Consider the following 144,179-nt stretch of genomic DNA (forward strand, 5'->3'; position numbering starts at 1 on the left):
ATGTAGCCCATAGAGATCCTTACCTATGGTTTAATAGCCCCCATTTCTATGAGAGTTTGACACCACTGGTCTACATAATTTCTAAGGTTCCTTTATAAGTAACTATATGTATAACTAGGCCAAAACAACCAGGAATTCACCTTGAGGACATTGAAGTTCAGAAGGTGAAGCATAGGCAGTCCTTCAAATGGTAGAAATTTGCAGTCCTTCATTGTTATAATCAATCAAGTATTTATTAATCATCTGCTATGGTATCAGGCAATGTGCTAGGTGCTGGGGATACAAAAACTAAAGAACAAAGACAAACATAATTCCTTCTGACAAAGAGCTTACATTTTAGTAGGGAAGACAATGAGTACAAATGAATGCATGTGCAGAATAAATACAAAGTAAATGATTATGAATATATACAAAACATTTAAATACAAAGTATTTTAGAAGGAAGGGTGCTAGAAGTTGAAGAATCAGGAAAGGCTTCATGCAGAAGATGGTGATGTGACTGTTAAATTACTGCAGATTTGAGTAGAGACGATTGAACATTTATTATCTGAACAATAAAACATGACAGATTATGCCTTTCTAGGCAATTAATGTGTACCCGGTGCGGAGTAAGACTTAAAGAAAGATAGAGACTCTATTCCAGTGGTGAGGAAGGCAGGCTTTCCAATCATGTAGGATGCTCTGTGTGAAGGTACAATGATGGGAGATGGGACATAAAAGATACAGTGTTGCATATGAGGAACAGAGAGAATTCTACTTTGACTAGATTTCAGAGTGTGAGAGTGGGAGTTGTGTCCATTTAGGCTAGAAAGATACATTAGAGCAGGGGTGGGGCACCTGCAGCCTTGAGTCAAAGGGCTGCACTTGAAGACCTAGAGGGGCGCATGTGGCCTCAAGGCCACAGGTGCCCCACTCCTGCATTAGAGCCTGGTTGTATAGGGCTTTAAAAGATAAATAGAAGAGCAGAAACAATTGAGGCACTATTTAGCAAAGAATATTTAGTTCAGAGTATGGGCAGCTAGGTAGTGCAATGGATAGAGCACCTAGTTTAGAGTCAGGAAAACCTGACATTTACTACATTTAAGACATTTACTAGCTGTCTGATGCTGGGCAAGTTATTTAACTCCTGTTTGCCTCAGTTTCCACATCTGTAAAATGAGGAGGATGGCACCTACCTCAAAGGGCTGTTGTGAGGATCAAATAAGATAATAATTGTAAAGTATTTAGCACAGTGTCTGGCATATATTAAATGCTATATAAATATTAGCTATTATTATCATCACTATTATTATTAAAATAGGAAACTTCCAGACCGTGCACATGGGTGGCACTTCATGTAAATTCCTCTTTAGTTGGCCCACCTGGCCCTTTTACCCCCTGGACAGCAGCTTCTTTAGTATTCTGAAGTCTATAGGCACAAGATCACTCTGTCCCACCCCCCTCCCTTAGTTCTTCTGTCCTAGGTACATTTGGCGCCATTTTTGCTGGGTTTGATTCTAATTGTAACAATAGTACTTATGAAGCAAGAGTTATGGCATTGTGAATAACGAGGTCTTCTTCAAACCACCTAACAAGTGGTGAAATTCTAGTTTCATCAGAGGAGAAAGGAGGCCAAGGGACCATAAGGTATTTTGCCAAAATCAGATAGACAGGCAAGAAGCCTGGGGGTCACAACTCAAAAAGCCCTTTGCTCAGAATTTAAATGAAGCTGCTCTTGTCTAGAGGCTGGCTGGAAGCACCATTGTTTAATAGGATTTCAATGGAAATCCATTCAACAAAGTTGCAGATGGAAAGGGAGTTTTGTTAGGAAATAGCCAGCAACTGCAAAGGGCACAGGGTGACTCCCATTTGTAACTTCTACTTCAAAGAAACAAAAAGCTGCTTTGTGCCCTGTGTAGCTCTCAAATTGTTGCTCTTCTTGGGTGGTTAAAGTCATTTAGCCTTTTCTTGCCTTCTTATCCCACCCCAGGCATACATTAATTGCCTAGAAAGGCATAGCCTGTCATGTTTTATTGCTCATATAATATATGTTCAATCATCTCTGCTCAAATCTGCAGTAATTTAACAATCACATCACTTATATGGTGTACATAATGAAGCCATTTGGAGTGGTAAACTCATCTTAACCCCTCACTACCCACTAAGTAAGGCTCTTTTGTGTTCCCAAAACCACTTAGCACAGAAGAACTGTGTCTCATAATGAAATTCTAACATACCACATAGGATTGTTTGTAAATTGGCCTGTGTGGGAATAAACTAGAGAACAGAGTATAAGAAACTGTCATTCACAAGGATGAGATGAAAAGATGAGTTGCCCAAAGGTTTACTGATGTACCTGATAATACTAGAATAAAGTGACTAGGATTTTGGCACATAGCAAGGGACTAAACTTCTGACATAAATGTTCTGTAACAAATTGCCAATAGCAGTTCATCAATCAACACAATCTTCTTTTAACATTCATTTTTCTTTTAATTTTCAATTCCAAATTCTATCCCTCCTTTCCCCCCCTCCCTTCTTCCCTGAAACTGTAAGTGATTAGATATAGGTTAAACATGAGCAATCATGTAAAACATTTCAATATTAGTTATTTAGACTCAAATTAGACTCAAAAGAAAAAGAATGAAAGAAAGAAAGTTCTTTCTCTGGAGGTAGATAATATGCTTTGTCTTTAGTCTTTGGGACTGTCTTGGATCATTGTATTGCTGAGAATACCTAGGTCAGTCACAGTTCTATTTTGCTGTTACTATGTACAAGGTTCTCCTGGTTCTGCTCACTTCACTTTGCATCAGTTCACGTAAGTCTTTCCAGGTTTTTCTGAAATCATCCTGCTTGTCATGTCTTATAGCACAATAATATTCCATCACAATCATGTACCACAGCTTGTTTAGCCATCACCCAATTTGATGGATCAGCCCAATCTTGAATAGGTGGAAATGATCACTGAGAAAAAATAATTGCATCAATTATCTCTGACAAGGATATGAATCCAAGATATATAGGAAACTAACACAAATACATAACAAATAAATAACACCATTCCTCAGTGGATAAGCAGTCAAAGAATATGAGCAAAAAGTTCTCAAAATAAGAATCAAAAACAATTAATAATCATAGGAAAGACTAATCCAAATTACTAACAGTAAAAGAACCATAAATCAAAACAATCCTTAATGTTTTACTTCATACGCAGCAAATTGGAAAAGATGACAAAATATAGAAATAACCAATGCTGGGGACAGGGAGAGGTGGTTTGCAGAGAGACACACAAATACACTATTGACAGAAATATGAATTGGAGAAAATAATTTGGAATTGTCCAAAAGAAAGTAGCTAAAATGTCCATATCTTTTGACCATGGGATCCAACTGTTAGTCATGTACTCTGAGGAGGTAAAGATCAAAAAATATACTTATAACAACACTTTTTGTAATAGCAAAGAATTAGAAACCAAGTAGGTACCCATGAGCAGCTAGGAGGCTGAGTGGATTGAGAGCTGGGCCCAGAATCAGGAAGACCTGAATTCAAATCCAGTCTCAGAAACTTACTTGCTGTGTGACCTTGGACAAGTGACTTCACCTCTGTTTGCCTAGAAGGTAGCTAAGTGGCTCAATGGATACAGTGTTAGGCCTGTAGTCAGGAAAATCTGATTTCAAATCTGTCCCCAGACATTTACTATTGTGTGACCCTTGGGCAAGTCACTTAATGTCTGTTTGCCTTGATCCACTGAAAAATGAAATAACAAAACACTTCAGTATCTTTGCCAAGAAAACCCCATGGACAGTATGGTCCCTGGGGTCACCTAGAGCTGGATATGACTAAATGACCGAACAACAACAAAAATGCCCATGATGGTATGTGAATGTCATGGAATATGGCTATGCTGTATAAAATAATGAATATGATTTATAGAGACTCACTGGAAGATTTGTATGAATTGGTACAAAGTGAAGGTAACAGAACCAGCAAAAAATACATACATATTGATTACAACAATGTAAATAAAAGAACACAAAAATAATAGAAATTGAATGCTGGGAAATTATAATGACTGAGTTTAGCCCCAAAGAAACATGAGACTATTTGTAGAGTTGAGGTACTATAGGTGTGGACACTCTATATAATGTCAGAGTTGATAGATGTGTTCATTAATTTTTCTGAACTTTTTTTTCTATTTTTTATTCTTTGTTATAGGTGATGACTCTCTGGGAAGGAAAAGAAAGATATTTCAAAAATGAAGGAAATAAAAAAATAAAAGATATCAATGTTTTGTTTTAATTATAGATGACACAAAGATAGGACAATTAGCTAACATGATCTTGACAGGATAGAGCAGTGGTCTAAAACTAGCAAGATTAAATTTAATATATTACTAGAAAGTAACAAATAATAATAGTAATAAATTATTAGAAAATTTGGCATGCAGGTTCAAGAAATCAACTTCCCAGATACAAGATAATGGTAACATGGTTAGCAAGAGGTTGTCTGAGAAAAAGAAATGGGAGTTTTAGTAAACTGCAAGCTCCATGTGAGTCAACCGTGAACTCCTCCCACTATCTCCCCCCCCCAAAAAAAAAGTCTTATGTAATCTTCGGCTACATTAACAGAAGCATACATTTCTGAAATAAGGAGGTGATAGTCACACTGCCCTTTGTCCTAATCCTACCACATCTGGAATATTATGGTCAATTCTGGGTACTCCAGTTAGGAATAACACTGATAAACTGGAGAACATCCAGAGGAGGTCCACCAAGAGGTAAAGGATCTAGAATCCAAGTGTTTAACAATTAATTGAAGGAACTGAGTATATTTAGCATGGAAAAGAGAAAATTCTTGGTTGATGTGATAGCTTTCTTCAAATATTTAAAGGGCCATTCATTATATGAAAGAGGGATTAATTGATTCTGCTTGACACCAAAGAACAGAATTGGGAGTAATGGACAGAAGTTGCAAAGAGTCAAATTTAGGCTTGAAGTTGGGAAAAACTTCCTAGAAATTAGAGCTTTTCAAAAATAGAATGAGGTAGTGAGCATCCTCTCACTAGAAATCTCAAGCAAAAGTTGAATAACCACTTGGTTATGTTGGAGTGGGAATTTTTTTGCAAATATGGGTTACATAAGATGGCCCCTGAGGTTCCTTCTGACTCTAGAACTTTGTGTAATTCTTATATCCCTAGCTTCCTTCAAGGCTCAATTCAAGTGCCTCTACATATATGAGGCCTCTTGGGCTCCCCTCACCCAGTTGTTCATGTTCTTTCTCTGCTGAAAGTTCTTTGTTCATGTCACCATCATCACCACTCCCCTCCAGAAGAATGTAAACTCTTGGATGCCTTTGTATTTTGTTTTGTTTTGTTTTGTCTTTGTATCACAGTACTTTCTATCTTTCTATTCAATAGGCACCTAAAGTATGTTGAGGTCAGTTAGATGGCATAGTGGATAGAATGCCAGGCCTGGCATTCTTCCCGAGTTCAAATCTGACCTCAGACACTCACTAGCTGCATAACTTTGTGCAAGTTACTTAACCCTGCTTGCCTCAGTTTCCTCATCTATAAAATGAGCTGGGGAAGGAAATGGCAAAACTCCAAATAGGGTCGTGAAGCGTTAGACACAACTGAAACAACTAAACAACAAAAAGTGCATTGAAATTGAACACCCACCATGCTCCCTCCAATATGAGGGAGCCTAGAATGGAGGTATGTGCACTGGAATTAGAGCTAGGTGACCTTGTATTTGAGTGCAGGCTCTTCTAGTTACTCTATGACACTACAGAGGAGTCACTTAAATAAAGCTCAACCTCTTCATCTGTAAAATAGTGATAGTAATATTTGGCCACTGCTATCTTAAGGGGAGATCATTCAATAAACTATGAAGCATTGCATAAATGTGAGCTATCATTTTGGGGCTATTATTCTGCTTAAGTATGACCCCCATCTGAAAGCTGACACATTAGCCACTGAGAGCAAACTTTGCTTACCTTCAGAAAAGATTCTCAGTTACTCGACATCAAGGGGATTTGTTAACTTTTGGAAATATAACAAGACATTGTATTGCTAATATGGCAAGCTCATTCTATAGGCTAAGTGCTGCACTAAACATCCACAGTACAGTATGATGAACTTCGACATGGTACAGGAGATTGTTGTCTTCATGTTGTTTTTTGAGAGGTCCAGGGAAGAATCCCTTTTCTTCTACCCTCTGCTTCCCCTTTTCAACTAAAATTATTTTCTTTCAGCAGTTTGTCAATGATGTCAGAAATTCAGTTTTGGACCCATAGTTTTAATCTCCTTATCACATTTTCTTTACCTTCATTATTGGAACTTGTCTGCTGAAGTCTAAGACACACAGTTTGAGTGAGTTAAACATTACCATATGGTGAGGTAATTTCAAGGTACAAAATAGAAGTGATTCTTTTGTCATTGTGTATTTTTGGACTAGACTTGGTACAAGTTGGCAGGTGCTCTGCAACTTGTAGTCACAGAAAAGCATCTGGGACACTGAGAAGTTAAGCAACTTACCAGTATCACACAGCCAGTGTGTGTAAGAGGCTGGATTTGAACCCAGGTCTTCTTGGTACCGAGTCTGAATTTCTATTAATTACACAAAGCTACCTCTTCAGATACAATTAAAAATATTAATTTAACAATCCAGCAATTGCTGTAGCTGATAGACTTGGGTTATAAAGGGCTAAATATAGGTACAGTGGAAAGAACCCTAGACCTTGTCAGAAGATCTGGATTTGAGTCCTAGCCTCATCCCTTATTAGCTATGTGACCTTGGGCAAATCACCTTATCTCTCCTGGTTTCTCATCTATAAGGTTTGGTACATTAATATTAGCACTGCCTACCTCACAGGGTTGTTGTGAGGCTCAAAGGATATAATTCAGTATGTAAAGTGCTATTTAGCTATAAAGTAATATATTAGCTATAATATTAGTTGGCATTATTGACTTTATACTCCTTTTGTTCTATATTCTTTCCCATCTGTGACAAAGACCCACCCCTGAAGCTATTCTCCTCACCCTCGAGTTGGTCAATCTATAATCACAAATCCCCCCTTGCTCTCCTCCCTCCTCTTCTATTCCATTTTCAAAAGAGGTTTTCAACTTCATCCTCTCCTCCTGTTTTCAGGCTCCTTCTTATAATCCCTGTAACATTTCACCATTTTGCCCCCTAGGCATCAAATACCCTGTTGAACTGGCAATATCAACCTCCTACATTTATTTAAGATTCTGGATTAATTCCATTTTCCTTATATCTTACTCTCCTTCACACACATACCAAATGGCATCTTCAGAGTAACTTCTATTATACTTTTGAAACACTTAAGACCCCACATTTATACTAGAACACAGAAAACTCACAGGCACCACTATGGGGATGTGGGAGTTATTCTTCCACAAGGTTACCTTTAGGTTTTTGCTTTGTTTTTAGATTCATTTTGGAATGCTTCCCAGGGACACTGTAGGGAAATACAATTGCCAGGCACATGCTTTTGTAGGAGTAAAAAGTCTTGTTTTCCTGATTCATACATTTCAATCTCAACTTAGTTCTTGATTCTTAGTTCACAGTTTTGGCTAAGATGGCTGATTTCAGCACTTTTGCTTCTCTAGGACACTTGAATCACTTCCCTTCTACTACAATTACTCACTTCTGGGGATATAATAGGACTGACCTAGAAGATAACTTATGGAAAGGAAATGATCTAGCTCAGAGGTATGAGAGATATTGAGTACATGAAAGTCTGGGTGGTATTTAACATTCTGGATTCGAGTTAGTTCTTCACATATATTTTACTTGCTCACTTTGATCTGTAAAAAATGATATGCTTTGGACTCCAGGCTTCATTTACTTCAGAGATATCCCCTGGCTGCTCATAAGAACTGATATCAGCTAGAAAGTTAGGTGCTGCAGTGGATAGACTGACAGACCTGAAGTCAGGAAGACTCATCTTCCTGAGTTCAAATCTGACCTCAGACATTTACTAGCTATGTGGCCCTAGCTTAACCCTATTTGCCTCAGTTTCCTCTTCTGTAAAATGAGCTGGAGAAGGAAGTATCAAACCACTCCAGTATCTTTGTCAAGAAAACCCCAAATGCAGTCACAAAGACCCAGACACAACTGAACAACAAGAAAGCTATTTTCTTTCTTTTAAATACTTTTCCTTTTTGTTGTGAATTCAACAGGCATCAACAATCATAAACATTTCAAGAAACAAAGGATAGGGAAGAGGCTTATCAAAAAAAAACTATGAACTTCCTCAAGTTTTTGTTTGTTTTTTTAAGAAATATATGTTTTGGGGTAGTTAGGTGGCACAGTGAATAGAGCTCTGGCCTTGGAGTCAGGAGGACCTAAGTTCAAATCCAGCCTCAGACATTTAACACTTACTAGCTGTGTGACCCTGGGCGAGTCACTTAACCCCAATTGCCTCACCAAAAAGCAAAAAAAAAAAAAAAAGATACACATATATATTTTTGTGTATACACATATGTGTATATGTGTATGTATACACATGCATACATATATTTTTAAGAAATATATCCTGTATCCCAAAGAGATCATAAAAATGGGAAAAGGACCCACATGTACAAAAATACTTATAGCAGCTCTTTCTGTTGCAGCAAAGAATTGGAAATTGAGGGGATGCCCATCAATTGGGGAATGGGTGAACAAGTTGTGGTATATAAATGTAATGGAATACTGTTGTGTTGTAAGAAACGAGGAGCAGGTGGATTTCAGAAAAACCCGGAAAGACTTGTATGGACCAATGCTGAGTGAAGTGAGCAGAACCAGGAAAACATTATAAACACTAACAACCACACTGTGCAATGATTAACTTTGGTAGACTTAGCTTTTCTCAGCAATGCAAGGATCTAAGACATCTCCAATAGTCTCATAATGGAAAATGATATCCACATGCAGAGAAAGAACTATGGAGTCTAAATGCAGATTGAAGCATACTATTTGCTCTTTTTTTTCTGTCTTGTTTTGTTTTTTCTTTCTTGTGGTTCCTCCTATTGGTTCAAATTCTTCTTTACAACATGACTAATGTGAAAATATATTTAATAGGAATGTATGTGTGTGTGTGTGTGTATATATATATATAATATATATATATATATATATATATATATATATATACATCCTATATCAGATTTTGTGCCATCTTGGGGAGGGAGGCAGGGATTGAGGGGGAGGAAATTTAAAACTCAAAAGCTTATGGAAGTGAGTGTTAAAAACTAAAAATAGATTAATTAAAAGAAGAAATATATGTGTTTGTGTGTGTGTGTACATATACATACACACAAATATACATATCCACACAAATGAGTTTAACAAAGTAGTTTCAAAGTGTTGCTGTGCCTCCTTTGGCACAGTTCTCCCACATACCTTGTAAAATGTATGTGTGTATGTGTGTGTGTGTGTGTGTGTGTGTGTCTATCACTACCCATCAATCCAACTCTCCCTTCACCTCCTAGTAGAAAATTTTCCTTATAACAAATATATGAAGTCAAGCAAAACAAATACACCCACTAGCCATGTCTGAGAATGCATTTCTGATCTATTACCTCTTTGCCAAGAGACACATCAAGAGGCTTTATCAGCGGCCTTTTGAAGTCCTGGTCAGTGTTTGGGTCAGAATTCTGAGATCTCTTAAAGTTGTTTCTTAGAGAACTATTTTTCCAGAGAAAATCTAAGTGTTAAAAATCATAAAGATCATATATTTAAAGCAGGAAGAGAAACTTCAAGATCACCTAGTTTACCTCCTAATTTTGAACATGAGAAAACAGACTCAGAGAGTAATTCAGATCATACAGGTAGTAACTGCTAGAGCTGGGCTTCAAGCTCAGGTAGCCCAATTCTTTTTCATGTATGCATGTATGTATATGTGTATATGTAACATACAGACACACCAACATATATACATATATGCTTTAATTTTACGTTCCAAATTCTTCCCCCCTCTTCCCCTGCTCATTGAGAAGGCAAGAAAAATAAAACCCATTATAAATATGTATAGTCATGCAAAACAAATTTCCAGATTTGCTATGATTTATATAATCTAATGTTCTTTCCACTGAAACATATTTCTCTCCTAGGCTAGTGCCCAGGGAAGAAAAGTGTTTTTCAGGCTTAAAGAGTTGTCAGCTGTATTCCCAAACAGTAGGGCATTTATCTAAACCTGAATTAGGGTTTGAATCTAGGTTTAAAGTTTTCTGTCAAATATTGTAATTCTGTGCTTTCTTGGCATAGTTAATGTCAGTGAGCTTTCCATCTTTCTATAGCTAATCAGACAAAGTCTGAACTCTCTAAAGCAAACCTGGAAACTAGCTTTATGATTCTGATGATATAGGAATCATGATAGATTAGATTCTCCCAACCTCATTTCAAAATATCCTAATTATAAAAATTTGGAAGTTACCACTATTTTAGCAGATGCATTAAGAATACAGTATCTGGCCTATTCCTTTCCATCACCAGCCCCCAATATTCAGAGACAATAAGCATTCTAGATGGCATAATACAAATCTAGGGAGAACAAAGTATTTTCTATTTTTTCCTTCTGGGAAAAAATTAGAGAAGAGTTAATTGCAAATAAAATTATCTTCTCAACTCCTTCCTCTCTCCCTGGCCAGTGAAGGATCTAAGATACAAATTCACTTGGCATCTTAGAGCTACATGATAAATTAAAATAATTATATGGTGCCAAATAATCTAATTTTCATGAAAAAAAATCATTCAATTTATACTTCCATTTTTCAGTTGACTTTGCAATTAACCTTGCTATTCGCTATTGCTTCAATCACTTATACTTACACTAAGATGGAACAGCTCGACCTTAAAGAAACTTTTAGACCATGGTAAGTATTCTATTAAAAACTGAACTTGAAACATAATGATACCACATGTTAAAAATTTTGTGCAACACTTTCTTTTTAATATTTCTTGTGTTAATGGAAATAGCTAGATGATTTTTTAAAAATAATTTCAACAAAATTGTAAATGACACTTGCTATTTACTTCACTTAATATCTATTTTAAGATATTTGCCATTATTCATTGTTTTTGAGGTTTGAAGAATATATAAACAAAATTAAAAATGGAGCTTGTTTCTTCCACTTAAAAGTCTCTGAAAATGTTGCATCCCAAAGTGGAAAAACAAAATTTGGATATTTTTATTCCAATTTGCGTTTGGAAACTACAAGCCTAGGTGAAATGGTTGGGTTTAAGAACAAAGGGCCAGGGAGACATCTAGTGGATGGACCAAGGGACTAGAAATCCAACAGGATGGGGTCCCGGTTTTTTCCCTATCACTTTTGCTGCATGTCTAAGGGCAATTCACATTTCTCTGTCTTCCTTTGCAAAATGAAGAACCTAGGATCGTAGATCTAGAGCAAGAAGGTACGTCAGAGGTTATCTAGTATACCACCCTCATTTTAGAAGGAAATTGAGGCACAGAGATAGTAAGTGACCTGCCCAAGATCTCCTAGGTAGTAATAATGTAAGCAGGATTTACAATCTGCCTGGGTTTCAGGATATTTCACAATTTTTATCAGCTTACAGCCTGGGGCTGGTAGGTCAGAATGAAAGATCTGGTGTAAATAGCCAAGTCTCATGATGATGCTTCAACCTATCACAGTATTCAACCTGTGTAAATTATAAATATTTGTTGATATTAATGATCTGTAGTGCTTCCTCCCCCTCCTGGATCGCTGCCTTCTCATGGCAGAGGGGCATAGTTCCATGAAACTATGAGCTCTGCGGTGCAGGATTACCCACGACAGACAAGTCATAAGGGAGAGAATCCCTTAAAAGAAATGGAGTAGTCCCTCATAGTCAATAAAAGGGTGAGAAAAGCAATACTGGGATATAATCTCAAAAATGACAGAATGGTATCTGTTCAAATCCAAGGCAAATCATTCAACATCACAGTAATACAAGTCTATGCCCCAACCACTGATGCCAAAGATGCCAAAGTTGCTCATTCTATGAAGACTTACAACATCTCCTAGAAATAAAACCCCCTCAAAAAATGTCACATTCAGGGGCAGCTAGGTGGCGCAGTGGATAGAGCAGCAGCCCTGAAATCAGGAGCACCTGAGTTCAAATCCGACCTCTCACCAAACACTTGACACTTACTAGCTGTGTGACCCTAGGCAAGTCACGTAACCTCAATTGCCTAAAAAAAAAAAATGTCACATTCATCATTAGAATGCTAAAGCAGGAAATCTAAAGGTAATTGGAATAATGGCAACTTTGGCCTTGGAGTACAAAATGAAGTAAGGCAGAGACAGAGTGGTGTCAAGATAACTCACTAGTCATAGCAAATACTCTTTTTCAACAACCTAAGAGGCAAATCTACACATGTACATCACCAAATGGTCAATATAGAAATCAGATTGATTATACACTTTGCAGACAAAGGTGGAAAAGTTCTATGCAGTCAGTCACAACAAGACCTACAGCTGACAATGGCTCAGATCATAAGCTCCTTACTGCATAATTTAGACTTAAATCGAATAAACTGGGGAAAACCATCAAACCATATAGGTTATGACCTAAATAACATCCCTTATGAATATGAAGTAGAAGCGGTGAATAGATTTAAGGGATTAGAGGTGATAGAGTGCCTGAAGAACTATGAACAGAGGTTTACAATATCATACAAAGGGCAGCAACAACAACAACAAAAAAAATCCCAAATAAAATAAAGAGCAAGAAAATAAAATGGCTGTCTAATGAGGCTCTACAAATGGCTGAGGGAAGAAGGAAAGGGAAAGGGAAAGGGAAAAGAGAAAGATATACCCAACCAAATGCATAATTCTAGAGAACAGCAAGGAGAGATAAGGTTTTCTTAAGTGAGCAATGCAAAGAAATAAAAAAAAAATAGTGTGGGAAAAACAAAAATTCTCTTCAAGAAAATTAGAGATACCAAATTTCATGCAATATGGGCATTATAAAAGACAAAAATGGTAGGGACTTAACAACAAAAGTAGAAGACATTAAAAAGAGGTGGCAAGAATATACTGAAGAGTTATACAAGAAAGATATTAACATCACCGATAATGATGATGGTATGGTTACTGATCTAGAACAAGACATCTTGGAGAATGAAGTCAAGAGGGCCTTACGAAGTATTGCTAACAATAAGGCTGGTGAAGGTGATAAAATTCCAGTTGAGCTATTTAAAATCCTAAAAACTGATGCTGTAAGGCGCTGCACTCAATATGCCAGAAAATTTGGAAAACTCAACAGTGGCCACTGGGTTGGAAAAGATCAGTTTATGTCCCAATCCTAAAGAAGGGCAATGCCAAAAAATGTTCAAATTACTAAACAACTGTGCTTATTTCACATGCCAGCAAGGTTATGTTTAAGATTCTGCAAGCTATATGTGAACTGATAATTAGCAGAAGAGCAGGCTGGTCTGCAAAGAGGCAGATGAACTAGAGACTAAATTGCTAACATTCTCTGGATTATGAAGAAAGCAAGAGTTCCAGAAAAGCATCTACTTCTGCTTCACTGACTACATTAAAGCCTTTGATTGTGTGAATTGCAAAAATAAATGCGGTAAGGCCTCAAAGAGATGGAAATACCAGGTGATCTGCCTCCTAAGGACCCTGTATGCTGGTCAAGAAGCAACATTTAGAACCAAACTGACTGGTTTGAGGTTAGAAAAAAAGTACAAGAAGGCTACATATTGTTACCTTATTTACCTTATTTGCAGACTATGTTATGTGAAATGCCAGGCTGGATGAATCAAAAATCGGAATTAACCTTACCAGAAAAAATATCAACAATCTCACATATGCAGACATACCATTCTGATAGCTGAAAGTGAAGAAGACTTAAGAAGCCTCTTGCTGAAGGTGAAAGAGGAGAGTGTAAAATCTGGCTTGAAGCTTAACATTAAAAAAAAAACCCAAGAACAACCTAAGGTCATGACAACTGGTCCCATCACTTCCTGTCAAATAGAGGGAGAAGAAACAATGCCAGATTGTATATTCTTGGGCTCAAAGATCACTGCATATTCTGGCAACTGCAACCATATTAAAAGATGTTTGCCCCTTAGAAGGAAAGTTACAGCAAATCTGGAGAGTATATTAAAAAGCAGAGACATCGCCTTGCTGACAAAGGTCCATATAGTCAAAGCTATGGTTTTTCCAGTAGCAATCTATGGCTGTAAGAGTTGAACTCTAAGGAAAGCTGAGCGCTGCAGAACTGATGCTTTCAAACTGTGGCACTGGAGAAGACTTTTGACCTTAGACACCAAGGAAATCAAATCAGTCAGTACTTAAAAGAAATTAATTCAGACTACTCATTGGAAGGACAAATATTAAGGCTGAAGCTTAAATACTTTGGGCCACATGATGAGAAGACAGGACTCACTGGGAAAGCCCCTGATGTTGGGAAAGATTGAAGGCAAAAGAAGTGGATGGCAGAGGATGAGATGGATAGATAGTATCATAGAAGCAATGAACATGAGCTTGGCCAGACTCTGAGAGAGAGTGGAGGATTGAAAGGCCTGGTATGCTATGGTCCATGGGATCACAAGAGTCAAACATGACTGTACAAAAAAAGTGCTCCCTCTGCCACATTTTTTAAAAAATCATACCATACCTTGAGTCCCCCAAGGGATAACTATTCCAGGATCAAGGTACTCTGTGGGTACACACTCCTAAAACTATGGTCCATAAGATCCCACTGGGGTGGATATTCTTAATAATTAGCCAGAAGATACAATTAGTTCAAGGCAAAGGCATTTACTGGCATGGCTTAATAAGAAGAGTAGCAATAAAACATTGCCCATGTAAATTAGGGTATATACTCTTCCACAAATGTACACAGTGCTGGTGGAAGAGTGGAAACACACAGAGTAGATTAAAAATGAGTCACACCTGAAGAACACACATGACTTATACATGCACAAAGGGCCACTTATGCCTCTGATAATGCAAAGCCCCTGATGTCTTCTCAAACTGTCATTACATTATCCCTCTGGGGGAGTAGTGTCTCTATGGGATGCATCATTCTCCTGGGATTTCCAGGTTCACTCCCTAAGCAACTGTGCTGCCTGGTCATAATTTCCACTGTCTCTACATTTGGACCCAGATGAAGTATTAGCTCAAGACATCATCACTTGAGAAAGGAACCAAATACTACACATTAGGGCAAAAATGGTAGGAGCAAGAATACTCGCTCCAAAAGCCTATAATTTTTTGAATAGGATCACAGTTGGCATCAACTTCTCTCTCCTTTCACTCACTGACAAATTGGACTTCACGGTTTTATTGAATGCTGCCATAATGCTTCTGCTAAAAAATGGCATTACCAATGGAAGGGAGAGGGGAGAGAGGGAAAAAAATCTCAACATCTGCCCTATCCTCCATACTCTGCAAGAAGTGCAAGGAAAGTTAAGAGAGAATTCTGTACTATCTGAGTTCTATCACAGCTGGATTTCTTCTTGTTTTGAACTAATTCACCTAAGAGATGACCAAATTGCTTTTTCATATAGGCCCAAGAAGCCTAGTTGATTAAGCCAATCAGTCAGTCAGTTAGCTGACTGAAAGACCAACTAAAATAATCCTCAGATTAATTAATGGACAGTAGGACACTTAATACCTCTTTTACAGATGTATCCCACAACCAACCTGGATCAGACTGAGTTGGGAAATGTCACATAATCAACATTGAAAGTTATTCATATAGTACTCATAAGCCACTATGCTACTAAATATTATCAGCATCCTATTGCCAAGTACTTTGCATTAATATATATGTATTCAATATGTGTTAATATAATATTATTGTGGCTTTGATAGATCCTTAGTCTCAGGGGGCTGAAAATTTTGGCTTCAGGGAAGAATATAATTCTTGTTTCAAAAATCTTTATCAAAAAGATAATATTGTTATTGCAGCTTTAAGAGAAAGTCCAATGTTGGGGGAAACAGTCGGCAATTGAGTGTGACAGTTTAGAAATGGCATCTCACCCTATACAGAGAGGTATGTTTACTGTGATACATAAGGAGATTTCATAATCTTATATAGTTTCCTTATGGAATCATAGAAAAAGATTGTGTGCTTTGACTTTTTATCTGTGAAGACTCCTCAACAAAGTGTGGAAAGATACAACCATATGTTAGCCTGAGAGAAGATAAAGATATTTCTTGTCATTAGTGGAGAATAAATGAAGACTTTTTTTTTTTGCTTTCTGGTGAGGCAGTTGGGGTTAAGTGACTTGCCCAGGGTCACACAGCTAATATGTCAAGTGTCCAAGGCCAGATTTGAACTCAGGTCCTCCTGACTCCAAGGCCATAGCTCTATCCACTGTACCACGTGGTTGCCCCAAGAATGCTATTTTTATCTTAGGAAAAGGAATTAAGAAAAGAGATTTATCTGGAAACAGTATACAGTATACAGTATACAGATAAATGTAGTTAACTACTGATATTTCAAGAAATTTAGATGACTTTGGTGGTGACATTGATTATATTGGTTCAGTAGTTTTATATTGTCAAAATATTGTAAATAATTTAATACATATACATGTTAATATATATTATTGTCATTATTCATAAATTTTCCTCATTTAAGTGTGCATTTAAATATAGATGAGCAAGAGCAATTACTTATGGGAAGCATAAAAGAAGCACAAGAGCTACAGTGTTAGCAGTATAACTACACACAAAGGGATGACCCTAGAATACTAATCACTCATCTGAGGAACCCCAACCTGAAAGTGTGTCAGTTGTGGGGGAGTAAGCCTAGATAGGGTGCTATACTTCAATGTCTATTAAATGTATTCCACCCAAAAGATTGTTGATAAATGATGCTGGAAAGCAAGATGGAGGATATTTCTCTAGCTTACAAGAAAAACAACTGTGCTACCTCTAATGATAAATATGTCTATTTTTAGAAGATAAAAATTTGTCACAAACCAAAATGTTACACTCAAATGATTCAAAATTTTGCTAACACATGACAAGCAGAAGGTAATTTGTAATTTACTGGTTATTGACTCTCAACAGCAACAAAAACAGCAACTTCTAAAAAGCAATTCAAATATGCACAAATACCACTTTCCATACCATAATTCCATTTTAATAAGCAGTAAAAAGTCATTAAAGGCATTTATCAATGAAACTATAAGACAAAAACTCATGAAAGATAGAAAATATCTGTAAAGATTTTTATGACAAACCTTGCCTCAAAGACAATGGAACCACCACATTTGGACTTCACCATCACAGACCCAGACAGATGTACTTCTTGAAGTAGTAGAAGCCATATTAAAACAAAGATAGAGAAAGCAGCTGGATAAAATCAGTTATATACAACCCAAAAAGCTCTATGCTGAATACAGTAAAATTTTGAGGTTGTTGGTTCTCAAGGTATCGAATAAGGGTATAATACCAAAGGAAAAAACTTGGAACTTATCCTATAAAAAAAATAACCAGTGGCCTTGTCTCAATCTTCATCCTTCTTGACTTCTCTGCAGCATTTGACGGTTGACTATCTTCCTCTGTATACACTCTCCATTCTAGGTTTTCCTGACACTTTTGATTCTTCTAACCTATCCAGTATTCCTTCACTGAATCTCATCTACGTCTAACCTCCCAACTGTAGATCCTAAAGCTCTAAGGCCCTCATCTTTTCTTTCTCTATATCAGCTCTTAATCTGAGATCCATGAACTTTTTAGTAGCTGTTTAATAACTATAAACATTTTAATAACTATTTTAGTATAAATGACTTCCTTTATAATCCTATGTATTTTATTTTATGCATTTAAAAGCATTATTCTGGTTTTTGGTTTTGGTTTTGTTTTTCTTTTTGGCTAGGCAATGGAGTTAAGTGACTTGCCCAGAGTTACACAGCTAGTAAGTGTTACGTGTCTGAGGCCGGATTTGAACTGAGGTCCTCCTGACCCCAAGGCTAGTGCTCTATCCACTGTGCCACCTGACTGCCCCTTAAAAACATTATTCTGAAAGGGGACCCATAGACTTCCAACGGAGGCTGCCAACAGAGTCCAACAGAATTGTCAACACACAAAAAAGTTAAGAAACCCTGCTTTATGCCCACCCTCAGTGATATCATACCTAGGTTCAGCTATTATCTCTATGATGATGACTTTCAGACCTGTATCACCAACCATCTATTGGACATTTTACAAATGTTCTGCAAACATCTCAAACTCATATTCAAAATAGAATTCATCTTCTCTCAAACTCACCCCTAGTTTGAACTTATTCATTAATCACAATGGCACTACTATCCTCTAGTCACTCAAGTCCACAACTTGAGAGCTGTTCTCAATCTCTCACTCTACTTTATCCCCTACATCCAATCAGTTGACAAATCCTGTTGATCCTATCTCCACAACATCTCTCCTACCCATTTCTATCCCTCTACTTACACAACCACCAACCTGACTCAGGCCCCCATCACCTCTCACCCAGATGGGCACACAGAAAACACTTAGTAAATCTTGCCAACTGATAAGCCTAATTATAATAGCCCTGCCACCAGTCTCTCACCTCTCCAATTTTCTCCACAGCTGACAAAATTATCATGACGCACATCTATGACTTCCCCGCTCAAAAAGTTCCAGTAGCTCTCGATTGATTTCAATATAAAAATTTAAATCTCTACTTGGTATTTAGCTCCTTTCACAAAGTGCCACTAGTTTACCTTTACAGACTTTTTATTCCATGCCACACACTCTATCCCTGCCAAACTCTCATTTTAGCTGCTTTTTACACAGCATACCACCATCCATCTCTGTACCTTTGTAGAAGCTGGCCCTCCACTTTGAATGCCCTCCTTTTCACCTCTGCCTAGTAGAATTCCTTAATTCTTTTGAAGCTTCAAATATCATCTCCTAATTGAGGCCTTCTCTAATCTCTCCCTCTACCAGCTATAGTGTTTTTCTCCTCACTTCTAAATTGTATGTATTTTTTTTTATTTACTTATGTGCATGTTGTTTTTCCCAACAGATTATAAACTCCTTGAGAGGAGGGACCTGTATCCACAAATCCTAGCATGATACAACACGGCACATAATAGGAAATTAGTAAATGTCCTCTCCTTTTTCTCTCTCTCTCTCTCTCTCTCTCTTCTCTACACACTCACATTACTCAGGCCATCCCTGATGAGTTTACTAGAAAGTATTTCACAGCATAAAACATCTTTTCCATCACACAACTTACTGACGAGATGTAGAAAATACAGGATGTGCACTGCTTGTCAACTATGAAATAGCATGATTCAGTAGAGCAAAATGTCACATAAAGGCTCTCCCCTGTCTCCAACGCGTGTCAAAATTGTGTATCTCCAAATATGAAATAACTGTTCAATTTCACTGATTATTAATACAATCCAGGGAAAAAATCAGGAGATACGTATTTGCCAAAAGTGTTTACTAAGCCTTGGAGACATTCAGTGTAAAGACTAAACTGAAGAGTTTTCAGTAAATGCTACTCCAGATGCTACTCCTTGTGGATGACAATGTGCTGCCTACATCAAGCCACTAAGCACTACAGAACTTTCTAAGTATGATCTATATAAATTTGCTATTTATCCCTAAAGGAAAATTTACACCCACTGTCTAAACTAGATAAGTAACTAGATGGGCAACCTGTTGAGCTTATCTGTCAATGCATAGTGGGCATAAGGAACTGATTGAAATTTATAAGAACCAGAGCTAATCCCCAATTGATAAAATGGCCACAAGATTTTGATCAGGCATTTTCCAGAAGAAGAAATCCAAGCTATCAACAAACACAAAAAATCAGATTGACAGGTGATAAGGAAAAAAAAACGAAAATGATGGTGGACAGGAATACTAATGCACTGCTGAGCAGAGCTGTGAATTGGCATAGCCATTCTGCAAAGCAATTTGGAATAATGCCCTAAAGCCACTAAACTGACCATAGCCTTTCACCAATGATATCATTATTGTCTGTACCTCAAGATCAAATAAAGAGAAGCACTCATATATAACAGCTTCTTTTGCAGTAGTAAAAAAATGAAAACTAAGGAGTTGTCTGTCTACTGGAGACCAGTTAAATTGTGGTATGGGGATACTATCACATCATGAGAAATGAGGAAATGGACAGTTTCAGAGAAACTTGGGAAGACTTGTATGTATTTATTCAGGTAAGTCAATATAACAATTTATATACTCTACAAAATTAAAAAAAAAAAGCTTTGAAAAGCTTTAGAATTTTATCAATGCAACAACCAACTATAGTTCCAAAGGGCTGATGAAGCTTCCTATCCACCTTTTAACTGAGGGGATGGATTCAAAACACAGAATGAGGTATGTTTTCAGGTACAGGAAAAATAGCAATTTGTTTTGCTTGACTACTCAGGTGACACAATGGATAGAACACTGGGTCTAGAGTCTTAAAGTCTTGAGTTCATATCCAGCCTCAGACACTGGGCAATTCTGGGCAAGTCTTGTCTGCCATTTCCACAACTGTGAAATAAGAATTATAGTACCTACCTCAATCAAAGGCTTGTTCTGAGGATCAAATATTTGTAAACACCTGCCACAGTGCCTAAGTTGCTGTTTAACAGAAGTTTGTTTCTTTCCTTTCTGGGTTACATTATTTGTTACAAGGTTTTTCTTCCCTCTCCCCCAACCCAATCCCCTGCCATGAGGGTGAGGGAGTCAAAAAGGAATAAGCAAATAAAAATAGAGGGTCATTTAGGTCATCTTTTTAATGGAGAAAAGAACAGAAAAAACAAGGAAGACAGCTTTGAAAGCTATAGATGATCTTAAATACTTAAACTGTACATAATAGAGCAACAATTTCGTGTACAATCCTTTTCTGTCTTTATTTATGCATATATATTCTATTTGGTGTTGAAGTTCAGAAAAACAATTTTTTCTTTTAAAAAAGTATTGCTTGGCCAGACATTTCAAAAGTACAATGAGCTATGCTACGATAAATTGAAGAAAAGAAAGAACTTACTTTCCATTAGGAGATGTATTACAGTTCTTTTAAAGATCTCAAGCTTCTCCATAAAACAAAGGTCCACATTTTTAATACATTTTAATTCCTTCCACAGTGATATGTGGCAGGGTGTCATGGGACATTAGCCTCTAAGGTGGGTATGAATCATAAGCTATAAACAAGGAATTATCAGGTAGTGTAATTTGCTTTATCAAATGCACACTTAAGTTTAAAAAAGGGGGGAGGGAACACTACACACATAAAACAAAAGGTAAAGCAGCACTGGTATCCTCACAATGAGAAGAACATAAGAGGAACGTCCCCAGAACATTAATACACCTCTGTGGAAAATTTCTGAGGACATGACTGAGAGGAACAATCCTGTTGAGCACATTTGGATGGATTGCAAAGCACATCACTGTAAAGTCTACCAAATCAATGAGATAAAAAATCCACTGAACTGACATTCATCTTAAACATCTATGAAACCGACAGAATAGTTGCTATAGCTTATTTTCCTTCTTAGTGTTCAAACACTTTCATGGGGTGAAACTCTAAGCCTCTAAACCTAAATACAAAAACGAATTTTACAAAATACTAGCATAGTTATTGCAAATTGTATTTGCAGAAGGGCAAGTTCTCCATGTTCTAATAAAGTTGAAATGCATTATATGTTGATAATTTGTAGGAATTAGTTCTGGGATAAACCTTATATTTCATCTAGCATATGTCTTTACCCATTTTCCAGATATGGAAACTGTGGTACAAGGAATTTAAATGACATAATAGAGAATGCTTAGGGTTGGAGTCATGAGAGAGCTAGGTTTAAATAGCACTCCCAACACTTACTAGCTATGTGACCCAAAGTTATGATGGTTACATACACATCTATAGAACTACAAATGACATTCACCTAGTATCTTAAGAGTTTCAAAGCATGTTATATACATATTACCCCATTTGGACCTTATAACTCTGTTAATCATCCTCTCTGCTATTATAGATAAGGTCAGTTTAGTGACCTGCCTATGATCAGTTAGTATCAGGGGTAGAATCTGAAACCAGGTCTTCCTGACACTTCCCAAATCATACAGCTTCCCACATAATGTTCTCTGTAAATTAACTATTATTATTACTGACCCACAGAGTAAGCAAAAACTCATCTAATTTACTATATTTAGCCAACCCTAGGCAATGTTTCACATCCATCCACCTTACAGACCACAGCCTATATGGTACAGGTATTTGTTACTTGCCCTGTCATTATTCCCTTTTCTATATTTTCCTCTAAGAATAAGCAATGCTACTGAAAATGGCATAGTAATAGCGTCCTAAGATTGCATTTGGTCCTGCCTGATCTTGACACAGTTAACTACTCCCAATGTGTTATATCCTTTTATTATAATGTACACTCTATAAGGTCACTTTCATATGTATAAGTGCAGCAACTAACACAATGCCTAGTACATAGTATACACTTTTTAAAAAATGCTTGTTAATTGACCGAGATTAGATATGTCTGAGATACATTTAAATTCAGCTACTGACTCCAAATCCAATGATCCTTCACCCACTCCTCAATAAAGCCCAAATCAGTCCCTAGACTTAATATTTTAAAATAACAAAATGTCAAAGCTTAAAAAAAAAATTAGGACATCTGAAAATAAGCATCATCGATTGCTCATTCACATTAAATAGTGGAATAATTTCCATTTTCAAGTCAGATTTTGGTAAGGGATTTTTTCCAGTGGTGTATAAATTATAATACATTACCAATTCAGTATACAGTTGAAGTGGTAAAAAATACATTATCCATCAGAGAGAAACAAAGATATGAAAGGGAGGGGTCAGGATGTCTTCTGTTGAGGCATATTCACATTGATTAGAGATCACATTTGTGAAGCAGCACTCTGTAAACTATTAAAGTGATTTTGTCCCAACCTAAGTAAGGCAAGAACTCAATTCAGGTAGATTTTAATATCATTTCACATTCAAAATTCATCAGAAGGCATATTGTATGAAGAAAATCAACTACTTGAGTTCTTTTTCCTTAAAATAAAAAGTCCAATTATAAGATATATTGAAAGGCAACTTTTCATAAGAAATGCTGCACCCAGATAAACAGAGAGCCCCTTCTACTAACACATACAATTGTCCCAGATCAAAGCTGCCCTACAACAGATCCAAAAACATCAGCTACAGGGTCAACTTCAACATGAGACTTGAAAGCAATATTTTCAGCTCCTGTTGTCACCACTTTCATGCTACATGGAATGTCACAATTAACACTACACATGTTAAAGGATTATCTATGTTCTACAGGAATATTTCAAAGGATTACAATTCAAATAGTATAGGTACAGCAAAAGTCACCATCTAGATTTCTGTTTACAAGTATCCCTGCCCCTATGGTTAGATTTGAAGTTCCTGTGCCAGGACCAGGTAGAGAACCCCACAAGACCCAAAGAGATGGCTCCAGGATGTCATTCACTGGAGCGTATGTATGGCTTTGATGGAAATAAACATTATCTTGGAATACAAGCCACTATATTCAAAGTTATATGGACAAGAATTTAAAAAAATGTGAAATTTCCTCGGTATATGTACATGTCTGTATGTACGGTATAGGTATATGCAGGTGAAGTGTTTTACAATTTATAAATTTTTACATATATTGCCTAATTTGAATTGGATAATATTAGGGATACTGCCTCATACAATAGCATAAGGAATCCTAACTATACAAGTTATTACCTGATAATTTTACAAACACACTGATACAATTTTTAAGTTTATTTAAAAGAGCAAAGTCTATTTTTCTAAGTTAATTTGCTATTAAAACAGATACTGAAAGGTTCATAATAAATTCAAATATAAATGAGATATATAACATCCTTAACATGTTTTTAAAAGATGACTTAAATGTTTCCTTTTCTATAAATATTTGGAAGGGCTCCTAGATTTCTGTCATTTTAAACTCTATTGAAGCAGGCTTTACAAATAAAAAGACTCTTGGCCATATGAATGCATGCCCATCTTATAATCCTTTATCAGAAGGTGCTGAGGAAAGAAACAAAAGTACATGGGATGTATTATATATACAAAGTTTTGTTTTCTAAATGAACTCACAAGTTTTCCCCACATTCTCAAACTCCATCTATTGAGAAAGGAAAGTTTAAATTATTGCCAATTCTTACTGAGAATGAAATTAGTGGAAATAATAGTTTACTTTCTTACATTCAAAGGAACATAGAAGGAGAAGGGGGAAAGGAAAAGGAAAGGATGGAGAGGAAGACAAGGAGGGAAAGGAACAGACTCTAGTGTTCTCTTCAAAAGGCCACTGTAAATATTATGTGCAATGAAATAGATTTGTTCACCTCGCTTCAACACCTGCAACAGCTATCAAACAGTTTTTGACATGGTATGTTAGCTTTTTTTTTAAATATTCTAGAGAAAGAATTTTTTTCCATAAAAACATTCACTTATAATCAACAACTCAGTAACCCAAATTATAAAACTAGTCCTGAACGAAACAAATTTAGGGATTTAGGAATTTAAAAATCCTTAAACGGAGGGGGGAGAGAGAATTCCTTTTTCACTGTTTATCCAATTTATTTCTAAACTACAACTTTGAAAAATGACTGCTACAAAGGATACATGACATACATTCTATTACCATTTACTCCCATTCTCAAAGAATGAAGTTTCACACATATTTAGTAAATTCTCACATTTCAGAATCATTCCAAATGAAAACTAGTTTTCTTTCCAAAATTCTGTACCTAGACTATAACATATTGCAACTTTTTAAAAAATTGGTCTTCATCTTTTGGATAGATTTACTTTAATGTTCTAACTATATATTATTTTCAAGGATAACACATTTTACAGTTCAAATATTGACATTACTGATGCAATCATACTGCAGAACAAAAAACTGTCTAAAAGATTTCCCCTCTTGTGGTCTTTTATACATAAGAGGTATAAGTGAGTTCAAGATAATTTTTCCTAACACACACACACACACACACACACACACATTATAAAGATTTCAATTTCTACAATTTCAATAGAATGTAGAAGAAATCACATCTAATATACATAAAATGAAATTATATTGCTTTTTAAAAAACATTAGAAAAGGTAGTTCAGTTTCAATTTATTTTCTTTTTTTTTTTTTTGCATGATCCAGAGATTTAAAAATGCAATGAAAATCTAACTTGCATGATATTGTCGGTGACTGGGAAAAAAATTCAAACTGTGAAAATTCATTATGCAAATGAAAATATCAAATGTTGGTACAGTTATCAAAATGAAGCAGTCAATATTTTAGTTCTAAAATTACACACTTGTTTGTACAAAGCACATAAAAAAATTCATCTTGCTAATAACCCAACTGTTGATTGTGAGGTCTTCAGAAAAGATTTATCATTTAGCTTGTAAGGAGATTGAAAAGCTTCAAACAAACATCAAAAGAAATTTTGTGTCTTTATTGGAATGGTGTCAGGCTTTAAATACACCAATTTTGATATTCAGATTTGTTTTTTATCAGAAATTACACTACATAACTGCAATACTGGTCCAACAATCTTGTCTTTACTCTTCTTTTAAAGCAAGAAACAGAATGAGAGTATTTAGAAAGCACTAGCAGGCATCAGTAAATCCAAAATACTAGCTTAGTTCCAAAAAGCACTTGCAAAGACAACCAGATTTTTTTTTTTGGATGGTTGAAAATTTTAATAACCAGAATAACATGAGTGTGTAAGCAAGTGTCATGAGGCTTTTTTTAAATTTACCTTAGAGTTGTTCTCTCTTTTCCTCAAATCCGACAGTTTTTCTTTGACGTTTTTTCCTCAAAGTATAAAAAAGTATGAAATATAAACAAGCTCTTGCATTGCACACTTGGAAGTGTACAATTCAAGCATTATAGAGCTATCTACATACCGCTAAATTCCATCAAATCTTGGATAACCCATTAATATACAAAATATCCAGTCACAGAAAGAACTAAAACCCATTTCTTTTTGTTACACACAGATTCAAATATTATCTAAAGAAAAACACTTTTAATCATTTTGGCTTTCTTCTACATTCGCATGTTGATACATTTATTAAAATATTCCTGTTGAATTATGTTTGGTCTTTTTCTTGTCAAGTCAGTTTGCTATCTTAATATCAGCCATCCAGACAAAACAGGTAATCAGAAAGATGAGCTCTTCCCCATTTCCCCAACTGTTATAACTATGAAGTCAATTTTAAGACATGACCCCAAACACTGGGTTGTGGCGGCAAATACTAGGTCCAATTTCTTCATAATCCTTTTTGGTGTGGCATACTTGGTAGAACTCAGGCTGGAAAAGAAAATATAAAAACTGTCAATAACATCTGTTACTATGCAATATATTTTTAAATGAGTGCACTTTTATCTACATGATCCGGTTCATCCAGGACTATTATAATTGTTTTGGAAAAAAAAAATCTCTGAATCAAATCATTAGCAGTACTATCGTGAAAAGATTTACTTCATAATCTTTATTTCACAAACGAAAAGTCTAGGTCAAAAAGAAACTTAGCTTCAAAGCATTTTGTTGCTGCTGTTTTTCAATAAAACCTTATATTACTGCTAATCTCCAAAAGCTTTTTCTTATTATTTTTAATTTTTTATTTGTACAAGCATTTATTATCTATCCCACTATCCCTCCCTGCTATGGACAATTAAAAACAAAATAAAACTCACAGATAACACTCCTAAGACCAACAAAACAAACTCCAATATTGGCCACATCCAAAACTGCTTTCATTCTGGATTTTAAGTCCACCATATCTCAAATTATGCTCAAAGAGTTATAAAACTGACCTGGCAAAGCCATTCTTGGGACTATTTCCCAAGTGAACAGAACTTATACGTTCTAAATATTTATAGCAGCTCTATTTGTGGTAGCAAAGAACTGGAAATGTAGGGGAAGCCTATCAATTGGGGAATGGCTAAAAAAGTTGTGGTATGTGACTGTGATGAAATATTACTGTGCTATAAGAAATGATGAGAAGGCTGATTTTTAGAAAGACATCGAAAGCCTTGTGTGAAATAATGAGGAATGAAATGAGCAGAACCAAGAGCATATTGTATATAATAATAGTAATACTGTTCAAAGAACAACTGTGAGTGACTAAGTTATTTTGAGTGTTATAATCACTTCAATCAACTATAAAGGAAGATGCTATCTACTTCCAGAAAAAGAACTGACAAACCGAAGTATGTATAGTATGGTTTTACACATACATATACAAACACATATGTGTTTAATGGTGGCCTTCTCTAGTGTGGGGTAGGCAGGAAGGGAAGAAAAAAAAATGAAAAGTGCACAGCAGAGAACAAAAGAAAACAAAGAAGGAAGCAAAGAAAAGCAAAGTAGTTTTGAAAATGATGTGTAGTATTTTATCACAGTTTTGTTTTTTTGAAATAAACTGAAATGGAGATTCACAGTTTCATACCAAATCCTCTTATTGTGCTATGTACATGGAAATTTTTTTTATCTTTTTGTATTTAAGTTCAAACTAATTTTAAAAAATTAAGTCCACCATCTCTCTGGCAGGAGACAGGGGGCATAATTCATGCTCAAATATTTTGTGAGCAAGTATCAATGCTCAGACAGTTGAGGCATAGGTTTTTGTTTGGGTTAGTTTTTTAGGTTTGTCTTTGCTTTTTTAATTGATATAGTGAACTAAGGACTAGAGATATTTTTTAGCTAAGGAAGGTAACTGCCTCTTAATATTTTGGATTATACTAACTGATGGCCGATTCCACAAATCTCAGATGAATCAGCAATCTAAAACTGGGATGAAAGTGAAGGTGGAGACAAGCCTCAAATCTACATACTAGCACAACCAGCTTCCAAACTTCTTAGTTTGACCTCCAATTAGATAGATAGTACTGTACTCAAGGCCAGGTAAGTGCAAATCATGTCCTCTTTGCTTCCTTATTTCCAGAGGGCTAGAAAAGTGTTGGTTGGGTTATATCCCAACTGAAAACAATCTGTAAAATGAGAGGGTTGGAACATATGATCTAAGGGCCCTTTCTATCAATTAAATTTTATAATCTATGAGTTGAAATCTCTCAGGAAACAAATTACGTTTTTCCTTGTATGTTCTCAGTATGCCTGAAGACAATCTGAAAGCAATAATTTTTTAAATTTTTTTCTTTATTTTAGTTGGCCACAATTTATATTTCATAGCATTACAGATCTAGAACTAGAAGGGACCTCAGATGCCAACAAGTCCAAAAGCCTCACCTTCAGATCAGGAGACTGAAGCCCAAGTAGTGACTTGCCCAAGGTCAATAGTAATAAGCGACAGAATTTGAACCTAAGACCTCTGACTCAGAACCAGTGCCCTTTCAAATCCACACTTTGATCTGGAGTTTCCATCAATGTCATGGATAACACTTTTTTTTAGCCTCCTCTTTATAATAATAGTAAATGATTTTTTTCATTTGCCTTCATTTTCCTCTTGAATAAGTGGGGAATAGAATTTGTTGTGAAAAGCAATAATCTAGAATAATCTCATGCTATATTCATAAAAGTTAATAATTCTCATCCTATATTGTGATACGTTACAGAAGCTAATTTTGCTACTCTGATGTCTAAGCAGAAGGTAACCTTATTTAATTTTGAGAGAGATGAGATAACTGAGTTAAGTGACTTGCCCAAAGTCACAAGGCTAAAAAATGTTTAAGCTGGGACTTGAATTCAGAATTCAAGTCCTGTGCTTATTCTACCACATATTCTGCCTTTCAGAAGAGAAAATATTGATATGTATGTCCTTATACTTCCACAAAATTCAATAAATAAATCTTTTCTGGGCTTACTGAGATGTCTATTCTTGCACTAACACATAACTCAATAAATTTTAAATAAATCTTTCCAAGACTACAGGGCAACAAGTTATCCATTACTATATCAGAAAATGCACCTTAAAAAATAAATGCTTTTTAATTTAAAAATTACATTAAAAAATAAGGAAATAATGTCAAACCATATCATTTTAAAAGAGTATATACAAAAACTATAAGTGTTTAATGAAATTAAAAGGAATTTACTTAACTAGTAAGAATTTACAGTATATTATTGACTGTATATTAAACTGTGCCATTATATTTGCATCAAGAAGAAAAACAAAAGACAATTTAAAATAAGGATAATGTTTGTTGCAAACTTACTGTGGAAGCCAGCATTGATCCCCCAAACCATACTGCATATCGCTGCATGTGGTGCGTAATGACTTGCACATCAATAGGCTTGGGCTAAAATAGGGGGGAAAAGCATTTTAGGTATTAAAGCCAATTAAGACTATGTTTAAATGCTAACATACATTCTAAAACAGATGCAATCAAAAGCTTACATTTGATAGGGGACGGGAAAAAAGCCCATTTAAAAGGCTGCTATTATGGAAAATGGGTCCAAATGCACAAAATGGTGAGAATCTATATATTTTATATATAGGAGGTAGTCATAGTTTTATAAATCATCATTAAGATATGAAAAATTAAAAAGCTCTTCCAAAACCATTTACTTAAGTTACATTATTGGGGGGGAAATATTAATAATGCCTTGTTTTTATTCTAAACTTTTAAAAAAATCTTATTTAAGCAGTTGCCAAAGAAATGAAAGAAAGCTTTTAAAAACTACTGATTTTTTTTCATGTGGCTGGAATATAAAGACATGGCTTTTGGGAGATACATTCTGATTTGTTAGACCTCCAGAAAATGAGTTGGTGTGAACCAAAATCCAGTAACTAAGACCATTTACTGTTACTTCAGTGTTAAAAAGTGGTATGAATGTAGAAATTATACATGCCAACTATTCGGCAAAATAGAAGATCAATCAACCAACCACCAATCATTTATTTAGCAACTCGTATATGCCAAGGAGCTAGGGTGCAGGGGATACAAGTAAAAAGAGTAAAACAATCCCTTCTCTCAATGAGCTTACATTCTAATGGTGAAGACAATTAAGTACATATATAAATATACTTGGAATAAATATAGACAAATACAAATATACACAAAGTAGTTAAAAATATAAGGTAATTTGGAAGCACTAGGAGCTGTAAGGTTCAAGAAAGGCTTCGTGTAGAAAATGGCAACTCTTAAAGGAAGAGAGGAACTCTGTGAGGCAGAGTTAAGACCATGTGGGACAAAAGCCAGGGTAAAGGCACACAGCTGAGAGACAGAATGTTGTGCATGAGAAACAACACAGAAAAATTGATTAGAATTAAGTCATGTAAGGCTTTAAAAGTTAACCAGACCATATCAGATTGCATGCCATCTTGGGGAGGGCAGAAGGGAAAGAGGTGAGAAAACCAGAACTCAAAATCTTATAAAAGTGAATGTTGAAAACTAAAAATAAATTAGTAAATTAAAAAAAAAACTAACCAGGAGTTTATATTCTTAAGCTAGAGGCATTAGAAAGCCACTGGAGTCAAATCTCTGCTGCAGAAAAATTACTTCAGCAGCTGCATGTAGGATGGGATGGAGTAGTGAAAGACTTGAGACAGGCAGACTACTCAGAAGGACATAAAAATTAAACAAAAGGTGATACAGGTTTTCGTAAGAGAAGACGATGAATGAGAGTGATGTGAAGGTAAAAAGAGTAATATCTGACAAGTGACTGACTAGTGAGAATGAGAGAGGAGGGAATCAATCAGTCAACAAGCATTCAATTTTGAGGTTGTGTTATGAACCTGGAAAAATGGAAGGATGGTAGTGCCTTTAAAAAAAAAAACAGGGAAATTTGGACGGAAGCAGTGTTTGAAGGAAAAGACAATGAATTCTGATTTGGACGGACAGGTTTATTAGTATATTTCCCAAGTCAAAGAGACACACAGAAGAAAAAAATATTTTTGTACAAGACAAAAGCTGCGAAGAATAATGAAACTGCTTGAAGTTTCAGGTTATGCCATTACGGCTTCACAGTTCAATAATATTTAACCTCTGCACTTCAGGGAATATGCTTGCATGAAGTAATGAAACGTCAGATTATAAAGGTTATCAGCTATCAAGTATGTCTCTCACCAAACATCATAACCCCAGAATGTTTTAGTCTACATTTAAATAAACAACTACTATTTGTCTCAAGATCCCCTTATTTATTTTCGAAGGGAATATACAATTTTGTGTGTGTGTGTGTGTGTGTGTGTATCCCAAAAAATGTGTATACATTTATGCTTTCATATGCATTTGTTCAACCTACAATATTTCCATTTGGCATTCCATTTTCTACAGTGATATAATATAAGTAAACAATCTATGTTTTAAACAATAAGACTTCATTACATGGTTCACAGTTCATAAAAATTACACAGACTACTGAAAGCTGAGAGATGATAGGTCATAACTCTTCTAACAATCTTAATGATTATGAAGTATTACCAGGATATAAATAGTTGAATCATATGACTAACCTGTTAATTAATATCATGTACATATATCCTACCCAAAATGTAATTAAGAAAACCAACCTTCAGTCTACCACCACTTAATTCTTCACTTAGTTTCAGCCTTGCATCAACAGTTCTTTTCAAATCCCGTTGTAGTCGACGTCCAAAATCCCTGAACATGGTTGAACCCCCAGAGAGGACAATATTCTGTATAGGAAAAATTGAATTTGTTTTAAAAATGTATATTAATGAGACCATTTTAATACTGAAAACCTCATTGTGTACTTTTCCCAAAAATGTTCGCTTATTTTAATGTTTAAAAAACACTTTCCAATATTTAACAAACTGATATTGACACTACAGGATCACCCCACATGACACTTTCGCTGAAACACTGACCTTGTAGAGAGGACGTCTGACATCGATGGGACAATTCTGAATTACCTCATCTACTACTTCTGAGATAGGCTGTGTGAAGTCTGGATTAGCAAACTGAAAAATAAGACAAAGTGCACAAGTCCAGTGATTGTTGGACTTACTCATTATAACAGAAATTTTATGAACAAAAGTACAGTACTTCATCAATAAATGATAAATACAATAGCTGTTGGGTGAAAATATACTGGACTAATTATATAAGTCTCCAATTTTGCTTTTTATTTGTGAATATAAGTCAACATCCAAAAGTCACATTAAGTAACAGATATTCCAGAAAATAAAAAATTAAATGTCAGAGAGAAAATGCTGATTACAGATAAGTCATTTTATATATACAGCAATGGAAATGATTATACTGAACTTAAAAAGAATTCAGTGAACTGAAAAATGACTAAGGAATCGTCGACAATATTTTGATTTAAAAGAAAGCACTGGGGCAGCTAGGTGGCGCAGTGGATTGAGTACTGGCTCTGGAGTCAGGAGGACCTGAGTTCAAATCCAGCTTCAGACCAAACACTTGACACTAGCTGTGGGACCCTGGGCAAGTCACTTAACCCCAACTGCCTTGCCAAAACAAAAAAATTAAAAAAAGAAAGCATTAATCAATATTCGTATAAGTTGGAAGAAAAAATTTTAAATCATTTGTTAACTAAATAATGAGGGACAGGTTCCCCTCTTTTTCTATGTGTTTATTGTCTATTGCTATACTATAAACCAAAAAATAACTATTTTACACGTTAGCTCTAGGAACCAGACATATTCAGCAACGGAATGAGAATAAGTATTTATTGAGCACCTACTACATGCCAAACACTGTGCTAAGCACCTTACAACCAGGATCTCAGTTGACTTTCACTATAACTCTATAAAACAGGTTCTATTATTATCCCTACTTTGTAGTTGAGGAAACTGAGGCAGACATAGGTTAACTAACTGCCCAGAGTCACTCAGTTAGCAAGTGTCTAAGGCTGAATTTGAACTCAGGTCTTCTTGACTCTAGGCCCAGCATTCTATCCATTGCCTGCTAGCTACCTCTTAAGAATTCTGCAGAAATACGAAGATAATCTCAATTAGCTCATCATCTAAAAAAAAGATACATCCAAGTAGCTATATATCCTGATCTATATGAATTAAAAGGAATAATGAACTTTTTTAAAGGCTTAATTTTTAAAAATAAAATGTGAAGACTGTCTTGTAAATAAGACTGATCAAGTTCTATTCTACTTTTCATTCGATAGTAGATCTACAAATCAGACTGGCACTTTCTAGAAAAGTGCCAAAAAACCCCAGTCTATTGCCAGAGAACATTTTATTGATCACAGAAATTTTAGAGCTATTTATTACATGGTGACAAAAGGTACTAAATGATACTTCTTAGACTATAAAGCATAACGGGGGGAAATGGTTTTACATGAAATATAACAGTTCTAATCGACTTGAATAATATAGTACTCTATACTACCATATTAACAGAGGGTGGGGAGAAAAGGAAATCACAGAGGTGATGCGCAATAAGAAAATACAAGCAGAATGGTTGACTCCTAGGTCTTTGCCAGCCCAAACCGTTGGGATGCCCACGACAGAAGCAAACCACATTGTATCCCGGACAAAGAAGAAGAAGATGAATCCAGAGTCATGTATCACCCAATCCAGATAATAGGGAAGGTTAGGCTATCTACCATCCCTTCAGTGTGGCTGTCTTCCTCTTTCTTAGGGGACTTCAACATTCATGATAATATTCCCTCAAACATCCTCTCGGTTCCTCAGTATCCTCTCAAGCCTGTGACCTACTTACTATTTCACTCCACCTCAACCACATAGAGATGGATCAAGCCCTCAATCTGGCTTTCATCTAAATGTTTTCCACCAAAAACTTGACATTTCAATCACTCCCTATACCTTACCCTTTCAAAATGTATTCTTCATCCTTGTATGATACTGAATCCCTCCATCCCTCAGTACCGAGTACTCAGTACTCAGGCTATTATACCTCTGCTCTTGCTTAATTTTCTTCTCTTCCCAATCTCAAACCTAGACTTAATCAATCCAACTAAACTGTCTTCTCTCAAATTAATTCTGCCCTTTCTGCTACTCCTTCTTTTCTTACACATCTAAGTTTCCTTTGCCAGTTTGTAATCCATATTATACACCCTAACTCTTACCCCAAGGCTCTATCTTGGGCCTTCTCCTTTCCCTCTCTCTGCTTTGTGATCTAATTAGCCCTCATTGGTTTAATTATTATCTCTGCATTGATGACTTGCAGATCTAAATATAAGTCTCTATTCTGAGTTCTCTTCCACAAGATACTTGAATATGGATGTCCCATAGACATCTCAAAAATCAACATGTCCAAAGGGAACTCATCTTCCTAATTTTTTTAAAAATTTCTGTCAAGGGTACCAATATTCTTTTAGTCTCTTAGGTTTGAAACCTTGCTGTCATCCTTGGTCAATTCCTTACTCACTGCAAATAACTAATCAGTTGCCAATCTTGAGACTTCTACTTTGACAACATCTTTCACATCTACTGCTGTCTTACCACTCATATAGCCACCACCCCAGGTCTTCTCTAGGCTTTTCTACTGAGAAATGTCCATGCATATAATGTATTCCCCTCCTCACCACAAATCCTAAAATCCTTTACTTCTTCCAATACTCAGCTCAAGGAAATCTCTTCCTGATTCTCCATTGCTAGTTCCCTCCCTTTTGAACTACTTTGTAATTTTTTTTGTATTTATTTGGTATATTTTTATGTATGTTACACACTGCTTCCTCAGATAGAATGTCAGGTCCTTGAGGATAGAGACTCAACAGGAGATAGAAGAGGAGCATCTGGGCTGAGGAAACCTCTAAAATTTACAAGTGGAAAAAGTACTGAACTGGGAACAGGAGTCCTTAGGACCTAACTCTACCTCTGTCACACAGCTATTTTACTTCTTAAATTATGCAAGCTAGTTAATTTGCTTTTAATATAAAATTTAGAATTGTTGTTCAGTAGTGTCACTCTTCATGACCCCATGGACCATAGCATGTCAATACTGTCCATGGTGTTTTCTTGACATCTTTGGAGTGGTTTGCCATTTCCTATTCTAGTAGATTAGGCCAAACAGAGGTTAAGTGACTTGCCCAGGGTCACATAGCTATTAAGAGTCTAAGGCCACATTTGAACTCAAGTCTTTCTGACTCCAGGCCCAGTGCTTTATCCACTGCACCACCTAGCTGTTTCTAAACAAGATTAAGTGATCACCAAGGACTTTCTGGGTCTAAAATTCTTGATACTATCATAATAACTCAGCCTGGATTGAACTGACATTAGCCTGTCTCAGCAAAACAAAAAGTACGGCAAGCAAATTAGTACTCCATCTAGAAATATTTAACTTATAGGAGATAAGCTAAGTATTTCAACAGTCACTAATATATATAAATGAACTGTTCATTACAAATGAATCCGATCTGTTCACTAAGGTAGACCCTTAGATTCTCTACTTGCTACCAGTATTAGTTACTAATTTGCTCTGGTACATGTTTAACAGTAATTACAGAATGTGTTTTTATTAAACTGCCAAACTCTGGCAATACTACTACAATTACGAGGACATTTAAAATTGACTGGCTTTCCATAAAGGTTGTGAATTCTACTTCAGTTAAAAAAAAACAACGAAACCTTTGATACTATTTTCTGGAGGACATGTTTATGTGTAGTAGGCATATATATATATGTTGTTTTCTTAGTTTTGTGGAAGTAACTTAAAACTGTTAAGCTCAGTGCCTCCACTTCCTTTCCTCTCCCCTCTCCTCTTAACTCTACAGTCTGGCTTCCAACATTATCATTCAACTGATTTTTTAAAAATTACCTACAATCTCTTAATTACCAAACTCAACAAGCCTTTCCTTGATTCTCATCTCTCTTGACCTCTCTGCAGCCTCTGACAATTTCATCACCCTCTTTTCCTTGATATTCTCTTCTCTCTTGGCTTTTGTGACAAACATAATTTCTTGGTTCTCCTACTTACCTAATCTCTTCTCAGTTTCCTCTGTTAGATCTTTACTCAGGTCAAGTCTGCTTACCACAGAAACAAATGTCTCACAGACACTATCTTGGGCCCTTTTCTTTTCTCCCTCTATACTATTTGCAATATCTACTCTTCACTATCTCTCACTACTCCCCTCTCCCATATCAACTCTGTTGGCAAGGCCTATAAATTTGACCTTTGTGACATCTTTCGAATACGCCTCCTTCTCTCCTCTGATATTGCCACCACCGTGTGCACAGGCCCTCATCTCACTCCTGGAATACTGCAATAATAGCCTGATGGTTGTTTTGACTGCCGTAAGTCTCTCCTCACTCCAATCCATCCTTCAGTTGCCAAAATGATTTTCCTAAAGTACAAGTCCAAACATGTCACCTCCTACTCAAAAAACTCCAGTGCTCCCGTTTACCTCCAGGATCAAATTCAAAAATCCTCTGTTTGTCATTCAAAGCCCTTCATAACCTAGCCCCCTCCTATAACTTACTTCCCACCATGTAATCTCTGATCCAGTGATACTGGCCTCCTCACTGATCAAGGAAAAAGACATTCCACTTCTAGGCTCCAGCATTTTCTTTGATTGTCCCTCACGTTTGGAATGCTCTCCCTCCTCATCTCAGTGTCCTAACTTCTTTGGCCTCCTTCAAATCCCAACTAAAATCTCACCTTCTACAAGAAGCATTCCTGATCCTTCTTAATTCTAGTGTCTTTCCTCTACTGATTATTTCCTACTTATTTTATATAAAGCTTGATTGCATATAGTTGTTTGCATAGTCTCCCCAATCAGATTGTGAGCTCCCTGAGGGCAGGAACTGTCCTTTGCCTTTCTTTGTAACCTCAGCACTTAGCAGAATGTCTGATACATAGTAGATACTTTATAAATATTTTAATGACATAAAGGCACACTCAGACATGTACCGTCAAAATACCATTTTGAAATGTTAAAAAAAGAACTTTAATACAGAAAATTTCCCTTACATAGAAGCATTTCAAAATCTTTATAATAATTTTAAAGCTATTACACATTATCAACATTTCAGAAAGTAATATTCCGTTTCTAAAGATGTAACAAAATAAACCATATGCATATTAGCATATTTTAACTCAGGTAACGTTGTAACAAAAGTATGAATAATTATTTTTCCCATTTAGGATTAGTCCTCTTCCTATAAGAAATATTTATCAAACTAATTGCGAATATCTAAAACTAAAGTTAACATTTTCTTACATTTAGAAGCACGACTCAATCTAAGCAAACTCACCTCTGGGTGAAAGAAGATTTCTGGACCGAGGAATCGTTCATAACCAACATCAATGGAAAATTCTTTCTTTGAAATTGCATTGATTCCAGTATACTGTTTAATCCACTTTGATCCATCTGTATCATACTTGTTAAATTCTTTGACTAAATCTGGGCAGACATAACTATAACGTTCCTAAATTTAAAAAGAAAAAAGTATTTCATCTCCAAAATAAGAAATATAATGGAAAAGACAGGCATTTTCAGTGAGCTAGAAGAAAAAGGCAAAGAAAAAAAACACTTTGGAGAATAGTTTAGGATGTAGGAAAATTAACAAGGCTGCCAGATAATGTCATAACTGCAGTTTATAAATTAAATACTTCATTTTTCTGCTATATTTTATTTTCATACTCCATGGTATGAATCGAATATGTGAGAAAAACAGCTGATTTCTATTTTTCTTTATGAAACATGCAAATAAGGGGCAGCTAGGTGGCACAGTGATAGAGCACTGGCCCTGAAGTCAGGAGGACCTGAGTTCAAATGCAGCCTCAGACCAAATTGACACTTACTAGCTGTGTGACCCTTGGCAAGTCACTTAACCCCAACTGCCTTAAAAAAAGAGTATAAAAAAAAAGAAACATGCAAATAGTACTAAACTTTGATCCAGTGATACTGGCCTCCTCACTGATCAAGGAAAAAGACATTCCACTTCTAGGCTCCAGCATTTTCTTGGTTCTATTATCTATTATCATGAAAGCAGTCAGTATAGTAATGTCTTCCTTTCGTAGTACACATCAGTAATAATTATAGAATACAGAAAAGATGAAGTATGTGCTACATATTCAAGAAAAATAATCTTCAAAATTCACCAATACCTTACAATAGGTGACAGAATATAAACCAGCACAACAACAACAACAACAAAAAGAATATAAACCAGCACAGACCTTTGAGTCCTAATACGAACAAAACTAAGAACATAAGCTACTAGGCAAACAAATTTGTTCTAAAGGTTTTATTTTCCATTTTTCTCAATTGGGTGGTTGAGGGGGAAATGAATTGGGGAGAAAGAAGAGAATTATGGATTAAGTTGTGCCCCTAAAAAGAAGATAAAGGAAAGAAACATATTTTGAAATGCTTCTAAGATTTTTATGAAATACTCAGGAAAAAGCCAAAAGGAGTTACAAAAAGTAACATGCTGAATTTATTATACTTAAAAAGAAAAGTTGTAAATAATAGAGATTCAAAGTTATAAAGCCCTCTTCTGATATACTACTCTGTGTGCTTGTTTTAGTTGATGCTTGATATGTTCTGATGCTTGGTATGCTCAAAATTTTTAAAATGAAGAAAAACACTGGTTAGACAAGATTAATTTTTATAAAATTTTTAAAAGGGAAATAATGAAAACCAATCTCTTTAGGCTACTCATGACCTGATATGTTTTCAATGGCAGCCTACTTCTTCTTGGTATTGTAAAGACTAATATAAAGTGTGTGCTAAAGCACATTTTTTTCTTCAAGAAAAATTCAATCTAAGAAAAAATACAAAATCATGACATTCAAGCAAAGCTGCTTTTAAAAGGCTCAATAAAAAATTTATTTTAAAGAAATAATGTAAAAAACACATTAACTTATTATTTTCAGGTCCCTACCCAAATAACTTTATGTGACTGCCTTTATAGAGGGTAAATAAAAAAATAAAGCCAGTGGACTGGTGAATGCTCATATGCCTTACAACATGTCCCCTAAAGATATGAGTCCATTTAAAGATGATGCTTAGCCTCTATGCAGACTAAAGTCTCACAAGGAGATGGAGGCTCACTTAAAAGCTTCATTTAGTTTTATCCTGGTCCTTTGTCTGCTCTAAAGTAAACCTGATACATCTAACTTTTCTGGATTCCCTACAGGGAATTTATAAACAAGAATAACATAGGCCAGTCACAGTCACCATAAGTAACAGCAAACAAACAAGACTAAAGCTTGCCTACTCATACACTATACTTCTGGCAGTTTCATAGATAATTTATTACAATTTTCAATGCTTCCAGAAAAACAGATGTCTTAAAAAAAAAAGAAAAAGACAGAAATGGTATTTATATAGCTTGGATTGTCTTCAATTTGTGAGATATTAAATGGAAGAACAGTAAAACTTTGTGATGTACAAGAGAAAGAGAAAAAAAGAAAGGAAGGACACTCTGCTCAGGTAAGAGAATTATTCCTTAACATTGCTGAAGTGCATGAATATACTTTAGATATGCAAATAAGTAATTTTCAGGGTTGATTAATTTATAAACATGTTGCAAACGTTCTTATAAGTTAAATAAAGCATGTGCATGGGGACACTTATGGCAAATGAAAATATTTAAATCAGAACTCATATTTCTCTATTTGCCAAAATACAACCTACTTAAACTGATGTAATTTCTTCAATTTTACAATCTGTTGAAGAATATAATGATATCAATCAAGGCAATGTGTAAAATAATGTTAGGGAGAACATAAGGAATTTACTGAAGAATCAGATGTGAAATAATTTGCATTGAGATGATTATTTTTACCTTTATCAAAAGGAATACATATAAACAATGTGCAATGACACTACTGCATAAATGTTTTCATTTCCCAGTTGTCAGCTGTGAAAAGCTTCATTAAAAGAATGTGCTCGCTATTTTGCCACTGTTTTAGCATTGAGAATGGACATAAAGATGCTGGTAATTTTCAAGGACTTACTTGTAAGAAATTTAAGTAATCAACAACAACTTAATGGGTAAATAACTTGTAAGACGAACAAGAGCTATTATTCACTTAGGGTATTTTATACTAAAAATTTAATTTTTGGTTCCGAGGTAAATACCACCCCTACTCCAATCAATAAATGTCTACTTTACCTTCACTGCCTTAGCTGTTTCCAGGGATTGTTCGGGAGGAATTCCTACTTCTCGTTCTCTCAATAACTGCTGAATAAAATATGTTATATCTCTCCCAGCAATTGGAATGTGCTTGATACAGCTGCCAATAACATACCCTTCAGCCTAGGAATGAAAAAAAGCAAAAACAAAAAAGTCAATTCAAATTAAAATAAATAATTATTAGGCACCTTTTAGGCGAAGAGTCTGGTGATATGAATTGAGGAAAACAAAAGACAAAAATCATACCTCTTGGGGCCTATGGTTCAATGGGAGGTAAGATATAAAGACAACCAAAATATGACATTATAACACAAAGTCATTATAGGGATGCAAAACAAACTGCTACATAAGGGGAAAAGTTATTATTAACCGAAAGGATCAAAGAGGTGGCACTGGAAGAGGGATTGAAAAGATGGGTACAAATTTCCTATTAATAATTTAAAGGCAAAGTTAGTATGATTCTGTATGTAACTAACATGTACAGAATTTACAACTATACCTCAATTACTCAAGAAAGACAGCAACAAGGTTAAAAAGATGTATGTTAAGTATAACTTAGCTTAAGGATAGTCTATTTACTATCAAACAATATACTTTAAAAAGCTCTTGGAAGGAATATACATAGGCTTCAGCAAGAAGCACTAACACTTTATTCAAACAAAGGCAAGATGATTTGACTTTTTAAAAAAGGAGCTAACGACTGGCCCAGAATAGACTAAACTTTCCACAATACAACAGGGACAGCCTCACTCCTTAAGTCTGTAATGTCATGCAGAATGAGACCAGGTCTACTTCCATCTCCAAGTTGCCAGGAACCATTACGATTCGCTCAGCTCATTAAATCAATAGCAAAACAAACATTTAAAGGAGTAGAGAAAAAACATGTAAGATTATCTATCAATTTGTGTGAAACAATCTTAAATTTGATCTATAAAAGATAATATGGCATTGAAATTATGATTGCTTTAAGTTAGACATTAATATAATTTCACTATCTAAATCTTTTTTTCACCTCATAAAACTTAACAGGGCCATCTATTTGCCCAAACAAAAGATTGCACCATGCATGCTACTGACTTGGGGAGCTGGAAGGCCTGGTTGTTTTGAGGTATCAGGCTGTAGGTTATCAGAATATTCTTTGTTGTATCAAACCATGAACATCATTATCTCTCCCACTCCAAATTTTTACCATGTTGAACTTTTAATTTCAACTTTACCTTCTATCCACATGGTTTTGTTTTTCCTCCCAGTTGTATTTTCTCTAGAATTGTCCTGACTGAAAATAATTCTGCTTACTGCTGGTTTTTCCTTAAATCTACTGTTATAAGCCAATTTTTGAAAGCTGGGTTCTTAACCCTTTCTGTACCATGGATACTTTCAGAAGTCTGGTGAAGCCTATGAACACTTCTCAGAATGTTTTTAAATGTATCAAATGCATAGAATTACAAAAGATGCCAATTATACTGAAATTTTTTTAAAGTTCATGGACCCCAAGTTAAGAACACTTGTTCTAAACTGCTGGCAATTCTATTCACTTATAAGTCACGTGGAAACTTAACGCACATCCTACAGATGATAATCATTGGCCCAACATTAACCTCTTATGAACATTTTAAAATTCTAACTCAATGATACTAATTATCTGAATGAGTTTTAAGTCATAGGCTGCATTTATGCAGAACCTTAAGCTATGCAAAATATTTTATATACATTTCATTTTATCCTCACATAACAACCCAGTGAGACAGAGACTACTGTTACCTTCATTTTACAAATAAGAAAACTGAGGCTCGGAAAAGTTAAGTAACATGCCTCAAGTCATACAGTTAGCTAGTAACTGCCTACTGCAGGATTTCAACCCGGATTTCCCTAACTCACTGTCTAACACTCTATCTGCTATGCTTCACTGCCTTCTTTTGGAATATAATATAAAAAAGCATTGTGTTAGGAATATTTGTTAAAGTAGCAGTATTAAAAATATAAATGAGGATAATAAAGGAATAAAATCTCACAATGTAAACGGCAAAACAAAGCAGTAATCTCTCAATTCTGAAACGGATCTGTGATTTCTTAATTTTGGAGCTCCCTCCAATAATGAAGATCACAACTCACTCATGTCTCCCCATCCTGAATGACTCTTCTTTCTGTTCTCCAAAAAGTTCACTTCAGAAGTCTACCCAACTTGCTGGAGGCCTTTCTCACTTTCTCCCAACACTGCAAGCTACCAGTGGAGCATTCTGACTTGTCCACCTGTCATCCCCTCCCACTGCCACAAGATCAGTTTAACTTCTCTTCCTATCAAACAATCTCTTGATGAAATCCTTTATTCTGGTCTTTGGAGTTTCTCATTGGTTACACAATGGAGCCTGCTCATGCTCACCATAAGCCTCTGCTTATTATTCATCTTCTCTGCCATAAAGTGACATCAGTAAAATATTAGTATTGAAAAGGTGGGCCTTTGCTTTCATGAGAAGCTTGGAGGTGCAGCATAAAGCTTTCAAATTTCCAGAAAGCACTCCAGCTCATTTTCTTCTTTTCAACTGCGGGCACAGATCAATGCCAAAACCATACAGTGCCCATCTAAATGAAGGCCAGTATCTGGGCAAGACATAGTCTCTTTCTACTTGGACTTTCCTAGATGGATAGATAGGTCAGACTCCTTTGAGTGATGATCTCTTCTAGAATGTTCTGCAATGCCCCGGGACGTTGTCATCCACAAGCAGGAACATCTGGAGAAACTCAACATCCATAAAGAATCCCTCCTCAACCCAGACTCTGCACTAGATTTTCTTCCATCATAGTGGCAAATACCTCTGATGTGCACACATCTATTTTATATCTTACCTGACATTCATAATCAGATAAGTCATTAACAGTAAAAATCTTCTGAGGAATTCTGAATGACCTTGATGTATGAATGGAAAATATCATGCTATAAAAGAGCCTCTACCAAATCAAATGCTTGACTTTTTGTAATCAACAATAAGCCCGATGATATCTTATATTCTCTACATCTTTTCAGTTAATTGTGACATGGTAAAGATTTGGTCCATTGTTGACTATAACTAGAAAAAGCCTGTTCTATCCTTAATAATAAATTCGTTGAAGATACCCTCAATACATGAATAAATGACTCTAATAAAGATTTTGTAAAGACAGGAGAGTAGGCACAAGGGTTAGTACTTATTGGTGTACTTTTGGTCACCTTTTTCAGCATCAATAATGTCCCAGATTTTTTTCCCACATTTTTAGATCTTCCCCATATTCAGATACCTTGTATATATCTGTCTCTCAAAGACCCCACAACTGTATTTTAATGAAGTAATAATTCATGAATTTTTTTTCTTTAAAAGATGACTTCAATTCCATAAAAACATTGAAAATTTAAGATCCTTACTAAGCTCAGTCATTTTTGGTAGTCATTTAAATTCTACTTAGCACAATAAGAAACAATGTAATTTACCATTAAGCACTAGAAACTCAATGGTTTAATAATCATAACTAACATGTTACATCAATAAAAAACAAATCACTATGAAAATTCACTTACGTTAATATGCTTACAATTAATTGTAAAATAGCCTTTGGTTCTTTAAATTGCTAAATGATGAATGGAAAGTCATCAAATGGTTATAAAAATATCTAAAAATAAAATAAGCTAATTTCTTGCTGATCAAGATAATAAATTATGCATTCCAATTATAGATTTTCAATGTATAATTGTCTAAAATGTAATGCATTCTTACAGCAAGAGTAAGGCTTTTTTGTTGTTTTTTGGTGAGGCAATTGGGGTTAAGTGACTTGCCCAGGGTCACACAACTAGTAAGTGTTAAGAGTCTGAGGCTGGATTTGAAGTCAGGTTCTCCTGACGCCAAGGCCAGAGCTCTATTCAATGTGCCCCCTAACTACCCTGTAAGACATTTTTTAAAAACACATTTTGGCATTTTTATCTGAATATAGCAGTAACTGAAAATAATTTCAAATAATTACAATAACCAAAGAGAAGGCATTTGGGGGGTCTTAATAAAGCTAATGTTCATATTCTAAACATACCAGATAGGCTTTTGCATATGCCACATAGCCTTTAAAACTAATATACTTTTATTAAATATTTTTAAAACATTCTTACCACAGGAATGACATGAGTGACACCATCTCCACTGTCTATAACTGTGCCAGTCAGTGTCCGCTCTCCTACCTGTCTTGATGTCCAAGATGCAGCCAAAGCAAGGACAGCCTTGGAAAAAATAAAAAGAAAAGTCAGTGAGAAATATCAAAAGGCATGCTGTTTGTATTTACTTTATAATCTCAAAAGTAAAACCTTCCAAAAATGAGAAAATTCAAAATTGCCCATTATTTTCATTTCAATAAAGGAATTTTAATTCATACAATCTTACTGATTTCTATATTTAAAAAACAAGGAAGCAATTACTTTCAAAATGTATCATGAAATATTACAACGCAAAAGAGACTAGAATTTTTCAAAATATTTAGATGGGCTGTACTTACAAAAACACGGTGAAGGGAACTCAAGACAACTATGTGAATTATTCAAGTCATAAATTATTCTAAGTAATTAGCCATTCCCTCATAGAAAGATCAACTTAAAAAGAGACTTACAGATTTTAAAAAGTTTCATTACAAAGGCCCCGTGAAGGAAGGAAGAACTGTTTCTTGGGAAGTGATTATGTACAAGAAAAATGTAACAATTTAAAAAAGTTAAATTAATGACTATTCAGGGGGACTCCCTTGCACGTCTCAAAATTATCACTGTGGCTTAAGCAACGGCCAAATTATGGGTATGGGAGAGCTAAAATGAAGTTCATAAAATCCTGGAAAATGTATGTATGTATTACTGAATTTTTAAATTTTCACAATTTATTCACAATAGTTTTGTGGGAAGTTATTCATAAGAGCTTTGTGAGAAAAACACAAAAAAAATACTTGAATAAGCCTATACCAAATATGCTACTAAAACAGTTAACATTACTTTGTTTTATTTGCTTGCAAAATGTTAGCTGAAAGGGATGGGAAGATATCCTTTATTTCATTCCTTCCTTTTAGGTAGGACCTCAAAAAAATCATTACAAACGGTTGGAGATTTCTCCTACCTTTAAAAATCTCAAATGAAAGATTATCCATGTTTCCATATTAATCAGTTCCAGGTCCTTAAACTATGTTGCAAAGTAATAAAAGTTCTTTTCTCTGTTTAATTCCTTCAATTACAATTATGGGATGTATTTGTAAATGTTTGAAGGTCTTTTTTCCCATGTATACATTTACACATTTTCAACTACAGGGGTAGGAACAATGCTTTCTATTTCTTCTTTATATTCCAACAGCTCAGTACTCCATGGGAGTCCAAAAGTTTTTGTTGCCTGACTGACCTTCACCACAAAAATGCTAGGTGATAAAGTTAATAACATTTAGCTATCATTAAGAGTCAAAAGGACAACAAATTAAGAATCTCAAACTATCGGGCGGGGCAGGGAGAATGCTCAATTTTGTGGGTATAAAAATCAAAGGGACATTTTAGATCAACCAGAAATAACAGGGAATAAACCACAAAAGTTCACTTTTAATTTTAAAAACAAATATATCTTCCATTGGCACATTAACATTATGCCAGCTCTCCTCTCAACCCAATTACAGTGACTCAAAATGCAAGGGAATGATGGCTGTTTTGGGGAAAGAATAAGTATTTATTAAGCACTTACTCTGTGCCAGGTATTGTGCTAAGAGTTTTACAAATAGTTTCTAATTTGATCCTTGCAAAACACTTGTGAGGCAGGTGATACTATTTCCCCCATTTTAAAATTGAGGAAACTAGGCAAAAAAAAAAGTTACATGACTTGGCAAGGGTAGCACAGCTCGTAAGTTTCAGAGGCCAGATTTCAATCAGGTCTTCCAGACTCTAGGACCAGAGCTCTATCCATTATTCCCCCTAGCTATATAGAGAAATCAAATTTCCAACGATGACTTTGGTTCAAGAAGTGGCATAAAAGCTCTCAGGCAATGTATGAAAGGAAAAGAAGGTAAGCCTGTCATGTGGTACATCAGCAGAGAGCTAAGTACCCCAGATAAAAAGACCTATGGGGAAGGCCTTCAACCCTCTGGGAGCATATAATGGACATGATTTATAGAAGAACATAAACTGTATGATAAATTTGTGGAAAAAGAAAACATGAATGGGTTGAGATCTGTACCCATGGAAGAAGTTCTAGGATCTAATGGTATGACACTTTTAAGCAAAAACCCTGAAATAGCCAACAGACAAGTTTTCTAAATAGAGCACAACTGCAAACAATTTAAAGGATATTTACAACCAATTAGCAAAACAAGAGATTTATAAAACAGTAAACAGTATATTATATACATTATAAAGAAAAGGGACTAATAACTTAAAATTTACAAAGGACACTATGCTCAGAACTAATTAACATCTATTATTTTTTGCTGTGAAAAAAATATGGGGAAAATGACATTCCACAAATGAGATTTTAAATGTTCAAAATTTTAATTCTTAAGATTCAGGCTTAGAGAAATATAAATACATGCTTACCTGTACAGCTATGTATAGGCCTGGAACATTAAAGGATTCAAACATAATTTCAGCTGTATATTCCCTGTTTTCTGGCGTATTTAGTGGAGGTTCAGTCTATTAGATAAAGAATATTTTTTAAAAATGTTAAAGTCTCATTAATGAAAAAAATCTCTTTTTAAGCAAATAAATATAAAAGAGAAAGAATTTATTACTTTGCACAAAACATCAGTGACTGATTCAATTAACTTCAACTATCTGGCAGAGTCATGGAATGCAGCATTCTAATTAGCCAGATATATTGATTAACAAAAAGTTACCATACAGAAAATGTATGAATTAAAACTTTCTAAGCCCTTGGAATTCAATTAAATATGCTTATTACAAATAATAACAAAGATAAAAGTATCTAGCGCACTGATACAATCACTTTGTTGGAAGTAGGTTACAATGAAAACGCATTTACGAGATTAAAAATCTATAAAATGTGAATTATTATTAACTCAGCAAACATTTATTAAGTGCTTCATATGTTCAAGTCACTGTGCTTGGCACTGAGTGAGATAAAGATAAATAAGACACTATCTCCAGAAAGTTTATAACCCAGTATAGGAGTTAAGACATGAACATACATAACTAAAATACAAAATAGAAAATAGGTATATAACAGAGTTAAGAGCAAGATTCTAAGACTCTATGAACATTCATAGAAAGTAAGATGAGGGTGAGGTGGGAAGGTGTGGAAATAGTAGAAGACTTAAAGGAAGAGAGAGTTTTTCAACTGGGCCTTAAAGAATGAATAGAATTTCAACAGTTGAATATAGAAGACAGGAAAGAAAGAAGTCACGGGAGAGCAACTAGAATAGAAGCAGTAGAAATGATGAGTAGATAAGTAGAAATGATGCAAGAAATAGTGCAGAGGTAAAAATGACAAAATTTTTTAGTAAATGGATATGAGAGGCTTAAGAAAAAGTCAAGAATTATTAATGCTCATGTTCTTATGTAAGTCTTTGCTATTATCTCATAATAATTGTAAGTACTGAATTAGAGCTTTATTATACTACTATTCTTGTGATCCAAAATATCAAATTCACCTATAGGTGAGATTACCTTAACATCTCTTAAGCCCAATCTAAACTGAAGGTTACTCCGAGAGAAACTTAATACAAAAAAACTCAACATATTTTGTAAGGTGTACTCAACAAGAGTTATTTGAACTCACCAAAAGAAAATAATGATCTTCAGGTTCTGCCCTCAGGTATTTAAAGATCACTTGTTCCATAAATCTCTCCATCAAGTCCCAATCTTCAACTATACCATGACGGATTGGCCACTGTTATATAAACAAAATAAAATCTTGCTCTAATTTTAAAATGGCACTAAGCAATTTTAAAAGAATAAAAAATTCATCCAATTGAACTTTTGTCTACAAGAAGTAATAATCCACAATAATATTCACTTACAAAATTGTACTTCGGTATTTTGTTAGATCATTCATCCACTTAATAAATTATTTCAAAAAACTATTACGCACAATGCACTTCGATACTAGATAACCTGATATATCATAAACCAAAAATACTTCTGCAAAACCTTGAAGTATGAGCTTCAAGAAAGCAGAAACCCTGTTTTACATCTTTAAAAAGAGCCATGACAGCACTGAATATGTACAGTAGCTACTGAATATACCTTTTTTTGAAGCAACAAATGACCGGTAAGCTATGGTCATGATTCATTGCTCATTCATACATACACACTCCTATTCATTCCATTACATTTATCCTCCATTTTCTCCAATTCTCAACTCTTAAAACCATTTCCTGGAGCTAACACTTTACAATTCATTTTTTCCTAAGTATTTTTAAAATTATTTTCCCTACTTTGTTTAATACTTACACATAACATGTTTTATAATTAGATACATTCAGAAAAAAATGCTTTTCTATATTATCAATCTTTTTAAAAATAACATTTTAAAAGCTATATTAATATTCAACTCAAAAACCATTTATTAAAATATTTACTAGTTCTAGACACCATGAATTAAAAAAGATTAAAACAGAAAAATTAAATAGTCCCTGTCCTTGAAGAGTTTTCATTCTATTAGGATATGTGACACAGCACATATGGATAAATATAAAGTAATATAAGGGAAGACAGAGAGTATGAATAACTAAGCAAGACTGGATTAGCCTACACACAAAAGGTGGCACCTCAGTTGAGCTTTTAAGGCAAAAAAGGATAGGCTCATATATTTTGAAGTAGAAGGAACCTTAGATGTCACCTAGTATATAAACTCTTTGTTCTACAGAAGAGGAAACTAAGCATCATAAAAGTTAAAACAATAAAGGCAGTTAAGACTTAACAGGCAGAAAGTGACAGGGTCAGGTTTCATGAAGAGAGAAAACAAATATTCTTAGAAATGTCACAGAATTTTTAAACAGTTTTTCATTTATCTTGACTAACCACAGAATCCTACCTTTGTTGCATAAGTTGGCTTTTCTATTGCTTCATCCCCAATAAAGAAGTCTAGATCATCAACACCCTTCATCACCCTCCTTTGTGCTTGATCTCCTACTTTTGCAGACTCCTTGATAGCAATGCCTTCAAAAAGGAACACAAGTACTCAGACATATTAAAGGTTAGCATTCCTCAAACTACACTTATACAGCATCTTTCATCTCTCCCATCTTGGATATACACCAAAGATGATCTTTCATTTTATCACAAACACTCATACCTGAGACCATATATGAAACTTTAAACATATAAATAATGTCATGGAAAAAAAAAACTTCAAGTGTAATGAAAAGCTAAAAAATATACAGAAAGAATGTTTTTAAGTATTTCAATAACCATGAGATTCATTTCAGTTTTAAACCACAGATATTATCACCACCTCCAAAGTCATCTGAAAGTCCAGAAAAGTTTTCAAAAAGTGAAATACACTGACAAAAAAGAACTACAGAGGAAATGCAAAAATATTTTCCCCTGTAAACTTTTCTATCCCATAATTCTGTACCACAAATTATGAACCAATAATTTAAGCTAAAAATACTAAGATTTAGTTTTAAATGTCATTTTTTTAGAAAAAAATCAAGCCATTTTTCAAAACCAACAATAATTCTCAAACTATTTGGCAAATTTAACATATCACACCACAGCTAAAACTTAAATTATGAAATCTCTGAATCCTTCAAGTTTTAAACAGTTCTTCATTCAAACTAGTCCTTATCTAAATGTATTTAGATTGACGTGGCATTCAACTATGGCACTGTCATTTATAATAGTTATATCCTTAATAAGTTGGGCAGAGAATACTGAAAGAAAAATTCTGTATCCACAATCAGCCCTTTCTATCATTAACACCTGACTATCAGAATTAGGAAATCTTGTAAATCAGAAGGGGACATTTATGTCCAAGATTCCCTACAAACTTGTCCAAAAATTTGCCCAAATTGCTAAGTATTTAGACAGCCAACTGAAAAGTTAATTATCTTGAATTTATTTTAGTACATTTCTACGTTGTTTGCTGATACATGTATAAAAAGAAATACTACAATTGCATACTCCAGGTTTAGTGTTTCTGGAAAATATGGCAATTCGAGAAGACGGTTAAGTTGGATTTGGGGTAACAAATATCTTTAAGTTCATCCTTACTGAACCAATGGTATATAGTAAAATAGAGGTACATGACCTGAGAATAAAATCTTAACAAATGAGGACAGAAATGGTGAAAATTAGGTAATTGGTAGGCTTTTGAAAGCTATATACAAAACAGTATTTAATCAAAAATGTCATGCTTATTCTATACATTTTATCATCCAGACAAAAGCTAAAAACTTTACCAAGAATTGCTAACTGCATAAAAATCAAAAACTGAGAATACCATTTAAAATTCAGAAAGCAATTTATCATCCAGGTCATAGCAATATCCACACCTCATACAAAAAAATGTGCTCCAAGAGACTGGCATTATAAACAAAAATGTGTAGCAACAAGGCTTAGCTTACTAATACCTTCTGAGTATAATTTTCAAGGGTTAAGAGGAATAAACAACATAGTGCCAACCTTATTACTATATGAAATACAATAGCAACCATACTTCTACTGAGGTCTTGTAAGCCTTTCAACTAATACACACACACACACACACACACACACACACGTATATATCTATATCTATCTATATCTATTCATTTAAATCCCACCTAAAAACTTTTAAGAAGACAGAAACAGGAAAATTTTTGTAAGATATAATTATCCTTGAGAATTCCCTATATTCCTTCAGCAACTCCAGTGGTTTATGAAGAAGATTTGTACATTCAGTTAACACGCTCTACATTCTCACGAGCAATATATCTCTAATTAATAGTGGCATCTATATGGCTCAAAATAAATTAAGCTACACAAAGTATTACTTAACATGCTTTCTGATTTAAATACTTACTGTGATTAAATGATGAAAATAATTATAAATACCATAAAATTATTATAATACTGAGTCAGCAGCCTCAGAACTAGCTTGGTGAGAGAGACTTGAAAATCCAATAGTCATTTGCAGCAAATAAAGAAATTATAAATATTCAGATCGTCATAAGAAAAAAAATAAAAGTCAAGTTTGGATAAGAAATGAAGCAGCAAGAACACATAAGACCAGAAATGGGATGCAAAAGTCTAACAGATTACTTCTATACAGCTTTCTAACAAATTAAACCTTCTAAATCCTGAAAGGTAGATGCCTATCCAATTCCATTGGTGTTACTTAGGAACAAAAACAGGAATTCCCTGGAGATTTTAGTATTACAGGATTTATAGTTCAAAGGGACCTCAGATCATCTAGTCTTATCCTATTTAACAGCTGAAGAAACAGGTCCAGAGAAGTTAAGTGATTTGCCAAAGGTCACATAGGTAAAAGGATCTACACTCTAATGATTTCCTGTAATGCACTTATAACCATTACATTAAATTCAATGGATCACAGAATAAGATTTGGAAGAACCTTTAAAGGCCATCTAGCCTAATACCCTCATTTTACAGTTGAGGAAAGTGAGGCATTCAGAGGTTAGCTGCTTTTTCCAAGGTCACATGGGCAAGCCACAGTAGAGATTTCAACCTAATCTTCTAATTTCAAACCTATGCTATTTCCACTATACCAAATTACAAAAAGCATATGAGATTGCATACATGGTACTATGGCCTATTCTGCAGAATTAACAAAGCACAATTTGAAATAAAAACAAATAAATTTTGTCAGACATTTTCCTGGGAGTAATTTTATATATATATATATAGCTATCATATGTATAGCTAAGATATTCAACAACAGAAACGCAATCTATCACAAAATTAAAAGACAACATGATACATAAAAGTAAAAACAAAGAAAACCAGGGCATCCCTTGTTAAAACTTCTTAAGACTGGACATCAGTGAAAAGTAGAGATAATGTCCTAACAGTATTAGCATGAAAAAACAGATTTAAACCCAGCTGAAAAGGCAGTTTTATTATCATTTCAGTCTACAACACTGCAGCTAGGTGGTGCAATAGATAGAATACTGGGCCTGTAGTCAAGAAGACTCATCTTCTTGAGTTCAAGTCTGGCCTCAGACACTTATTAGTTATGTAACCCTGGGTAAAATCACTTAACCCTGTTTGCCTCAGTTTCCTCATCTGTCAAATGACCTGGAAAAGGAAATGGCAAATCACTCTAGTATCTTTGTCAAGAAAATCCCAAATGGAGTCACAAAGAGTTGAACACAACTGAAATGACTGAAACATATAGGGATCTTATATCACAGGATATATCACAGATATCTTTGAGGCAGTTAGGTGGTGCAATGCATATAACAGTGGGCTTGGAATCAGGAAGACTCATCTTTATGAGTTCAAATCTGGCCTCAGACACTTACTAGCTATATGACCTTGGACAAGTCACTAACTCTGTTTGCCTCAATTCCTCATCTACAAAATGAGCTGGAGAAGGAAATGGCAAACCACTCTAGTATCTCTGCCAAGGAAACCCCAAATGGCATCACGAAGAGTTGGACACGACTGAAAAAAACTCAACAAACAACCACAACCATCATTAAGCTTAAGATTAAATGGCATTATTAAGCCTAAGAGTCATTGTTAAGATTAAATGGCAATACATTGTTCAATATTAAATAACAATGCTTCATCACCATAACAGCCCTGATATACAAACTATCAAAACTCAAGGAATGCTTGTTGCACCACTGCTCCACAAGGCTGTATGTGAGACTGTAAGAAAGCAGGACAGCTGAGGTGCTAGAAGCACAAAAGAGACAGACAACAAATATACTTTAAAGACACAGTGATACACAACTTCAAAAACTCAGCAAAAACTTGTAGTGGTGGAAAATATATCAACTGATAATGAAATGAGATACCTCATTTTTAACTGTATGGAGCCTAAAATGAGAGATACAGGAATAACAACAGATACAGGTCCTGTGGTTACTGAATCATAAACCAAAGGAGTCCTCCACATATCTGTAATGGAAGGGAATCAGCTACCCATACTCATAAAGAGCAATGTCAACAGCCCTGGAAGAAGACACTCCAAGTGGATTTTTTCCCCCAATTGATCTGTTTCTTCTTTCACAATATGACTAATTTGGAAATGTTTTTACATGACTGCACATATATAACCAACATCAAATTGCTTATCATCTTAAGGAGGAGGAAGGTGATGGACAAAGAGAAAATTTTGAACTTAAAATTTTTTAAACATTTATCTTTACGTTTAATTGGGAAAAAATAAGATATTGTTTAAAAGTAAAAACAAAAAAAGAGGTGAGGAGGGAAAGGAAAAGGGGGAGATATTTTGTCCAATATTTTCTAACAACTAATACCATCCTTTCTTCTTTCAGAACTTTAATTCTAAATTTAATGTTAAATGTATTATTTATAATTCCTTTATTCAGAGTCTTAGAAGTACATGGCACACTTCAAATATGGCAAATTATATGTCTATTATTACGGCAAAATTGTTTACTAAGTAGACAGAAGTTTACAACAAGCAGGAACAATATTAAATCTGTGCATTCATTTGAGGCAGTACTTACATGAGGGGATGATAAACTGTGGTTCTGTATTTCCAGCATATCCAAGTTTTGTATACCTGAAAAACAGGTAGTATTCTGTAAAACCCTCCATTAGCATATGAAAACGAATACACTACAATACTGAAATTTAATATTCATCTCTCCCTGGAAAAGAAAATCTATACAATGATATATACTGTAAAGTACATGAAAAGCACCATTTTTTAAAAATTTGAACCTTGCTGTAGTATATTCTTCATTATCTTCCTAAATATTTAAAAAGGACTTTTGACTATTACAAATAAAAATATAACAGCTAAAATTTAATAAGCAGCATGTTTTGAACTGTATGCCTCAGGTTAAAAATGATTATCCTGTGGTCAAGGTCCCATGAATCCATCCAGGATGGTGGGTGTTAGGAAGAGAAGAAGCTATTCTCCTTTGTCATTCTCCCCAACCCCTTCCTTGCCTATCCAAAACCCACTGAGAATGTCTGGTAGCAGAAAGATCCTCTACCACCAGGGTTGGCCTACCTCCTTGTATTCCTCCTTTGCCCCAAAACTCCATTTTTCCTTATAAGATGGAAGACAATCAGGCCTTACTATCTGTCTTACTACTGCCTCCTAAAATCATTCAAACCTTATCATCTGTCTTGCCTCTGTATTCTGAAGCACTATCATTTTAACTACTTACATTACATAACCTAAGGACTTTGGAGCCTTTCAATGCACCATGAAGTGAACTTTCTTTTATATATTGTTTCCCCCAATAGGACTGTGAGCTCCTTGAGAGCAGGGTTTGTCTATTTGCAACTCCAGCACTTAACACAGTGCCTGGAACTAAGTGTTTGATAAGTTATTTTTCACTCATTCACAGATAAAACAGATTTTCACCTGATCCTGGTACAATCTTATGACACAGTAAAAAAAAAAAGTTTATCTTTGGAGATAACTGGGGGGGTGGGGGGGGTGCTAGAATCCAACAGAAGTTAAACATTTATTATTAAGTACCTTCCACGTATGTACAAGGAACTGGAGATACAAGGATAATAAAAGAAAGTTCCTGCCCTCAGTGAGTTTATATTCATACTAAGAGATGTGAGATACTTTTGAGAGAGGGAAGAGTTATCAGGGACCCTTTGCTCAAAGACGTAGCACACCAGAGTCAAGCCTTGAAAGAAGAACATTCTGAAAGACATGCATGAGTAAGGAAAACATTGCAGGGATGAGGGGGAGTCTGAACAAATTCTTGGAGGCAATTAGTACAAGTACTTAAGTTTGGCTAGAATGTAGAACGAGTGAAGGGAAACGGGCATAGAAAGATTAATTAGAATCAGAGAAAGGACAAATTTCAGGCTAGAATCTATATTTCATCCTATAAGCAATGAGGAGACCTATGGAAGTTACTGAATCTCAAAGTCCGACCTATGCATTAGGAAGTGTTTTTGGCAGCTGCATGAAGGACAGATTAGAAAAGAAAGAAATCTGAAGACACGGTGACAAGTCAGAAAGCTATCAGAGTAGTATTTTCAATCAATCTCTCTCTCTCTCTCCAATGATTTCTTCCACTCTGCCTTCAAACATGCCCAGTAATCAACTCTATCTTAAAAATGAAAATTTAAAAAAAAAAGCCTTGTTAGATTCTTATCTTTCTCAATGGTACTAACTAGCAATCTCTTAACAGATCATCTCATACTCATTCTTCTTTATCTTCCTCACACGCAATACACCAGAATCCCCTGTAATCTTCCTCCTTAACTTCCCCACAGCCAATGTCCCCTCTATTCCATTAACACTGACCTCATCATAGCAGTTCAGTTGTTCAGTCATTTTAGGCACGCCAAACTCTTCATGACTCCATTTGGGGTTTTGTTGGCAATGGCTCTGCCATTTCCTTCTCCAGATCATCTTACAGGTGAGAAACTGGGGCAAACAGGGTGAAGTGACTTGCCCAGGGTCATAGAGTTGGTAAGTGTCTGAGGCCAGAGTTCAACTCAGGAAGATGAGTCTTCCTAACTTCCTAACTTCCTAACTTCAGGCCCAGAACTCTATATACTATGCTATCTAGCTGCCATCATCATAGTGCCTCATCAAATCAGAATTACTATAAAAGTCTCTTTTTCAAGTACCTATCCCTCCTTTTTTAGTCTATTCCATGTAACAGTGTTACTAAACTGTAAAAGCTTCATAAGTACACAGGAGTTGTATTATGTATCTTTTTTATTTTTTATATTTTTATATCAATATATTCTATATATCAATATTCTTCTGGTGATGCTATATGGTAAGCTATGAAATACCAAAACTTCCAAATGAAAGTTTCAGGTCATCTAAATAGCAATGGATAAGTACATGGTGATTTTAAGTAGCCAGCACCACATTATCAATGAAAAACTCCAAAAAATATAAGTCATACTACCAAAAAAAGACAGAGAAGTCACATACTGTGAGCAAAGAATAACCAACGGTAAGACCTAAGCAACATGCCCAGATCTAGAGATGCCCAACATACTGAATGGATCTTCAATGGCGATTTATGAGATTCATATAGCATGAGACTTGAAAGGTAATTGTACTTATGAGATCACAGATCAAAGATATTTCAAAATATTCTCTCTAGCAACTATCACAGTGATCTGTACAGGGTAAGAGCCTGATGAATGTTTGTTGAGGGAATAAATGTTAAATTTTCCTAAAACACTACAAGGTACTTAATATCCATTAGTTTAGTATTCAAAGAAATCCATAATCTGGCCTCTCTCTTTCTAACCTTGTCTCCTACTATTTGTCTATACTACCCTTTTGCTCCAACTAAAAACATTCTACTCCTTTTCCAAAAACATGTGAAATGAACTGGAAAACTGTGTTGTGCTTCTTTGTTTCACTTTCTCCACTTGGAATTTAAGTTCTACTCTTCCCTAAAAGGACCATAGGATTACTGAACTGTAGATTTAGAACTAGAAGGGACATTAGAGACTCTGTATTCCAATCTTTCACTTTATGGATGAAGAAAACTAATGCCCAAGAGTTGAAATGACTTGCTCAAGCTCACATAGCCTCAAGCAGGTTTAAACTCAGGCCTCTTGATTTCAATCCAGTCAGTCAACATTTATTAAGCATCTACTATGTGGCAGGCACTGTGCTAAGCACTGGGAGTACAAAGAAAGGCAAAACAGCCAGTCCCTGGTCTCAACAAGCTCACAATCTAATGAAGGAGACAACATGCAAATATGAAATTAGAAGGATTGGGAAAGGTTTCCCATAGGAGGTGGGATTTTAGCAGAGACTTGAAGAAAGCCAGGGGGCTAAGATGAAGGACAGCATTACAAGCCCAGGAGGAGATGGGGAAGGAGATGGTATATGTAAGAAGACTGGAAAAGTAGGAGGAAGAAAAGTTACAAAAGGCTTTAAATGCCAAACAGGATTTTATATTTGATTCTGGAGGTGATAAAGGAGTCACTGGAATTTGAGTTGGTGGAGTAACATGATCATTCCTGTGCTTTAGGAAGATCACTATGACTGCTAAGTGGTGGATGGACTAAAGCGGGGAGAGACTTTCAGCAGGCAGACCAAAAAGCAAGACTATTCCAACAGCATAGAAGTGAGACATTAGGGCTCTCACCAGGGTGCTGACAATTTCAGAGAAGCGAAGGGGGCATATGAAAAAGACGTCAGTTACTAAGGTATAGAAATTGACAGATCTTGGCAACAGATTGGATATGGGGGTGATGAGAGAGTGAGGAGAAGATGACCCCTAGGTTTCCAGCTGAAGGACTGGGATGATAGCGGTACCCTTGACTGTAATCGGGAATTCTGAAAGAGAGGGAAGGGTTTGAATGGAAAGACAAAGTCAGTTTTGGACATGCTAAGCACAGGACACCCAGTTTGAGATGTCTAATAGGCAGCTAGACATATAAAACCGAAGGCCAGCAGAGTTTGGACTGGATAAGAAGATTTGAGAATCATCAGTATAGAAATGATAATGTAATCCATAGGAGCTGATGAGATAACCAAGTGAAACTGTATAGAGGGAGAATAAAAGAGAGCCTATGATAGAGCTCTGACACCCAAATTAGCAAAAGTGACCTGAATGAAGATCTGGCAAAATAAATTGAGAAGGAATGGTCAGACATCTAGGAAGAGAACCAGGAGAGCAGTGTTCCAAACACCAAAAAGATAAGAGTATCAAGAAAAGAGTTAATGATAGTGGCAAAGGCTGCAGAGAAGTCAAGAAAGATGACAGCTGATAAAAGGCCATTAGATTTGTCAATTAAAAGATTCTCAGCAACAACAGAGAAAGCAGTTTCAGTTGTATTACAACTATACCATGGTTCTTCTCAAATGGAAGTTAAGTCCCAGTGACCTCTTCTCCAAAAATGTACCATTCATACTGCAGGAAAAGAGTAAAGGGTGACATATACTATTTATTTTCATGTATCCCAACTAGACGTTAAGGTCCCAAAGGGCAGCAAACCACCTATTTGAAAACTCAAATCAAAACAGAGTATCTTGCAAATAGTAGGTTCCATGAATGGGTTGCTATTTGTTTTGTCTTTTTTTTTTTAATGATTCTATGGACTATTTTGTATTCAAGTTAGTAAGTGGTTGGAAGAATTACCATTAGATATAAATTGCCCAGATTAACTGAAGAGGAAGTAAAATACTTAAATAACCCCATCTCAGAAAAAGAAATTGAACAAGAATTACCATTAGAATCAACAGATAACTGAAAACTGCACTTTTGGGGGGGATGGTGGTATAAGGGGAAGGTATGAGTCAAAAAACAAATATTCCACGTTAAAAATTCAGTATTACAGTACAGGATATTAATATGGAAGCATTTTTAATATACATAAAATGACTTCTTGTAAAAATTATAGCTTAAAAGGAAGTCATCTAAACCAAGCACCCTGATCCATCTTTTGAACATAAAATTACAAGTAACAGCTATTTTTATTCTTTTTTGTTCCCAATAGAAAACCTCTAGTAAATCACTTACAAAACATAATAGTATAAAATGCAGTCAAACATTTCATCTAAATGAGAAAAAAAAATCTAGTCTAAGACTAGATTTTAGTTTAGAAAAATAAATTTAATCAGAGTTTTACTTGGTTGTTATTATACTAATGTAAAAGACAAAGACAGAAACAAATTTTATAGTTTCATGGCCACATATCTGTTTTATAAAAGAAACGTTAAAACCTGGAAGCTCTTCTGAGCTATAATTTAAACTAGAAAAACTTTCCAGTTTACAAAGGTTCTAGTAGTATCATGTTCATTGAAAAAATTAGATTTAGCTGGTCAGAAATACAATTCTACAAAAACAGTATAAGTACAATTAAAATAAGGTCAACAATTCTCCAATGAGATATATGCTAATTTTCATGGATAGCGGGAATTTCCCTCAGCTAGGTAGTTCCCTAAATATAGGACCAGTTGATACCCCTATCCCATTTCCACTACAGTCAGAATCTCAATTTTATGTCAACAAGTAGCTGAAAAGCACAAAGTCTCAATGTATACAAAAAGGAAAGATAACGAACTCTGTAAATGAGTTTGATTAATTTCTGGCACAATTCTAGAATGTAATATTAAAGTGACAGTAAACAGAAGTGAAAGTAGTAATGACAAAGAGACAGCAAGGCTCTAGTCAAGGATAAACTCTCACCAGATTAACTTCATTTCATTTTATGATAGAGTCTTCAAGCTAGGTACTTCAGGCAAATGCCATAGATAGCATTTACCTAGATCTTAGCAAAGCATTTGACAAAACTCTGACGCTATTCTTGTGGAAAAGATGGATAAAAGGGAGATGTATTATAATACAAATAGATAAATTCAGAAGTGCTTGAATAGCAGGATTACAAATTGGAAAGAAGTCTCCAGGGGACTGCCCTAAATAAAGTCATAGATGTTATGCTTATGAAATCTGTGGATTACACAAAGTTGGAAGAACAGTTAATATACTTGGTGATAGGATTATAAAGTATCATGATAGGCTAAAACAGACCAAATCTATTAAATTTAATAGGGATAAATATAAAGTCTTACACTCAAGTTAAAGAAATCAATTTCACAAACATGAGATGAGGGAAGAATGACTACAGAGCAGTTTGTCTGAAAAAGACCTGGAGGTTTTACTGAATATTGAGCTCAATGAGTCAACAGTGTGGTAAAGGAGGTAAGAAAAAGAATGCATTTAGGCTGCATTACGATAATGCCTAGGACTAAGGGACAATAGTCCTGTTGAACTTTGCCCTAGTCATATCCCAATTAGAATGTTATGTTCGGTTCTGGAAATCACATTTTAGGAAAGCTATTAAGTCTGAGAATATGTAAATGACAGCAACCCAGAAAGTGAGGGGCCTCAAATTCAAGCCACATGAGAATCCACTGAAGGAAATGAAGATCATATACTTGAAGGAAGAGAAGATTTGGGAAGAAAACAGTTATCTGTCTATAAATATCTTAAGGGCAACAGTGAAGAAGAGAGATCAGACTTGTTCTGTTTGGATCCAGAGATAGGATTAGAAGCAAAGGGCAGAAAATGACAAGAACAGATTTGAGCTTGATGTAAGCAAAAAACTTCCTACAAATAGTATGTTCTGAAAGTAGAAAGGGCTGCCACAAGAAGCAGCAGGTTCCCTTCTCACTTGAAGTCTTCAAACAAAAGCTAGATCACCACTTACAGCTATGTTGTAGAGGGTTCATAACCTCCCCCCCAAAAAATTAAAGTTACATTGTTTTTGGACAAAAGCCATCATACTTTCTCTAAATAATAGCTGTAGGAAACTTTTTTTAAAAATCTGTGTACAGTGGATAGAGCTCTGGCCTCGGAGTTAGGAGGACGTGAGTTCAAATCCAGTCTCAGACACATGACACGTACTAGCTGTGTGACCCTGGGAAAGTCACTTAACCCCGACTGCCTCACCAAAAAGAAAAAAAAATCTGTGTACAAAGAAAGACAGCAAAAAGCACATGTAGAAAAATGAATCTTATACCATACATTAAATCGCTGTTGGGAAGGCCAAGCATCAGTATAGGTCACATCTTAAATTTAGATGAGGAAAAAAGGAAGTATGAATTTACAGTGCTTCTAAACTTATACAAAGTCACTCCACAGTCTAAAGGAAGACTCTAAGGACACAGCGACCAATTAGAAAAGTATTACAACAGTCCAAGTAAAAGATAGCAAAGGCCTGAAAGGTGGTTAAAGTGGGAATATAAAGGAGAATAATATGGAACTAGAATTGACAAGAGTTAGCAACAGAATGGATATGAGTGAGCAGAGTAAAGTGAAGAGTCAAAGATGGCTATTAAAGTTTGGGACCTAGGTGACTAGGAAATAAAAGTGGAACCATCCACTTATACATACATAGACAAACAAGAAGGACATAGATACTGAGTGGAAAGATTATGAGTTCATATTCGACTTTTCTTTTTGCCATTAAAAAGTTCCTCTCAAATAGTTTCATAAGCAAAATATATGTTAAGCTATTCTTTCCTATATGAAGATAGAGGTTACTTCTGTGATCAAGAAGCTCTAGACTTTTTTATGTCCATGAATGAAAGTGAAATCTTTTGTTCACTGATTCAAATATTTAAACACAATTTTCTAAATCAAGGGATACCAAAGAAATACAAAAATACAGTTCTTGATTTCCCAAGCACTTATAATCTAGCTGTAGATATGCATACCATATTTCCTATTTAATTGCTAGGAAAAAAGGAAAAATATACTTGTGATAGAAGATAGCTGTCTAGAATAAGATGCTGTCCAATGTCATAAAACTCTCAAGCAAAGGGTAGCATATGATTTAAGTGACAAAATGAGTTACATAGTTAAAGTAAAATTGGAATTCAGAGAACTCCTGACCAGAGTAACTGGAAAAGGACTCACAGATGAGCAGAGACCTGAAAAATAGATAGATTTTAGATAGGAATAACGAAAAGAGGAGGAGAGGTCACTTGACATTTCTCCTGGGCACACCGCTGCCCAGATCAAGGAAAGCAGCAGAAGAAAGGCTTGGAATGAGCAAGGTATATTTAGAGATAATGCAAATTCCAGAAAGAGAAAGGGAGGGTGAATTTATTGAAGACTAGAGAGATAAGGTTGAATCTTCAACCATTCTCCCATTTTATCAGTGGTGTATATATAGCAAGTAAACTGGTAGTCTGTAGTGAGGAACACAGGAATACCCCTAACTTTAAGCTCATTTGTATCATACCATACAAACAAAGGGTGTTAGTGAGTGTGCATACCAATTCAGTGCCAGGTTATCAAAAAACTTAAATTCATTGAAAGCATTATCTGCTACTATCTATTACAAGACTGAGGCCAAAACTGAAAAGGAGGAAAGTGAGATGGAATGCATTTGAGAAACTATATAGCACTTTCAATGACCCCAAACTGCACCCAAGAGCAAGACAGCTATAGACAGCATGAGTGTTCTCCTAGTTATGTTATATAACTGCAAATCATGAAATGCCTTTCTCCAAAGAATCTAAAATTTAGGTGATCCAAAATGGAATGAAGAGAGGAACAGTATGTGTAAGCTGCCAGCATATTACTGATTTATACACAAGAAGTGGAACAAAGATGTCACTGAGATGTATAACTTAAAGAGTAGGTAAACTGGTTGTTCAAGGAGTGTGAGGGATAACTAATGTAGGTTGAAGTGCTGTATTACTACCTACACAACATTAAAAGGCTAGGTAAAAGTTTCCAATCTACCACGTAGATATTATTTGGCTGACTTATGAGAAGTCATATACAAGAATACACACGGTAAAAAAAGAATAGTTGTAGGTTATTACTACTTCTACTTCTATCAGAAACACACTCATATATTTTATTTCCTAAAATATGGTATAATAGATAATGCACTATACATGGAGTCAAAACATGTGAGCTCAAGGTAAGGCTTCCTATCTATGTAACTCAACAAATCACAACACTAAGTATCACTTCATTTGGGGATAAAAGTGAAGTATTAATTTGTAAATAAAATGACTGTAAAGAAAGCATTATATAAATGTGATATTCTTCTCCATGATAATATAATCTATCAAACTTGAAAATAACCTTTCCCTATTCTGGAATCTTTGCTTTCTTTGTCAATTTCAGCTTCAAATTACTTTTAATGTGGCAACAAAAAAACTTTTCTAAAAATTTGCTCTAAGCCAATGCCCTTTAAATACATTGTGATAAGCATTATGTTACGTTCAATACCAAACTCAAAACATTACAGTATTTGTGACAGCAACCCATTTTACATACCCCAGCAAAACCACAATAATTATAATAGGTCAGTAAGAACTAACATTTTATAGCATTGTGAAGTTTGTAAAACACTACATAAGATTTATCCCATTTGATATTCCTAAAAATACTGTGAAATAGCTAATGTAATTATTACTACCCCCATTTTACAGATGAGGAAAGAGGTTCAAAGATGTGATTTGCACATTCACTTTCTAGTGTGCTACAGAAAGGATAAGAACTTGGTTCTGCATAACTTCAAGCCTAACACTCTGTTTGTACCATGCTGCCACCAAGAATACAGGCTTATAACATGTAAAGTATTTAAGATGCAATTAGAAAGCTTTTGTGAATTTTTATGAATATGTGGGCAGGCAAAACCTGGTTTGCCACATTTTAAAAGCTGCTTAGGACATAAAAAGAAAAAAAATGCCACATAAGACACAATTCCAAACTATATTCATATCCTTAACACTGAAGGAAAAAAACTTCCTATGCCCTATTAAATTATTTCATTTTTAAAAGCCTAAAAGAATAGTTTTTCAAACAGAAAAGTAAAAATTCACACATAGAAATTAGCAAATTTCAAAATACATTTCACTTCTATGGAAAAAAGAAAGATCATTTAGGGCAGCTAAGTGGCGCAGTGGACAGACCTCTGGCCTTGGAGTTAGGAAAACGTGAGTTCAAATCTGGCCTCAAACACTTGATACTTATTAGCTGGGTGACCCTGAGCAAGTCACTTAACCCCACCAAAAAGCAAGCAAGCAAGTAAGCAAGAAAGAAAAGGAAAAAGAAAAGAAGATCATTCTCAGATTTAGAAACCCTTCCTAGCAACTTTAGACTTTCATAAAACCACAGATTTTGAAGCAGGAGACCTGGCATGGCAAGTCATCTAGTCCAACTCCACCATTTTTTGTCTGAAGAAGCTAAGGCTCACAGGGTAAGTCACCTGCCCAGTCTCACAGGTAGCTACAGATTTGGCATTTGAATTCAGGTCCTCTGACTCTATCCCTGCTACTGTTATAATGGAAAAGCAAGTTTTTCTGTTGGCTCCCACTGATTCAAATCACTGCTTTAATAAAACTGATTTAGGCAGTCAAAACAGTGACAATACAAATAAAGTGACTAAAATGTCTATATCCTTTGAATGACAAATTTCATTAATGGGTTCATAACCCAAGGAAGTCATAATAAGAAAGACCCAATATATACCAAAATATTTATAGCAGCATTTTTTTTTGTGATAGCAAAGAATTAGAAATAAAGTAGATGTCTGTCTACTGGATAATGACCAAACAAACTGTAGTATATGAATGTAATGGAATATTACTGTGTTGTAAGAAATTGTGTGTATGATGAATACTGTACAGAGAAACACGGGAAGATCTACATGAAATGAGACAGAGAGAAATAAGCAGAGTTAAGAAAATAACACACAATAATTACAACAATGTAAATGGAAAAACTATACACCAAAAAAACAAAACTGAATGTAACAAAATTATACTGATTGAGCAGTACTTAATTGAAGAAATGAGAGGATGTTTACAACGCACTCCTTCATGAGTTAAAACCCCAACTTCTACGTGTTGCACATTTCTTGGATTTTTTTAATCTATCCATCAGTTGTACTTATTTTTTTCCTCTTTAAAAAATACTATTTGTTATATGGGATGGCTTTCTGGGAGAGTCAAAGATACTTGGGGTAAGTATGATAGTATAAGAAACAGAAGACATCAATAAAAACTTATTTAATATGAATCACAAATTATGTTTAATATATAAAATAAGATACAAAGTATACATTTTGTAGGAAAAAATACAATGCTGTTCATAATATTTAAAACACCAATTAAACAAAAACATTCAAGTAATGTTAAGTTCCATTTGAAAACAGTTGTGCCCATTTTTAAAAACTTTTAGGCCCTACCTATGTACAGGCAAAAAAGAGCAATTTACAATAATATTATAAAAATATGCTTTTAATAAAAAATATTTTAAAACTCAGATTTTCCAAAACAAATGTGAATCGATTGTTCACTTGATAATGGAAAATTATTAGGTTAAAGGAATCATATAAAATTAATATTCATATGGTCAAAATGTAAATAGCCTGTAACATATACATCCATTCAATCAGCATTAAATACCTAAGACAGTTTCCAGTCCTCAAAGGGTGAATTTCATTCAGCAATATTTATTAATTATCTATTGAGTGCAGAATGCCTTGCTAGGAGCTGAGGGAGAATACAAAACTTAAATAAAACAGGATTCTTGCCCTCATAGAATTTAGAGTAGACAACTAGGTGGTACATCACATATACCACTGCACTTGGAGTCAGGAAGACCAGAGTTAGACCTTGAGTAGCTGAGTGACCTGGGCAAGTCACTTAACCTTTCTTTGCCTCAGTTTCCTCCTCTGTAAAATGGAGATAATGATAGCACTGTTTATAGTAATAAATGTAGCATACAAATAATTATAACAATAAACACATTAAAGAAGTGCAAATAAAGTGCTATTAGAAGTTTAAAGGGAAAACCAAAGCAATCAATAAAATTGAATTTTTAAAAAGAAAACAATATTCAAGAACACTGTGAGTAAAGGGTGGGGAAGCTTATTTCTAATAAAAAGAATTATGAAGTTTCATTGAAGGAGTAGCATCTTAAGTTGTTTTAAGGAAATTCACCAATGAACTTTAATTTTAAGGAAACAGCACCAGCGACTGATGTGACTGATGTTGTTTTGGAAGTACAGCTCAAGGTGAAATGAGTCTGGCAAGTGACAAAGTATGGTTTTTTGTTTTCGTTTTTAACTGACCTAGGGAAAAGAGGAAGCTCAAAGAAGGGATGGCACTGCTGCTTAGTGTGAACTGGAAAATAACAATACCACCAGGGAGAAAACAACTGAACCTTTATTTTGCTTCTATTTTTTTTCTGCCAAGGAGAACAACTTTTGTCTTAGAAAAGGCAGAACAAGAAATAGCTAAGTAGTTGATACCCAAGATGGTCAAGGAGATGATAAGAGAACACCTACTTGGGGCAGCTAGATGGCACAGTGGATAGAGCACCGGCCCTGAAGTCAGGGGGACCTAAGTTCAAATCCGGCCTCAGACCAAACATTTGACACTTACTAGCTGTGTGATCTTGGACAAGTCACTTAACCCCAATTGCCTTTAAAAAAAAACAAAAAGAGAGAGAGAGAAAACACCTACTTGCTCTTCACTAATTCAAGTTAACTAACCCAAAAGAAGAATATCCTAGAATTCTGAAAGAATCAGCAAATCTGATTGCTGATTTAAGTCGTATTTGAAAGACTACAGAGAATAGGAGTACTACAGAAATGGAAAAAGGAAATCGTCCTGATTTTCAAAAACTGAAAAAGAGTGAAAAATGGAATCTGAAAACTCTAAGTCAATGAATTTAACTTCAATTCCTAGCAAAATTCTAGAATGAATTACTAAAGAGATAATTAAAAAAGATCTGGAAAAGGAAGCAATGTCACAAAGAGCCAGTATGGTTTCATGGCTAAGTCATGGCAGGCTAACCTCAATATCCTTTTTGTGTCCAGGTTACAAGATTAGTAAACCAAAAGAATGTTGTAGATATGGTTCCACTGGCTCTACAGTCAGAGGACCTAAATTCAAATCCCAACTAGTTAGGTAACTTTGGTCAAATGCTTTTTTTTTTCCATCTGAATCTCAATTTCCTCATCTGTACAGTAAAATGAAGTGGTACTGAATGATCTCTAAGGTCTTTTCCAGTTCTAAATCCTACAGTCTATTTTCATGGCCATCAATCTTTTTAAGTGTTTATCACCTCACACCTAAAACTGTAACAATCTTACCTCCCTGACTCTAACCTCTTTCTCTCAGCTATCCACCATGCATACTCTACTGACATACTGATCTTTAAATATATTTTGTCCTGTCATTCCTCTACTACTTCTAAAAATTATTTTATTGGTATTTTAAGGAGCTGCCAGTGGAAAAACTCTACCAAAGCAGATGGCACCTTCTCCAACTTCTCATTATTTTGGACAGAGACCTACCCCTCCATTCAGATTAATCTTCTCGGTGTCCCAATGGGTCACATATTACTGATAGGTCAAAGGGTTGTCATGAAGCTCAAATGTAGTATCCTTGTATATGTAAATGAGGTAATTTTGTATCTTAAGAGCACTGCAAACGTTGAGAAGCTATATAAATATCACTATTATCTCTTCCCCCATTCTTCATAATAACCACATGCCTGAAAAGCTTTTCTTTCTGTCACAATGTATCAATCTCTCATGACTCTGATCTAATTCTATCTACTATGTGAACTCTATCTACTCCAGGCCTCACCTATATTGTCATTCTCTGAAATCCCCAATACCTCAATATATCGCACAATTACTTACTAACAACTACCATTTATTGTTTGTTATATGTACTAGAATCCACACCTTAAGTTAGGAAAACCTGAGTTTAAACTCCTGTGCCTCTGACACTTTAAATAGCTTTGTGTCTCTGGGTAAGTCACTTAATCCTCTCAGCCTCATTTTCTCATCTGTAAAATGGGAATACACCACCTATCTCAAAGGACTTGGTTGTGAGGATCAAATAAAATAATATATAAAACATTTTGCAAACCTTAAATTGTTTTATATCTACATATAGCTATATGTACATATAGATATAGAGAGATAGATATATAAAATCTTCTCCCCAACTACAGCCTAAGCTCCTGAAAGTAAAAATGTCAACCACTCCAAGATTACTTTTTATAAAGTACAAAAAAAAATCAGAATACTGAACATTTTAATACTAATCATACTTGCCCTAAAAGGTAAATTTTATGACTTATTCGTACAGGTTTTCAATTATTCTCCCATAGTAATACTCAAAACATGTTTTCCTATAGAAACAATATAAAAAAATAGTTATTAGGCTCAAAGAGCCAGTCTACCAAAGTTTACTTAGTCCCTAATGTAAGTAAACGTTACTTGAATACCCCACCTAATGCCAATCCCTTCATCTCACAGTACTTTCCAAGGTCGTCCCCTTTGCTCCTGGCTACACTCTCCTCTTTCCAATATTGAATTCTTGGTGAACTAGTTCAATTCAACACCAATTCTCTACTCTAATACTTTTGCTCTTTTGTCCTTTTACAGATCATACTGTACCAAACTCTAACACTAGATTACTCTCAATCACATGCTATTAGCACAGAGCTGGAGGAAGTCACAAAGCCATAATGACTGAATCCACTACAAATTTGTTACATAGTCTCCACTAGGTTCTCTTAGCAGCAAGGTAATCCTTCTCTCCCTAACAGACCTTTTATCCCACTTATCGCAGTGCTTTTCTAAACCTCTCTCTCCTCAAACTTCCTATTGCATTCCGTCTCTCTAACCTTCTTAGCTAAGAACCTTATCTCCCTGAAAAAACTGAGACCATTCTACTGAAATTTTCTCTTCTCCCTTCTCCTCTCACATTCTCTTGATACCAGCCCCTATTATTTCCTCCTTTAGTTCAATGTCTGAAGAGATGATTCATATCGCCAAGGCCAATCTTCCTACTTGTACCTTTAACACCATTTCCTTCTCAGCTTCTCCAGCAGATTGCCTCCATTACCCCATACAGCCAATCAGTTGACAAATCTTGTGAATTTTCTCTCCACATCTCTCAGGAACATCTTAGTCCAGGGGTGAGGAACCTGGGGCCTCAAGGCCACATGTGGCCTTCTAGATCCTTGGGTGTGGCCTTTTGAATCCAAGTTTTCAGAACAAATCCTTTTATTAAGGGGATTTGTTCTATGAAGTTTGGATTTAGTCAAAAGGCCACAGTTGAGGACCTAGAGGGCCACATGTGGCCTCAAGGCCCCAGGTTTCCCACCCCTGTTTTTAGTCTCTCCACTTTCCATCAGCAACAACTGCTCATCAACTGCCACTAATAGGTAGATAAACACAAGAGCCCAGGAAGTGGCAGCACCCTTAGACTACTGCTCTAATATCTCATAGCTATCAGCTAGACCACAATTTCTATGGAAAAGGGGTGAGCCACCAACCCTCAACTGCCACTCACAGGGCAAGGCTCCCATGAGGGTAAAGGTGGGGGTTGAGGAATGAGGGAGCACTATGTGCCAGGCAAGTCAATCTACCACCACCAACTTGACCACTATCTCAGCTCAGACAATGATGGACCCTGAACACTGAACTCAGGAGACTTGGGAACTGCAATGCTTCCAACCCCAGCGCCCTCTCAGTCCATCATCTTGGGAAGCAACCTCTCTGGAGACATAGCCTGGCAAAGGCTCCTACAGGTGCTGAACCAACAGCTACTGAAGACTGAGAAAAGCAGCTCATGCAAATAAAGTACATGGTCCTGTCAAATGACTGAACATCAGAAAGTGATGTGATTTCATCAGGAGAAATGACATTAAAGAGGCATTACTATGCCTCTGAACTAACTGTACACTAAGGATCATGGGACCTTTCCATCTGACTTGACGCTGATATCTTCCATATGTGTTGGAATTCTATTAGTATGTGAACTCCTGAAAATAAAGACCCTTACTTTTCTATGTGTACCCCTAACACTTAGTAGTACAGTGCTCTGAAGAGATTAAGACCTTAATAAATACTTTTTTTAATTCATTCATTCATTAATATAGCCATCACTTTAGTTCAGGCCCTGCAATACTGCATTAGCCTCCTAACTGGTCTCCCTGACTGTTGTCTCTCCCATGCTAATCTATCCTCCACAGTACCACCAAAGCAAATTTTCTCAAAGCACAGGTTGGCAATGTCCCATCCCTCAAACTCCAGTGGCACCCTTAGGATCAAATACAAACTCCTGTTTGGCACTTAAAGTTCCTCACAAGCTGGCTCCAAGCTGGCTCCTAACTCTCCAGTGTTTTTACTCCCTTCCACATAATCTACAATATGGTTTCTACTAGTGTACTTGCTGATCCTCATACACTACCTTGTGCTTTTGTACTGGTTATCCCCTCTCCCTCCCTTAGAATCCCTTAGTTTCTTTAAGACTAAGCTCAAGAATCATCATTTCTGCAGTCTTTCTTATAGTTTCTCCCCTCCACAATAAGACTCTCTCCACCACAACTGCTTGTATCATCTCCACTAAGGTTACACAATAATAATGAAATAACATTTACATAGTGCTTTAAGGTTTACCAAGTACTTTATACATATTATCTTATTTGTTCCTCATAATGACTCTATAAGGTAGATGGTCTTATTCCCATTTTACAGATGAGGAAACTGAGTCTTGAAGCCCGGGGAGTAACAAGGCCCAACAGCCAGTAAGTAACTGAGGCAGGATTCTTAAGGTTTCCGAATTTTAAGTCCAGTTCTCTATCCACTATAGAGTTTCCTCACAGGAATGTTTCTATCCACTAAGGCTGAATCTCATATATACCTATACATGTTGTCTCCTCCCTCAGAATGTAAAGCTTCTTAAAGTCAAACGATGTTTAAATGTTGTTCTTGCATACTCAGTGCTTAGAAGTCGCTAGTACATAGCAGATGCTTAATAAATGCTTATTGACTATAGAAGAAAATTTAGCAACACCCTACCCTCAACACACACAGCAACTCTGAGTTGTTCCTGTCTCCTATATTTTCTTTCCTCCCTTGTTTGAGCCCAGAACCTCTCTACACCACCGTGAAGTTGCTGCCTCCTCCCAACTCCCCTGACACTCAGCAAAAGGCGATACAGACTATTTGTTAGTATTTTTAAGGTAGTAATTTCCTGTACCTCATTATTATTCTTGGTATCCTATGCTGTTGAAATTATTTTATCTCTTAGGTATAATACTAGTTTCAGAGGCCCTAAGGATCCAGGAAATTGTCTGATCTTCTATGTTGTTTGGTCATGTGATCCAGAAATCCCTGGTAATTGCCTATAAATCCTATTTTCAATACAATCAGACTAAAAAAAAAAGATGTTCAATTCTATCACTTATATCCAAAACCTATGAATCACTGGTCACACCACCTTTGAAAGGTAACAATGAAAAGTATGAACATTTCCAATGAATCACAGAATCACAGATTCAGAACTAGAATGGACCTTAGAGGCCACTTGATTCAACCATCATGAGGAAACTCAGTCTTAGGTTAAGTTACCTTCCCAAAGTCATATAAGCATTAAGTGGCAGAGCTGGGATTTAAACCCAAGACCTCTGATTTCAACTTCAACCTAAGGTCCACTACATCAAATTTTCTCTCTAATCTTAAATCACAATGGCAAATTCCCCTGAAAAAGGAAAACAATGCTCTTCTTTTCCTTTTCACTTCTGACTTCTTACCTCCTATCTAGTAGACCTAAAAAAAAAGTATCCAACAAAGAAGCTATGTCCTGACCCTCTACAGAACCATTCAAAGTTCATTATAAGGAATTTACATTCTAAAAAGTTACTTCGGAATCTTGGATGAAGCCCAGCCTGATATATTTTAAATTCTGCATTACATGTCTGTTGTAATAAAGAAGCATATTGTTATGATGCAAAAGAAAAATGAATATACTCCCAGAAGACCTGGTAATAATCACATCAAACTTTTTTTAAACTAGTCAATCCCAAATTCCACAATTAAACATGATTAAGTTTCTCATATCTCTGATAGGTCATGGATACCATAGTCATTGCAACATCCTTAGGAAGAGTCAAAGCCTATGGAAGAGTCATAAAAAAATGTGGGAAGAATAGGAAGCTCCTAATAGAGAACTGAGGCATACAGTAAACTAGTATGCTTCCCCACCACAACCCGATAGTACTCCAGGATCCTGAAACAGAAATCATCCTACTGTTCTCTATTTTGAACACCCAATACCAATTTCACCCAACAGATTCCTTTTTTTCTGTCCAAAGCAATACCATATAGCAATTAATAAAGGAGCTGCAATAAGTGCTAGGAAATCACACTGACAAAACCGTTATCCTTGAAGAACTGAAGCACTAATCAATGACGTTTTGTCTTTATAATCTTTTTCTGTTTGAGGATGTCCACATGAGAGATGAATGACAAAAAAATTCAAATCAAAATTAAAGGTGTCAATTTTCTTATATTCTATATTAGTTATTACTGCAGTATTAACAACTAGCAGTGTCCAATTTAACTAATTATTTAGTTGTAAAATAACTTCTCAATGTTCAAGCTGGCAAAATTATCCTAACTTAACTCAGGAGATTAAAATTAATAAAAATTAACCTAGTGGTAAGTAGGCTCCCTATATGTTCTATATTTGTACTAAATCTAGGTCTAAAGATAATGAGATTTTTAAAAATAATTATTCAAGCTGGATAGTCACTCATTACACACTTGGCCTACAATTTTAACTGCTGTTAGGAATACCTAAAGTAACTACAAATAAAAGTCATCCCAACTTTAGATTACCTTGAAATTTTCATACAACATTTTGAAAATTGCTCTTATTTATTTAATACTACTTAGTAATGAATGTATACGGTAAAAAAAATTCCAGGATATTAGAAAATGATGAGATTTAAATCCTTGGGATAAATAGTACATTTGTTTGAATATCGTGTTTATTTTTAAAGTAGTCTGTCCTGGAATCCACAAAATGTTGCATTTCTTATTATCAAGTCTTCTGGGAGTTCAACATGCATTTTTCACTTGCACTATAGATTATGCTTATGTATTACAACAGATACATAACACAGAATCTCAAACATATCCCACTGAGCTTCAACCAAGCTTCCTTTTTCTAAATGTAAATAGCATCAACTACCCAGGCAAAAATTTCAACTACTATAAAGTTAAAAGTTTATGGAAAGAGGCATAAATGCCTTAAAAAAAACTTAAATTAGTATTAAACCAAACCTATCTTGAAGATATACTAAAAGGCATCTTATTTCCATGCCTTGTTTCATCTGTGAAACAAGATTGGAAATGTCTAAGGTTCCTTCCAGATCTGAAACCTTGTAATTCTATCCGCTATTAGTTACATCTACAATTTGCTGAAGCAAGGTTCACAATTTATATACAGTAAAATGGCATTTTAACACCTTTTACTATGCCAGATGCATTATAAAGTTCATTGTTAGGAAAAATACAAAACATTTTTCCATATTTACTATATCTGTAATTACATTAATAAACTATTACTTAAATTGACAGGAAGAGTCTTACAGCATTAACTTCACTGAAATATAAACTTTATAATGGTATATCAAGTTTCATGGTATATGGAATCAAAGCTCCTTTTCTTTAACTCCTCTCCCTCCAGCGGGAGGTTACCCTTCCTTCCCCAAACCTTCATGCCCTCTCTTTGTTATGGAATATTTGTTAATTGCCTAATACGTGCCACGTTCTCCCAAACTTCTTGAGGATGGACGTTCTATTGCTCTTCATCTCTCTCCCATAGTCTGTGCAGAACTGACACTTAAATATTCAGTGAATTAAATTGCAGAATAAGCACTAAATCCTAAAGTATGAAAGAAGTGTGTCTTCCCTCTCCCTCACAGCACTCACATAAGTCATCAAATCTCATAGCCCCCACCTCCACAATACATCTGCTCCCCTTTCTCCATTCACATTGCCACCATCCTCGTTCAAGTCTCCACAGCTGCCCTATCACAACAGCCTTGTAAATGAACTCCTTGCTCCCAGTGTCAACTCTCTTCAATATAGCCTCCACACAGAAGCCAAAATATTCTACCTGAAGAACATGTGATCTTGCCATTCTCCTCCTCAAGAAGCTTCAGTGATTCCCACTGCCTCTAGGATAACATATGAAATCCTGTTTGACATTTAAAGCCCTTCGCAAACTAGCTCTAATCTACTTTTCAAAGCTTATTTCATATCATTTCCCTTTATACACTATGTGCCAGATAAAGTGATTGTCTTGTCATTCCCTGAATCCAGCAGTCTAGCTCCTGCCTCTGTGTCTCTGCACATTATAAGTGCTTATTGTTACACACACACACACACACACACACACACACACACACATATATTATTCTGAACCTTCTCTCCCCTCTCACCACTACAAGGTTTGGTTGGGTCAAATGCATACTGGAGGAGCACCTCATTAAACTTATCATTCAAAAGAGATAATTTTAAAAATCCATTCAAGACAAATCAAATGGTCAGTCAATAAACATTTAAGCATCCACTATGTTCCATGCACTATGCTAAGTGCTAGGGATACAAAAAGAACAAGACAATCCTTGCCCTCAAGAGCTCACAACCTAATGACAGTGACAACAAGCAAATAAATATGTACAAACAAGCTATATAAAGGATAAACATGAAATAATTTAGAAAGGGAAAGCACTAGAAATAAGAAGGGTTAGAAAAGATGGGATTTTAGTTGAGACTTCAGGGAAGCCAGTAAGCAAAGATGAGGAGGGAAAGCATTCCAACCATTGGGGACAACCAGAGAAAATGCCTGGAGCCAAGAGATATGAGGTCTTGGAAGAGCAAGGAAGCCAGTTTCACTGGATCAAAAAATAGTACATGGTGGGGAATAGGTGTAAGACAACTAAAAAGGTAAAAGGAGGCTAAGGTATGACGGGCTTTGACAAACAGCATTTTGTATTTGATCCTGGAGATGACAGAGAGGAGTTATTGGGGGTTTTTTTTTGGGGGGAGGGACTTTTTTTTGGGGGGAACACATTTACACAGACCTGCTCTTTACTAAAAATCACTGGGAGCTGGACGGAGGATGGACTGAAGTAGGGAGAGATTTAATGTAGGCAGATGAACTAATAAGCTAACAGAATGCTCCAAGTGTGAGATGATAAGGGCCTGTACCACAGTGGAAGTACTGTCAGAGGAAAAAAAGGCAAGCATTTTAGAGATGTTGAAAAGATAAAATTTACAGGCCTTGGTGACAGACTTGATGGGGGTGGGGGGAAGGTGTGCAGAGGGAAGGGAAGAGATAGTGAAGAATCAAGGATGAAACCACTTAAGTTTCCAGCTTGGGGGAATGGGAAGATGATGATACTCTCCACAGTAATAGGGAACCTTGGAAAGGGGGAGGGTTTAGAGGGGAAAATAATAAGTTCTGTTTTAGACATGTTGAATGTAAGATGTCACTGGACATCCAGTTTAAGTCTGAAATACAGTTGAAGTTGTAAGATTGGTTAGGGAAGGACAGGTTGTGAAACATCAACATAGAGATAATTAATCCATGGGAGCTAATGAGATCACCAAATTAAGTAGTATAAAGGGAGAAGGGGGGCAGCTAGGTGGCGCAGTGGATAAAGTACCGGCCCTGGATTCAGTAAGACCTGAGTTCAAACCTGGCCTCAGACACATAACATTTACTAGCTGTGTGACCCTGGGCAAGTCCCCACTGCCTAGCTGGAAAAAAAAGAAGAAAAGGAAAAAAAATAGAGGGAGAAGGGAAAAGAGCCCAGGATAGAACCCAGTGGGACACTTATGGTTAGACAGTAATCTGAATCAAGACCCAGCAAAGGAAACTGACAAGGAGCTGCTCCCTGCCCAGACATTCAGCTGTATGGGCAATCCAATAAGCCAATCTATCAGTACACCCATCTTGGGTGTACTATAGAAAGACAAAGAAAGGGCTAATGGATAATTAAATAGAAGATTAAAAATAGAAGATTTAAAAAGGCAAGGTGAAATGCATTTGGGAAATTGTACAATACTTTCAAAGATGAAAATCAGTCCATTAAAAAGCATTTATAAATCACTTACTATGTTCCAGGCACTGTGCAAAGCACTGAGGATACAAAGGCAAAAACAGTTCTTTCCCTTAAGCAACTCATATTATAACAGGAGAAACAACAGGTAAATAGCTGAGTACATAACAAAATACGCATAGAGTAGACTGTGAGAAATCTCAGAGGGAAAGGAAGCAGCAGCTGAAGGGATGCAGAAAGGCCTCCTGCAGAAGTTGGGATTTGAGCTAGAACTTGAAGGATGCCAAAGAACATAAGGGAGTATATAAGTAGGGAAGAAATTCCAGGCAAGGGGGACAAGCTGTGCAAAGACACAAGGACAGGAGATAGGGCTATCATGTTTGAAGAATATGTGTAGACTAGTTTAGCTGGATTTTAGACTGCCTGAAGGAGAGAAAAGTATAAGAACAGAAAGGTAGAAAAAGGGTCAGTTTAAAATGAACTAAATGCTGAGAGGCTTTTATATTTGATGCTAGAGTAATAGAGAGTATGGTCAGATATACAGATACATATATACATATACCCATACACATACATACATATATACATACATACATATATATATATATATATATATACATATATATATATATATATAACAATATATATATACACATGTGTGTGTATACATATGAGTACTTAAGAAAGACACAGAGAAAAGTCATTTTGGGTAAGTTGAAACCTACACTGCTAGAGAAGTAAACATGTGAGATCAAAGGTCCATTGAATTATGTTGCCTAGGAACTAAATTTAAAATAAAACAAATAATCCAGGAATCTCTGGTCCTCACATTTCATCGCTTTATTAAGGAACTTATTCTTGTCCCTATGCTTCTGACTATAGTCTGTATCAATAATGCCACTTCCCACTTTCAAGGAAATGAAAATAAAATTCTTTCATAACAGTTCCACAAGACATTTCCAAAATTGTTTTTATTGGGATAGCTAGGTGTCAGAGTGGAGAGAGCACTGGCCCTGGAGTCAGGAGGACCCGAGTTCAAATATGGCCTCAGACACATGATACTCACTAGCTATGTGACCCTGGGCAAGTCACTTAACCCCAACTGCCTCGACGGAAAAAAAAATGCAAAAAACAAAAAACAACAAAAAAACTGTTTTTATTATAAAGAGATTGTTGTTATTAAGAGTCCATTGTATTTCTAGTCCACTAGATACTGGGAAAAATATAATGATGCCTAGCTTCTTTACAGTGAATCAGCTACTAACACTCTAAATCCAACAGGGAAAGCACATTTCTTTTGTCTTCCAAATTTCTAGACCTTGTATTTCTTTTGGTACGTGTTTTGGAAATTTTGATTAAGCCTCAGTTTCCTGATTTCTCAAAAAAAAAGAGGTTCTAAAAATCACAAAATCCTGTTTATCATATACAATCCATCACCATGCACTGTTTATTTTTAGCTTTAAAATTTTTCCCTGATTTATTCCTTGTCTATTTCCTCTGCCACCATATTAACTAGGCCTTTCTTCTGTAGTATTTCTCTGAAATACTGTGAATATCTAAGTCTCTCTCTCCACTCACCCACCCTTCTTCCCATCCCAACCAATCTATCCTGCACACTTCTGCCACATTAATCAATCTTCCTTAAACCTCACTTTCATAATGCCAATTGTTCTCAAGTACTTATGAAGACCTCACATGATCACACTCAAATCTTCAGCCTGGCAATCAGGGCCTTCAATAACCTCACTATCAAATTTATCCCTTACAGCTTTTCAACAATATAGACTCTTCACATCAGTTGGTCCTCTCAATGAGAGTAGACTAACTCTTTCCTACCTTCTTATCTTTTTTCACTTTTTTCCTTTGAATTTACAAGTACCCAAAACCTTCAAGGCTCAACCGAAACCCGTCCTCTATCAGTAAGTCTTCCCTAACTACACCAGCCTACTATAACTATCTCCCCCCTTTATTTTTTGGCTAGGCAATGGGGTTAAGTGACTCACACAGGGTCACACTGCTAGTAAGTGTTATGTGTCTGAGACTGCATTTGAACTTAGGTCCTCCTGACTCCAGGGCCAGTACTCTATCCACTGCACCACCTAGCTGCCCCTACACCTACCTTTTCTAATCCCCGTACTACTTATCTGTACAGTACGTTTCAGCAAGAGACAATTTCTCACACAGCATTATGTGTAAGTCTTGTCTTCTCATTAGGATTATAATTTTATTGGAAAAGTGTCAGTAGGTGTTTTTTATCTCTTCAGAGCAATTAGCAGTATTTAGCATAGAGCACAGACTCAATTCAACTTTACAATTAATGCCATTTTTGCCAGCTGTACAAGCACATCATTTTTGCATGATTTGCAAATACCAAGTTACTTACATAACTAAATTCTAAAGAAGATCTATTATCAATTTAAAACTCTTTCCCAAAACTCCATTCTTTCATTAACAAAACCCAAAAAGAAAGCTAAGTAGTGGGTCACAATAATAGATATTTTGAGGATTCACACATCCAAAATATCAAGGCCCAAAACATTGTACAATTTCACAGAGTATGTCATGGAAAGATTGCTCCAATCAAATTAAGTCCCAAAAAGCTAAGGCATCAAATCCTTAAAAATAATTATATTTTGATAAAATATAAGTGGTAAAATGGTGCAACTGCAGTCTAACGGTCATCCCTACCAAAAATTTTAAAAATAACACACAGAACTCTATGCAAAAAAGTTCATTAAGTGGGTTCCTGAGTAAAGCAGTAATGTTTATTTACTAAACATATATATAATCTAAAATAAAACTTTCCACCTACGGTGGAGGAAAGAACAGACAGAGTACAATGGACTAGAAAGGGTGTTTGAATCCGTTCAATATAAGCTCCTAGAGAACAGGGGACAAAACTCTAAACTTATTTATAACCTAACTGTTGCAACAGCTATAACAAAAGCACCGGTGCAAATAAGTACTAATAAATACATTTAATGACAACAACAAAAGGGACTACAAATGCTTCAGTCCTCTGGGATGGAAGAAGAGCACATGACCATTCAATAAACATTTACTAATGTTTACTAGTAATCTGTATTATGACTATGTGAGACAACCATGCATTTCTTTTTTCAGAATCCCTAATTGTGCTAACATTGCCCCATACCTCATGAATGGTCTGCCACACAGGATAGGCAGCAAGACTATGGCAATATAACCAAGGGAGAAAAAAAAGCCTTTATGAATTTTTCTTTAATGCTTCACCCTACCCAGAAGTGCACATATTCTCATATGCTAAATATATTTGGAAAGTTTAACTGTTTAGCAAAAAATACTCTGTCTATTCCAACAATTAAAAGAGTCTCACAGTAAGAAGACAGAGTTCTGGTATTAAACCCTTTAATGAAAAAAGATTTTTACTAACACAATTTTTAAAATGACATGATAAAAGGAAAAAGAAAAATTTCACAATTAAAAGTGATGGTATCTAAAACAAGAGTATTAGGAAGTCTTATTTTATTTAAATGTTGAAGAATCTTGAATACATATAGGAAATAATTTAAAACTTTACAATGTTCTACAGTTCTAAGAATTTAATTCCTATCAATTAAACTTTGGGTAACTGAAAAAAATTAGCCTCAGAATACAGAATACTTTTATGTTCTAACTTTAATCTACAATGAAACAGTACAGAAATTTAATTTTAGTATTATGCAAGATTAATTATCTAACTTATTTCTGGGTAGTTTAAAAAATGATCATTGTAATGGATAAGACTTTAGGCTGGTTTTGAGTCCTGGCTGCTTATTTATTTCTTAATGTAGAAGGAGAGAGTTACTTCTGCTTAAAGTTCCCAATTTTTAATTGTTAAGAATAAGGAGCTGGGCTTGTTGGCACAAGTCTGTAATCTCTACTATTTTAGGGAGCTGAAGGCTAGTGATTCCCTTGAGTTCCGGAGTTCTAAGCCCCAGTAGGGCCAAAAGTGATGGACTGAGGATCCATATTAAGTCAGGCGCGCGCGCGCGCACACACACACACACACACACACATACACACACACAGAGGTTATTTACATATTGTCTCGACATTAAAATGCAAGTTCCTTAAAAAAAAAATAAGGGGTGGAACTATATCTGCCTTTCTTTATATCCCCTTCACTTAGCACCGTGCCTGCCAATGCTTGTTGACTGACTAATATGGTGAACTCCCAGAAGTGGAGGGCCTCCAGACTGCCTAAGAAGAACAGAGCCCACCTAGGTCAGAAACTGAACAGGTTAAAGCTTCCAAGATAGTCAACAGTTGGGTAAGGCAATGAATAAACCCTACACTGCCAACCTAGAAGAAAGAAGAAATCCAGTCTCAAAGAAAAAAAAACAGGGAAGAGTGGGGGGGGTGGAAAGAAGTGGCACCATATTTTGTTGGAACTGGCAACTTTGCTAAATCTTGCCAGTTCTAAGACAGCAACATTTTTCAGTCTCTAAAAACACTGAAGTCCTCTCTTTCCTCTTTTTTTATTCACTTTGCCCAACTAACATAATGGAAAGATGGATTTGATTCAGTATGTTTTACTCCTATTAAATGAGATAAATTTAACCTTTCAAATCTCTAAAACTAGCAAAAATACTATGAAATAGGCAAAATTTGCCCTTGGCAACTCCTTTTAAAAAGAGTGTCTTCAAAATGCTTATTTTGTATTGCATTTCAGTAGTGTCTTGTCCTCAGATGAAAACTAAAATGTGAAAATAACATTTTCCACTTCCTAGGGGGAGAAGACCCAAAGAAATGAATCTCTAATGGTATGTCAGACACCTGAGGCAAATATTACAGCTATTTTTGTCCCACTAGGCCAATACCTTTCTCTTCTTGTCAAATATTAACGGAACAGTTATAATATACAGATACACTGTCATTTAAGCAATATATTTAAATAAATAATATCTGGCATAGGGGCTAGAAAATTTGTCTTAGAATTGAGAAAACCTAGATTTCAAGTCCAGGATTTGACATGTCCTATGAGTCTGTAGACCCGTCATGGGACCATAGAACTAGGACTGAAAGGAACCCTTAGTGCTTTAGAGACCATTTTGTTCAGCCCCTATTTAACAGAAGAGCTTATAGTATCCACTACCTTTCAACCATATAGGGATTCCTTTTGTGTATGATTTGGACTAGACAATTGTTTAAAGTCCCAACTCTTAAATTCTATGAGGTTAAATGACTTGTTACATATCAAGCAAATAGTAAAGTACCACACAGGTGAAATTTAAACCCAGAACATGAATCGTGGCTCTTTGATAGAATTTGAACCCAAGTCCTCCAATTCCAAAATTCTATTTTATCAGCTTCTCAATAATCCAGGGAAACTCTCTAAATGTAAGTTTCAGAGGAGTTGCAGGTAGGTTTCAACACTGGGTAACAATGAAAATAGAGTTGTACCTCAATCCACCCCCATCAAAAAAAATTACTTAAATAAAACAGCATTGTGGTCAAAGGTGCTAGAAGTGTTTAAAAGTCCAAAAGTCATATGGGCTTCATCTGGAAACAATGGATCATCTGGCCTCACCCTTGCCCCCCCCACCTCCAAAAGTTTTCAAGCAGAAATTCAATGACCATTTGTTGGATACATTATAGATATTCCTTTCATCTATGCACTGGATGAGATGGCCACTGAGGTTCCTGTCAAAAGACTCAAATTCTATGATCCACTGAAGATAGAAGTCTTGATTTTGCACTTCATAATTCATAAATATGAATTAGTCCTAAATACTAATGTTCACAAATAAGTTCTCTATGGAAAAGTTTCTTTAAAATTAAATGTTAATTAAATGCTTTTGCAATTCAAAATAAACTAACCTTCTCTGCTAGGCACACAGGTTAAATTCAAGGCTGTCCCTTGGAAAGTGGGGTCATATGAGGACACTGAACTTCAGCCTCAATATACCAGCATAAAATAACCAAAAATAAAAAATTACAAAGAAAGTAACAACAAAAATACAAAAAGACTAGGACTACATCTAACTTAAAAATGCCACAGCTATTTCAATGATAATGTGAAATGTTATGGAAATTGGTAGCACTTTTCATTCTGAAAGAGATTTTATCAAAAAAAGATACATTCAGATAGAGAACTACCTATGTGCCCACTCAAAGTAGAACCCTGTATTAAGAATAATGCTATTTCTCTCTTACAACAGTGTAATTTCTGAAACTGTCACTAGAGCTGACACTGTGGACATCAGGGTAAAGAAATCTTATGTTAGTGTAACAGGTAGTACCTTATATAGTAAAGGGATAAACATTTTGCAACAAAAATAAATTCTGAAGAGAAAAAAACTGGAAACCATTTGATGGCATCAAGTCAGACAGATGAGAAATACTGTTTAATGGGAAATAGAAATAGACTTGCACTAAGAAGATATGACTCCAAAACAGCCTACTACAGGCTCCAAAACTTAATTTGCTGTGTGTGACCTTCGGCAAGTCACTTTACCTAAGGGCCTCAAGTTTTCTCTTCCATGAAATAGGAGCAAAAATACTTTGAACCACCTATCATCTGGCTTGTTGGGGAAAAAGGGGGGCTTTGAAAACCACAGAAGCACCATATAAATAAGTATAGCAAAAAAAAAGTTAATTTTTCTTTGAGATACCACAACTTATTAAAATTAAAACATGTTTAATATATAAGGTTTTTTATAATCCACTTTTTAAAAATCGTCACAAATAATGACCAGGTTTTCTTTATTCCAAATTTTAGTAAACTACAAGTTCCAAAATGAAATACTTACAAGTTTACCACATTTATTGTACAATCACCGTCTGCTTCTCTTCTTAATAAATATTGCAACTACAATTACTTAAAATGTTTTCTGTTACTTTTTCTGGGGCACAGATACATTTTATTTTACTTCATAAAAATGCCTAACACCTGCAACTCACCCCCTAACATGTATCTAAACCTGCTTATTTCAAAAAAAAAATCTAGTGGATTCGTTCAGGTTTGAAATCGAAAACTACCTTATAAGGATATAAAAGATTTAAAGCAGGAAGAGGCTTTGACAAAACTAAGGAAGTTGCTGCGCGCTTGCTCATTGAGGGACTTTTTTTCTTTCAGACAAGAGAAGTAACACATGACATCTTTCACTCTAAATTAAAATGTTACTTTGTTCCCTTGCAAAATATGTAAAAGGCAATGGAGACGCTACAGCGACTAGGTTGGGGGGTGGGGTGGGGGAAGAAGATGTTTAGAGCTTTAGTAAGCGAGTTTTGATTTTTTTTTCTTTAACCCTGCCTCAATTCCCACGAAGGAAGCGCATTCCTCCCTTTCCCCAACCCACACCCTGGGCATGAGTTTTGTCAGAGCAACCTAGCAAAACCCACAACGTGGGCTTGCCTTTCCCCCCTCCTCTCTGTCTAGTCCTCTTCCTCCGGTCCCCACCCCTCCTCTCTCCAGCTCTCCCGAACAGGCGGGAGGGAGGGAGAGAGAGCCACAGAGAAATGGGTGTGGGCTTTTGATCCGAGAGAAGACCCTCCCCCAATCTTTGAGAAGCAAGGGGGTCCCCAGGTCTCCAAGGCAGGAGGGGTGGGGGAGGGGAGGGCTCAGGAGGTGGGAGCGGGGCTGGGGGGGAGTCCCCACAGAACCTTTCCACTGTACCCCCAACCCTGACCCCCACAAGAGTGCTTGGCTCCCCCGTCTCCCCCCGCACTTGGCCTGGGCCGAAAAGGGCGAGGTCGGGGGAGCCGAGGGAGGGTCCCTGTCCCCGGGGCCCCACCCCTCCCGAGCCCGGCAGAGCCGGTACCTGACACCCGGACCGGCGGCGGGGGCGCTCCCCATGCCATTCATCTTTTCCCCCACACCCTCTCTCCGTATCTGTCTCTCTCACACCCTCGCCCCGCCATTTTCCCTCGGCCGGGGCTCCCCCCGCACCCCGGTCGGCGCTGCAAGGCCCCCGAGGGGGGCCTGTCCCCGCCGCTCACCCGGTGCCACAGTCCACCACACAGGCCGGCAGCCGTCCCGCCATCTTCCGCCTCCTCCTCCTCCTCCTCTCGCTGCAGCCGCCGCCGCCGTCGGGTCCGTGCTGGATGCGGGGAGGACGGGGGGCTGGCGGCGGGGGCTATCTAACCATCCACAGCCAGGCCGGCCTCGCGCTCCCGGGAGGCAGAGAGGAAGCTGAGGCAGCGGCGGCGGCGGCGGGCGGGCAAGGAGGGAGGGCAGCAGCCTCGGCCAGCGGCTTCCACTTCCGTAACCCAGCCAGTCAGTCAGGCCGGCAGTCCCGCCCAGCCCGCCGCGGCCGCCTCCCCGCCCCGCTCCGGCCCTCCCCCTCTACAACTTCTCCCCTCTCAATTCCTTTCTCGGGGAAGCCAAGATGGCCACCGGCGCTGACGCCCAGGACCGGCCCAGCCCCGCGGAGAACGCTGCCACAGCTTCCTCCCACCCAGCGGGAGGAGGTAAGGAGCATGCGCGCGCGGCGGAGGCGGTGGCAGCTTCCCCACCCAGGTTCCTGGCTCCGCTCCGAGCTGCCTCCGGCTAATTCAACGCCGGGTTTTCCAGGGGAGGCGGAGCTGGGAAGTCAGCAGAGGTCCCTACAAACGTGAGGAGCCGCCTCCTTCTCTTACTCCTCCTCGATTATTAGTTCTGTAGGTTGAGAGAGCTTCCTGGTGCGAGGCTGCGCTTCCAGCAACGTGGGGTGGCTCAGAGTCTTAAAAAGGCAAAGCTGGGTGGGCGCGTAGGTTTTCTCTGGAGTCCAAGGGAAAAAACATTCTAACAGAAAATCAGCAGCACGTGTCTCCCATGAATTAAGTTGTTACTTTTCACAATGGGAAAAAGAATAAAAAGAGACTCTGGATGAGAAAAAATTGAGGCAAAATGTGACTTAAACTGTTTGTGTATTTTAAGTGTTTTATTGTCATTCGTGGGTTCTTAATCTTTTTTTGTGGCCTAGACGCCCCCCCCCAATAGTCTTGTGAAGCCTATGGACCTCTTCTCAGACTAATGCTTCTAAATGCACAAAATTATAGAATTACCAAGGACATCAATTATTTTGAAATAGTTATCAAAAAAATTAAACACACACACACACACACACACACACACACACACAGAGGTTAAGAACCCCTTTCTGAATTCTTCTGAATTACTGTGGTCTATTATTTAAAATAGCACCCTACAGGGCAGCGTCTGGCCACATCGGGCGGGCACAGAAGGTTGGACAACACCTCCTTACAAAATTGGGCACTTAAGGTTTTTTGATGATGATGATGATGTTGATATTGATGATGACCACACCACGACCATGACAAGGATAAATTTCCTTTTGGAGTGAATAGTCAGACATTCCTGATGGGGAATTTTGTCCATATAAAGACAGAAAAGGGAGAGGAAGAGAGAAGTGCAAAGAGAGGAAAAAAGCTAAAAAAAAATTTATTAAACAAGCATTTTATTAATTGTCTACTATGTGCCCAACAGGGAGTTAGATGTCCTAGATACAAAGACAAATGAAATAGTTGTCCTAGAGGAACTTAGGATATGTAAAATGGATACAAAGTAACATGGAGGATAAAAACACGAGCTATTGGTGTGCTGGTAAGGTTTCATGTATAAGGCAGAGCTTGAGCTGAGACTTGAAGGAAACTCGGGATTCTGAGTGAGGAAGTGAGGAAAAGTGTATTCCCAGCCTGTGCAAAGGCAGAAGCAGGAGACAAATTGTCGTGTTCCCTAAGAGGAAAACGAAGTAAGAAGCCAGTTTGATTATACTGGAATGCTGGGAGTTGGGGAGAGGAATGTGCAATAAACCTGGAAAAGATAGGTTGTTGCAAGGTTGTGAACAACTTTAAATGCCAAACAGAAATTTATCCTTGATTCCAGAGACAGTAATGAGCCACTGAAGTTTATTGAGTAGGAGAGTGACATAGTCAGACTTGCACTTAAGGAAAATTTATTTAGAATCTATGTAGAGGAAGGATTAGAGTGGAAAGAGGAGGCAGAGAGACCAATTAAAGTACTGTTGCAGTATTTCTGGAGTGAGGTGAAAAGGGCCTGAATGAAATCTGTGGCTGTACACAGCGCTAAAGCTCCCACCCTGTAGCTGGATTCTGCTCTGTTGGGTTATTTACTCAAAATAGTAGGACTCAGATGCTTAACATGCTGTAATTATATATCTTATTAAATATAATGAAAATGAAAGGAAATAAATCCAGTGCCCCTATGTAGAACCATCTTATAAACCTTTGACTTGGCTGCCCAGAACTTCAGCAGCAGCAGAATGAAATTCCAGGAGAACCGCTCTAGGTTGTTGTCATTTGTCAAACCATCAAAATGCACTGATGAGAATTAGGTAAAACTAAAGATGATTAGGGTTTTTGAACATAAACCCAATTCTGGCTATACACCTACTCAAAGAGCCTCCTATTAACCATGTGGTTTCCAGACTAGAACCAATTATAAAATACATGTATATGCTCAAAGGCACTTCATTACATATCATGACTCTTCAAGGAGGTTCCCCACCTGCCTCTCCAAGTGAGAAGGCATCATCAGTTCTAGTTATATTAGGAGTGTAAAATAGGCAAAAATTATTGATCCAAGCAATCTTATCTCTTCCTAGTCCATATGATCTTCTTCTGACCACAAAGAAACCTTAATTTTTGGCAAGAAAGCTAAGAACCCAGAAACTCAAGTCATTCCTCCAGTGACTCCCATGAGAAAGTTGCAATGTGTCTATTTCTAGGCTTTCCCATTTAAAATCAAATCTCATGGTAGGATAAGTGTCAGTTCCATTGTACTCAGGTACTTCTACTGGTCTCACTGAAGGTGGCAAAGCTAATTGTGTATCACTGACCTCTCATCTGCCATCTCCATTTGTGATATTTTAAAAGTTCAAGAGATAGTTTCTGGGTAATCATTTTATTAATAATGCTAGCATATTATTAATAAAGAGGTCAGAGTTCCCTCCTGGAACCTACTTAATGCTTATATGTCACCCTCAGCCTTGGCCAATTTAATCAAAGAATTTATGCCCACTCAAACCTAAGTAGAACACTAGATAAGATGGTCTAGGTAGGGTAAATTTTTGGCAGAGTTCAATAATGTCCTTCAAAGACTGAGCTTCAAACAAGGAAATAGGGAAAAGGCCTGTATCTCCCCCATAATTGCTTATTAATAACCATTTCTTTCACATTTGTTGCTGCTTACTGATCTAAAATTTTAATCGAAGTTGATTAAGCTGATTTGTCTATATAATCTCCCAGATGTATACATAGAAAGGCTTCCAATTTTAGCTATGTGGCTGCCACCTAAAGTTATGAATTTAGCATATGCATAGCAGTAGAAGAAACATGGCTTTTCCCCATCTTGTCCCTTTTCCTTTCACCATCAAAGTCTCTACCATCACTTCTTCATTACAGATCATCTGATTCTTCTTGGAAAAGCCCAGGTCACAAAGTCTTTAGTCTTTACATCATTCATTGTACTCAACCAGTCCCCTTTTTAAATGCATCTTTCCCTCAGTTTCTTCCACCAATTCATACCCACTCATCCCTATTTGTGCCCAAGGCACTGTGTATAAGTGCTATAGAAGAAAAGTAGAAAGCAATTAGCTTTCTCCCTGACCAGAGAAAATTCCCTTCTATAGTCCTGGTTTCCTGGTTGAAACAGCCTAGCTGATTTCTTGCTATGTTCCTACTGCCCTCTTCTTTTGAGCACTTTTTTTAGATCACTGATAAGTAACCACTGAAGGCCTCTGAGACAGGATTAGAAGGGTGACACCAGTTCTCTACAACATTAACAAGAGTTAGGTCTAGAAAGAAAAAGTTAGAAATGTATAAATAGAAATTCCCCATTTCTTCATCCCAAGGAGATAATTATAGTAACATTAAAATATTTTAAAATATATAATTAAATTGTGAACCAAACAATAAGCCTGATTGCTTAGTCAATGTCAGAAGAGTCATGGAATAATAGGCACACTAATACATTGTTGGTAAAGCTGTGAATAATTTGTAATAATGGAAATAATTTGGGATTATGCAAATAAAGTGACTAAAATATTCATGTCCTTTGAACAGAAAGTCATTACTGGGATTATAATTTAAGAAAGTTATCAATAAGGAGAAAGTCCCCAAATACACCAAAATATTTATAGCAGCATTTTTGGGAAACAAAGTAGATGCCCATCAATTAGGGAATGGCCAAACAAATTGTGGTGTGTGAATATGATTAAATATTACTGGACTATAAGAAATGATGTTTGTATGGGACAGCTAGGTGGCGCAGTGGATAGAGCACCGGCCCTGTATTCAGGAGGACCTGAGTTCAAATGAGGCCTCAGACATATAACACTTACTAGCTGTGTGACCCTGGGCAAGTCACTTAACCCCATTGCCTAACCAAAAAAAAAAAAAAAGATGTTTGTAATGAATACAGAGAAGCATGGGAAGATCTACATGAACTGATACAGAGCAAAATAGGCAGTATCAAGAAAACAATATATACATAACTACAACAGTGTAAATGGGAAGAACAACCACACACAAGTTTAAAGTATATGTAAAAATATAAAGACTAAGCATAACAAGTATGGACTTACGATTTTCATAATAATCTACATGACATGTGTAATGAACATACTAATAGATATGATTTTCAGAATTGCCTTTTCTAACTTGTTAGACTTACATGTAGCTTTAAATGATCAATCAAACCTTTAACAATTCTCACAATCGCTAGCATCTTTGTGGCTATATACCTTAAGTAAAGCAAATCAAAGATTGTAGAACCTGTTCCCATCACAGAACTCTGGTCCTGTGACCCACCAAGTAATGACCCCCAAAGTCTGGACTCCAGAATTGTATTGTCTTCCACTTGTGGGCTTGTCATGGGAAACTGAGCTCAAATCCTGGAAACGATTGGTTGTAATCCACCTTCTCCCCTCCCTTCCCACTTGTGATTTATGTATATCATCTCTGTCTTCACTTCAGCAAGGTGGAATTCTGACTAGGAGAATACATGATTTGCAAATCTGTTCCTCATAAGGAAACTAATTCTGATTACTGGCACTTTGTCTCTGGCCTGCTGTTTTGTCATTCTTAACAGGGGTGAGTATCCTGCAGCCTCAAGGCCACATGGTCCTCTAAGTCCTCAAGTTCAGCCATTTGACTGAATCCAAACTTCATAGAACAAATCCCCTTGACAAAAGGATCTGTTCTGTAAAATTTGGACTCAGTCAAAAGGCCAAACCCAAGGACCTAGAAGGCCACATGTGGCCTCAAGCTTGCAGGTTCTCCACCCCATAGAGACTGGCTCAGTAAAATCCTGTTAACAAGCAATATGAGAGGACTGCCAACCTACCTTTAGGTGGAAGTTGAAGGTCCATAGGAGTTATACATTGAACATGTTTTCAGACTTTTTCGATGTATTAATCAATTATTCTAATTTTTTTTCTCTTTTTTCTCTTTAAGAATACTATTTGTTAGGGGCAGCTAGGTGGCACAGTGGATAGAGCTCCAGCCGTGGAGTCAGGAGGGCCTGAGTTTAAATCCAACCTCAAACACTTAACACTTACTAGCTGTATGACCCTTGGCAGGTCACTTAATCCCAATTGCCTTACCAAAAAGCAAAAAAAACCCCCCAAAAAAACTATTTACTATTTAAAATAGCTATCTGGGAAGGAGAGGCTTATACCTTACTTTCATCAGAATTGCTTGAGAGACAGAAGAATATATATACTGTGAAGGGAATTGAGATTTTTATATTAATCAATATGATATGTGTAATGAATATACTAGTAATTTAGTTTTCTCAAGAGCTGCCTCTCTGCCTTGGGAGTCAGAGCTCATGATGCAACTTGAAATGATTAATCAACCCTTTACAGCACTCTTGTGCCTGTGTACCTTAAGTGAATTGAATCAAAGATTGTAGAATCTGTTCTGATCACAGAGCTCTGGTTCTGTGACCTAGGGGAGGTGGTCACAATCCCCCAAGATTTGACTACAGAATTGTTGTATTATGGGATTTGTGGGTTTCTTGTGGGAAACTACTCAACCCCTGAGAAACAAATGTTTGTAATCCACCTTCCTCCCTAACCCCTTCCTCACCTGTGACTTAAGTATATAACCTGTACTTTTACTTCAGCTTGGAGAGCGTTCCTCACACTAACAATGATTAATTAAACTACTTGATTACTGGCACTCCCATCTCTATGCCTACTTTGTGTGGCCAAGCATTCTCAGGTTAGAGACTGGCTCAATAAAAATCCTGTTAACAATACACATTCAGTTGTATATAGAAATCTATCTTACCCAAGAAAGAAATAGGAAGGGAAAGGGATAAGAGAAAACTAGGGGATGATGAAAGGGAAGGCAGATTAAGGAAGGCAGTGGTCAGAAGCAAAACAGACTTTTGAGGAGGGACAGGATAAGAGAGAGAGAAGAAGAAGAAACAGAAGAAAATCGGATAGAAGGAAATATATAGTAATCATAATTGTGAATGTGAATTGAATGAGCTCACCCATAAAACAAAACCCAAAAGCAGAATGGATTAGAAATTAGAATCCAAATATATGTTGTTTACAAAAAACACTTGAAACAGAAAGATACACACAGAGTTAAAATAAAGGGATGGAGAAGAATCTAATGTGTTTCAGCTGAACTAAAAAAGGCAGTGGTAGCAATCATGATCTCAGACAAAGCAAAAGCAAAAATAAACTTAATTAAAAGAGATAATCAGAGAAACCACAAAGGTACCATAGATGACGAAGTAATATCAATAAATTTAGCAGCAAGTTTCTCTAATAAAGGCCTCATTTCTCAAATATATACAGAAGCTAGTCAAAGTTATAAAAAATAAAAGCCATTCCCCAACTAACAAATGGTCAAAGGATATGAACAGGCAGTTTTCAGAAGAAGAAAGCAAAGCTATCTATAATTATATGACAATATGATCTAAGTTAATACCGATTAGACAAATGAAAATTAAAACAACTCTGAGGGCCCACCTCAGACCAATCAGAAGTAATAAATGCTGGGAGGTGGGGGGTAGGCAGAGAGGAGAATGGGGAAAATCGAGATACTAATGTATTGTTGGTACAGTTTTGAACTGGTCCAACTATTCTGGAGAAGAATTTAGAACTATGTCCAAAGGGCAATAAAACTTTGCAGAATTTTTGAGCAATGCTGTTACTAGATCTGTACCCCAAAGAAAACAAAGAAAAAGGAAAAAGATCTGTATTGTACAAAAATATTTATATTAGCTCTTCTTGAGGTGGCAAAAACTGGACATCAAGGGGTTGCTTATCAATGGGGGCATATGATTGTGATGAAGTACTATTATGCTATAAGAAATTACCAGGAGTTGGGGGGAGAGGGTTTCAAAAAAGATGGCAAGACTTAAATAAACCGATACAAAGTGAAGAGAGATGAACTAGGAGACCACTGTGCTTGGTAATAGCAATGTTGTAATGATGATCAACTGTGAAAGACTTGCCTGCTCTGATCAATTCAATGATTCAAGACAATTCCAAATGACTCATGATGAAAAAGAAGCCATCCAACTCCAGATAGAGAAATGATGAACTCTAATTGCAAATTGAAGTATAATTTTCTTATTTTATTTTTCTTGGTTTTTTTAAACAATATGGCTAATATGGAAATATGCTTTGTATGATTTCACATGTATAATTGCTATCCTATTACTTGCCTTCTCAGTGGGTAAAGAAGGTGTAGGAAGGAGAGGAAAATATATGATTGAAAAACAAAATAAAGACTTAAGAAATCTAATCAATTCAATGACCAATGATCACTTTGGAGGACCTATGATGAAACATAATCCACCTTTTGACAGAGAGATAATGAACCAAAGCTGCAGAAAAAGGTATACATTTTTAAACCTGACCGCAGCGTGGATTCATTTTTGACTGTGCTTTTTAAAAATTATTATTACAACGAGTTTCTTTCCTCACTTATTTTAATGGGGGGAAGGAAGAAAGCAGAAAGAAGTTCAGAAAGAACCAGAGGCGAGCAGGACAGTTTTGGAAGTAAGGTGTGGGATTTATGCATTTAAGAAACCTAATGAAATAGAGATTAATGGTTTCATCTAAAATCATTTTTTGCGCTTGTTCTGCTGTATGTATCCCCAAAAAATTGTGTGTTTAAGTTCAAAATTTTTTAAAATAGAGTAAAATCAACTGGCCAGGATGATTGAACAGAGGCCAAGCAAGACAACAGGGCAAGAAGCAAAAGACAGGTACTGAGGGAGACACAATGATGGCTAGGGAGCATTTATGACCCTATTATTGTCAGAATTAGATTTGTTACAGTCAGGAGTTACCCAGGGTGGTAGCCAGGGGTGTTGTGCTTGGTAATAGCAAATGAGATAATGGATATAAAGCACTTTGCAAACCTTAAAACACTCGAGAAATGCTAGTTGTTGTTGTTGTTGTTAAAATTGTTCAGTGTTTTTAATGACCCCCAAATTTTCCCTGAAACAAAGGCCAATCATTTTAATACATATTCTTCTGGCAGGTAGGTGGCACAGTGGAAAGAACACTGAGCCTAATTACCCTGGGAAAGTCACTTAACATCTGTCTGCCTCAGTTTCTTCAACTGGAGATGGCAATAGAATCTATTTCACAGGGTTGCTGTGAGGATCAGGGGAGATAATGTGTGTAAAGTTCTTAGCACAGTGCCTAGCACATAGCAGATATTTAATAAATGAATGTTCTCTTCCCTTCTCCTTCTGGTGATTCTACTTATCTGTGAATCATGGAATGGAGAATTAAAGTTAGAGGCCACTCAAAACGTAGGGAAAAGACACATAATTGGTATGAATAATCTGTAGTATATTGCTAATGAAGAATTGTGTACCACAGGCAAGTCAGAGACATAAAAAAGATGTAGGACCAGAAGAGAAGATGTGTTGTCTCCAGTGCAGTGATTCCTTCATTTCCTGAGCCTTCTACTGCACTCTTGCTGAGCACAAACATTTATAGACTATTAGAACAATACAGAGGTAAGATGGTAAATGTTTAACAACCCATTTCAACTTGGGGGGGGGGTGGGAGAGGAAGAAAAGAGGGAAGTAGAAAGAAAATTTATGCACACAAGCCTATTAGATTTGGCTCCAGTACACTTTTGGTGCTAGCTATGCCCAGGTTGCAGTGAATGGAGTGCTGAGTCTAAAGTCAGGAAAATCTGAGTCAAATGCAGCCCCATGTCAAGTCACTTAACCTCTGTTTGCCTCAGTTTTCTCAACAGTAAAATCAGGGTAATTATAGTGACTACCTCCCAGGGTTGTTACGAAGATCAAATGAAATAACATTTGTAATATGACTAATATAGTGCTTTGCATATAATAGGCGCTGAATAATGTTTGTTTCCTTCTCTCCTTCCCTCCCATTTCAGCGCTGGAAGTTTTGGAGCAGACCATAGAACAAAATTCCAGATCTAGCAGAGGAGTTCCTGAGACCCTAAAGTTAGCTTTCTGCCTTTCTATTTATTCATGTAGAGGTCACCATGAGAATTACTGGAAGGTTCCACAGTACTTTGCAAATTTGGTATAGACAACTGGTTGTGAGTCAACACTGCAGCTCCAGTTTCACTGGGAGACAGGAAGACTATCATAGGATACTGAAGTCTGGGTTCTTTTTCTCTTATAATATCATACTATAGCTGAGAAATGGACTCCAGTTGAAAATGTGTTTCTGCCTTGGGAGGAGCTATATTCAGGGACTGAATGAAAGGTGTAGTGCACTTGATGCTTTTTCACTCACTATACACTTACGAATCTAATAAAACTGTTTAAGATTAAAAAAAAATGTTCCAAGTACTGGGAACTTTGAATTTCTTTCTTTTTCTTTTCTATAAAAAAGAAAGAATAAGAAGCACTCTTTGATTTTTGGTATAACTTATTAGTAGATGTATATACTACTCTAGGGAGGTTGATCACAATCTACTGATGCTTTCTCATTCTGTGAATCTTGATCATGTGTTCCCATAGATTCTCCACAGGGAGTTCTTTAAACATGCTAGGAAGCTTCCTCAAGAATGCTGAGATTACTGGACATTGCTTAGGTATCAGTGAAACATGTAAATGGTCTATTCCTCATTCTCTCTACATGACCAACATATCTTCTCTCCTGGTCCTACATCTTTTTTATGTCTCTGACTTGCCTGTGGTGCACAGTTCTTCATTAGCAATATACTACAGATTATTCACACCAATTATGTGTCTTTTCCCTACATTTTGAGTGGCCTCTAACTTTAATTCTCCATTCCATGATTCACAGATAAGTAGCATCACCAGAAGGAGAAGGGAAGAGAACATTCATTTATTAAATATCTGCTATGTGCTAGGCACTGTGCTAAGAACTTTACACACATTATCTCCCCTGATCCTCACAGCAACCCTGTGAAATAGATTCTATTGCCATCTCCAGTTGAAGAAACTGAGGCAGACAGATGTTAAGTGACTTTCCCAGGGTAATTAGGCCCAGTGTTCTTTCCACTGTGCCACCTACCTGCCAGAAGAATATGTATTAAAATGATTGGCCTTTGTTTCAGGGAAAATTTGGGGGTCATTAAAAACACTGAACAATTTGAAAATTTCCAGTCTATTCTCAACCAACAAATTCTTCTTCTTCTTCTTCTTCTTCTTCTTCTTCTTCTTCTTCTTCTTCTTCTTCTTCTTCTTCTTCTTCTTCTTCTTCTTCTTCTTCTTCTTCTTCTTCTTCTTCTTCTTCTTCTCCTTCTCCTGCTTCTTCTGCTTCAACACTTACCTAGTATAATTCAAACAAGTCTACTGATTTCTATCTTTTGTGAGACCAAGTTCTTTTCTTTCTTTTTTAATATTAAGCATAGTCTCTAGCAAACCCCTGACACATAGATTCCCAGAAAGTTACCCCAAATTTGAGGTAGTTTCTGGGGCAGTATCCACTGAAAATCGAAACCAAAAAATTTCCTCACAAATGTTTATTTTTACTAAGCCAACCAGAGAACATATTAGTTCAAAAGAAATTTAATTGCACAGCACAACAAAATAAGTGTTAAGAAAGTTTTTTTTTTCTCATGGACAGTGGGTACAGTACATTCTCCAACAAGTTATCACACCACCAGTGGGGGAGAGGAAACAAGAGAACACATATGGCCAGAGAACACTCATGAAGGGGTATGCGTGGGCAACGTGTTCTTCCCCAGCAGGACTCCAATGAAGCAGACATCCTTCTGTCTTTTGGTGATATTATCAGACCAACTGCTTTCTCCACAAAATGGGGGTCCTTGGCTTCTCTGTTATTTCTGCTCCAATACAACTGTTATGACCCTCTTCTTCATGGAGGATGGAGACATAGTCTGTTAGTTGCAGTCCTGGGGCTCTCTACTTAGCCAGTTGAAAGTAGACTCTATTTAGTCTCACTCAGCCAATAAGCTAGTGTTAAGAACTCCATGGTTTAAGAAGGAAGGAAAGGGTCTTGAGTAGAAAAAGTTTAAGCAACCTTGAGCTAGATAAGCCTTCTTTTAAGTTCATTCTTTCAATTCCCTTTCTCCAGCTGCAGTACAGAAAAGGCTCTCATTCTAAATCCTTATCTGGGTCATGATCCAAAATTCCTTTTAACTATGGTGTCTCTGAGTCAGGAGTTGAGGTCCCTTTCAAATCATACCAGAGATGCCACTTAGCAAAAAAGGAACTGGGTGGAGCCAGAATGAGGAGGTTCTTTCCTAGCCCTGGTGATAGACAGTAATTACAATGCAAATTGACTTCCGAGCAAGGTGAAAAAGGGCAGGGTGGAATTGTAGAGCTGGTGCCCTTTGCCCTCTTTCCAACCAGGAACAAAATTGGTGTATTTCCTATACCAGTGCTTTTAACAAGGCTCCCGTTTTGAAAAACTGCTCACCAGTTTGAGAAATGGAGGATGTTCATGGAAAACATATTGAACTTGGATCAAAAGATTCAGAACACCTGGGTTTGGATCCTAGCTCTGCCAACTTATTGTCTAGGTGACCTTGGGCCAACCCCTTTTCTTCTCTGGGGCTCAGATTCCTGATCTGTAAAACAAGAGAATTGGAATAGATTAGCTCAAAAAGTCATTTCAATTCTAACATTCTGTGAGTTGCATTAAGAAACAAATCCTGTGTTTTGCACCTTGTCTATTTCCTTCCTGGACCTCTCTACCCAACTCAGGGCACACATTTGAAAAATGTGAAAGTCGTTAGTGTCACTTTAAAAACTTGAAGTCAGTTCTAGTTTAGCATGGCTAGGGGAAGGGGAAACTGCCTTTGTGGATTGTGGTTGCAGTTTTTCTGACACATCTTCTATTTTTATCCTCTTGCAAACTGACAGCCTGTGACAGTTGTTCTTCCATTTCTAGAACAAGTTGCCAAATCATGGGGGAAGCTAATGATGCTAATATAATAAATACTGGTTTTCTTTTTTAAGCTTAGAGGAAATAATTTTATTCCCTCCCTAAAGTGGAACTTCTAGTTAGGGAAGTTTAGTCCTTACATGGCATCCAAATCTAGTATCTTATCAATGCTTTTTTTTTAAAAGAATTTTAAAATTAAATTTGTGCCATTTAGTTTATATCACAAAAGGTGAAACCTTATTCAATAGACATGTAATACTTGTGAAAAAAAAAAAAGACCAAATCCTGCCACCTAGATAAAATCAGGGCCCAGGCTGTTTGCATTTATATCAGCTTGTAAACTAGTAAAACTAAAAGTATAATTTCTCTTACACAGAAGAATTTGCATGTAAAACAGTTATTACCAATAGAATATAATATGCTCTGATAGCAAAGACATACGCTGGAAAGTTTTGCTGGATTTACAGCAAATGATTGATGAACTATTTTTTTTCTCCTTAGCTGTTCCATACTATCAGTCCATAGACTCATACTAGCACAAAGACAAACTAAGCCTTTGGACCTTTTCCACACAATGCATTAAAATAAGTATTTAATGATTCAATCTACCCTGAACTGGAAAAGGCACTTCTTCTGACAAGAAGCAGTCAGTATGTAATTACAGTAGCTTTTTTATTATTTCTGTATCTATTCCATCCATACTGCTTATGAGCTTGAGCTACTCCTATCAGAAAATTTATATTACAAGCTAAAAATTATTTAATCCATTAATTATAATGGCCTCATTACAGAGCCTAATCTTCACCATAGCATGAAGAAAGAACACTGATTTTTGGTTAAGCATAGGTATGTCTTACTTGATATAATAGATGTGTTCTAGAGAAACTGTGTATGATTTATGTAGAATTCATATAAATCAAAACACATTTCTAATTCACCAAGAGCAACCTAGGAAGATTACCTAATAATTTTTTAAAGTTGAGTAATTTTAAAATATAAAACACTCATCCCTTAGATAAGTATATATTTTTTAAGTTTAGATTTCCTCATGTTGATTTTTTTTCAAAGCAGGCCATCCTTATACAGAACTCTAAATCTCTTGTTGCTGTTGTCTGCATTTAAATAGCCAGCTTTTTTGATACATCTTTAGTATTATGGAATGATAGAACTAGAGGGAATTTTAAGGTCATCTACTCAAAGGTCCTCATTTTAATCTTTACTTCTTTCATTAGTTTAATAATTTTCCATACAAATTTTCTTAAGCCCTTTATTTAAATTCTATGTACATTTTGAGAAGGATGAGAAGAGAGTAAATCATTAGAATGATTAAACAACTTAAAATAGGGTTTATGTGAGCAGGATGCTTTCAGAAAAACCTGGAAAGACTTACATGTACTGATACAAAGTCAAGTGAGCAGAACCAGGAGAACTTCATACATAATAATAGCAACATTGACCATGATCAACTGTCAATGACGTAGCTATCCTCAGCAATATTATGATCTAAGAAATTCTGAAGAACTTAGGAAGAAAAATGCTATCCACCTTCAGAGAAAGAACTGATGGAGTCTGAATGCAGATTGAAGTATACTTTTAAAAACTTTCTTTGTTTTTCTTCTTTGTTTTTGGTTTGTTTTCTTTCACAACGTAGTTAATATGGAAATATATTTTGCATAACTGCACATATGTAATCTATATCAAATTGTTTGCCTTCTCAAAGAGGAGAGAGGGGAGGATAGGAAGGAGAGAATTTAGAACTCAAAAATTAAAAAAAATGTTAAAGATTGTTTTAACATGTAATTGGAAAAAAGTAAAATATAAAAATTTTCATGTTAAAAAAAAGAAAATGGGGTCTATGAAGAAAAGTTAAGAAGCATTGAACTTGTGTGTAACAGAGGACTGGCCATGGAGCCCAGTCCCTATGAGCATAAGCAAGTGCTGCTGGTCCAATTACCTCCTAGAGTAGCCCGGACAACCTGCTTCTGGGGCAGTCATGCCTATGTGTAATGGAGAGATTTGGGCCATCCTCAGGTGTTTTGTAACTAAATCTGGTTTGCCGACCTTTGGTAAATAAGAACTTCTCTGGTTCTACTTGTGTAGTCAGAACAGAGATTACATTCAAAATGCAACAAAGCCTCAGCAGCTCCTCTTTTGTGACATCTTCCTGGCTCACAGGATCTGGTGAGAGAAAAGAGAGACAACGTTATGAGAAGAGAGGCCTTTGACCCTCCCCATCTGAGGTCAACATGGGGCCCGTGAACACAGGCCTTGAGTTCTTTTGGTTTTCAGGGGTTTTTTGCTTTTGTTTGTTTGTTTTGTCTTGACATGTTTTCTTTAGCTCTAACTAAAGAAGGAAGAGATGACTATGATTTTATGAACTTTGGAAGGTCTTAAGGGAAGCCATGAGCAGATCCAGGGATGGAATCTATGCCAGGAATTTGCAGTATGTCTGGCTCCTGTGCCCTGAAGAATAAGGAGCAACTTTCTGGACCCAGCCCAAAAGTAGTTGAGACAAAGACTTACCTAACATGTTGAATTTGGATGTGAACTTAGTGGGACCAATGTAGAAACTAAACTAAGTCTGAATCCACTTTCTATAAAGAATGAGAACTGGGTCCCCAAATGTGTGTGTATGTGCATTTGTGTGTGTGAAGGAACACTGTACTTCTGTTCTTGCTGTATCTTTGAAGTCAATGATCCTTTGTAAAAGCTAATTGGTGTTAATTGGCTAAATGGCACTGGAGTGGTAATCACTGGCACCTAACAGGGTAGAAAGGTAGGGTGGGGACACAAACCCAGAATGGGGACTCAAGATGATAGAAGTAGAGAAGAAAAAAGCCAACCTCTCTGAAGTATCCCTAGAATTCTCAAGGGTAGATGTAGCCAGTCTTCCTCTGAAAGAGAGGGACAGAAAATACTTTCTAAGATGCGAATGTAAAAGGTAAGTGTGGAGGACACCTCCAACTAGATGTTCTATTGACACCTCAACTTGAATGCAAAATAGAGTTCATCTTTCCCCCTAAACCTGCCCCTCTAAATTTCCCTGTTTCTCTTGAGAGTACCACCATCCATCCTCCCAGGCTTCAAAGTTCAAAACCTAAGAGTCATCTTAACTCTTCTCTCTTCCTCATCTCCCATATTCCTTTCCAGAGTTGCAGGTAAACAATTAATAATTGCAATTTAGGGGAAAGCTTGCTATTCCTATCAATATTTAAGCAAAGGGTGAGACTTCTAACAAAATATTTGTCTTAACTCTACTTCCTATTTGCACTGTTTTAAATAACTATGATCATTATCAATGAATCAAATGATTATCAATGAATGAATGAGGAAGCATTTAAGTGCATATATGTGCCAGGCACTCTGCTAAGTGCTGGGGATAACAAATTCTAAAAGTGAAACTGTATCTACCTTGACAAAGCAACATAGATAAGGGAATGACATCCGAGGATGGGAGCTTTGATCTGGGAAGCCACAAGGATGGTAAGCTGATCCATAATTCTGTCAATTTATACGCCTTTCCCAAAGGAATGATAATTTTTATTTGATTACTGTGGAGAATGTAGGGATGGGGGTGGCAGGGGCGAGGAGATCTGAGAGGATGGCTAGATGGAACAGGATGTAAAGAATAGGTAAATCTGTACTTTCTCAGTCACTAATCCAGATGGCCCAGCCCCAGGGTGGGAGTTCCAAAGCCAAATAGATTAGTTTTTCTAGGAAAGGGAAATTGATTTTGGAAGTCTCATGCTCAGGTACTGGTACAGGGAGGAAGAGGCAGGGTAGCATCAGCAGCTGCAAAAATAGTAAGATGAGGGGTGGGTGGGGAGAAGAGAAGACAACTTAAATGTCTATGTGCTCTTCCCAATACGTTCAGGTTTCATACCCAACTTCAGAATTGCCATTCTTAGAAACATTCACTTTATATTTTTTAGTATTTTCTGATAGTCACAATGGTTTTTTTTATATTCAGGAGTTTGGGGTTGAATTTAATTTAGTACCTATAAGAGACTCATGTTTGAGAAATTACATAGTCATCTTTCTGTTATTAATGTTTGAGAATAGTGCCATACTTAGTGATAGTCTTGTATATTACCTGTATTTTGGTAAGATCTTGTATATCACTAAAAATTGATTCATGCTTACATAATTCCATATACTTCCGCTGTTCCATTCTTAGTGTCAGATTCAAATACTCATAAGTTGTCCAGATAGTCAAAAGATTTTAAAAGCAGTTTGTTAACTAGTTAAAAGAGACTGCTTAAATGTTAGCAATACTTCAAATAGTTCATTTTCTAAAAATTAATTATGTAGTCAGTATTGGGAGTACTTGAATAACAATATCCACCAATAAGAAGAGTCATGCAAATGACTTTTTGAACCAAGGGTTACATAAATTAAAATGTAACATAAGCCTTGCTCTCAAGGAATTTACAAGGCTTACAACTTTTCTGACCAGTGGTCAGTCCATTACAAGAGATCCGAACTCACATGAATTGAGTGAAGTTTTTGGGGGAGTTCTCCAAAATTTTTCTTATGTCTCATGCCTCCTGAGTCATGGTCTTATCCAGAAACACCAAAATTCTGCACAGAAAAGGAAATGGACCTCCACCTCCCTTGGTAGTACTCAAGTTAATAAAACACTGAACCTGAGAGAGAAAAAGTAAAGGATTTACACTAAGCCTCACAATGAATCAAGTTACTTCTCTCTCCTCTCTGGTCAGAGTTTCTGCCTTCCACAGACTTCTACAGTACTCTATAACAACACAGTTATCCCTTCCACATCAAAACTTTCCTCATTGAGGTTTCAATACATTGAGGGTTGGCATAAGAAATTAAATGGGAATTTTGGGGGAGTTTTGCCGAAGCTGCAGATGACATGTGAAGGTCAGCAAACAACATAGACAAAGTTTAGAAATTCAGAAATGCATAAAATACATGTATAGTATTATTAACCCAAATTTTACAATAAGATATTATGAACAGCCCAAAAAGAAAAAGTTTAGACTTTTTCTCTGGTACGAAGTGAGGGCAGAACAATTTTACATGGATTTTCCAGATCTTAGGGACACCATGCCCCTAACCCTCTCAGTGTGGAAGGGATGACTGTACTGCCCTGCTTCCCGCTCACTCCAACCCTGCCCCCTTCCAATGACCACAAAGGGAAAGAGCTCTAGTTTGCTAGGCAATACTTCCTTGTGGTAAACCCCACCTTCCTCAGGGGCCTCCTATATAATTCTCCAGACTTACTATACTGCCTTGGGGTTGAGGCCCCTCAAATGAGGGAAGAACTTAGGATCACTAAAAAACTGACCCTCTCTTTCATATATTTACAATCTATGTAACCAAGGACAGGTAAGATCCAATCATTGCTCCAAGTGTCTGTTCTAAAGTTCCAGCTGGAATAGAGCTTGAACAAAGCCTTTGGTTAGGTTAGTTTAGACACCAGTGGGTGCCAAACTCAAATAGAAAATGAGACCACTAAACTGTTCATAAGGATCCTAATGGACCACATATTGACTTAGTTTTAAAATGTAATATTGTCTCTGTTTTATTACATTTTTATTTATGTTGTTAAATATTTCCCAATAACATTTTAATCTGGTTCAGGTAGCACTCCAGAATGTTGCAGGCCACATGTTTGACACCTCAGATCTAGAACAATGGTTCTCAAAGTTTGGTCCACAGACTCCTGGGTGTCCCTGAGAACCTTTTAGGAGATGCACAGGGGCAAATAACTAAGACATTATTTGCCTATTAAAATACTCCTCACTTTTCCAACTAAATATCTGTATAGGGCCAGATTTTTTTCATATACTTCAACCAAAACAACATAGCACAACAGAATACGGCAACAGATAGAGAATCCAGCTGTCTTCTATTAAGCCAGTAATTAAAAAGATTTGCAAAAATATGTAAAATAGTGCCACTTTTCTTACTAAATTTTTTTTTTGTTTTGGAAAATATAGTTGGAGTCCTCAATAATTGTTAACAGTGTAAAGAGGTCCTTAATAATTTTTAAATGTGTAAAGAGGTTCTGGGACCAAAACGTTTGAGAATCAAAGGTCTAGAAACACCTCTTCTTGGTTGAGGAACTCTACAGCTTGGTCTGGTAGGTCCTACCTTGTTCTACCACAGCTGCTCTGTTACTACCAGCACAATTTCCTAAAGTCCCTGGGTTACCTCAGAAACTCCTTACCACTTTGACACTGCCTCCTTCCATTGCCCAAGAGCCATGTGGAGGGAATACATGGTTGCTCAGTTAACTTTCCAGGGAACCAAGGCAAATTCTTTCTCTTCTCTATTTGACCTCTCTAACCTCTGTAGTACATATGCAGCCCCCTTTTAAAGACCAGTATGAGAGTGTTGCTCAAATATAACTAGATGTGAATTTCAATATCAAAGCACTGTCAACAGGCCAACAAATATACAATACACATCGGAGTATACAACTTTTCAAGATTTCAGCTTGTCCAGAAATTCCATATCTGTTCAAGAGACAATAAAATGGAGTAAGGGCTTAACTAATTCTTTTTGGGAAATTCTGAACATACCTAATATATTATAGTAGTGGAACACTCCCAGAAAGGCCCAGACCTTTGCTTCTTACTAATTACAACCACAATAATGGTGAAAATGATAAATATATGGTGCTTTAAGGTTTGCAAAGCCTTTTTCACATAAGAGGATAATAATTTTCATAAATTAGGGCTAATAACAGTAACTACCTCACAGAGTTATTTGGGAGGATCAAATAAAATTATACAGGGTGTCCCTAAGGTCTTGTCCTCATTTTATAGCTAAGGAAACTGAGGATTTGAGGTTAAGTATGTTGGCCAGGATCATATAGATAAGAGTTAGGAGCAGGCTTTGAATTCTGTTTTCCTGATTCCAAATCCTAAGCTCTAAATTTTATATTGAAATGTAGAGTTCTGCCTTTCTTTCTCCTAATATATACCTATTAGGATATTATTTATGCACCCTAAGTGAATATAAATTAGGAAGACAGCATATAGGCCTATATATATATATAGCTAAAAATGTTTATGTTGTTGAAGCATTGTATGGTAGTGGTAAGAATTTTTGGTGGTGGTGGTGGTGGCGGCCGTTCAGTCACTTCAATTGTATCTGACTCTTTGTGACCACCCTTGGGGTTTTCTTAGCAATGGTTTGCCATTCCTTCTTCAACTCATTTTACAGATGAGAAAACTGAGGCAAACAAGGTTAAGTGACTTGCCCAAGGTCACACCACTAGTATGTGTCTGAGGCAGAATTTGAACTCAGGTCTCCTAACTCTAGATCCAGTGCTTTATCCATTGTACCACCTACCTGATCTATGGTAAGAATACTCACTGCTTTTGGAATCAAAAGATCCCAACTTGAATGCCACATCTGTCGACCTGTGTGTCCTTGGGCAAGTTGCATAACCATTTGCAGCCTCAGTTTTCTCATCTTTATCAGAAACTTAGACCAAATGATTTTTTTAAGGTCTCTTTCAGCTCCAAATTCTGTGTCTAGGACCCTTATGTCTGTGTCTGACCTTCTTAATGGGTACTAGATTTAAATCTGGAATGACCCCCTCAGTAGTCATATAACTAACCTTCTGGTCCACTTGCTACACAGACCAGAAATATCCATCACACTTCTCTTGTTTAACCAGATTCCAAGTTTTGACTACGGTCTACCTAGTTTTATTGTCACCTGAGGCTAAGACAGAGCTGTTGACAACCCCTACACAAATTATCAGGCAAAGAGCAAAAAAGCTCCATGTTGCAACTACATAGGAAGTTGTGGAGATACTGTGTGGCACAGGCCCACTGATGTCCTAGGGGGATGTAAAATTGCCTCATCTATACATTACTTCAAAGAACACATTAGAGGTACTTGCAACCATTTTAATTTTTAAAAAATAGTGGGCCTTATTTAGTAATTCATTTAGGGCTTTGTCTATGTTCCGTGTACCTCCCCCGTCAGTAGAAAAGCCACGGGGAATAGAACAGAGGGAATAGAAAATTATGCCTACGCTCACTGTGCCCAAAATAGTTCTGACTAGATTTACCAGTGAACATGAAAGATCTAATCATTTGTTCAGGGTAAGTCTCAAATGGAAGCTAACACATTTCAGCCAGTTTTTGTTTGCTGACCTTGGCCAGTCTATGAGGGACCCACTCTCTTGCCAGACAGTTTTGGTCTTTCTCACCAAGCAGGAACTGTCATGGTTTATTTTATGGTGAGATCCAGAGGAGTTGTAAAATACCTAAATTGACTAGGCAGAGCTTGTACTATTTGAGAGAGATGTCAAAAAACAGTCTTCACTTTATGTAATGGCTAAAGGTTTATGATGAGTGTCAGGACGTGCTACTCCACATATAGTATGTATAGTTAATACTTGGTACTCATATACAGTTTTGATGCAAATACTATCTTTACTTTACTGAAGCAAATCTCAATTAGAAGTAATAGGCAAAATTGACCTTGGCCTTAGGCAGAGTAATCAATCATCTGCATTCACACAAGTAATGGGAATTGAGAGATGCATAGGAGGTTCCTACATATAAAAATAGATCCCTACTAAGGGCCAGCCATAGACAAAATAATGTCATAGGCAAAGTTTATGTATTATCATCTTTAAGTATTATTGACTGCATCTATTATTTTATGTCTCAAGCATCCTCTTTCTTTTTTTGTTCTCTTACTCTCCTGCCCAATATACTTTTTACTCTTTTCTTCTATTACAATTTATCCAGTAAATAATTGCTATGGCTTAATATGTTCTTTGTCCCGGCAATGTTTATATTTTAATAGAGGACAAAGGACTGACTCTTTGCTCATGGAACTCCAGTCATGAATTAGTGTGAATTAGGGAAAAGACAAACCATATAGAAATATGGAGTATGGAGTACCACTATACCAGGCAGGCATAGTACCAACTCCATAAATACCAGTATGGTAGTCTGTAACATTTATCCTGGAGTCCTGCATACCTTGCATGCTGTTTACATCTTAAGTTTTGATCTTCCCCTAACACTCTATTTCCTAGGAATTTCTTTCTCTGAGGTCCTGTAGTCTAATCAAACAACGAGCATTTTAAGTTTACCACACGGCAGTCTCAGTGTTAAGTGTCCAGATACAAAAACAATCATGAGATAGGTCCTGCCCTCAAGGAACTTATACAAGGTAGAGGTAAGGGAGATAAGAAAAGATTAGTCCCAGTTTCTTCTGGCCTCTGCTTCCCCTCCTCCCCATACCTTGTATAAGAGCTCCCAGGAGATAAATCATAAAAGTACTAGTAACACTTTTCCCTCCTTTGGGGTACAAATACCTCTTCCCAGAGTGAAGCTGCTCCCCAGAATGGCTCTGCTCAACGTTGAGACAATTTCCTGCTTATTGTCACACAGCTTTGTCTGGTGAAGCTGAAAGCACCTTGCAGAGTAGAGGGAGCTAAGGCTATGGTCATCTGTGCTGCCATTTCAGGGCTAGAGAAAATGAACCACTGGTTTCCACTTGATTCTTTGTGTCCTTTAGTAAACAACTCTAGCTTTTTAGATCTCTCTATGGTCATTTCCAGCACCTTGTAATTTGAACCCAAGCACTGATCATCAGCTGTTCTGTCAGAGCAGCTATTTTCTGACTAAAGGTTGACTCTCTAATAACACAAGGTCAGGACCAACAAGGTCTGTTACCTCACCTAAAACTGACTCTGTTTAATGGTGCAATGATGTATTAATAGAGGCCTGCCTTTGCCTGAGGAAGAATAGAGCCATAGACTACTGGAGCTAGAAGAGACCTTAGAAATTGTCTAGTTTAACCTCCTTCAACTTACAGGTAAGGAAGATGAAGACCTAGAACCTTAGCTTCCCAGATTGAACACATGCATATGTATATACACAACATATATGTATATATACATATGTGCTGTATCTATTTATATAGGGATATGAATCCACTATTGTGGGAAGTTCCCTTTCTGACTCTCTTGTGATTATTAGAATTTTCCCTTTGTCTTCACGCTACACTTCCTATCTCCGCAATCTATGATCTTAGAGGACTGCCTAGAACACCGAGAGAGTATGATCTGCCAAGGGTCACACAGGCAGCCAGTATGCATCAGAGCCAGAACCTGAAGATCTTTCAGGCTCCAAGGCTAACTTTCTGTACATGCTGTTTCTCATTTAGACACTAAGGATACAATGATAAAAATGAAAATAGGCCTGCATATGTAGCATTGAATGGAGAAAATAAGAGGCAGAAGAAAAACAAATTAAAAAAAAAACTTTTCACAATTTTGCCCTGAAGACCCCCTTCCTATAAGAACTAAGGTGGAATGCAAAAGAAATTGGCAGTAGGATAAAGCTGGTTTGAATAAACTTTGCTCTGCCTGTCCTTTTCCTTTTATTGAGGTCATTTGGTCCTACAAAGAAACTCTGAGATCAAGCTGTAGACAGCCATTTATGTGCTCTTACTTAAGAGAGAGGAAGTATAGTATATTTATAGTCTATAAGGGGTAGGGAGGAAGAGGGAGAACAACATATAGGTAAGATACAAAACATATGTAAAATAAATTCAAAGAAATGTGGGGGGAGCATTAACAATGGGAGTCAGAATTGGTTTCATATATGAACTGTGGCATTTGAACTAAACTTTAGGATGTCTTTTTTTTTAATTCAACTTTATTTTTTCGATAAACAAAAATCTATTTTTACTTCCTCACCCACCATCATAAAGAAAGAAAGAAAAACACTAACTTTCAATCAAATATAAACTGTTAAGCAAAACAAATTCTTTTATTGGCCATGTCCAAAAAATGTTTATGCCTCATTCAGTCAAATTGAATTCACCATCATCTCTTTGTCAGGTGATATATTTCATCATTAGCACTTTGGAATTATGGTTGCTCATTATATTGATCAGAGCTCTTAAAATTAATTGTTTTGATAGTTTTGTTATCATATGAATTATTTTCCTGGTTCTGCTCATTTCACTATGTATTACTTCATACAACTCTCCCCAGGTTACTCTGAAAATGTCCTCTCCAACATTTTTATGGCACAATAATATTCCATTATATCATACCCTATAATTTGTTCAGCCATTCCCTAATTGATGGGCATCCTCTTGGTTTCCTGTTCTTTGCTATTATAAAAAGAGCTACTAAATAATTTTTGTACATGTGAGTCCTTTTCCTCTTTCTTTAATGTCTTTGGGATGTAGGTCTGGATCAAAGGGTATGCATACTTCAGTCACTTTAAGGGCATAATTCCCAATCTAAGCCTTGGAATTCCAAAAGGTGAAGGTGCAGAGCGAATGCATTCCAGACATGGGATAAAATCAGTGCAAAATCACAGAAAGAGGAGAGGGGACCAACAGCTAGGTCAGTTTGATTGAAACACAGATGGAAGGAGAGTGATATGAAGTGTCTAGAAAAGTAAGATGGAGTCAGAATGTTAAAGGCTTCACATGTCAGAGGAATTTGTATTTTATCTAGAGGAAAGAAGTAGTTGCTGAAGCTCTATAAGCATTAGGGACATCAGGGATTGGATTTGTTCTATTTTGATCCAAGGGGAAGAATGAAGAGCAATCCACAGAGTTGCAAAAAAGTACACTTGAGTTTAACGTAAGGACAAACTTCTTTCCAATGAGAGTGGTTTAGGAGTGGAAGAGGTAATACGTTCCTTCTTGTAGTTATTTAAGTGGAGCCTGGATGGCCACGTGTTGGCTGTGTTTATACTGTTGTGTTTGGGTATGCTTTGGATTAGGTGGCCACTGAGGTCCCTTTCAACTCTAAAAGTCTGTCATTCTGTAATTTAGCAGTTGTGAGGATGATATAGTGAAGAAAGAGAGAGACTAGAGATAGGAAGACCAATTATGAGGCTTTTTCAATGGCCCTGAAGAGAGTTGGTTATGGTCTGAATTAGGGTTGTGGCTGTATGAGCTGGAGAGAAAGGGACAGATGTGATTTATGCTATGGAAGTAGTTTGAAAAGACCTAGTAACTAATTGGGAGTTAAGGGAAAAAGAAAAGTAAAGGATGACTCTAAGTTTGGAAAGATAGATGACTGGAAAGATAATGATGCCCTTGACAAAAAACAAAACAAAACAAAACAGGGAAGTTAGGAAGAAGATAGAGATTTTAATTCGATAGAAGAATATCAGTTCTGGATCACAGAGGTCAAACAGTAATGGTAATGGTGGTGAGATCAAGGATATGGCCATCCCTGACTGAAGTGATGTGAAATTGCAAATCATGGATGGTGAGGAAGCTGATGAACTGAGATACCATAGATGTTTGAGGGAATGTTATGTATATTGAAATTCCCGAATATGAGGCAGGAGTTGGGGAGGAAAGACTGTGAACTTCTTGAGTGACTTGGGGCACATAATTACAATAAGGCGATTACAATAAGGATCTGGATGGGGGTGATCTAAATGAATGGAATAAACTTAAAGGGGAAGAAACAGCTGAGTACAGGAAAGGTCTGGAAATGGCCATGAGATGCAAGAAGTATGTTTACTCTTTTTCCTGGTCCACTGTGTCAGGGAGAGAGAAAGCAGATGCACTCAGTACTGGAGATGGCAGCTAGGGATGCATCTGGGAGAAGCCAAGTTTCAATAAGTACTAGAAGATGGAAGTAAAGTCAGAGGAAGAGGTATAGATTATTAATGATAGAACAAACTGTTCCTGAGGTAAAGTGGAAAGGGAAAACAAGCAGGAAAGGAACTTGGGAGGAGAAGAGCTTAAACGGAGAGCAGAGGAAGGGATTTTTTGCCTAGGCAGCCGGTGATTCTGAATCATAGCAGTTAGGAGAAATGGGACTTTGCTAGCCATAGGGAGGGGAAGTATCATTGGACTAGATCAATCCCTTCCTCTTCTGGTGACTGAGGATGGCAATGGTATCATTTTCCCCCTCTTTCAAACACTAAGATAATAAGTAGAGATGGCCACTTGGGGCAGTAAATATATGATAATTAGGTCCCCGGAATCCTGATGGAAGTCATATTCAGCATCATTTCCTTTGCCTTATTCCAAGATGGTGGAGGATGATGAACAGTCAGAAGCTATATTTGGCTCCTTGTTAGGCCTGGCATCTGAGGCCTTATTCCTAGACAGAGTCCTAGCAGTAAGAGGTTCTAGTTCTGCATGGGATCCTAGAAATAAGAAACCCAGTATCTGAGTGCTTAATGGTTATGGAGAGCTGTGACACTGTTGCTTTGCTTTTTATTTTCAATTAAAAAAAGAAAGATGATTTATTATAAAAGTGCTGTCTTTATTCCCAAAGAAAACAAACAGTCTAGTCCATGCGACATTACTAAGGGATTTGATTTGATTTCTGCAAGGTAAGCCTTGTATTTAAAGATGGAATATCCCACGTGAGGGAGCATTCAAATAGTGGGAAGAATCCTATAATAAAATGATAGAGATAATAATTCTGGATTTATTGGAAGAGATGGCATAGTACTAGTTGTGTAACATCTTTGAAAGTTTCAGCTATGACCAGGAATCTTGTATTCCCTGTATCTGTTCCTGTGATCTCTGTATTCAGCACTGTCAGGCTATCTGGACCTGGGCTTCATTTTTCTAATCTAATGCTTTAGCTTTTCATTCCACTTTACTGTCATGGCAAAGCAGAAATTGACTAGATGATGGGAAGCCTAAAAGTCTTTGTTGCTTTTCTCCATAATTTGGTGGTTGTATAATTATATAATCTTACATTTGTGGTAGAAGGTTTAGGTTCTCAAACATACATCCTGGAAACTTATTGGTAAGGAAAGGCTACAGATATTGGAATACAGGGCAGAGCAGATGCATCTTCCACACAGTTTTGGAGTGAACAGGCTTCCAGCCCAATCTATTCAATTGCTTCTTGAATAGCTCCACTGATATCTCAAAGGCAATGTATTCAAAACTGAATTTATGATCTTCCCCAAACCTGATCCTCTTTCCAACTGTTCTTTCTGTTGATAGCGCCACCATTATTTTAGTTATCTGACTACTAAACCTTGAAGCTATCTTTGAATTTTCCTTCTGCATCATCCCCAAAATCTAATTAGTTGTCAGTCTTCAATGGCTTAAGGAAAACAAATAGAATTTATATCCCTACATAATTTGATTCCATCTTATATTTCCAGAATTATTTTATATTATTCCCTTTCAGGTATTCAATGCTTCACTCAAAAAGGACTACTTTCTATTCTCTGAAGTTTATATAACATTTCCCACCTTATATATTTGAATAGTCTGTCTTCCATTCTCAGAATGTCCTCCTCTTTCATCTCTTTCTTTAGAATACTTATTTTCCTTTAAAGTTCAACTTCATTCATTGCTTCTTCCTCTATGAAACCTTCCTTGATATTCCCAGCTGATTCTGTTTTCTCTTTCTTTAAATATTCCTAAAGTACTTTAACTTTCTCCTCTAGTTCTATAGTTCTCTACCTGATACTTATCTATGTATACATTCTATCCTCCTTCCTTTTCTCTCCTCCCAATCCATCCCTGAGAATGTAAGCTACTTGAGAGCAAAGACTATTTTGTTTTTATCTCTGTATACCTAGGGCTTAGATAAAGTAGGCACTGAAGTGACTGTGTATTGAATTAAATACTATTTCCACAGCATCATTGAATCACTTCTTCCTCTGTAACCACCACAGCAGCACTCTATTTCAGGTCATTTACCACCTCTTATTTGAACTATTTAAAAACTCTCTTAAAACAACAACAAAAATCTCCTAATGTATTTCCCAATGTCCAATCCATCCTTCATTCAACTGTCCAAAAAAAAATCTCACTCATGCATAGGCCCAATATATCATGTCCCTCCTCAAAAACTCCAGTGGCCTTTCAATTGCCTATGGGATAAGACATAAATTCCTTCCTTCAATAAGCATTTTATAAACTCTTTTTATGTGCCACACACTGAATCTGGCTCTAACCTAATTTTCTAGCTCTTTCATTCTAAGGTCCAAACAAACTGACTTTCTTCCACCTCCATACATTGCATGGGTCACCCCTCATGCTTGGAATAAATTCCCTCTATATCTGTGCCCTATTTTCCTTCAAAGCCTATCTCAGGTAAAACCTCCTCCATGAAGCTTTTCAAAATCCTCTCAACTGAAAGTATTATCTCCCTCCTCAAATTTCTTATAGCACTTATCTAGATCTCTTAATTGCCCCAATCACAACATATCTTCTATTCCTGCACGTCTTCCCTGCTTACTCTCAGTCCTACCTCTAACCTTTATCTCAAATGAGATAATATTTGTAAAGCATTTAGCTTATTTCCTTTTTCCTTCCTTCCTTCTTCCCTCCTTTTTTCTCTCCCTTTCTCATTCTCTCCCTTCCTCCCTCTCTTCTTCCTTCCTACTTTCCTTCCTTCCTTCCTTCCTTCCTTCCTTCCTTCCTTCCTTCCTTCCTTCCTTCCTTCCTTCCTTCCTTCCTTCCTTCCTTCCTTCCATTAGATTGTAAGTTCCTTGAGGGGATGGACTTACTTGTTTGTTTTTATCTCTGAATCCCCGGCATATAGCAGTGGTCTTTGCTCATATTGGGCACTCTATAGTTATTGAATTGGCTTAAAAACAAGCAATGTTGGAAGTAAAGATCACCAAGGGTGGTGGGGATGGTGGGGAACTACTTTAAGAACAATGAAAGATGCCAAGTTGTAGGGAACTTGAGAATAACAGGTAAGAGGATCAAAAAGGGCACAAAAGAATGAAGTGAAATGAAAGCAAATATTTTACTAGGAGGAAAAAAAACATTGATTTTTGTAAGTTAAAAAAATTGCCAGCATAATGTCTGCAGACATATTATAAATATTTAATTAATATTACTTATCCTATTCATGCTCACTATGATTTTTTCCCAAAATACTTTTGAAAAATCTTGCAAACCTTTCTTGGCACATATATTTAGAAAATTTCCACTCCTTATGGTTCATTTTGTTGTGTACCCAGCCCTGCCAAAGTAGGAAATTACTACAATTTGTTTCTTGAATTCAGTTCAATTGCTGAGGAACAAGCTCTCAAGATTTCCCCAGTTCTCTCTCTCTCTCTCTCTCTCTCTCTCTCTCTCTCTCTCTCTCTCACACACACACACACACACACAAAATAGCAATAATTCCAATGAAAGTTATGTTTCAGGAGAAAAACCTCTTTTCCAGCACATCATAACCTCTCTCATTTGAAGTGTTTTATACTTTTAAAAGTAGTTTCATATCCATTATTTCACTTCATTATCATTTTTAAATTCTAAAAGGTTTCTACAGATTGTACATGTGTGTAATTCATCTCCCACCTCCAAAGTCAAAAGAAAATTGTGTAAAAATTTCTTGTAAATTTGATAGTTTCAGATTATCATTTCCCTCTTCACTTGTTACTCCTTCCTCTATTTAACATCATACTTTGTTTTTCTGTTCTCCTTGCTGACATATTTTTAGGCTTGACACAAGGAAAGTCTCTAGTGTGCTTGGTAGTAGTTCCTTTGGGGAGCCTATGCATGCGGAGGTAGACACAAATCACACTAGATAAGAAAGCATGGATAGGTTCTCATCCACACCAGTGGAGGGGTGCAAATACCATTAGGAACACAGATCAATTAAAGTGGCGAGTATATTTGTTACCACAGAGTTCTTTTTTCCCAAGGTTGTGATTCTTTGTCTTTCCTCTTTGTCTCTGTCTTCTAAGAAGGTGGCATATAGCTGGGAAAAAAAAAAACCCTCAACATTTTATTTTAATGTTATTTTATTTCTTACATTTATTTCTGAACATATTCTTTCCCCCTCTCCCCTTCTCACTTTTTAAAATGAAGAATAGAAAGATTAAAAAATAAAAATTAAAAAAAAAACAGTCCCACAAAACTAACCCATCAACCATATCTGACAAGTGAAAAGATATGCATACCTAAGTTGTAAATATATAGCATTCAGGATTTTTGGTTGTCATTAATTCCATTTACATTCTTGTAGTCATTCTATATATTGTCTTTCTAGTTTTGCTTATTTCACTCTGCATCACCTCATAAAAACCTTCTTGTGCTTCTCTGAATTCTTCATAATTATCCTTTTTTTATCATACAGTAATTCATCACATTCACATATAGTAATCTATGATATTCACATACAACAGTTTGATTAGCTTTTCATGAATCATTGGAAACCTACTTTGTTTCCATTGTTTTGTTTTGTATTTTTTGCTAGTACAAAAATGCTACTATGAATATTTTAGTGCGTATAGGACCTTTCCGAGTTTGACCTATTTGGGAAAAAATATCTAGCAGTAAAATGCCATTTGCTTTTTTTCTTTTTCATTATAAACTTAAGCATTATTAAATTTAAATGTTTCAATTTACACAAAGGAACAAAAGTAAGATTGTACATTAAACTTTGAATTTCTGTTATATACACTTTCAAAAAATATTTATTTAATATTTTCCCCAATTACATGTAAAAACAATTTTTAACATTTATTTTTAAAAATTTTGAATTTGTACATTTTTTCCTTCTCTCCCTCCCTCCCCTCCTCTCTCACTGAGAAGACAAGCAATTTGATATAGGTTATACATGTTACATATAAATTTAATGTTCATATTAAATTTAGCAGGATACAACAAAACTGCCCTGCTTGACTTATGCCTTTCTGAACTTCTGCTCACTTCTGTGTCTCTTTTTTGTTTCACTGAGGCTCTTTTTTCCTTTTCACATGACTATCACTGCACACCAATTTCTGTCTCCCAAAATTCTTCTTTTGCCAAATAAAGGCCTTCCCTTGTAAATAATTTATATAATGTATATATACATATACATATATAGTATGTATGTATGTATATGCATGTGTGTATACACAAATGTGTGTATGTGTATACAAAACAAATTTATATATTGGCTATAATAGAAAATGCACATCTTATTCTGTAGTCAATCACTCCTCTGCCAAAATGTAGACAAAATGCTTCATCATTTATCTTCTGGAGTCATGATTAGTCATTTCATTGATGAGAGTTTATGATTTTTAGTTGTATTTTCCCCTTCATCATATTCTCTCACACTCTCTAGCCCCTGGCCACTTTTTTACCAAGAAGAAAAAGGGGTGGGAGTAGGGGCAAGAATAAGACTCATATTAATAATCTAATGATTTGATCTCCCTATTCTGCCCTTCTTTTTGATCCATCTAGCCAGAAACTCTTAGGTCACTTAGAGCTGAAAGGTAGTAGGTGTAATTTCTTGCATTGGAGGGGTATTCACTGATAAGGGGAGCTTGAGACCCAGCCTAGTTTCTGGATTTCTCTGGAGTTGCCTGAGCTAGACTGGGTAGCCATTCTTGTTTGGCATTCAAAGCCCTTTACAATCTGCCCTCCACCTCACACCTTTCCATTCTTCTTACACCTTCTACTTTATATTGTTCCCTTCCCCAACTCCCACTCCCAACTCTTTGGTTTGGTGACTTGACTGACCACCTTGTTGTTGCTCAAACAAGACACTCCTTCTCCTGCCTGGAATTCCCTCCCGCCTCATCTCTACTTTCTGGCTTCCTCCAAGTGCCAGATAAAATCACACCTTCTACAGGAAGTTTTTCCTATTCCCTCTTTATTCTAGGCATTCCTTCTATTTTGATTATTTTCAATAGATCCTGTCTGTATATAGCTTGTTTGAACATAGTTGCTTGCATGCTGATCCCCATTAGACTCAAGAGCAGATCACATCTTTTACTTTAGTTTGTAATCCTTAGTGCTTAGTACAGTGCCTGTCACATAGTAGGCTGCTAATAAATGTTTATTATATATTGGCTATAATAGAAAATGTTAATCTGTACCTACAGTCAATCACTTCTGAGTGACTGACCAGCTGATCTGATGTTGTTGGAGTATTATCACTCTTCTGTGAAACTGCCCAGAGATAAAATACCTTTTTAGTTCTGTAAGGCAGGCCTCCCACACCCAGCCAACTGTGAAGTGACTGCTATATGATCTCTTCTATTTGGATACTTTTGTTCTTCGCTGGAAAGCCCCCACCCCTCCCTTCTAGCTGGGTCAGAGCAAGTGAACTCCTTTCAGCTCCACCAGGATTTTGGCACCTAGTGTGCCAAATGTGCCAATGCAATTTACATCGAAATTTAATTAAGAATTAAGGAGATACTTGCTAGGGCAAAGGTCTTTAACAGGCCTTTTATACAAGTAAAGATCAAGTTCCTTGACTGACCATCAAGACCATCAAATCAATCAACAAATATTTATTGAGCACCTATTATGTGCCAGGCAGCTCTGAAACCAGCCTATCTTTCTAACCTTATTTCATAGTATTCTATCAGTGTATGCTAACCTCTGGCCAAACTGATTTACCCTCTGGATCTTGAACTCACACTACACTGTCACCCAGTTTCCTACTCTTGGAATGCTCTCACTCCCTTTTCTGCTTATTGATTCTTTCCAATCCTTTAAAGTACCACTTAACTTCAATTCAATTCAATAAACTGTATTATGTGCTATTCACTGGGCTAAGCATTGGGTACACCAAGATTAAAAACAAAAGAGTATCTGATCTCAAGGAATCTATATTTTGTGGAAGTAAGGATACAATATATACATAGATAAATAAATACAAATTAAATATGATGATTTGAAGTACTACCAATGAAAGCAATTGGGGAAGGTTTTTCCTATAGGAGACTAACCCTTGAATGAAGATAAGGATTCAGAGAGATAAATGAGGAAAGAATGCATTCCAGTGTGGGCCACATAGAGAGGTGGGCTATGAAATACCGAACCTGGGGAACAGCTACTATTCCACTTTATCACGAAAACTGAATTGTGAAGGTTGAGTAATATGAAATAAGTCTGAAAAGCAAATTGGAGTTATATTTTTGCAGGGCCTTACACATCAGGCTATAGAATCTCTCTCTCTCTTCATCTTGGAAACAGTAAGGAGCCAATGAGGATTTTTAATCAGGGCAATGAGAAGAAGCAAAGAAAGGAGGGAAGGAAGAAGGAGAGGAGGAGGGAGGAAAAGAAGAAAGAAGGAAGGGAGGGAGGAAAAAAGGAAGGAAAGAAGGAAGGAAGGAAGGAAGGAAGGAAGAAAGGAAGGAAGGAAGGAAGGAAGGAAGGAAGGAAGGAAGGAAGGAAGGAAGGAAGGAAGGAAGGAAGGAAGGAGGGAAGGAAGGAAAGGACTGTTGCCTGATCACTCTCTTATTCCTGCCATTTTCTTATCTCCAAAATTTTGCATGGTTCCAAAAATCTTTTGTTATGACTCAATCAGAGGCTTTACTTGTTTGTGTCTTCTCATATATTCATAGGATCATATAGTCATAGATATAGAGCTAGAAGAGACTGAAGAGGTCATTGAGTCCACCTCACTAATTTTATAGATGATGAAACTGAGACAAACAGATGTTAAATGACTTGCCTGGGGTCACACAACTAGTAGGTATCTGAATCAGGAGTTGAACCCAGGTGTTCTTTTTTCCCCTACTTAATAGCATTTTATTTTTTCACAATTACATGTAAAGATAGTTTTCAACATTTACTTTTATAAGATTTTGAGTTCCAAATTTTTTTCCCTCCTTCCCTTTCCTCCTCTTTCTCCAAGACAGCAAATAATAGGATATAGGTGATACATGTACAATTATATTAATCATATTTCCACATTACTCATGTTGTGAAAGAAGAAATAGAACAGAAGGGAAAAAATACAACCTCCCCCCCGCAAAAAAAAAGTGAAAATAGCATGCTCTGATTTGCATTCAGACTACATCAGTTCTTTCTCTGGACGTGGATAGCATTTTCCATCATAAGTCTTTTGGAATTAACATGGATCATTGTATTACTGAGAAGATCTAAGTCTATCATAGTTGATCATTGAACAATGTTGCTGTTACTGTGTACAGTGTTCTCTTGGTTCTGCTCATTTTACTTTGTATCAGTGCATGTAAGCCTTTCCAGGTTTTTCTGAAATCCACCTGCTCATCATTTCTTATAGCACAATAGTATTCCATTACAATCATACCCCACAACTTGTTCGGCCACACCCCAATTGATGGACATCTCCTAAATTTCCAGTTCTTTGCCACCACAAAATGAGCTGCTATAAATACTTTCATACATGTGTGTCCTTTTCCTTTTTTTTTTTTATGATTTCCTTAGGATATAGACCTTGTAGTGGTATTGCTGGATCAAAGGACGTGCACAGTTTTATGGCCCTTTCTGTATACTTCCAAATTGCTCTCCAGAATGGTTGGATCAATTCACAACTCCACCAACAATGCATTAGTGTTCCAATTTTCCCACATCTCCAACATTTATCATTTTCATTTTCTGTTATATTAGCCAATCTGATAAGTGTGATGTGATACCTCAGAGTTGTTTTTATTTGCATTGCTCTAATCAATAGTTATTTACAACATTTTTATATGACTACAGATAGCTTTAATTTCTTCATCTGAAAACTGCTTCTTCATATCCTTTGACAGTTTATCAACTGGAACCCAGGTCTTCTTGTCCCCAAGGCTAGTGTTTTATTACCTCCAACATGAATTAGTGATTAGATTATATTATATAATATATGGTTAGAGATTTTCTCCCCACTAGCAATTTTTTGGTAAGCAATTCTGTAAGAATTCTCATCTTTGTTTTAGTTCTCTTTTCTTCAGCATATTAAATATTTGTTTTATAATATTCTTATTTTCAAGTCCATCAATTTCTATTTCTTAGGTATAGACCTCTTCTGAGATTTCTTTTTATAATACTTGTCTATTTTTCCATTTAGTTTCTTGGTCTTTATTCTACTCTCTAACTTCTTCATTATGTTCTTCTTGTAAACTGCCTTTTCTATTAAAAAAGCTTCTCCATTCAGTGGAATACTCCCTTCCTTCTAGTCTTTAAACATGGGTCGGAGCAGGTGCAATTGAGAGTTAAAGAAAAATTGCTCCCTACTTGTTGCCATCTACGTGTCTTCAAGTTGAAACTCAAAATCAACAAAACTCAAAGAGTTCTCCATGGATCTTGCATAGCCTCATTCCTCCCATTGAGAATACTTGAGCTGCCTTCTGACCATCCTATTGTTTCATAGGACTGCTTTTTAAAAAAAAAAAGTCTCTATGGAGCAGCTAGGTGGCACAGTGGATATAGCACTGGCCCTGAAGTTAGAGGACCTGAATTTAAATGCAGTCTCAAACACATGATACTTAGTAGCTGCGTGATCTTGGGCAAGTCAGTTAACTCTGATTGCCTCAAAAAAAAAGTTTCTAGCATAAGAGTTACAAGTCTTGTTTGGGGGAGCTATTTGTAACCAATCTACAAGGAAATTGTCACCAGAAACTATTTTTAAAACAATTTCTTCCAAATTTATTTTGCTTCCTTTATTTTTACTTCCTAGCATCTTTGGAATCTCATCCAAGCATATGCCAAGAACGATCTCTGGCCGATTACCCACTTTCACTCTTCATACTATTTACATTTCTCTTCTCTTATGGCTCTTCACTTTGTTTTGTTGACTCTAACTCTAGCTTGGACCTCCTATTCTTTATGCACTGTGAATACTTATTCGACTTCTGAATAATATATGTCAGGGTAGGGTCATCTGCATAGTGATATTTGGACTCATCTTGAATATCATTATCCTTTTTTCACAAATTTTACTTTCATTCTCTCAAATTTGGTTATGTATTTTTAAATTTGACCATCATAGACAAGACTTAAAGGAAAGGAGAATGTGACAAAGGGTAACTTTGCCTCATTGACCCCCTCATCACTTTAATTTCTTTCCTCATGAAGCCATTGGTCATGGGAAGGAAGCCATGAAGAGAAATAGAAAGGGCCCTGGATTTCCACTCAGCATACGTGAGTTTGAATCTCTGCTTCACTAACTGTATAGCCTCTTGCTGGTCTCTCTGACCTTACCTATTAAAATGAGGAGAGTTAGACTTTTTTACTCTCAACCCTCCAGAATTGTTGCATTGAATCTTTATGATGTTGTCTATGTAGGAATTTTTCCTTTCCTACCTTGTATCCACCTAAATTGAATTAGTAAAATGGTAGTTCTCATAGTTATTCTACTGCATGTTTATCATAAGGACTCCTGAAGGTTGGGCCCAAGCCAGAGTGGAATGTTTAATTAATGTGACCTTGAGTAATTTCAGACAAGGTAAGGAGAAAGTGTTGAACAGATTTGTTCTGTGAAGTTTGGATTCAGTCAAAGGGCTGCACTTGAGGACCAGGAAGGCCACATGTGGCCTCAAGGCCACAGGTTCCCCAATCTGCCCTAGTCTAATTCCTCCAAAGTTCTAATGCTTAAGAACTGGCTCTGTCAATTAGCATTTTCTCCTAAAGAGAAAGAAGAATTTGCTGAGAGCATCTATGGCTATAGAGCTCAACAATGAGTAGAAAGACCCACAGTGACTGCCAAAAAGAACAATGGCAGATGAAACAATTAAATGTCTTCAAGTGGAGAGTCAAATAGCAAAAAGCAGTGAGAAGGGCTGTGACAGTGGGAATAATCAATCTATCAATATTTGTCAAGCATCTGCCATGTCCCAGGCACTATGCTAAACTCGATGGAAAAGGAGGCAAAAGATAATCCCTGACCTCAAGGAACTTGCACTCTAATGGGGAAGGAAACATGCAAAACAAATATATACAAAGCAAGCTATATGCAGGATACTGAGGAAATCATAAACAGAGGGAAGGCACCAGAATTAAGAGGGATTGGAAGGCTTCCAGTAAAAGACAGGAAACTAGGGAGTTCAGGAGGCAGAGCAAAGCAGGGAGAGCATTCTAGACATGGAAGATGGTCAGATAAAATGCCTGAAGTCAAGAGATGGAATGTCTTGATTGTAGAACACCCAATAAGCTAGTGTCACTGGATTGAAGAGTACACGGTAGAGAAGACATAAGAAGACTGGAAAGGTAGGAGGAGGCTAAGTTATGAAGGGCTTTGAATGTCAAACAGAGCATTTTGTGTTTGATTCTGGAGGCAACAGGGGGACAATGGAGTTTATTGAGAGGGGGACTCATAGGGGTGTGTGCCATTGTTGGACCTACGCTTTAGGAAAATCACTTTAGTAGCTAAACAGAAAATGAATTGGTGGGGGCAGCTAGGTGGCTCAGTGGATAGAGCACTGGCCCTGGAGTCAGGAGGGCTCAGTTCAAATCCCGCCTCAGACACATAACACTTATTAGCTGTGTGACCCTGGGCAAGTCACTTAACTCCATTGCCTAGCCAACAAGAAAAAAAAAGAAAATGAATTGGAATGGGGAGAGATTTGAGGCAAGCAGGCCCACCAACAGGCTATTACAATAATCCTGACATGAAGTGATACAGGTGGCAGTGTCAGGGGAGAGAAGGGGGCATATGGGAGAGATGTTGCAAAAGTGAAATCAGCCGGCTTTGACAACAGATTGATTATGGGGAGGTTAGAGTCAGTGAAAAGTCCAGGATGACTCCTAGGTCATGAGTGTGAAGGATTAGGAGGATGGTGTTACCTTCTATAGTTATAAGAAAGGTAGAATGTGTAGGGGAAATAATGTATTATACTGTTTTTGTGTGTGTGTGTGTGTGTGTGTGTGTGTGTGTGTGTGTGTATGTGTGTGAATTATCATACCTTTTAAATCCAATTGTATGTGATTGAAGGGTGTCCACACCCAGAACTGTTGCTTGACCTCAGTAACTCTTCAGGAATTCCAGAAATAGCTACAAGGTATTTCTGATTCTCCCAGGTCCTGAATCTACCCAAAGCATTCTTTTTTTGGGTTAACAACCCAGGAAATCCTGAAGGGTCCAGCCCAAGCTTCTTCTTTGGGTTACAGTTACTCATATCTATCTCAATCTACCTTGCTTTCAGGCAAAATTTCTTGGCAAAATTGCTTAACTGGAAAAAATTGCTTAACTGTGCACATGTAAGGTTCCTGTGTGGTAAACTTTGTCAAAATCTTATATAATCTTCCAGAATCTAGGGAGAAAGAACCACTCCATTTCTACCTCACTTTCCTCTACCTAATGACTTAATAAATTTCTTTCTAAAATTATTCAGATTTTTGGATCTGTTCTTGTGAACAACAAAGGGATGGAGGGTTTAGGGAGAAAGATAATGACTTTGTTTTGGCATATTGAGTTTAAGATGTCTGTTGTCATCCAGTATGAGATGTCTGTGGCAACTCTGAAAACAAATGACCAAAGAGTCACAGAGGTTATGCAATCACAGAAGCTATGCAACTGCTATTAACTCTGAAAATACCAAAGAGCTCATACAGGCTATCACGACCACAGTTAATGCTAAAAATAAAATAAAATAAAAACAAAATAAAACCAAAGAGCTAACAATGGTCATAAGCAAAGAGCTTTCTTTATTCCATTGGAGGAGGGAAACTAGATACATGTGCCAGGGCCTCCTCTAGCAGGAGACCAGCTTTAGTGAGGCCAAACCTTGATACATATAGCAATGGCTATGCAGTGAAGGATAACAGCAACAATGAAAAAAGTTTGATTCATAGCACGGCTTCATGACCAGAACGTGGTTCTCATAGGTGGTTTGTCGGAACTCAGAGACCACCTGGGGCTGGTGTGAAACAATTCTGTTATTTTGCTGTGGCTGAGATCATCCAGAGGGTGAGTGCAAAGGATTGTAACCACAATATATAACATGCCAAGTTCAGGGGACTGCTTGCTTGCTGAACCTTAGCTCTGGAAAACAGGATGTTTCCTAACAGTAAAAAGAGAAGAGTAGTCTTGGCATGTGGATCCTGACATCTGAAAAGCAGCTGGGGATGCGAGATTTGAAATTAGCAGAGAAGCTGGGGCAGAGGAGATAGATTTTTGAGCATCAGTAGCATTTCATTGTCATTTATTCATTCAGTCATATCTGACTCTTTGTGACCCCATGGAACATAATATACACCAGGCCTTTCTATTTTCCATTATCTCCCAAAGTCTATCCAAGCTCATATTGGTTGCTTCTATGACATTATCTATCCATCTCATCCTCTGCCATCCCCTTCTCTTTTTACCTTCAATCTTTCCCAACATCAGGGTCTTTTCCAATGAGTCCTGTCTTCTCATTATGTGGCCAAAGTATTGAAGTTTCAGCTTCAATATTTGTCCTGCCAATGAGTAGTCTGAATTAATTTCTTTAAGTACTGACTGATATGATCTCCTTGATATCCAAAGGACTCTTAAAAGTCTTCTCCAGCATAACAATTCAAAAGCGTCAGTTCTGTGGTGCTCAACTTTCCTTATAGTCCAATTCTCACAGCCATACATTGCTACTGGAAAAACCATAGTTTTGACTATATGTACCTTTGTCAGCAAGGTGATGCCTCTGCTTTTTAGTATGCTGTCCAGATTTGCCATAGTTTTCCTTCCAAGAAGCATCTGTTAATTTTGTTGCTGCAGTCTCATCTGCAGTAATCTTTGACCCCAAGAATATAAAATCTGACATTGCTTCCATTTTTTCTCCCTCTACTTGCCAGGAAGTGATGGAACCACTTGTCATGATCTTAAGTGTTTTTTTTTTTTAACATTAAGCTTCAAGATAGATTTTACACTCTCTTCTTTCACCCTCATTAAGAGGCTTCTTAATTCTGCTTCACTTTTCTGCCTTCAGACTGGTATGTCTGCATATCTGAGATTGTGGATGTTTCTCCTGGCAGCCTTAATTTCAGCTTTTGATCCAGTCTGGCATTTCACATGATATAGTCTGCATATGAGTTAAATAAATGAGGTGACAATATAGAGCTTTCTTGTACTCCTTTTCTAATCTTAAACCAATCAATTGTTCCATGATTGGTTCTAATTGTTGCTTCTTGACCCGCACACAGGTTCCTCAGGAGACAAGTAAGGTGATTTAGTTCCCCCATTTCTTTGAGGACTTGCCACATTTTGTTGTGATCCACACAGTCAAAGGCTTTAGTGTAGTCAATGAAGCAAAAGTAGAAGTTTTTCTGGAACTCTCTTGCTTTCTCCATAATCCAGAGAATGTTAGCAACTTGGTCTCTAGTTCTGCCTCTTCAAAAACCAGCCTGCTGGTACTTTTCAGTTCACATATTGCTGAAGCCTAGCTTGCAGAATTTTAAGCATAACCTTCTTGGTGTATGAAAAGTATAATTGTTTGGTAATTTGAAATTCTTTGGCATTGTCCTTCTTTAGGATTAGGACAGTGGGACAGTGGCCACTACTGAGTTTTTCAAAATGCTGGCATATTGACTGCCATATTTTAACAGCATCATCTTTTAGGATTTTAAATTGCTCAGCTAGAATTCCATCACCTCTACTAATTTTGTTGTTAGCAATGCTTCCTAAAGCCCATTTGAGTCCATTGTTCAGGATATCCAGCTTTAGATCAGTAACCACAACATTGTGGTTATCAATGTTGTTAAGATCTTTCTTGTATAGTTCTTTTGTATGTTCTTAACCACCTTTTCTTAATCACTTCTGCTTCTGTTAGGTCCCTACCATTTTTGTCTTTTATCATGCCTGTTATTACGTGAAACATTCCCTTGATATCTCTAATTTTCTTGAAGAAAGCTCTTGTCTTTCCCACACCATTGTTTTCTTCTATTTCTTTGCATTGCTCATTTAATAAAACCTTATTTCTCCTTGATAGTCTCTGGAACTCTGCATTCAGTTGGGTATATCTTTCCCTTTCTTCTTCCTTTTTTTTTTTGCATGACAATTTTTGAATATTTAAAAGGAATAGCAAGTTGTACATAGTACATTTGAAGTTTCATGTGCAATTATCTTTTTTATTATACTATGTTATAGAAATGCTTGTTTTATTCCATAACTTAATAATAAAATAAATAAATAAGTTTATAGCGCTCAAGTTAAAGGGCTTCCTGTTAGAAGGAATTCCAGTTATTTGGCGTCTAACCATTAGGCATACACCATTTTGTTAGTCTTTCTATCTGTTTCCCTTTCTTCTTCACCTTTTGTTTTCCTTCTCTCCTCAGGTATTTGTAAAGCCTCATCAGATAACCATTGTGCTTTCTTGCTCCTCTTTTTTTTGGGATGTTTTTTGTTGCTGCATCTTGTACAATTTTCAACTCCTGTCCATAGTTCTTCAGGCACTCTATCTACCAGATCTAATCCCTTGAATCTTTGCATTCATATTCATAAGGGATATATTTAGGTCATAACTATATGGTGTGATGGTTTACCCTGCCTCATTTTGTACTCCAAGGCCAGACTTGCCTGCTATTTCAATTATCTTTTGATTTCCTTTAGCATTCCCATCTGCTATGATGAATATGACATCTTTTTTTTTTAATGTTATTTCTAGAAGATGCTATAGGTCTTCATAGAAATGAGCAACTTTGGCCTTTTCAGCAACAGCAGTTGGAGCACAGGCTTTGTATTAGTGTGATATTGAATAGTTTACCTTGGATTCAAACACATATCATTCTGTCATTTTTTATATCATACCCCAGTATTGCTTTTCTCACCCTTTTGTTGACTGGGAGGGCTATTCTATTTCTTCTAATGGATTCTTGCTTACAGTAGTATATGTAATGATCACCTGAATTAAATTCATCCATTCTTATCCATTTAAGGTCATTAACACCCGAGATGTCGACACTTAATTTTTCTATCTTCTATTTGACCACATCAAGTTTACTTTGGTTCATAAACTTTACATTCTATGTTCCTATGCAATATTGGTCTTCATAGCACTGGACTTTCCTTTCATCACCAGACACATTCACAGATAAGTTTCCTTTCAGCTTTGGCACAGCCACTTCATTTTTTCTGGAGCTACTTATAGTTGTCCTCTGCTCTTCCTCAGTAATGTGTTAGACACCTTCCAACCTGAGAGACTCATCTTTTGGTGTCGTATAATTTATTACTTTAATACTGTCTATGGGTTTTTCTTGGAGGTTTTTTTTTTAATGGTTTGGTTTTCTTGGAGTGGCTTGCCATTTTCTTCTTCAGTGCATCCCCTTTTGTCAGAACTTTCTATTATGATTTGTCCATCTTGGATTACTCAGCATGGCATAGCTCATAGTTTCATTGAGCTATTCAAGCCCCTCTTCCATGAAAAGGCAGTAATCTAGGAGGTGGAATCATCATCATAGAGATGGTAATTAAATCCATAGTAACTGATAAGATTACCTGTGAAATAGTGTAGGGGGAGAAGAGATAAGGGGGACAGAACCCTTAGAGACACCTATAGTTAGAGAGTTTCATTTAGAAAAAGAACTAGCAAGAGATAGAGAAGGAGTGGTCAGATAGGGTAGGAGGAGAATCTGGAGTGAATGGTGTCCCAAATAAAGGAAGAGAGGGATCAACACAGTCAAAGGCTACAGAAAAGGGAACAGAGGAATAGATAGGAATCAATATCTAGGAATAGAACTATTATACCTTGTGATGAGATGAGAAACCCTGACTTTCTCTCTTGCTTGAGCCTTAGCCTGGATAATACTGAATCACAGACACTATACAGTTCTCTGACAACAAGAGGAGAAAAGGCCCACTGGAAGGGGAGGAAGAGACTATCCTGCCTATTTTTGGGTTCTGGTATAAGTTCTGTACTTGGTAAATAATGTCCTGTACTAAGTGAATAAAACCTTGCATCTTATAAGTCTGAGTGCTTGTAAAAGGAGTATATGGCCCCTTTTGGAAGTAATGCCATACCCACAAGTCCAATTTTGGTGCAAGAATAAATGAGTCAAAGAAGTCTGAAGATATCTCAAGTATAGCTGGGGCGTTGTTGTCAGAAGGGAGCCTCTGATGCAAGGTTGCACATATTTCACTAGCTTTTTGACACACCATTAGCTCTGCATGACCTTAAAAAACAAATCAGTGTCTTCCATCAAAAGCTTTTTGTACATTACTGAGCCAGATCTAAATTCCAAAGGACAGAATGGAACATATACTGTAATTATAAGCATCTGGGGATTTTGGGGGTAAGGAATGGTGAGATTGTATGCTAAGCATTTAAAGAGGAAGCTTGTAGTCCTAATGTGGGAGGAAAAGGAAAACTTCTTTGAAGAAATTTTGGACTTCAGGGCAGAAAAAAATCTTACAGATGTTTATCTTTTCTGCTGAATTTTTTCTTTTCTCTCATACAAAAAATTTGTTGTCATAAGGTATGGCTCTCTGGAAAGATTAGGGATACAGGAGAAACCTAGGTGCTATAAAAACAAAAGATACCAATAAAAATTTGTTTATTTATGGTGAGACAGTTGGGGTTAAGTGACTTGCCCAGAGTCACACAGTGAGTGTTATGTGTCTGAGGCCGAATTTGAACTCAGGTCCTCCTAACTCCAGGGCCAGTGTTCTATCCATCGCGCCACCTAGCTGCCCCTAAAATTTTATTTTTTTTAAATATTAAGGAGAAGGATGCCAGAAGATTTTAAGTATTATTATCTCATAGAAGTAGCTAGGTAGAACAATGGATAGAATCTGGGTCTGGGGTCAGGAATGTTCAAATGCTGCCTCAGATACCTAATTGCTCTGTGACCTTGGGTGAATGATTAACCTTTGTTTGTCTCGGTTTCCTAAATTGCAAAGTGAAAATAATAGGGTTGTTATAAAAATCAAATGAGATAATATTTGTAAGGTGCCTAGCAAATAGTAGGCTCTGTACAAATGCTAGATATTATTATTGTTATTATTCATAAAATAGAGAAGCAATATAGGGGGAAACCATTTAAAGAAAGCTTCATGAGAGACCCAACTAAACCAAATAATCCTAAGGGCATTGAAAATAAAAAAATAAGAAACAAAAGATTTATAAGATTGGCAAAGATTTTTCCTTTTTAAATAGCAAACTTTTTTCACTAACAAGAACAGTGGTGCCACCCTACTTAGGCTCTATCAAGGTAGTAGGAGGCAGAAGGAAGAAAACAATAGTTTCGTTAATTGAAAAAAAAATTAAAGAAAAAAAGGAAAACAGCAACTAGATATTTATTCTGACCACTCTCAGATTTCTCATGGAATTCAGTGGTGAGTCCAAAGGCTAGGAAATCTTTCTCGTCAACAACTTGTTCATGCAGCTCACTTCTCAGCTTCATTTCTGCTATGAAATCATTTGTTTCTTCATGCTGGCATGTTTCCCTTCTGTCTGTATTTTTCTAAATTTAACAATAGCTGTCATCTTAATCTGTTCATTTTTATCTATCTACTAAGTTTCCAATTTGTTTGTCTCTCATTACCTTAAATATGTTTATTCAAACTTGTTCTTTCATTTTCACTATTTTTGCTCCTATAGCGTTACTCTTTTTTAATGTATGTATCCTATTAAATATTGCCGTATTTAAGAATATTTACTTTGTTTTAAAATTCTTTTACCGTATTTCTTTCCTTAGGATCTTGTATCTCATATTTTGATATCCAGCTGTCCTCCCCCCCACTCTCTGACATCTTGAAAGACAGAGCAGGGCTTTCCTCCCCTCGATAATTTCCCTTTGCTCAGAATTGGAGAATGTAACAGCTTGAAGAAGCTTTCAAGGTTATCTAGTCTAATTCCTTCATTTAACAGATGAGAAAAGAGACCCAGAGGTTAAAGTGACTTGATGGTCCAAGGTTATAGCTAGTTAGTTACATGGGAAGAGAGCTCAGATCTCCAGATCCAACAAATACACAAGTAATAAAAAGGAAAATAAAATAGGACATTTGACTAGTCCTACCCTGTGTCTTGAGGGTGGGGAACACTGCTTTCCAAAGCTAGGTCTAAGTAGTAATATCTCCTCTAGAATTCAAGAGCCAGTTGAGATGAACGCACAATTTCACAATTTCCTAGTTGTACTCAGCACTGATGATAAAGAGATCAGAGTTTAGTAAGATAAGCCCTGAGTACAGCTTGTGGGGCTCCACCCTGAGGAAATAAACTGAAAAAGGCCAAGAGTATTTAGAGGCAAATCCACAAGGAAAGAACAAGATATCAACCGAAATGGAATTTCTGGGAAGCTCAGTGGTTTAGGCACAATCCATGGTGTCACAGCAATAAGAAAGTCCTGAGTCACAGTCAGCTGCTACAAGTATGTTTTTATATGAGGAATGTGTGCCCACCTTCCTTTCATAGAATCATAGCTTCAGAACTGGGAGAGATATTAGAGGTTTTCTAGTCCAGTTAGGCAGCACAATATATAGAATGCCAGGCTTGGAGTCAGGAAGACTCCTCTTCCTGAGTGCAATCTGGCCTCAGACACTTACTAGCTGTGTGACCGTGGGCAAGTCACTTAACCCTGTTTGCCTCAGTTTCCTCATTTGTATCTTTGTAAGTATCTTTGCCAAGAAAACCCCAAATGGGGTCATGAAGCATTCAACATGATTTAAAAAAAAGACTGAACAACAACTAAAGGCCAACCCCTTCATTTTACAAATTAGGAGAGGGAGGCCTAGAATGAGGATTTCATCTAAGTCCTCTGGCTTCAAATTTAGCACACTTTCCACTGCATCAAAAGTTTCCAGACCCTTTTATTTGTTCTTGTTCACCCTTGCTGTGCTATAACCAGCTCTAATACAACCTCTCCTTCTCCTTGAGGACAGGGACTGTCTTTTGCCTCTTTTTATATCTCTGGTGTTCAGCAGAGTGCCTGGCACATAGTAGATGCTAAATAAATGTTTATTTACAGTTGACTATTGGAAACCTCCAGACTTACAGGTTTTGGTTTGCTGGGGTAAGCATTGTTTCAGAAACTCCAAAGCTTGTCTGTAGCCTACTAGGCTATTTTCTTGGTCCATAGCTCTCCCATTTCCTGGGCCTTTGAGAGCCCAAAATTGCTGCTTTCCAGGAAAAGCCATGGACATGACAAACATTGGCTGATTTCCAGGTATGCTGGTTGGAGGTTGGAAGCTATGGAAAGTAGAACAAATCTAACTGAAGACTACTGGCTCTAGCTTTCAGTTTACAATCTCTCCCTGGACAAATTGTACAGTCCCATACCCATTGCCTACTGTTGAATATCCCTCCTCTAGGTAGTAAATTCAAGAATACTATTTAAAGAATCAGTGCTAGATGGGATCAGACAATAGATTTCATCACTGCTTACTTTTCTAACTGATGTAAATGCCAAATGGGCTCTTGAAAAGTATAAGCCTTGATTCTGGCCTATAGTTTAGGCATAGCCACACTCTGGATCTCAGTTCCCAAACTTTTGGTCTTAGGACTCTTTTAGGATCCTAAAAATTGTTGAGAACTTCCCCAAAGAATTTTCGTTTAGGTAGGCTATATTTATTGATATTTATCATATTAAAAATGAAAACATTTTAGTATTATTATGAAACTAGTTTTGAACTCATAAACTGCTAAAAGGGTGTCAGGGACTCAAGGAGGTCCCTGGCCCTGACTTTGAGAACCATTGCTCTTGACTAACACGGACACAACATTCACAACAATGATGATACAAAGGAGGGAGATGTGGTACCAAAAATTACTGCTATAACAGCTAACCATCATTTCAATAAGTCTTTCCTCCTCTATTCACTCCACTCACACTCTCTAGGTTGTCTGTACATCACTACATGTAAGCTGGTCTGATCCAAGATATTCTGCCCCTTCGCACTCTCAGTCTCCCTAAATATTCTAGTAGAGATGCTGATACCATCAGCTTTCATTCTATTCAGCTGCTTCCCATAGCCCTGGTGACATGGGATACTAGGTAAAACTCTTGCTTGCTGTGTGTGTGTGTGTGTGTGTGTGTGTGTGTGTGTATGCACGCCAGGAACCACCTGTGTCCTCTCCACCTCTGGGCTTCACAGTTTTCTAATCAACCTACTAAAATGACAGGTGCTGACAAACCTCTTACTTTCGCGCAGCCTTTGCTCTCTGCAATGCTGTTTGTTAGTCACACTGGGTGACATCTAATTCTCCCAGACAATAACTGTTTACTATGACAAACATTGGAGGGGATGTGGGAAAAATGAGACTTTAATGCACTGTGGGTGGAACTGTCAACCATTCTGTAGAGCAATTTGGAACTATGCCCCAAAACCATGCATACCCTGCTATACTACTGCTAGATCTGTATCCCAAAAGAGATTAAAAAAAAAAAGGAAAAGGAACTACATGTACATAAATATTTATAGCAGTTCTTTTCTAGGAGTAAAGAATTGGAAATTGAGAGAAAGCCCATCAATTGGGGAATGGCTGAAAAAGTTGAGTTATGTAATTGTAATGGAATATTATTGTGCTATAAGAAATGATGAGCAGGATGCTCTCAGAAATACCTGGAAAGATTTACATGGCCTGATGCAAAATGAAATGCACTGTATACAAAGGAATAGCAATATTGTAAGATATTAATATTTATTATATTAATTATTTATTATTTATTAAATATTAATTAATATTAAGATATTTTAAGCAATACAATGAGTCAAGACAACTCTGAAGGAATTATGATGAAAAATGCTATCCAACCCCAGAGAAAGAACTAATGGTGTCTGAATACAAATTGAAGCATATATATTTTTTTACTTTCTTTATTTTTCTTGAGTATTTTTTTTTGGCCCGTGTTTTCCTTCGCAACAAGACCATATGAATGTAATGGAATACTATGTGCTATAAGAAATGATGAGCAGGTGGCTTTCAGAAAAACCCGGAAAGACTTTCATGAACTGATGCTAAGTGAAATGAGCAGAACCAGGAGAACATTGTACATAGTAATAGCAACACTGTGTGATGATCAACTATGATTAACTTAGCTCTTCTCAGCAATACAATGATCCAAGACAATTCCAAAAAACTCTTGATAGAAAATGCTATCCACATCCAGAAAAGAGAATGAATGGAGTCTGAATGCAAATCTATTTTCATTTTTTCTTGGTTTGTTTTTTTTTCATGGTTTTCTCCTCTTCTATTTCTTCTTTCACAATATGACTAATGTGGAAATATGGTTTACGTGATTGCACATGTATAACCTACATCAGATTGCTTACTGTCTTGGGGATGGGGGAAGGGAGGGAGGAAGGAAGAAAAATTTGGAACTCAAAATCTTTCAAAAAATGAATATTGAAAATTGTCTTTACATGTAATTGCAAAAAATAAAATACTATTAAAGGAAAAAAGCAAGTCCTTCTCAGTCTCCTGCAACCCTTCAGTTCCTTCTATCTGAGATTACATTAAATTTACATTGTATATATTTTGTATATATACAGGGGCTACAGGATGAGTTGGATAAGGGCTTCCAGGTAACCCCGGTGGATGAGGAACCCCCCTCCCAACACCTACTATGAGGGTAGCTACTTCAAGGCCTGCCTCAAGTTTCCTGTTGATTATCCCTACTCCCCTTCAGCTTTCTGGTTCCTCATAAAAATGTGGCACCCTAACATTTATGAACCTGAGGATGTTTGCATTTCATTCTTTCACCTTCCAGTAGATGATCCCTAGAATGGAGAGCTTCCCTCTGAATGATGGAACCACAATCAGAATGTCAGGACCATCCTCCTGGGTGTGATCTCCCTCCTCAGTGAATTCAGTATCTTTTCATCATCCTATGTGGATGCTTTATGATACACAGGAAATAGAAAGACAGGAAAGGGAAGGACCTGGAACTCACAGACATTATCCAGAAGCAGGTCCTGAGGACCAAGGTAGATACAGAATGGGATGGGGTAAAGATGCCCACAACATTGGCTGAGTATTGGGTTAAGACCAAGGCCCCTACACCAAATGAAGGCTCAGATTTCTTCTATAATGACTTCTATAAGGACAGTGAGATGGAAGAGAAGGCTGAGAGCTGCTGGCACTATCTCCCCTCAACTCCCCAGGCCTGAAATAAACATAAAATTTTACCTTAGTCAAGGAACCCAGAGACTCATTTGGAAATGAACTGAACATAGAACACAGGTCTAAGGTGAATTTCACTAACAACTTCAAGTTCATTGGGAGGGGCTATGGTAACACTGCTGTTTTTCATACAGGCTCATAGGCACAGAAGCCTACTTCACAGAATCTTACATAGCAAATTGATATTGGGTCATCCCTGACTCAGGGATGTCAAAAGTCTTGGTAACTGCAGGACTGAAGACCACACCCTGTGATCCATAACCAATCTATCACAACTTAGCCCAATCAGTTTTTCCCCAGGCATAAAGAGGTAGGAATAGATTTTACAGGAGCTTGCTGTAAATCGATCTCCCTCTGGGGGTGAAGTTGTGATAGAGTGAAGGGCAGTCAGCTAACTGGCTATAAGTGTCAACCTGCCAATTGACAAATCAGGTGTAGGAAGTCTAAGCGGTTGGTTAGCCACAAAGTTCTTCAGGGGTAGGACTGATTGTGGTGGTACCCACCCAGCACAAAAGTCAGTTTTCAGGACAAAATATCAGCTTTTGGGTTCCCACATTGTGGGACATAGGAAAAAAAGAAACAAAAACAACAGAAAAATAGCTTCTTCAACTGGTTGCATTTACAGATAGTTTTTAGGTGTTTTAAGGTTTTGTGTTCTATCATTTTCATACTGCTAGGGTTTTCAGGTGGTGTCAAAATGGGGCATCTAAGCCATGTGAATTACCTGCACTGAGTTCTCTCATCCAAATGCTATAAGTTTGTTCTTCTGGGGTTAATTTTTGTAAGATGTAGGTATAAGGCTCTGGTAGTTTGAATGAAAATATGAGAAAAGACAGCCCAACTTATGATATCAGTAATATCAATCTCTATGATAAAGGGTCTGGAGAGTCTGGGAAAGCATCACTAGAAGGCATCTTCATATCTTGGGTCCAGTGAAATATCCTGAGATATTTTGGTAGGTATAACAAAGACATTGTCATGTTGAATCAATCAGCAATAATATCCTGCAAAACCTAGACTACAGACATGGAGATTATGCTATAGATGTTTTACTATTGCAGTTGAACCCAATTATATAAGAGAGAATCTGTCTTCTACAGACCCATTTTTATCCTCTACTAGTCTATAAGATGTTTCAAAGTGCTCAATTTTTGCCTTTTGAAATTAGTATCTTTTGATTTTTGGTGTTTGACTCATGCTGATGAATGCTTGAGGACTATGTCAACAATTGGGCATGCTGAATAAAATCTTTAGAATGAGTGAAAATATTATCATGGTAAGCTACCACTTTGTGGATCAACAGATTTTGAAAAATAAAGTTTGTAAATTGTTGTAACATTTTTAGGAGGATGTTCAGTCTGACTGGCTAGATGGTATGCTATGTTGTCCACTGAGTTGACAGGACTATATTCTACTCAATCCAAACCAGACCATAGGTCACCTATAGATGATCCAGCTTGAAATAGTACATCTTTAGCTGATTTGTCCAGCAGATCAAATATTACTATTAGGCAGCAATAGCAGCATATCATGATAATATTCAGGGAATGACAGTTGTAACAAAGGCTTAAGTTTCACATGTACAAACAAGAGAGGGGTCCAAGGGAGTCAATGGTCAGATGAACCCCTTATATTGTTCTATTTCCAAGAGTTCATGGAAGGCCTGAATTCCCACTTCTATCTGGAATAGATTTGACCTATTGCATTGAGTATATGCTAAACAAAGTGATGGTGCATCTTTTTCTGCTGCTTTGAAGACATCTTCAAAATCTTGGTATGTAGTGGAGTATGGGAATGAGGGAGGCGAGAATTCTGAATCTGAATTTCTTGAATCATGCAGAATCTATGGTAACTAATCAAGCAGGAGGCCATGGAGTGACCACGAGGCCTAGAACAGGCTTGGTCAAGTACTGACCCCAGCTTCAATCTAGGTATACTGGGGGGGGGGGGTGTCAACAATTTTCATATGGGCTGATTCATCTTGGACAGCATTGGCTAGTCTTCTTAACAATTAGTCCTTGTTCTTTCTTATTCTAAGGTAAATCCTGAGATGATGGACCCTGAAGAAACCGATAAATTTAATTACCTTCCCTTACCCTTATTGTGGTCTGAATTTGGTGGTTAAAAACTTCTCTCAAAGGTCACTTAAGACCTAGAAGAATTCCTGAAGAAAAAAAAAATCTTCCCAGGAGCTCAGTAAAGGTTTGTTCATCATGAGATACATGGTCTCCCATTAGACAGAATCAAAATGGCCTCTTGGAAGAGGTGGTATTTGTGTTGAGCCTTGAAGGGAATTAGTGCTTCCAAGAGGAGCTGGTGAGGAGAAAGAACTTTCTAGGTGTGAAAGGACAATCTTTGTAAAAGAAGGGATCTAGGAACTGGATTGCCAGGCCAGGTTGTCTAGAATGTAAAGTAGGTGAAGGAAAGTAATATGTAATCAGCCTGGAAAGATAAAGTGATGCCAGATTAGGAAGAGCATGTACACACACACACACACACACACACACACACACACACACACACACACACACACACACATAATAGTTGTCAAGAGGGAGTGTATAGAAAAAAGAGAGCCTTGGGGTATATCCAAACATAAGGGGTTAACTATGAATGGTAAACCTATAAAAGAGGCCAGAAAGTATTAGTTAGTCAAGTAGGAATAGAAACACTATAGACCAATGTCATGGAAACCAAGATAAGAGAAAATCCAGAAAGGCATGGTCAATAGGGTTAAATGTTGTAAAAAGGTCAAGAAAGATGAGGACTTAGTAAAATCCATGGGGTTTAGCTATAAAGAAATCACTCTCGGGGGCAGCTAGCTGGCGCAGTGGATACAGCACGGGCCTTGAAGTCAGGAGGACCTGAGTTCAAATCCAGCCTCAGACCAAACACTTGACACTTACTAGCTGTGTGACTTTGGGCAAGTCATTTAACCCCAGTTGCCAAAAATAAAAAAATCACTGTCAACCTTCAAGACAGTAGTTTCAGTTATGTCCCAAGCCCCAAGAGTGAAGCTACAGGGAATTGGCCCAGAATTTTAAACTTTCATTTCCAAGGCTGAATAGAATTGGTGTTTTAGATACCTAGTTCAATTGTAATCAGCTTTGGAAATTAAGGGGATCAGAGACCAGTACTTAAGATTAGCAAAGGTACAGTAAGCAAAATTGCATCAAGAGGAAAAATCAAATATATGAGATGAAAGTGATCAGGTGTAAAATCTCTGTGTGAAAACTATGATGAAGGCATGCATTGTGTTTCTGAAAAGCTAACCGAATGAGACATAGTGTCAATTTGCGCAGTTTACAGCCATCCTCTGAAAGGGACTTTGATTAACACATTGATCAGGTCAACAACAAAATCTATTTATGTCTTAATATTTGGTTACTTTTTATCCTCACCCCTCTCTTTTTACTGCTTAAAGTACAGGCCATTTCATATATGCTTAAGAGAGGTTACACAGTAGTAGTGGAAGTCTGAGTCAGAAGAGATCCTGGAGAGGTGGAGGAAAGGAGATTTAAGAAGACTTCTTGGAAGAGGTGGCATTTCAGGTGTGTCTTGAATGGGAAGGACTACATCAGACTAAAATCTGGGAGTCCCATTTCATTAAAAAATGTAAAATACATGCAGGGAAATAATGTAAAGTGTTTGATGGATATGGTAGTATCAGAAAGTGGAGGGCCTTGAATGCCAGTTAGGAAAGTCTTTCTAGGAAATACTTCTTTCAAATTTTCCAAGCAAATTTCTTGTGTGATCCCCTTTTATTCCTCTTTTCCTTTTTTTCCTCTTTCTTTTTCCTTCTTCTCCATATTGTCAACATGTATAGCTAAATAAGCACCCCATCAGATCTGAATGTCTACAGAATGATTCAAATTATTTGACTTCATAGCTAATTCTTGTTTATTTCTGGCCCCACTATCCTTTTTCTGAAATCTACTGTTAGTATCTTCTTTCTTATATCCAGGAAAGCTATCATACCCTTAAATAACTTTTAATGTTTCTGTAGGAGAAGACACAAATACACTTATTTAACCTTTTTCCTTTCCCACTTGATACACACGGGGTATATATATATATATATATATATATATATATATATATATATATATATATATATATATATATATATATATATATATATATTCAGGGCTAATATATATCTTTTGAATATTTATATTACATATTTAATGTGATGATTATACCTAATAATGTATGGTAATTTTTGTTTATTAAAGGGAGTCTGGGCAAAGAAGATAGTGGAAAGAGAACTGAATTTGGAGCCAGAGGACCAGAGTTCAAATCCTAGCTCTATTACCTATTGACCTTCAAGCTAATTATTTAACCTCTCTGAGAGGTTTCCTAATTTGCATGTAACCTCAATCTCTCTCTATGCCTCAGACAGTTTCCTAAGGGACAGCCTCGTGTTCCTCTACCATGACTCCTGATTGACTGAGAGACTTCCGAGCTGTGTGCCAGCATAAATGGAAGAAAGACTCTCAGATTCTAAGAAACTGCTGGGAGAATTAGAGATGGAGTTGAGGATGGGCAAGGGAGGAAGGTCAGAGAGGAGTGGGAGCAGAAGGAAGATGAACTTTCAAATGGTGCACAGGAGATTTCCCTGGAGCTAATCACACATGGGAAGGCCTCCAACATGTCCCTTGACTTCTAGTTCCTGCAATCCTAGAGACTATTAAACAGGGACTTCCTTACCTAAATGAGATAATAGTTATAAAAAGTGTTTAGCATAGTGCCTGCAACACAGTAGGTACTATATAAATCTTTTTTCCTTTAGCTTTCTCCCTATCCTTGGTAAGATTGTTTTCATTTGCAGTTAAAGAACTTATTTTGTCTTGTATGTCTTGTCTTGTCTTTCATCCCTTTTAAGTGGAGTAACTTCTATTTCTGTTTACTGTTTACTATGATACTAGGTATTTATGATTGTCTTTTGTGTAGCCAGTATTGGGTGGGAGGGAACTAAGTTGGTGAGAGTAAGCTAAAAGTTGCCATTCTCTTAAGAGCAATCATGGAAAGTGGCTTTTATTCTGATCCCCTAAAAGAGAGTAACATCCTCATTGGTCAGCCATTTCCAAATCTTCATGGGGCTTTCTTAGCAAATATACCCAAGTGGTTTGCCATTTCCTTCTCCAGTGGATTAAGGCAAACAAAGGTTAAGTTACTTGCCCAGGATCATATAGTTAGTATTTGAACTCAGGTCTTCCTGACTCCAGGTCCAGTGCTCTATCCACTGAACCACCTAGCTTCCTCCATCATACTCACAGAAAACCAGTATTTGATATGTTATAGATTGAAATAATTCTAGTCTGATATTTCTTTTGGAGATAAGAGAGTGAATGAGGTTGATCCTGCCTATCCCTCTCCCCTCCTCACTCCCAATAAGCTCTTAGAGTACAACTAAGGCCTTCCTCCGACTTTCCAAAAAGATAGGGTTTTCTAGATGCTAGATCAGATAGCTATCTATCTGTGCCACACTCAGGCCAGCTGTTTTATGTTAGAAACATTCAGATATTTATTACATGTAGTTTAGGAGAATAACACTACCATGTGTAAAATGAGTAAGTTGTACTAGATGAGATATAAGATCCCTTCCAATTCTAAATCTTTGCTAGCTAAACCAGCCTTGCTTGGCCATTTTCTGTCTCAGTCTTTGAGATGATTACATGACAGCCAGTGGAACTATTGCAGGGAGAGGAGGATATTGAAAAGAACCTCCTCCACCCAGTTCCTTTCTGGTTTTCAAGGAGACCTAGACTCTGCCTTCAGAGAAGGCAATGGATGAATGAAAAAACATTTATTAAATGTTTGCTGTGAGCCAGGCACTATACTAAAGAACTGGGGGTACAAATACAAAAGAGAGAAGTCACTGGGGTGGTGAATGGAGCCATACATCAGTAATTAATCCTGCCTTTTCAGAAGCAATGCTAATGTTGATTTGAGTACTGTTCCCAGAACAATTTTAGGGAGAGAAGTAAAAAAGAATTTCAAACCATACCTTACATAAACATTTAAACTGAGGGACACTGAATGACAGCAGAAGAAAAGGAGTTTAAAAGACAGACAATCTGAGCTTGAGGCTGTCTGCTTGTTTTTGCTTATTCGCTAGTTAGATGTGGCTATGACAATACTGGGGCCACAGCTCTAAGAACTGTCAGGTAGAGGTTGCATAGCAGAAGATAACCACAGTAGCTGAAGACCAGCCGATGGAGGCAGAGAGCAGCAAAGAGTAGAGAGCAGCAGAGGTTTCTCCCTCCTCCTTCCCTAGCACACACAAAAAAGTAAATTCCCTAATGACAGGGAAACAAAAAAGCACAGTGGAAAGAACACTAGCTCTAGGATCAGAGGAGCTAGGTTCAAATCCAGCCTACTGAAGCTTACTCCTTGTGAGACCTGGAGACAGCTTAACCTTTCTGGTCTTCAGTTTCCTAAATGAAGGGGTCAGACTAGATGACCTTTTAGGTCCTTTCCAGCATTAGAGTTATGAACCTATAACATCACCAATGGATTGATGATTCTGTAACATGAGTTGCCCTGGCTACTCATGTTCCCTACTCTCTACGAAGCTACTCCTTAATATGTGGGCCCTGAGGGGCAGCTAGGTGGCACAGTGGAGAGCGTACCAGCACTGAAGTCAGGAGGACTTGAATTCAAATCCGGCCTCAGACCAAACACTTGACACTTACTAGTACTAGCTGTGTGACCTTGGGCAAGTCACTTAACCCCAATGGCCTTAAAAATATATGTGTATATGTGTGTATGTGTGTGTGTAGACCCTGGTCACACGTGTTCCCTATCTGGGTGTCTCTTTTCACATGTTCCCTCACCCCGCATCATATTTATGCATATCTCTTTCCATGTATATTCTCTAATCTCACATCTTTACCATATGAGTCCCCCCCACTGGCATGATAAGCTATGGCAGAGTATACCCATGTGTGATTCTTGTCATTTATTTCCTATTTGGTTTGATTAAAATATCTTTTGCCAATTCAGTCCAATAAACATTTATTAAGTGCTTACGTTTTGCTAAGCCCTGTGCTAAGTGCTGGGGATACAATTAATAAAAAGATAGTCCTTGATCTGAACAAGCTTACAATTGAAAGGCAGAGACAACACACACAAAAAAAGGCAGAAAGGGAGGGATGGCAAAGGAGGGGTGTGTGGGGGAGGGAGGTGGGAATGAGAGACCAGGGGGCATCTTGTTCTGTGGAGTTGAAACCAAGCAAGACATCAGATGCAAAGTGGAGTAATCTGAGAATCCAGTTCTACTTTGAACTACTGTGTTCTCTCGTTGGTCTAGTAAAAGAAACATATCCATATCTGGTGGAGGGTAATGAACTATTGTTTTGAGTACCTCAAACTGGAGGTGGCTTGGTGGAGGCCCATACATGAGAAGGTACAGGGGTCTCATCAGTACTTCCACGACTCTTTTCCCCTTTTGACCGGTGTAAAAAACCTTAAGAGCCAGTCTCTTCCTTTACAATTAATTTCTTTTCCTTATTCATCCTTATGCTTTTTGTACTAAAATATATCTAGTTTCCCTTCTCTGAAAAATATACAAATTTCAAGTCTAGTTTCCTGTATTTGTGGGGATTTGTACATCTTTAAGTTCTGCTTTCTCCTTGTTGGTATGAGAACATTTTTTCCCTTTGACTCTTCATTTTTACCTCTTCCCCTTATCTCGGGCTCAGTGTTATTCTCCAGCCTTTCCCATTCTGGTTCCATCTACACTGAGCCTCTGTCTTGTTTTCTCTTTCCTTCCACTAACTTTTCCTAATATTTACCCAGCCTGTGCTTTTCCTTTTGTGTCACTCTAGACAAAACTTTCTTCACAAGTGATTCCTTTCTTCTGCAGAAACCCACATCTCCCTGCTGCACTCTTGCTGCATCTTTTTTGATCCCAACTTTTTCCTTTTCCCCCCCTTCTTCCTTTATCTCAGTGCTACTTGAGATACAAATTCCTTATTTTCTCCCATCTCTTTCAGCAGACTTCCACATTAAAGAATTTTAGTGCAGTTGAGCTGTGAGGGTGGAAAGAGCACTAAATTTGGAGCCAGAAGATCTACGTTCAAATTCTGGCTATGCTGTTTATTACCTGTGTGACCTTGGACAAGTCCTTCACCCTCTCTTGGCCTTATATTACTCATTTGTGAAATGAGGGAATTGAACTAGATGGCCTGTAAGGCAGGTCCCTTTTAGCTCTAAATCCTATGAAAAATCCCATTTGCTGTCAGTAGCCTCTTTCCTACTCTGAGGCTGCCTGCAGCCATTAGACATAAACAGGGAAGGCTAGAACTTCTGGGCTAATGTTTATTAGAGGTTGGCTCATTATACCACTGTTGCTGAGTGGGCTCTTTGGGGAGGAGGCAAAGGAAAAGACTAAGTGAAATTCTTCATGTCAAAGCAATGTAGATTTGGGGAGTCTGTTGTTCCTGGAAGCTTTCATCCTGTTTCTCTGTGATCTCCTGGGTTTCATGTATTCCCACATAAGTCTTCCACACTGGCACTGCCATGACCTGACTATGAATTTCTATTCACCAGAAGTACTCAGTCACAGGCTGGATGGCTACCTGTCATAGCGATAGCATAGAGAAGTTTCCAGCATGAAAATGAAGAGAAGCAGTATGATGCAGGGAAACAAGCACACCAAAGAGGAGGCAGAGGACCTGAATTCAAAATCCACTCTGATACTTGCTACCTGTGCGAATCACATCCTCCTTAGGCACTTGTCTCCTCATTCCTATAAAATGGCCTCTGATTCTTTCTGGCACTGAATTTATGATCCTATGAGGTTGGACTACATGACCTCTAAGGTACTTTCCAACTTTAATGTTCTATAGTTCTTTCTCCTTTCAATGGAGAAGTGGGAGACTCTCGGCATAGAATGTTGCACAGCCTGACAGGAAAGGGTGATGCATTGTTTGTTTTGCTTAACTGTTTTTTTTCCCCCTTTGTCACAAAGGAAGGTTCACTGGTTAGGAGGGCGGGTGAACTGGACGAAGGGAAGAATATGTAATAATAATGATGATGATAAACAATAGCTAGCATTTATTTAGTACTTACTTTGTGCCAGGCACTGTGCTAAGCACTTTACCATTATTATTTCATTTCATCCTTGCAACAACCCTGAGAGGTAGTTGCATTATTATCCTCATTTTACAGATAAGGAAACTGAGGCAAACAGTGGTTAAGTGACTTGTTTGGGTTCACAGTTAGTAGTGATTGTCAGAAGCTAGATTTTAACTCAGGTCTTCCTGACTCCAGGTCCAGTGCTCTATCCCTCTGTGCCACCTTGCACAATCAAGAAATGATTGCAATTTTAAAAGAAAAGGCATGAATAAAGCTTTTTAAAAAGACATTTTATAGGGGCAGCTAGGTGGTGCAGTAGATAGAGCACTGGCCCTGGATTCAGGAGGACCTCAGTTCATATCTAGCCTCAGACATATAACACTTACTACCTACCTGTGTGACCCTGGGCAAGTCACTTAATCTCCATAGTGCCCCCCCCCAAAAGAAAGATTTTATGATTGTCACTAAAGTCTCTGAAAGATGCTAAAGATGGACCTTCTAAATGTCAGTCATCTCCTTGAGTATTTCCAGAAGGGCCATCTATTAGCTAGTGAGACTAAGTCAGTCATTAACAATGAAACCTGGAAGTTCATAGAAATCATTTGAATGAAAGAAATTCCAGTTGTATATCTTTCACGTATGTTCTCTTCTCTCCACTGATGCAGCCACCACTCATGCCTTCATCACCTCTCCTCTAGGTCACTGCAACAGCCTCCTGTTTGCTCTCTTTGATTCAAGTCTCTCCCTACTATGATTCATCCTTCACACAGCTGCCAGTCATTTTCTTAAAGAGCAGGTTGGATCATGCCTTCCTTCTACTCAACAAATTCTAATGGCTTCTTATTACCTCTCAGATCAACCATAAACTCCTCTGTTTGACATTTACAGGTGTTCATAACCTGGCCTCTTCTTACCTTTCCATTTTTTTAAAAATATTATCGCCCTTTTCATACTCAATGGTCTGGCCATACTGGCTTATTTGTTTTTTTCACATATAATATTCCATTTCTCTTTTCCATGTCTTTGCACTGGCTGTTCCCTGTCTTTAGAGCACACTACCTTCTCACCTCTGCCTGTTGGAAGACCTGGTTTCCTTGAAAAACTCAGATGTGTCACCATTTTCTACATGAAGCCTTTCTTGATACCTACAAGCTTCTAGTGCTGTTTCTCCCCAAACTAACTTGCATTCACTTTGTATATTTTTTGTATATACTTATATATGTATATGTTATCTCCCCAAGAGAATATAAGTTGGTGGAGAATTTAAAGAGAAATAATGGAAAAAGGTGGGAAGCAAAAAGGCCTAGCTGTACCAGATCTCAAATGTTCCTACAGAGCAATAATCATCAAAACTATTCAGTACTGGTTAAAAAATAGAAAAATTGATCACTGGAATAGATTAGGAATCCAATATACGGAAAGAAAGGAACATAGTTGCATAGTGTTCAACAAATCCCAAGATTCTGAGTACTAGAATAAGGACTCCCTCACTAATCAAAATCTGCTAGGAGGGGGAAGTTAGGTGGCACAATAGATAGAGCTCTGGCCTTGGAGTCAGGAGGACCTGAGTTCAAATTTGACCTCAGACACTTGACATGTACTAGCTATGTGACCCTGGGCAAGTCACTTAACCCCAACTGCCTCACCTAGAGAAAAAAAGGCAAAAAAAAAATCTGCTAGGAGAATTGGAAAGCAGCCTGAAAGAAACTAGAATGTTAGTCAACAAGCATTTACTTAATTTTTTTAGGCAATTGGGGTTAAGTGACTTGCCCAGGGTCACACAGCTAGTAAGTATCAAGTGTTTGGCCTGAGGCCGAGTTTGAACTCAGGTCCTCCTGACTTTAGGGCCAGTGCTCTATCCACTGCACCACCTAGCTGCCCCTAACAAGCATTTATTAAATGCCTACTATGTGCTAGGCATCGTGCTATATGCTAAGGATGCAAAGGCAAAAAAAACCCAGTACCTGTTCTCAAGGAGTTTACGGTCTGAAAAGGAAGACAGGGGGCAGGTTCAAATCCGGCCTCAGACCAAACACTTGACACTTACTAGCTGTGTGACCCTGGGCAAGTCACTTAACCCCAATTGCCTAAAAAAAAAAAATGAAAAAAATAAAAAGGAAGACAACATGCAAATAACTATGTATAAGCAAGATACAGACAAGAAAAATTGGGAATACTCTCAGAGGGAAGACACTAAGATCAAGGAGGACTAGGAAAGGCTTCTTATAGATGTAATTTTAGCTGAGACTTGAAGGAGGCTAGGGAAGCCAAGAGGCTGACACCAGGAGGGAGAGCATTCCAGGCATGGGGATATCCAGTCAAATTTCCTGGAGTGGGAAGACAGGATGTCTTTTTCTAGGAACAGCAAGGAGGACAGTGTCACTAGATAAAAGAGTTTGTGGAGGTGAGTAAAGTGTAAGAAGATTGGAAAGGTATGAAGAAGCTCAATTATGAAGTTTTTAAAAAGCCAAACAGAGGAATTTATATTTGATCATGAAGATAATAGGAAGTCATTGGAGTCTTACTGAACAGACCTGGAAATTTCAGAAGACCAATTTGACAGCTGAGTGGAGGATGGACTGAATGGGGAGAGACTTATGGTCGAGGCATTAACCAGCAGGCTATTTTCCTATGCCAGCTAGTGATTATACAGCCCTATCTTTTCCCAGGGCCATCTTCCCTTCTACTCCTGTGGCCCATAGAGGACCAGCAGTAACACAGATGCTAGCACCTGATAAAAGACCCAATAGCCTTGCTGTTGTAATAGCTCTGCCTATTACCCAGTATATGGAAACCAAATCAAGACTAGCAAATAGTTCACAATATCACAGGAAAAAAGTTTTATTGAAAGAAGGAAGTAAACAAAACGAAAGCTTTGAATGGATAATCAATGGTGCCAAAGATGTAGGTAAATTCCTAGTAAAATCCTAGTCCACATATAAAGACTCCTATGACTGAAACCCCTAGAGGTAGTTTCTTTCTCTGCCATTTTCAGATGTTTGGAGCTCTCAGATAGACTTGATAGTGGAGAGATCTCTCATACCTTTGGCCATTCTTCATGACTCTACAATGCTGTAGGATGCGCCTATCACTTCCATGTAGCAATGGAAGTGATTGGGCTCTCACATGGCTGACATGTGAGATGGGACAAATAACATCTTTGCTGATTCTAGAATGGAAACCATGAGTCTGCCTGAGTGACTTAGGGCCTGCTCAATCAAAGGCTCTCCACTTTGGGGTTCATCATCAATCTGGATAGGGGGTTGTACTATGTTGCCTCACTATTCCCTCGACTAAGAAAGAGGCAAATACTTCTATTCAATAATGCCCTGGAAAACTCTGAGGAAGAGGAACCCACCAGCCACTCATCACAGTCCATTCCACTTTTGGGCAGATAATGAATAGTAGTTCATTAATTTCATATTCTCTGAAGTCCTTTAGATTAATATGTTGCTAACTTCTCTAACTCTACTATTATCTAGTTCCAAAAATGTTCTATGTTGGTTTGTTGAACCACCCTAGATTCAAGGCACTGTGTGGGTCATTCATTCAGA

General features: G+C 36.9%; 2 protein-coding genes and 1 pseudogene across 21 annotated transcripts in view; 1 reads left to right on the top strand and 2 right to left on the bottom strand.

Annotated features, from left to right (window-relative positions):
- Positions 1 to 25,423: 25,423 nt before the first annotated feature.
- On the bottom strand, positions 25,424 to 83,753 carry ACTR3 (actin related protein 3). Its single transcript, XM_021009421.2, has 12 exons — positions 83,475 to 83,753; positions 53,637 to 53,692; positions 49,025 to 49,149; positions 47,768 to 47,878; positions 46,567 to 46,662; positions 44,134 to 44,241; positions 39,984 to 40,127; positions 37,116 to 37,289; positions 31,788 to 31,880; positions 31,470 to 31,595; positions 29,170 to 29,253; positions 25,424 to 26,305 (listed from the first exon to the last, which is right to left on the bottom strand). Exons 1-12 carry the CDS (start codon positions 83,516 to 83,518, stop codon positions 26,210 to 26,212), a joined length of 1,257 nt encoding a protein of 418 aa, XP_020865080.1. The 5' UTR covers positions 83,519 to 83,753; the 3' UTR covers positions 25,424 to 26,209.
- Positions 83,754 to 94,440: 10,687 nt separating this feature from the next.
- The window catches only part of LOC110223780 (uncharacterized), a 132,218-nt gene continuing 82,479 nt past the window's right edge, over positions 94,441 to 144,179 (bottom strand). For 9 of the 20 annotated variants that reach the window (XR_013483005.1, XM_078146819.1, XM_078146825.1 and 6 more), the window contains 4 exons: positions 112,452 to 112,529; positions 98,689 to 98,739; positions 97,800 to 98,023; positions 94,488 to 95,528 (listed from right to left, as the gene is read on the bottom strand). Coding sequence is in view for 9 of the 20 variants with exons in the window: in XM_078146819.1 (XP_078002945.1) it covers positions 97,803 to 98,023; positions 98,689 to 98,739; positions 112,452 to 112,529 (350 nt within the window). In the remaining 11 variants the exon portion in view is untranslated. Of the gene's footprint in view, positions 95,529 to 97,799; positions 98,024 to 98,688; positions 98,740 to 100,333; positions 100,492 to 112,451; positions 112,530 to 142,589; positions 142,713 to 144,179 lie in introns of all 20 variants that reach the window. The other 11 variants (XR_013483006.1, XR_013483004.1, XR_013483011.1 and 8 more) reach the window with 9 other exon arrangements.
- Positions 130,957 to 131,528, top strand: LOC110223783 (ubiquitin-conjugating enzyme E2 R1 pseudogene; annotated as a pseudogene).

This window comes from Phascolarctos cinereus, unplaced genomic scaffold (genome assembly GCF_003287225.1).
Source record: "Phascolarctos cinereus isolate Bilbo 61053 unplaced genomic scaffold, phaCin_HiC Scaffold_726;HRSCAF=1367, whole genome shotgun sequence".
NCBI lineage: Eukaryota > Metazoa > Chordata > Mammalia > Diprotodontia > Phascolarctidae > Phascolarctos > Phascolarctos cinereus.

Excerpts from the sequence above, each read along its gene's own strand:
- ACTR3 (XM_021009421.2), bottom strand. The coding sequence starts at position 83,518 with ATGGCGGGACGGCTGCCGGCCTGTGTGGTGGACTGTGGCACCGG. Across the intron at positions 44,242-46,566 it reads GCCTATACATAGCTGTACAG|GCTGTCCTTGCTTTGGCTGC; the intron begins GTAAGCATGTAT and ends ATTTTTTCCAAG. Across the intron at positions 40,128-44,133 it reads TCACTCATGTCATTCCTGTG|GCTGAAGGGTATGTTATTGG; the intron begins GTAAGAATGTTT and ends TTTCATTCCTAG.